This window comes from Scaptodrosophila lebanonensis, unplaced genomic scaffold, assembly GCF_003285725.1.
Source record: "Scaptodrosophila lebanonensis strain 11010-0011.00,11010-0021.00 unplaced genomic scaffold, SlebRS2 tig00001423-arrow-arrow-pilon, whole genome shotgun sequence".
Classification (NCBI taxonomy): domain Eukaryota; kingdom Metazoa; phylum Arthropoda; class Insecta; order Diptera; family Drosophilidae; genus Scaptodrosophila; species Scaptodrosophila lebanonensis.
The window spans coordinates 300,917-445,095 of NW_022060748.1; the positions used below are offsets into that span (position 1 = coordinate 300,917).

Below are 144,179 nucleotides of genomic sequence, written 5' to 3' on the forward strand. Positions count from 1 at the left end.
GGTCTTCTACAATATACCGATCGTTGTCCAAAACTTTTGTGACCACATATGGTCCTTTATATATTGGATCTAATTTGTGTGAATCTCCTGTGGCTGCTGGAACAAAGCTAATGACAACTAAATCATTAACTTTGTACTTCGTCGGCTGAGCATGTTTAGCGTCGAATCGAATTTTCCATTTCTGCTGCTCAGCTGTTATATTTGCTACTGCTTGCTGCCTCTTACTCTCTATGTCTGCTTCTGTAGAAAATTTGGTTGTAGCATTTATGTGTGTATTCATGCCCCATTGTATTTTGAATAATTGCTGGTCCCATTCCTTAGTTTTTTCTGTGCTGGTCTTTAAAGCATTTAAGAGAGCTTTCTCTTGAGTCTATCAGACGCGTCTTTTTTGTCTCCGCAATTTTATTTAATTTTTGGTTGTTCTTTTGGAACTTAAATTTATAATTTGGCATTTAAAGCTTGCTTTTTGTATTCTCTACACTGTGTTGTGTTTGGTGTGATAACTTGTGCAGCGATAAGTATAAAAATTTATTATTTAATATTTTGGCTTCTGCTGCTGCGTTTGTTGTTCGTGCCTTATTACTTATTTTTTCTGCCTGCCGTTTTTCTGGCGTCTCCCTTCTGATCTTCAAATTTGTGTGTGTGTGTTTCAGTGCATTTTTTCTTTTGCATCGCGCTCACTTAATTGTTGTTGTACCCCCGCTCTCTTGCATCAGAGCTTTCGCTTAGCGTGGCTCAGCGTAGTACTGTTGCTTTTTATTTCTGCCGTTTTGTTGCTTGTGCTTTGCGCTCGCACTTTAGTTTGTGCTTTCTTTGTAATTATCCCTATAAAACTTTTGTGGTTAATATGTCGTGCTGCAAGAAGTCTTGCACATTTAAAGATGCTCTGGATTGTGACCAACTGCAGTTCATAGGGTGCTGGTTGTATGACAATATGATGCATATTGCGTGTGCTGGTCTCAGTAGGAAGGACCATGATAAGATCATCGCCAAGCCCAAAAAAGGCTGCGGCGGTGTAAAATGGTCTTGTCCTACGTGCATTGATATTCAATTTGATTTCTCGCGTATGTACAATAACGTGAGAAATCATTTTGTAAAGCTGCATAAGATGACTAAGCAGCTTGCGAGTGATTTCGACTCAGGAGCTAAGTTGCTTAGCAAGTATAAATTTGATTCTCCACCTAAAAAGAGGTTGGAGACTCAATTTTTGAATGTGCCTTCCGTCGCGCCCTCATTGTCGCCTCAATCGCCTGCCCCTCTCCCATTAACTCTTCAAAACATTGACTGCTCCCCAATGCTGTCTCCGTCAACCTCTCCAGGTATTCTGTTTGATACTTCCCCTTTGCCCTCGCCGATAACTGTCTCAGCGACCCCTATTTTTGTCCCACCCTCACGCAGTAGCAGCTGCGCCGTCTCATAAACCATCTGAGCCTGTTTCTCGCGTTCGTAAGGATCAATGCGAACTGCCCTCTGGTGTAACGGTCAATACTGCTTTTACCTCATCTGCATGCCCTCCTTCCCTTACAGTCGTAGCGCCTCGGAAACAAGTATTTGTTTCAAGGCTGTCTGCTGATACTAGCTGTGAGTCTATCGCAGCTTACATTGCTAGCAAATCTTCTGCTAGCGTTTCCATTTCTAAATTTAATTTTTCCGTGCCTCGAGAAATAGCTTCTTTCAAGATTAGTGTTCCGTTTGAAGCTTTTGAAACTATTTGCGACCCAAAATTTTGGCCACCGCATATGATAGTTCATGAGTTCAAACGCACTAATCCAATTCTTTGCCAGTTAGTTCTTCAATACTGGCTACTAACAATGGTTCAAAAAATTAGAAATTTTTCCAAAATCTCTTAGTTTACAGTACCAAAACGTTAGAGGTATTGCATCTAAACTTAATGCTTTATATAGGGATAGTTTTTCGTTTGAATTTGACTTAATTGCATTATCAGAGACGTGGTTAAGTCCTACTATATCTGACTTTGAAATTTTGTCTAATAACTTTATAATCTATAGACGGGATAGACCTGCTCGCCGTGGTGGTGGTGTACTGATTGCAGTTAAATCCACCATCCAGTCGGAAATTGTCCACGTTAATATGCCGGACGACCTGGAATTCTCGAGCGCTATTAATCACCTGCTCCTATATTCCTCCTTCTTCTGATATTCAAGTTTATATGCTCCATATAACTAATATCAGAGAAATATGTTGCCGCCTGCGTGATAATGACTTGGTGGTTATGGTGGGGGACTTTAATTTGCCAAACATTTCTTGGTCATTCTTTAATGATTCCCCTCACCTTATTCCTTCGTCACCGAATGACTTTTTAGATTGCCTTCTTGAACTCTCTCTTGTTCAAATTAATCCTATATACAATCACCTTCATAGATATCTCGACCTGGTGTTTGTTAATGATGTTAATAATGCTGTTGTTTCTAGATCTTCTCCTTTAACACTGCCTGAAGATATCTATCATCCAACTCTAGAAATTAGTCTTCCCTTTTCTAGATATAGTGCAGGGTCTTCTGAGTGCAACATGCCTCGCAAATGCTTTCGTAATTGTGATTTTGTTATGCTTAACAGTTTGATTTTAAATACTAACTGGTCTTTCTTATATAGCTCCACTGATATAGATGTTGCTTCAAAAATTTTTTATGACACCATGTATTCCATCTTCGATGTCTGTGTTCCCAATAGCGTCGCATCATCTTCTACTCTTAAACCTCCATGGTTTACGCGTAGACTTTCTAACTTAAAAAACATTAAATCGAGATGTTTTAAAAAGTTCAAATATGTTAAACTACCTGTGTTACACAAATTATCTCGAGCGTTGCAAACTCCAATTTAAACATGACCCTAAGAAGTTCTACAACTTCGTAAATTCTAAACGGAAATCTTCGACTTTGCCATCGTCATTTTTTCTTGCGAATGACAATTCTGTTAATGATTCCGTAAGTGCTGAATTATTTGCAAAGTTTTTCCAGTCGACATACTCCTCCGAGTCTTTTAACGGCAATTCTTACCCATTTTGCATTATGCCTTCAAATTTCACTTTTGCTCCAATAATTACAGATTCTTGTATTTTGTCTAATATATAATCTGTTAAAGCTTCATTCTCTCCTGGGCCTGATAACATTCCTAGTTGTGTGCTCAAAGAGTGTAGTTGCGGAGGGAGCTCTGCAAGCCGTTGCTTAAGCTTTTTAATCTGTCCCTTGAGAACGAAATCTTTCCTGCTTTTTGGTAAGAATCGTTTATTATACCACTCCACAAAAAGGGTTGTAAGTCAGACATTTCTAACTATAGAGGCATTGCCAAACTGTCTGCTATTCCTAAATTATTTGAAAAAATAATTACTTCCTCTTTACAGCATCATTGTAAGTCTGTAATCACCCCTGCTCAGCATGGATTTTTTAAAAATCGGTCAACAACGACTAATCTGCTAGAATTTACATCTGTCATAAATTATGCATTCCTAGCAAAGATGCAAGCTGATGTTATATATAGCAAAGCAAAGCATTTGATTCTGTGAATCACGGCCTTCTCCTCTTAAAGCTATCTCGTATGGGATTTCCGTCAAACTCTTTGAATTGGATTTCCTCATACTTAAAAAATAGGACACAGAAGGTACTACTCAGGTCGAATATTTCTAAACCTGTTATCGTAACTTCGGGCGTACCTCAAGGTAGTCATCTCGACCCTCTATTATTCACTCTATTTATTAATGATCTTCCGTCTATCCTGCTGCATTCCCGTATACTAATGTATGTCGATGATGTAAAGCTTATTTTTTCGTATAAAGATCCTCTTTATCAGTCTCGTCTGCAATATGATCTAAACTGTTTTCAACGGTGGTGCTTGGTCAACTACCTGCACCTTAACTGTTCTAAATGCAAGTTTATGACTTTTCACCGGTCCAGACCACATCTAGGTACTTATGCGATTGACAATATACCATTGCAACGTATATCTACAGTTGAAGATCTTGGAGTTCTTTTTGATTCGAAATTGAATTTCAATCTTCACATCTCCACTATCGTTAACAAAGCTAATGGTGTTCTTGGTTTTATTAAACGATGGTCCAGAGCATTTAACGATCCCTATACTACCAAGCTACTTTACAGTTCTCTAGTACGACCAGTGCTAGAATACTGCTCATGTGTTTGGTGTCCTCATTATAAACTGCATCAGGATCGCATTGAGTCAGTCCAGAAACAATTTCTTCTTTTTGCTCTTCGTGGTCGTAACTGGGATCCTAATCTGCGATTACCTTCCTACTCCAGTAGACTTCTCCTTATTAACCTGCCCTCTTTGGCCAACCGTAGGATAGTTCTTGGTGTGCTGTTCCTCCACAAATTGATTGTTGGAGATGTTGATTCCTCTATGCTTTTAGGTCGTATTAATTTTTCTGTTCCTTCCAGGCCAACAAGGAACTTTCTGCCTCTTCTACTTAACAGATTCACTAGTGATTACGCCATGCACAACCCTTTTCGAGTATTATGCTCTAATTATAATTCTTTTTACTTTTTAATCTCAAGTGAGCTCTCTCTCCCCTCACTAAAAGCTTCTATTTTCAGCTACCTACCAGTGATCACCACTGCTGTGAGTAGGGGCATAGCTTGCCGGACTGGCTAATAAATTTTCCCCCAACGGGTCAGTGATTCTTCACCTTTAGCTTTTAATTATATTTTATCTCTTATTATTTAATTTTTTTCCCCCCTTTTATCTTCTATTGCTATTTTTTCATCTCCATTCCTTTTTTGTTAGGTCTAATAACTTATCTGACTACCCTCTGCTGTGAATCGGGGCATAGCTGGCCTTTTGGCAAATAAAATTCCCCCACCGTGTCGGATTCGTTATTAGATATTTGTGACATTTTTATAGGCTTTTTATTCCTATAGCTTTATTTTAGTTTAAGTTATCTTTTGTATTGATTAGTTGTTGTCTTTTTCTTTTACATCGACTGTATTGTTTGTCGATGAAATAAATAAATAAATAATGTTTTGTTCATCCGTTCTGCTTGCCTGTTGGCTCCGGGTGTACGTACTGCCGTTTTAACGTGTTGTATGCCATGCTCCTTTGCAAAGCTTTCAAACTCCTTTGACGTGAACGCTGTTCCTCGGTCTGAAATTATGCGCATCGGCTGACCAAATACTACAAATAGCTGATTTAGCGCTCTTATAACAGGTGTTGTCTTCGTTGTTCGAGTTGCAGCCAGAAATGTATATTTGGTAAATGCACATACAATTACCAAAATATGACAATTTCCGCTCTTGCTCTTTGGAAATGGGCCTATGTGATCCATATTTATCGTATGAAATGGTATCGGTATGACATCGTGAACATGTAGCTCGCCTTCTGGATTGCCCCCTTTTACTTTATTAATGCAGCACTCTGGACATGAAGCTATGTAAGACTTAACATACCTCCTCATGCGTAGGAACCAGAAATAGCGTTGAATTCGTTGAATTGTCTTCTCTGTGCCATAATGTCCTATATCGTCGTGATTTGCCTTTGTTATACGCCAACGAATTGCCTGGGGTACATATATATATATATATTGTTGCCATCAGCCGTTTTACGTAGAAGTCTGCTTGCTTCGATGACATAATCTTCGTTGACTTGGCTCCATCGTGGGCTCTGCTCTTTGATCCTAAATGCGTCAAATATTTGAGCTAGCATCGGATCTTGCTTCTGCATTGCGTATACCCAATCCTCATCGATTGGCACAATCGCTAAGATGTTGTCTGCAACTGTCTGAGACTTCTCTTCATACTGTAATCCTGGATGTCTGCTCATACCATCCACGTGTGGCATGTCAACTCCTGGACGATGCTTGCTTGTAAAGTCAAACTCCTGTACTTTAAGCCACCATCTTGCAATCGGTGGTTGTAGCTCCTTCGAATCCTTGAGTGTCACCACTGCATTGCAATCTGTTACCACCAAAAAATTAGATCCCAGCAGATATACATGGAATCTATGCCTGTTCTTGGTCTTCTCCCCACATGAACTCCTCATCTTTTTCCAACAGCTTGCTTAACGGGCGATCATACTGTAATCCTTGACGAACTTGCGGAAGAATCCCGTGATGCCAAGGAATCTTCGTACCTCTGTTTCATTACCTGGCTGTTGATAGTCTTTGATGCACTCGGTCTTCTCGTTGCCAGGCTGGATTCCATCGCCTGTGATTACGTGTCCCAAGAACTTGACTTTTGTTTGCATGAATGCACATTTGGATGGTCGTAGCGTTAGACCAGCAGATCTAACAGCTTCCATAAATTCGTTCAGTATGAGCAGCCCTTCTTCCACAGTTTTTGAAGAAAATATGACTTCATCTACGTAGTTAATGATATTTCGTTGGTACTTCAATTGCCGTGTTGGCGCAGATGCTGTTTTAGATTAGGATAGTTTAAGAGAAATATTTGAATTTTAGTTTAGGGCGAAATGAGAGCGCGAGAGCGGCCGTTTGCGGACGTCGTCTCGCGCCCTTTTTTCGCCGCCTTAGGCTTAGTTTAGCATGTAAGCCGAATTTTGAAGTTAGTTGTAAAATAGAACTAAATAGAAGCACAATCGCCACCGCATCGTTTCGTCATTTTCTATATTAAAGTTAAAAGCAAGCGTCCCAATCTTTCTTCGTTTTCATTCAATTTATATAAAATCATATACATTTTCTTGCCGTATTATGTCTGTTATGACCTCCTGAAATACCATCGGCGCATTTACCAAACCAAATGGCATAACATTGAATTCGAATAATCCATTTGGTGTCATGAAGGTTGTAAACTTTTTGCTTTCGTCGCTCATCGGGATCTGATAATATCCTGACGTCATGTCTAGCTTTGTAAAGTAAACGTTTCCGGACAACTTGGCCAACTGCTCCTCTACAATGGGCATCGGGTACCGCTTCTTTATGGTGACTGCGTTGAGAGCTCGATAGTCAACACATAGTCTTTTTTCTCCGTTTGCCTGAAGTACCAATATTGCTGATGCTACATGCCCGTGTCAATAAACGCCTCAAACGTGTATCCTCCGATATGTACTGTTTTCATTATTGGTGGATACTCCTTGGATTGTGTCTCTTTTACTTGAGCCACCTTTGCTGGTTTCACATAACAATCCTTTTCTTCATGTCCAATCTTGGAACACTTGGAGCAACGTTTCTTTCGTTGGGGCTCTGGGCATTTTGCTGCAATATGCCCCAGATTATTGCAATTATAACATTTAATTGCCTTCGCCTTGCCATCAGTTTCGTCATGGTGCCTCCCGCTGTTAACAGTAGGTGCGTTGTGTTGGTGTTGTTGCATTCCTTGAGCCGATCTCATATTCTCCAGTGATCTGAAAAGCTCTGAACAAGTGCGTATGTTCATCGCTAGCAATGCCTTTGTTGTCTCTTGCTGGTTGAGTCCGTTGATAATATATGAATTTATCGATGGCTCATCGATATTCGCTCGACGCCCGATAGCTAACATCGCATAGAAATACTCGCTTAATGATTCTTTGCTACGCCGTTTGCGTCGCATCAATTCTCTATGGCCGTATTCGGCCGTATTCACCACATTTGGAAAATCCAACCTTAGGGCTATTTTGAATTGCTCCCAAGTTTGATATACCTGCTGTGAGTCAAGCCATGTTTTTGCCGCTCCGCGCATTTTATGCTGCACTGCAAAAAGCACCGTTTCGTTTGTCCACACATACACATTTTGAAGCTGTTCAACTTTCGCAATAAATTGCTCAGACGTTATAAACCCTTTTAATGGATCAAATTCCGGTAGTACGCCAATTACTTCTTTGATGCTTGTAAAGCCATGACCTTGAAGACTTGGTGACGTTCGTACATCTTCGTTTCGCAGCGGCTGTTCTACCTCAGTTGCATTGCCATTACCGTGCCGTTACCGTTTCCAAGCGCCCTTGTCTATGCGTGACCTGCGCTTGTTGTTATTGCTGCACACACACACCATCTGCTTTAATTCGTCGATTTGTTTCTGCATTGCTTCCAATGCCGGGTACTCATCTGTGTCAATTTCGTCTCCGCCTATGACTTGTATCAACTCGTTAATTTTCGCTGCCTTGTTTCCTTTGACTTGGATATTATGCTCTTGCAAAATAATATCCAAATCGCAAATTCGCAATTGATTTAGTGGCACTCGCATAGTTGGGTATTTTATTTGTTTCCTTTACGTTGAGACCGAAAATATACGCACGTCTGCACTCGTTGCCGTTTACTTTTCGACTCCCTTTATTAATTGTGATCTTTTTCTATCCTTGTTGCTGACTGTCTGTCTTCTTCATCGTTGCTGCCGTTCGGTGCAGCTTTTTTTCCTTTTTCTATTTCCTTGTTCTCCGTTCGTCGTTGCAAGAAACTCGACTCGTTGCTATGCCGTGCCGTGCGTCGATATTTTTTTCCCTTTCGATCGACCGTTTTGCTAATTCCTGCCGTTTCGTCGATCTTCCTCTTTGCTATCAACCGTTTAGCCAATTCGTGCCGTTTCGTTGATCTTTTCGCCCTCGTTCGTTGAGCTTCGTTACTATCGACCGTTTTGCTTTGCATTGCCGTTTTGCTTTACCGTGTCGTTTTGCTTTGCCGTGCCGTTTTGTCGACGTTATTATACATACATTTTATTAATTAAATATTCTCTCGTGTAGAGATGAACTCGTATCCCACTTCTGAACTGTCAGGTTCTTTAATTGTATGAATTTCTTCAGTTTATTAACATACAAGTTATTAATCAAACAATATATATATAATAACTTAAAATAAGAATAACTTCTGCTGTGCTCTTGTCCACGCACACGTCTGCTCTCTTCCACGACTCAAACGATACTCCCTCTCCTCATACTTGACAATTGATCCAGATTGGCCATAACACGTTCCACCAAATCCGAAAATTCTTCCCCCTTAAACTCCGGTTATTCCAAATCAACCAATAACCCATTATTTAAATCAACGGCGACAATCTCATCCTCATTAATCCTTGACAAGGCATCTGGGGCTACATTAAGCTTTCCCTTGCGGTGCTCAATTTTAAATTTTAAAACCTTGTAGTTTTAGTGCCCATCTTTCAGAACTTCCAGGTGGGACTCAAAGCTATCTGAAACAATGATCAAATCGCCCAAATACACAAAAACTTAATGCTGGTGGTATAACTTTATCCATCGGTCGCCTTAGCCTACAGAAATTTTTCCACGGCGGAAGAGACGGGAAAATGAATTTGTAGAATTACATTTTGTGCCATTGATAATTTATGCTGACTGCTATTTTATTTTAATTCAGACACTTGCAATTCAGGTGGCAAGAGATCATATATATTCCAAAAATCTATTCCTATATAGAGTTCGTGACACAGTGCCGGAATAATGTAAAATTCCGTGTCGCGCGTTTTGTTTTCATACTTAAATTGAGTCGTGATACGGCCCACAACTTGTTAGTGGCTACCACCTTCAGTGCACACATTAGATGATACACGCTTTATTGGAATCCTACTTTAAATAATTTCTTGAGCCAAGTGTCCTTCTATACAGCTTACTGCAGCACCGGTATCTAAAAGACCACACACTTCACGGTTTAATAATTTAATGAAAGCATAAGTTCTTTTGTCGCTTTTCTTTTTGCGAATCGCACCAATTGTTTTGATTGCGCGCCAATATGATTTAAGGCTATTATAGTAATAGACATAGGTCTGTACTGTGATAGTAATTTTTCGGTCTCTAAATTTTTACATAATGATTTAAATAAGTTCAGTGTAAAAAGTCGTTAATATTATTATCTTTGTCAACGTCAGCTAGTTTCTTGCCAACGTTATTTGTTAAAATGGGCTTATCTATTCGGTGTTCGTCGCCTGATTCAATTGAACACTCGTTTTACGTTTTTTTTTTTTGACATTTTGGGCAAGCAGACTTGTATGTATGTGTTTTTTGTGCCACAACCGTAGCAGAACATTTTTCGTTTGGCTACAGAATTTTCAGGATTATTCTCTTCGAACACCTCAGCTACGTTTCTTTTAAATGGACTTGATTTTTGATACCCATGCACACGTCTGACTTAGGACGTAGATTCGTATATTATTATGCAGTTATATCCCCTTTACGTGAGTTCGAATAGCAAAGGAGGTAAAATTTATAAACAACATTTTTGTACCCCACATACATACAGAGTATTTCAAAGTCAGTACACCTGACTTTAGATTCTCCACTTGTTTTTATTTATTCACCAGAAAATTAACAAATATCTAATTACTTATTTTGCACTTTATACGTGGATATGATTTGTAAACAACAATTTTTTAACATTTTCAGCAGATGTTACGGAATCAAGGCTCAAGCTTAAAAACTAACTTGACTATTATTTAAAAAACAGAGAAAGTACCTGATCAACGCCTGCGTAAAAAGACTGCCAAAATGACCCATATTCGATTCTGCCTTAGGATTTTTATCGCTACCATATTGATACTTATCGGCGGACTAAATAAAAGCGGATGTAGTTCTGCACTAAACACAGGTAAAGACGAAAATGCATATTATCAAAGCGGTAGTCTTATTTTGTCTTTATGGGTATTCCTGCATCGTCTAATTTTCAAAAAAGTCAATTTTGTTATAATAATATTGATAATTTGCATTATTTTGTTGAAGTTAATATAGAGTATGGATGTAATCAAGAATTCTGCCAAAACAAAAGGTTTTAATCAAACCACGAACTGAATGTATATGTATGCTATAGGGTGGAAATTTTTTAAGAAAAACATTTTAAGCATGATTTATTTACGGCTTTGAAGAATATGATTACTAAATTTGGTGATTCTTCTACTTTTTTAAATGATATTTCCAAGATCCTTTATACAGACAGACATGGTAATATATACTCCTCGTACCACACTGATCACGAATTAATACTTCGTAGGATCTTCAACTCAACTTCTTTTACCCTATGAATCTTTGGGTATAGGGTATAAAACCCAGCTACATTTAGTGACTAGGAACTATGACAAATGATTATCAATAATGTATATTTGATATATTGTCAGCTTATTATGCTCAGAGAAATCAAGACAATTGCCGTTAAGATAGTTCCTTAAGATAGTTTAAGTTGAATATTATGTAACTGCACGATGTTTTCCTTGCTAACATACACATGTACCTACTATATATGTATACATATTCCAGCAGTTAGAACTAATACCAATGTTTCATAAAAGAAGTTTCGTATGGAACATAAGAAAATTAAGACGATGAAGGAATACTAATCTTAAGTTACACAATTTGTAACTGTATCTCTTCGTACTTCTTCTTTAACCATAGGTCACACTGAGACTGATGAATCAGGGCCTGCATTTTTGGCACAACTAAGCAATATTACTGTGTCTCAAGGTCGAGACATATCCTTTACATGCGTGGTGGATAACTTAGGACAATATCGGGTATATTTTTATAATACAATTTTGTATCCAAAAATCACTGCAGCATTTTTTTCTCTTGTATGATTTTATTGTTGCGACATCATTGCGGTTAGTAAAATATAACTATAAAAATAAATTAATGTTTATGCTCTGTGCCTGAAAGGTACAAAAGTATATTAGGCTTACTCAAAGTTAAAAATCTAACAGACACAAGAAGTCATGGCAGTCAATACAAAGTATGTAATTACATTATTGATGAGCATAACAAGACGAGACGACTATCCCTACCTGTCGTTTGTTCGTCAGTCCTCACCCTATATACGAGTAAATATGAGGTACAAATGTATTTCACAACTTCCTTCCTCCACTTCCATCCACTCCCACGGTATTACTGATTTTCAATAGCTCCCGCAATTCTTGGACCTTTCCAATCGAATTTGGCAGTCACATTAAGTTAGTGCTTATGTGTCCGTATGCCAAGTTTCATAATAATAGGTCAATTATGCAGATTTCAAAATTCCAAGAATTACGGGAGTAATGGTGAAACATGAATTGTGGTGAAGTGTGGGGGGGGGGGGGGGGGGTATCAGAATAAAAAAAAAACAAACTTGGCCTGTCTAGGACTTATGTACCTTCTGAGATCCTTGCGCTCGTCCAGGCGGACGGACAGACGGTCAGGTGGATGGCTATATGGACTCCGCTTGTCAACTTGATCAATAATACAAGATGTGTTCCAAAGTAAACAGGACTTTAAAAAAAAAAAAACAGAACAAATGGTTTTTTAGGCAAAATCAATTTGCTTCAAGACAGCTTTTTGCGTGATCCAAAAGCATGTCGAACGAGTGTTTTAGCTCGTTGGCCGGTATGGCCACCAGTATGCCGGTGCAAGCCTTTCGAATGGCCTCTACGTCTGCATAACGCTTTCCTTTCATGGGCAAATGCATTTTTCCGAAAAGGTAGAAGTCGCACGTTGCCATATCAGGTGAATACGGCGCTAGATTCAAAAAGTCCTGTTTACTTCCGAACGCACCTTGTATATATACACTCGCCCAAAACTAATATACCCTTTCACCCTTTGGGTACAGGGTATAAATATAAAATATTTAATATAATATATATTTATATATAGTGATTAATTATATTAATTAATAATTAATATTAGCCCGCGAGCATTTGCGTGAACGCCAACTAATTGTTGAAAAAATACAACACAAATATTTAAGAAGCGCATCTGATCCCACAAAAGAATGTTGCTTACTAGATCTAGACATGTACGTCCGTCTGTCCGTCCGTCTGGATGAACGCAAGGATCTCAGAAACTACAAAAGCTAGAATAACCAAAGTTGGCATCCAGATTCTCCTAGGTCCGAGTAAGGACGAGTTTATTTTATTTTTTCGAAGTTTCCCCCCCTTCCCCTGGTACAGAATTTCGTCAATAACGTCCACATTTCAAATGCTAACTAAATCAAACTTTGCACACATAATTTATATATAATTGTTGCTCAAAATTTTATTCAATTCGGTCAATTCTAAAAAAATTTATTAGCGAAACAAATTCTCTCCAGTGCAACCCCCCAAACTGCAGCAACAAGTTCACTCTTCTTCTTCCTCTTTTTACTGCTGCTATGGGCGCATATAACTCAGTGACGAAAGTTTACCTGGGTACAGGGTATTACACTGTCGGGCTTTCTCGACTGTAGCGTTCTCTCTTGTTTATAACATCATTTCGATTTTTTCGCAATTACGGGGTGTACTTCCATAAATTTGACGAAAATTGCCGGAGCAGTCTATGGCTATCCTGCCAAGTTAAATTCTGCGCAAGTCTATTTGGATGGTTCCGAAGCTTAAGCTGGTACTTTGCTTTCACCTTAGCGATTTCATCTTTAACAGATCCAACATTTAAGTCTTTCCGGATATTTTCACTCCGTACCCACCTGGGTGCCCCAGTGATGGTTCTCAGTATCTTCGATTGAGATCTCTCGATTAACTCGAAATTACTAATGGAAGCCTTTCCCCATAGTTCAGAGCCATATGTCCAAGTTGGTTTGAGAACTGCATTGTACAAGACTACTTTGTACTCCAGTTTTAGTTGTGAACGGACGTTTATAAGCCCATGTAGATTAATAGCTTTTAGTTTCAGTTGATCTATCTTCGCTTCGATGTGTTTGCGCCAAGTAAGTATATGATATACAGTGTCGATCCAAGCACGCTTCCTTGGGGTAGACCAGTTTCAATTGGATGGTATTCGGGAATGAAATCTTTGCATCTAACTGCGAAACTTCTTTGCTGTAGGTATGACTCCAGTATTTTTTGGATGTTCTGTGGAAGTAATATTTTGATTTTGTGAACTAAGCCATCCAGCCAAACGCGGTTGAAGGCTTGCACGACATCCAAAAAAACAGCGGAACAATACTTTCGTTTTTCAAATGCATTTCGTATATCAGAGGTCATTTTTTCGCGAAAACCAAATTGGTGATTTGGGATTGCACTGTAGGTGCTGCTTGATACGATTCAGGCACGGCAGGAGACTGATAGGTCTATATGAAGATGTTTGAGACTTGACCCCTCCGGCTTTATGGATCATTGTGATGACAGATTTTCTCCATTGCACATTGGTCCAGACTGCCAATTTTTTGGCATAAATTCGGAACATGAAGTTAGAGTTAGAAGTTAGAAATTTGGTACAGGTGCTTGTAATGACATGCATAAGAACTGTGTTTAATTTCGGACCGATCGGACCACACCCACTCCTACCGCCCATATAAGACACAGATATTGTCATTTGTTTTTCAACTAATGTGTGTTCGTGTATAAGTATTTTACCACAAAATATTTCCAAAATCATCTAGAAGTTGTAGAGGTATTATAGTGATTATGAATAAGGATTTCTGTGCACTTTCAACCTCTCCTACAAAATAGAAGTGCACGAAAAGTCGCAAAAAGTCGAAAAAAGAATATTTAACATAAGTTAATATAAATATTCAACTTTAATTTGGCATTATTACTTTTTCGCACAAAGCCTTGCAGATCGAACAGCTGAATTTAAAGTATTATCTATATTCCAGTATTGCATAAAAATCAAAAATATTTATGTTTTTGTTATACTTGTAGTTAGGGTATGCGTTTTAAGAAAGTAATATCAAAATAAGAATTTTTTCCATGACAGTTTTGATTTTATGCCAAAAAATTGGTCGTCTGGCATAATGTGCATTATTGAGGACAATAGCCCCATCTCACCATGCTGTTGACAATTATGGTGAGAAAAAATAATGCACAGCTCTGCAATTCAATGATAATTTTGGGGGGAAATTAAATCGTGGCCCGGGGCTTTTAATAGCCTGTACCCAAAGGGTGAAAGGCTATACTAGTTTTGTGCGAATGTATGTAACACACAGAAGGAGGCGTAGCAGACCCCACAAAGTATATATATTCTTGATCAGGATGAGAAGACGAGTCGATAATGTCATGTCCGTCTGTCCGTCCGTCCGTCCCCAATGTGTGTGTTTGGCATTGTAGTCACCAGCTGCTATGAAGCGGTCACCTAGTAGGTCGAAGAAATGTACAAATTATCAGAAACGGAGAAGCGCGGTGGGCAGTATACTGCGGCTAGGCTTAAATAGCCGCTTTGTGTTTTGATATGGATTGTTGTGGCCTGTAGATAAGTTGTAGCAAATGATGGTAACGGATAGTGCCTGATGCGACGCTTTATCAGGATGCTAGTACCTCCATGAGCCTTACCATTGCTACTACTGTATTTGCTAGAGTTGCCCGAATTGATTCAATCCCACTAGACAATTGGGATGGATTTTAAATCGTATGTTGGGTAGTAGTTTCTGGCCATGCAATGTCTGACGATTCATTATACCTGCAGTGGTTTGTTGACTTATGTGACTTTTTAACTCTTTGTATACAGGACAGCCTCTATAGTTGGCAGTGTAGTTTCCCCCAGAGTTGCTGCATTTTTTAGCAGAGGCGTCCTCTTTATCTGCAGGGCAGGCCTCATTGATATGTACATCCCCGCAGGCAACACAGACTGCGCGTAGGGTACAGTAGGTTCTTGTGTGTCCATATTCCTGGCAGTTTGTACATTGGACAGGTCCATTTCGTTTGTGCGGTTCCTTAACGGTTATTTTACGGTGCAGTAGATATTGCAGCTTGTAAATTGGGTGAACTTCGTTTTTATTATAGGCATACAGTCAGGTGTCAGTTCTACCAAGAACATTGGTTGGGAAATTTTATTTCTATTTATTATGTTCATTGCCAGTTTGACTTCAAAGCTCTTATCTTTAAGTCCATCTTTTATCTCGCTGACTGGAACTGTTGGCTCGATTCCTTTGATAATCACTTGTAATCCCTTACTACATTTAAGTTGGTAGGTGTAGTAGTTTATCTTTTCACCGTTGAGTTATTTGACCAGTGATCGATAGGTATTTTCATCATTGACTTGTATTTTAGTTTCATTTAAGCTACCCCTTTTTATAGACGTAACATAGAATTTAATTTCGCCAATTTTTTTTTTTTAACCAATTCTGTACAATTTGCCTGCCACACATAAATAGGTGGCGACTTTAGTTGCTTAGCTGTTTCGGCGTTATCTTCTTCAGGTAAACTGAGAATCGCGAATCTATTGTTTTTCAGCGCCTCAGTTGGCACAGTGATTTTTTTAGCTGTCTTGGGTTTTTTGGGTGCGTTGTTTCTCTTAGTCGCTTGTGGGCTTAGTTTTCGTTTAATTTGCACATAGCGATTGAGCCCAGTCTATATTAACGTTCCGTTAGCGCTTTGCGTACTTTGGGAGAAGCTGGGAGAGGGGGAGGTCGCAGTGAGTTGACAATACCGGGCACTGGGCACCGCATGACCCACTTTGCAATGTGCTGGGTGATCATATTACCGCAGGGGAGAGGGAGCGTTCTCTCTCCGAATTAGCTTGCAGTAATGCAGTTGTTGCTGGTACCGTTACATCGGGTGCGCGTATAGAAATGTAAGCGTTGTCACAAAATGACGAAAGTCGACGTCTTGTTATTGTTGCTGCCGAGCACGATTCTGGCTCATTATAATCTGTACATGAAATGCTGCAGCGCTGCCCGCGGCTGTTGTTGATGTTGCTGTTTGGTTGATTGCGAAAATGCTTACACAGACACAAATAGATGCGCATAGACATACATACACCCACACAGACGCAATTGCTATGTAAATGTGCAATTATAAACCCTTTACGTGAGTTCGAATACCGAGGGAGGTAAAATCGATCAAATTTTTTTTAAATTTATTATTTTTTTTTATTTTCTATAATTATTGTAAACATATGTACAGAGTATTTCAAAGTCGGGACACCCGACTTTAGCTTTTTTTTCTTGTTTTTGTTTTGCTATTTGCAGAGCTTGGGCTCTTACTCGTTGGCATTACTTTATTTTTATACCCTGTACCCGTAGGGTAAAAAGGGTATATTAGGTTTGTGCAAAGTATGTAACATGCAGAAGGAAGCATCTCCGACCCCATAAAGTATATATATTCTGAATCAGCATGACGAGAGAAATCGATCTAGACATGTCCGTCCGTCTGTCCGTCCGTCTGGATGAACGCAAGGATCTCAGAAACTATAAAAGCTAGAATAACCAAAGTTGGCATCCAGATTCTCCTAGGTCCGAGTAAGGACCTTCCCCCGCTACAGAATTTCGTCAATAGCGCCCACATTTCAAATGATACCTAAACCAAACTTTGCACACATAATTTATATTTAATTGTCTACTGTTGTTTAAAATTTTATTCCGTCAATTCTAAGAAAAGTTATTAGCAAAACAAATTCTCGCCAGTACAACCCCCACCAAATTGCAGCAACAAGTTCGCTCTTCTTCTTCCTCTTTTTGCTGCTGCTTTGGGCGCATATAACTCAGTGACGGAAGTTTACCTGTGTACAGGGTATTACACTTTCGGGCTTGCTCGACTGTAGCGTTCTCTCTTGTTTTCACAAAATTTAGTTCGAATTTCTTAATTCTAATCACAATATATGATCAATTTACATGGGAGTCACGAGCATAAGTGCCCATGCATACCCTGCGCGTCTTTTCGCGAATTAATTTGGTTAATTTAATTGCACTATAATTTTAACATACGGCGGAGCGAAATAAAAGTACGTCCGACGTCTACGACGTTCACTTTTTCCACTTTTTATAGCCTGTACCCAAAGGGTGAAAGGCTATACTAGTTTTGTGCGCATGTATGTAACATACAGAAGGAGGCGTGGCAGACCCCACAAAATATATATATTCTTGATCAGGATGAGAAGCCGAGTCGATATAGCCTTGTCCGTCCGTCCGTCGGTCCGTCTGTCTGTCCGTATGAACGCAAGGATCTCATAAAGTATAAGAGCTAATAACCAAACTTGGTTTCCATATTCTCCTAAGACCGAGAAAGTACGAGTTTGAGTTTTTTTTCGATGCACCCCCCCACTCCCCCGCAATTCGTGTATTTTCTTATAACTTCCGTAATTCTCGGAATTTTAAATCAATTTTGGTAGGTACATCCAGTTAGTACTAATGTGTCCGTGTGCCAAATTTCATCATGATAGGTCAACTCTGAAGAAAGTTATAGCCATAAGTAAAATCGCTGCTCATGCGCTGCCTGCAGCTCTGTCGGCAGCGCTGCCCGCAGCTGTTGTTGTTGTTGCTGCTTTTGTTCAACTTTGTGCTGCATACATACACGCATATAAACACGCATAGGTACGTGATGTAAATGTATGCTGTTAAAACTGAACATAAACATGTATTCTAATTTAATTTAATTAATTAATTCATTCATTCATTTTTTTTAATAATTTAATTTTTTTTTAAATTTTCTTTTTTTTAATTTTTCTTTTTTGTGGAGAGTACAGGGTATTTTACTGTCGGGCTTGCTCGACTGTAGCGTTCTATCTTGTTTTTATCAGAAAAGTGAAGGACGAAGCATTGGACCCAAAAGGCGAGAAATTGTTGGAAATGTGCGAGGCTACAAATCTCTTCATTCTAAATGGTAGGACTGAAAGTGATTCAAAAGGAGTTTTCACGTTCATAGGAGGGCAGGGCAAATCCACAATTGACTATTGCATGGTAGGCGGAGCTTAGCACAGTCGTGCCTCTGATAGGACAGTAGGCGGGGATACGCTGTCTGACCACCTACCAATTACAGTATAGGTTTGTTTTGCGACTACAAGAGTTGAAAGTCAAACCATCCAGTTGCTGCCTAAACTTCACTGGACTGAAATACTTAGGCCCAAATACGTGTCATGCCTACAGAGAAACTTAGAGCATCTGGAAAGATTTCAAGGTTCTAATGAAATATAGATGCGATCGCAAAGGTAATCGAAAATGCAGCCGGAGGTTTGCAAAAGCCGCGAAACATAATTTCCAAACAAAAATAATCATTGGAATATAAGCCATATAGTTTATGTGAGCAACCTGCATCAAAATTATTTTGTATATCCTATGTAAATATTATTAAAATATCAAATTTTTAAATTCTCACCTTAAATACTAGCATTCACACAAAGCATCCAAAACTTAAGCATCCAAACTTCAATCCTGGCTGAGCCTGGCCAGGGAATATGGCGTTGCTTTGGATATTTCCTCTAGCACCTAGCTTCAGCACAATGCGAAATATTAAAGCGTATCAATATCGCTACTAGGAATAAGTATGCTCTCCTAGCGAGCCAAAGTGACACCCGATCAATTTACAGAGGATTAAATAAAAATCTCGGGGAGACAAACTATTTCAACGATAAATAAAGCTCGCACCGAAATGTTGACATTAAACTATTCGCCTCACATTTAAAACGGGGTATGTGATCTGTGCAATCTCGAAGCCACAGATAAAGTAATTCACTTCATCGGCCCCAATTCTAAGCGAGGTAAGATTTCAACATTTACTGAAAAGTATGAATTCCGAACAAACCATGGATCTCCCGAACGGAACTAATTGAACTGCATTAGTAAAATATCTAAAACATGCGCTTAGATATAGGGAGCGGATACAGCTAGGTGAGTTTTATACTCTGTACATTAAATCTACAAGAGTATATTAGGTTTGCGCGAGCTGAAAAATGTAACAGGCAGAAGAAGGCGTGGCAGACCCCACAAAGTATAAATATTCTTGATCAGCATGACAAGACGAGTCGATCTATGTCTGTCTGTCTGTCTGTCCGTCTGTCCATATGAACACCTGGATCTCAGAGACTAAAAGTGCTGGAGACACAAAATTTTGCACAAAGATGCGTACGCTGCGCAAGTTTGTTTTATTTTCCCCCCTATGCGGCTTTCCCGATTTTCCATTCGTATAATTGCCTATATCTCGGAGACTAAAAGACCTAGGAACAAATTTTAGTCCAAGATGCCTTTTGTGAATATGCAGAAAATGTGTATTTTGGAATTTCCCTCCCTCCCCCTTCTCCCACGCAAACCGTAACTCCCGTAATTCTTGGAATTTCGAACTCAAATTTTACAGATATCCCCAGTTAGTTATTACAAGTGTGTGCATGCCAAGTTTCTTTATGATAGACCGATTTAACAAGAAGTTATAGCCATAAATATATTTGCTGATGCAGCGCTGCCCGCGGCTGTTGTTGATGCTGATGCTTTGGTTGACTGCAAACATACCTCCAGTTAGTGATTATGTGTCCGTATATTGAATTTCATCATAATTGGTTAATTCTGAAGAAAGTTATAGCCATAAATAAAATCACTGCAATAAAACCACGCATGGGCTGCTGTTTTGTTCAACTTTTTGCTGCATATATACATGCATATAAACACGCAGAGAGACGATTCTGATGTAAATTTATTCTATTGAAATTGTACATAAACTCTTATGTATGTATGGATTTATATTTAATTTCATTAATTCATTAAATTAATGACATTTTTAAAAATATTTTTATTGTTGTTAATTTTTCTTTTTTGTGGAGAGTACAGGGTATTTGATGTCGGGCTTGCTCAACTGTAGCGTTCTATCTTGTTTTATTAATTATTTTTTTATTTTTAAATTAAATTAAATGGTATAAGTTTGCTTCTTTTAGGAACTTTATTAAATTCGTTAGATTGGTATTGGTACGGTTGGTTATTGAGAGTGGATTGGTATTTTTGAAGAATTTTAACGTACATTTCTTAGGATTGGAGATGAACAGTGTAAGATGATATGTTGGACAGAGATTGGTATGATATTTTGGCAGTGTGTACAGTTGTTATTTTTAGTGTGGTCTAAAAGGTGCTTATGAGAGATTTTTGTATGGCGTAAAATAAATCGAATTATATTTATTTGATTTTGTCTGGTAATAATATTATGATCAATTAGTTTACTAAATTGCACGAGGGTAGTTTGGTTTTCTTTTAAAGGTTGATACCAGTTGGATGTTTGACTGATTCTCCTCAGATTATTTTTTAATACCCTGTTAAGTTCGTCCGTATTCAAGTTTTAAGTGTAAGTCAAGACGAATTTAAAAGCCTCTTTGGCTTTCTGATCAGCAAGCTCGTTACTTTTGATACCTTTGTGTCCAAGGACCCATAGTAGTCGTATTTTAGGATATATGTAGTTGCATAAGTTGTGATCTAATACTTGCTTTGTAAAAGTTGTGGTTGCTGATATTATTGATTGCTTTTAAAGAAGGCGGTGAATCTGAACAGACTATAAATTTGCGGCGTTTAGTTTTTGCTATTTTAAGGGCTTCATAGATTTCTATAAATTCAGCGGTATAAATTGATGCGTCATTTGTTCGTAGTCCAATCTTAAATGGTTGGGTTTCTGATGTAATTTCAAATGTGGTTGCATAATCTGTCTTTGATCCGTCCGTGTATAGGAATGTGTGTTTATTACAAGTAAATTTGTTTTTATAAAAGTACCCCGTACCCGTAGGGTAAAAAGGGTATATTAGGTTTGTATAAAGTATATATATTCTGAATCAGCATGACGAGAGAAATCGATCTAGATATATCCGTCCGTCTGTCTGGATGAACGCAAGGATCTCATAAACTATAAAAGCTGGAATAACCAATGTTGGTATCCAGATTCTACTAGGTCCGAGAAAGGACGAGTTTATTTTATTTTTTTTGAATTTCCGCGTATTTGTTGTTTATAAAAGTGTGGGGAAAGCTGGAATCATTGGATTGATGAGACCAAAATTTTGCAACGCAATTAGCTATTTCGAAATTATCAGAGATTGGGATATCAGATATGGGGCTATTAATTATATGGATTTGCTTTGTTGTTATGAGGCCACAAAAGCGCCTTATATTTGACCATATTTTGCTTGTGGGCGTAAGGGGTTGAATTTTGGTGGTGAAATTATAGAGAAATTCTTTTCAAGCTATTTTGAGCATTCTTCTAAATTTTGCTGCAGCTTTATAATATTAGAGTTTGAAATACACAAAGTATATATATTCTTGATCAGCATGACAAGACGAGTCGATTTAGCCCTGTCTGTCCGTCTGTCTGAACACCAAATTTTAGTCCAAGATGCCTTGTGTGAATATGCAGAAAATGTATATTTTGGAATTTCCCTCCCTCTCCACCACAAGTCGCGATTTTCTTTAACTCCCAGTTAGTTATTATGGGTCCGTGTGCCAAGTTTCACTATGATAGACCGATTTAACAAGAAGTTATAGCCGTAAATATATTTATTGCTGCAGCGCTGTTCAAGCACTGCCCGCGGCTGTTGTTGATGTTGCTGTTTGGTTGACTGCGAAAATGCTTACGCAGACACGAATAGATGCGCATAGGCATACATACACTCACACAGACGCAATTGCTATGTCAATGTGCAATTATAAACCCTTTACGTGAGTTCGAATACCGAGAGACGTAAAATCGATCAAATTTTTTTTTTATTTTCTTAATTTTTATAGCCTGTACACAAAGGGTGAAAGGCTATACTAGTTTTGTGCGCATGTATGTAACACACAGAAAGAGGCGTGGCAGACCCCACAAAGTATATATGTATATTCTTGATCAGGATGAGAAGCCGAGTGGATATAGCCTTGTCCGTCTGTCCGTCTGTCTGTCCGTATGAACGCAAGGATCTCAGAAAGTATAAGAGCTAGAATAACCAAACTTGGTTTCCATATTCTCCTAAGACCGAGAAAGTATGAGTTTGAGTTTGTTTTCGACGCACCCCCCACTCCCCCGCAATTCGTGTTTTTTCTTTCAACTTCCGTAATTCTCGGAATTTTAAATCAATTTTGGTAGGTACATCCAGTTAGTACTAATGTGTCCGTGTGCCAAATTTCATCATGATAGGTCAATTCTGAAGAAAGTTATAGCCATAAGTAAAATCGCTGCTCATGCGCTGCCTGCAGCTCAGTCGGCAGCGCTGCCTGCAGCTCAGTCGGCAGCGCTGCCTGCAGCTCAGTCGGCAGCGCTGCCCGCAGCTGTTGTTGTTGTTGCTGCTTTGGTTCAACTTTATGCTGCATACATACACGCATATAAACACGCATAGGTACGTGATGTAAATGTATGCTGTTAATTAATTAATTCATTCATTTTTTTAATAATTTAATTTTTCTTAAAATTTTTTTTTTTTTTGTGGAGAGTACAGGCTATTTTACTGTCGGGCTTGCTCGACTGTAGCGTTCTATCTTGTTTTATTTCTATACTTATTGTAAACATATGTACAGAGTATTTCAAAGTCGTGACACCCGACTTTAGCTTTTTTACTTGTACTTGTTTTTTTTTTTTTTAATTTATACGTTTTTTAATATAATTTAATTTTTTAAGATCCGTGCGCTTGAGCTCTGTTTCAAATACAACTGTGGGAAGCACTTATAAGTAGATAGATTTGAAGAAATGTTCAATGACAATTCTGTGAATGTTTCTGGCAGCAAGTAACAATACTTGCAGATATGTTGTATAGTCCAGATTAAAAATCTCCTCGACACACAGGGCGTCGTTACGGGCGAGATGGCTGTAGGCGCATAAGGCGTGGATGTAGTTGTAAGCCTAGCTTATAAGTTTAGTATATAACTTGATTGTATTGAATTCTGTAGTAGTGTAAAGAAGAAACGTGGCTTGAGTTTAGTTTTAGGTTAGTCGGAGTCAGGAGGCGTTCAGGAGTGGACGTGGAATGAAAGGCCATGGTCATTAATAAAAGTACAGATATTTTGGAAACCGTGCCTTTCACTGTTTGCACTTTGGGGTGCCCATTATTAAATTTCAGCACCGTTACAATTGGCGCCCGAGCAGGGACCCCAAAGGCAAATTATTGGAGGTTATTCCTTGTATTGTAATAGCGATTTTAAGAAAGCGTGCGTATCTACGATGATACGATCGCCCATGGCAACTCCAAAACCGGCAGGAGCGGCGGTGCCAACCATATCGATAGCGGCTCCAGCAGCGCCCACAGCATCTATAGTGACGCCCGTAGTAGTGTCATCTACGGCAAACCTGACACGAGCAATGCCGACTTGATTGCAGCGGTGCTAGCGCAGCATACCCAACGGTTGACACAGACCCCAGAGGTCGGCCTCCAGAGACTGTCTGATCAGATCACCGAGCCGGCATCTACTACTGGTGGTGCACATGTCGTCGATAGGCCAACAGCACTGACCCTAGCGCCGCCGCGCGCGAACACACAAGCGGTGACAAAACAGCATGCGCTAATACCAGCCGAACGAGCAGGACGAGCCGCTCTGAAGAATGAAGTGGCATAGTGGGGCATCCAATTCGACAGCAGCGGGGACACAAGGACGTTCCTCCAAGAACTTCGCCTGGCCGGCAAAGAGGTGGTCTCGCTCGATGAGTACGCATGGGCGGCGTACACCAATCAATCCTGGCAAGGGGGAGGCGACCGATAGCGGCGAGTCGAACGTCACACGTCCCGCGCCGATGCCGTAGTCGGTGGTGGCAGTTCCAGCGGATACACAACGACGACGACCAATTTGTAGGCGTTGCGGAATGGGAGGACACGGAGTGGATGCTTGTCCAAATACCCAACGGCTGTATTGTTGGGACTGCGGCCGGCCGTTCTAGCGAACGAATGCTGCCGACGCATAGCAGGCAAGTTCAAACTAGTAGCACAGCGCACGCTTCCGGCCGTGTTCCAAGTGGACTGCGGTGGGACTGCAGTCGTGGACCCAGGAGCGACACGTAGCTTCGTGATTCCAGTGTTGGCACAGCGCTTGCGGGCGGTAGACAGAGGAAATGTGCTGATGAGACACAAAAGACTGTCCGTTAGGATACGATGGCGGCGACAACGGTTTGCAACAGCCGTGTGGTGCTGCCGCTGCTGACACTCCTTAGGTGCATTGATGAGCTCACACTGGGGCTGAATTATATCCATAGAGCCAGCGGTGCAGTTATCGTGGGTGGCCAGACACTAGAACTGCGGGACGACCGGCAGCCACATGAGGTGGCCGATCGCGTCCACATGGAGCAGGAGGCAGCATTGGCTTGCAAATGGCTGCAGCTACTGACTGCAGCAGTGTTGAAGAGCCCCGGCAAATATCTCGACTACGCTATGCAGAATGACCGACTGTTCTGACGCAGCGCACACGTGCTGGGAAAGGAGATTGTGTCCTCATGGAGACTGTGCGTGGCCGCGCCACTACGACAGAACGATTGGAAGAATGCCACGACGCGTCGCAGACCAATATCACTGGCCTGGATTATGTGCGCCAGTGCTGGTTGTGCTGGCGCTACAAGGCCTAGCAGCAGCTGGTAGCGGACAAGATGCATTCCAGGCCAGCGGAGGCAGTGTAGGACGTCATAGTGCGCTTGCGACCGGTAGCAGGCGGTAGACGCAGAACGGCACATGTGCGAGATCGGAAGGCGTCGATGCGCCCACTGCGGGTAAAACAGTAACCTCAGTAGATATTAGCGGCTGCAGCGGCGTCAACGTCAGCAGTGGTGGCGGCATCAAAAGCAGCGGCAACCGTGCACCAGCAGCTGCAGCAACGTTGATGAAGGCAATAGTGGCGACGCAGCCAGCCGCATTTTACAGCTGCCGACAACGCCGCCCGCAGCAGCAGCCATACCGGCGACGCCAGCACAGCCAGGCCAGCGGTCAAGAGTCGGTGCAAGCAAAGCAGGCGCTCCTACTGAAGAATAACGTCCACGTAAGCCTGCAGACATAATCGAATTTATTACGTTTTAACCTCATATAGCTAAAATGATACCTCGACGTCACCGATGGGAGGCCCGTTGCACTGGCTGCAGTCGCAGCATAAGATGTACGCAAAGTTTTAAACAGCACGTGCCCGCTGGCACATAACCAGCCGACGCGTACAACAGGTAGTCCAGCCACGCAGGCTGCGACTAGAAGATATGGTCAGTAATGTATTTTAACATATGTACATAGTATTGTGGCATGCCTGCGGCCTCACCCATATGGTAGCACTGTTGGCTCTCTCAAGCCTGCGAGCTGCGATAAATTTAGTCTTAAGTCAACGATTAAGATATTGGTTACGATTCTGCCACACCATCAGTGTTTTATTTTGCATTATATTCTTTTGCCTTCCACAATATCAGTGGTTCGAATTATACGTTTCCAATCGTGCATATACATATTCTGAAAACAGCAGTTATGGAAGACGACATTGCGGGTACCAATTTTTCCATGGCTACACTCAAAAAGTGGCTAGCGACGTTGGAGTTGCCGACAAAGGGCTCCAGGGCTGAGCTGGTGGCCCGTTTGAACGAAGTGCCAAGGGAGCTGCGAGGCTGCCCTCCGGTTCCAGTCCAAGGACAAGACATGCAGGGTGCACAAGCTCTGCAGTGCGATATTATTCAACTGGACGCCATGCTACAGCAACAACAGCAACAACTTTTGGAAGGCGCAGCGCTGCTGAGGCAGCTGCATGATGAAATAGCAACTTCCCAGAAGTTGCTAAAAACCATGCGAGTTCAAGGGCAAAGCGAAATTCCTAACGGGATCAACATCGGCATCAATGACGGCAAGAGCGGCAGCGTCACAAGTATCGACACCAATAACGGCAAAAGTGGCGGCGACGCTGGCGCCAGCGCGATCGGTGGCGTAAGCAGCGGCGGCGGCGTCAAAAACAACGCTGATGACGGCGGCGCTGGGCGAGACTGCGCTGTTGGCGGCGAGGATGCCGGTGGCAGCGGCAGCATTTTCAAGTCAAAGGCGAACGTTGCCGCCGTGCAGCAGCAGGCAGCTGTTGTCACAGCTATGAATGATGGCCGTGACACGAACGGTAGAGAGATGCCAGATGCAGCAACTGACACTATATCAGCTGTCAGTCAGAAAGTGATTGGCAGAGAGGGTGAATGGCCTTTTGCAGCGTTTAAGCTCGCGAAAGAAATACTTTTGGAATTCCAGCGGGGGTCCAATGTACGCAGTTGGATCACCCAGTTGAATAATGTGGCGCGCATTTACGGGTTGGATGACACACAACGCCATGTTTTGTGTGTTAGCAAGCTCAAAACAAGTGCCCTCAGTTGGTTGCACGCTGATCCACAACGCCTCGGAAAACCAATTGATGTTGGAGCAGCTTCAGCTGCACTTTGGAGGAAAGATCTCGAAAGCTGAGCTCCGGCGCAAGTTTGAGAAGCGCACGTGGCAGACAGACGAAAACATTATAGCATATTTTGAAGAGAAAGCTATGCTGGCTCGGGAGGTTAGCATTGAGTCGGATGAGATTCTAGACGGTATCATAGAGGGCATACCAGCGGAGAGTTTGCGTACACAGGCTCGAATACAATGCTTCAGTGAGCCATGGCAGTTGCTGCGGGCGTTTGAAGAGGTGAACTTGTCCAAGGGCGGCAAGCCGAGAGGGGAACCAGGCCGTCCAGTGGGCACTACGGAGGAAGACACCCGTTGCTTTAACTGCAACTCCAAGGGTCACTGGGCCAGGGAGTGCGTAAAGCCTAAATGAAGGCCAGGTTCGTGCTACAGTTGCGACGCGCTGGACCTTTTGATCGCCAGGTGCCCTAAAAGGAATTCTGAGGTCATGAATGATTATGTAAGACATTTTAGAATACATTTTAAGCACTCAAATAACCAATCGATTATTGCAGAATGCCTCATAGACACAGGAAGCCCGATTTCTTTTTAAAAACAATCATTAGTTCCCATTCACGTGGAACTTCAAAGTAGTTTAAGTTTGTAATGTGGGCTCAATGGAAGCCAATTAAATATTTTTGGAAAAACCGAATGTTATGTTGAAAAGAGAACATTAAATATTGATTTTGATCTGTTAATCGTGGCAGACAAGTCTATGGGGTATGACGCAGGGCTTGGTAGAGATTTTATTAATGCATGTAACTTGAAATTTAACTCAAATGAATAGAAGCTGATAACAGTAGATGAAGTTTAGATAGAGTGCGTGTGCAGCGAGATGCTTGGAAACCAAATGTGGCGCAATTGGTGAAAGTGAAGGAGCAGCGGAAGCAGAAATTGCTAACAGCAAATTAGGAGAGAAAACTTTTAAGCACGAAGTCCAGGTAGATATAGGGGAAAATTGTTCGGAAATAGTTAAGTTAGGAGAGTATACAGATGTTAGGTTAGAAAAAGATTGTTTCGAGTCAGACATGATGAAAATATACCATTTAGAGGAGAAACTGTACAATATTGGAGAGAATGTCGGGTACGAAACTAGATGCAAGTTCACGCAGCTTTTAGAAAATAATTATCTTAATGCAGCAAGACCAAGTGTACCGAAAATAAGATGAGAGATGAGCATATCATTAGAGAACACAAAGCTTTTTAGTTGGTCCCCTAGGTGACTGTCTTATGCAGAAAAGAAGCAACTGCAGAGGCTGTTATATAAATACTTAGGTGATAACATCATTCGTCCGAGCAGCTCGCAATATGCATCGCCAATAGTACTGGTCAAGAAAAAGTCAGGCGATATGAGATTATGCATAGACTTTAAAAGGCTGAATAAGATAATGATCAAGGATATTTATCCTTTGCCGCTAATAGATGATTTGCCAGATACCTGTCGGGTAAGAAGTTGTTTACAAAGCTTGATTTAAAGAATGGATATTTTCACGTTATCGTTAGCGATGAGGCTGTGAAGTATACATCATTTGTAACCCCATTGGGTCAATATGAATTTCTAAGAATGCCCATGGGATTGAAGAATGTGTCCAATGTGTTTCAGATATTCGTGAATAATATCTTTGCTGATATGATAAAGAATCACACGGTATACATGGATGATATTATGATAGCGAGTGAGACGGTAGAGGAGCACTTGGAAATTTAAAAAGAAGTATTCAGAAGGTTAGTTGAGAACAAGTTAGACCTCAGAATGGAAAAGTGTGAATTTATGCTTTCTGATATAAAATATTTCGGATATCGAATTACAAGTGAGGGAATCAGAAGCGATAGCTCACTTTCCAGTACCAGGCAATACGCACACGGTACAGAGCTTTTTGGGCATGGGCTCATACTTTCGTAGGTTTATCAAGGTTTTTTTTACCAATTGCCAAACCGTTATATGATTTATTAAGGAAGGACAGACCATTTTGTTTTGGAGAGGATGAGCTAAATTGTTTTGACACACTCAAAGAAAAATTATGCCAAGCACCAGTGCTAGCGTTATATGACTATATGATTATAGGGACGAAACGGAGTTGCATTGTGATGCCAGTACTTTTGGGTTTGGGGCGGTGCTGGTGCAAAGGAAAGAAGACAAGAAGTTGCATCCAGTCTTCTATTTCTCCAAACGAACATCAGACACGGAGGCTAGAATGACAACCGGATTATGTTTTATGTACCAGATAGTATGATAGATCAGGTATTATATAAATACCATAATGAGTTAAGGCATATAGGAAGAGATAAGATGATCGACGCGATCATTAAGACATATTGGTTTCCGCAAATGAAAGCAAAGGTGGTGGCACACATAGAGAACTGTTTGAAGTGCATAACATTTTCGCCGAAATCAGGAAAAGAGTTTGGATTGTTGCATAGTATACCGAAAGACGATAGACCGTTCGACATAATACACATTGACCATTTTGGGCCAATAAATGCTGGTAGGGCTAGAAAACACATTTTTGCGGTGATTGATGAATTTACGAAGTTCGTGAGGTTGTACACAACGAAAACTACGAGCACAAGGGAAGTAATAAACGCGCTTAGAGATTATTTCAGATCATATAGCAGGCCTAGATGCATCATTTCAGATAGGGGTAGTTGTTTCACATCGGCAGAGTTCAATGAGTTTACAAGCAAGCATATCAAGATAGCGACGGGTTCTCCGCAGGCTAATGGGCAGATAGAGAGGGTTTACAGAAGTTTAGGACCGATGATTGCGAAGCTTGCGGAGCCGAAAAACTGTATACACTGGGATATAATAGTTGAGAAGGTAGAACATGCGCTAAATAATACAATACATCGCAGTATCAAACAATTTCCCAGCAAGATGTTATTTGGTTTAGCTCAGAAGGGTGAAGTTTGTAATGAACTTAGAGAGAAGTTAGAGGAAATAACAGGTTCAGATTCGGGGAGACCTGATAGTATAGAGGAAGTAAGAAAATGTGCAGAGAAAAACCAAATCTAATAGTGAAAAATGTTACAATAAAAGCAAAAGGCAGGCGATAAAATATCAGGTAGGGGATTACGTCATGGTTAAGAATTTCGACAGCACAACAGGAGTTGCGAGAAAATTAATACCTAAAAACAAAGGGCCCTACAAAATAGCGAAAATATTGAAGAATGACAGATATTTATTAGAAGATGTTGAGGGGTTCCAGGTGTCTCGCAACCCGTACCAAGGGGTATGAGGAGCTCATAATATTAGGCGTTGGATAAAAATATAAATTTAAGTACATCATAAGGCATTATAATATGAATACTTGCAAGTATTTTCAATATTTATTCGTAAATAACAACTATTTGTACGTAGTTATAAGTTGTATCCTTAGCTGAGATCGGGGGATGTCAACAGTCAGGATGGCCGAGTTGTGGCAGGCCTGCGGCCTCACCTATATGGCTCTCTCATGCCGCAGTCTCTCACTACTGTAACGGTAAATACTCTCTCGTTTGTAATGCAAGCCTGGGAGCAGCACGTCAAGGTCTGAAAGATGCTCTGAAAGTGGAAGTAATGGTCGAGGATTGAGTATAGCGCCGATTTGGCAAACCACGGTGCGCTTCTCGTCGAAATCGAGTATTGCAGAGGCAACAGCACGGTAAAAATGATGCTTTGCCGTCTTCACCGCCGCTTCCGAAAGTCCGCCACAGTGTGGTGAACGAGGAGGTATAAATCGCCAGTCAATCGACTCTGCTAAGCAAAACTCTTGCACCGCCTGTACATGCTCAGCACTCAGGAACAGACGCTTTAACTCTGCCAATTCATTTTTGGCGCCAACGAAGTTAGTCGCATTATCGGACCATATCCGAGCGGGTCGACCACGCGTGGAGATAAAGCGTTTTAAAGCACCAAGAAAAGCAGCTGTGGACAGGTCCTTGACGAGCTCTAGATGCACAGCCTTTTTCGCGAAGCATATGTAGACGCTGATGTAGCATTTTTTCGCCTGTTGCGAACTTCACTCCGGTAGAAAATTGGGCCGCAGTAGTCAACGCCAGTGACCATAAACGTATGCGACGAATCCACTCGATCGCCAGGCAAGTCGGCCATCAGATGCTCAAACAAGCGCGGCTTGGCTCTGAAGCATACTGTGCACTTACTGACAACAGCTGAAACCGTCTTTCGGTCGCCTATGGGCCAGTATTGTAGACGAATCGAGGCCAACAACGCACGTGGCCCAGCATGTAAGCTGCGAATGTGGTGATGATAAATAAGCGCTCTTGTCAGAGGATGCTGCCTGGGTAAAATTGCTGGATGCTTGGCTGCGAAATCCAACGAAGAATTATTCATTCGTCCACCTACGAGAAGCAATCCAACCTCATCAATAAATGGTGCGAGCGAGGCCAGGGAACTGGAGGGTTTCACTCGCTGTCCCGCCCGTAGCGCCTTGTAGTCCTCGAAAAGCGTTGATAGTTGAATGGAACGTAGCAGAATGTGAGTTCCATGATGTAGGCAAGCCAGTGTTAAGCCAGAGCACCGGATACGATGAATAAATTTGTAGACGAAACCAAAAACCCTTTGTAACTTGTAGAAAGAGTTTACGAACTTGCAGCCTGCCGAAAAATCTGTGTAGCATGCCACTCCAAGCAGCGCCTTTTGACGAAGTTCAGGCAGCGACTGTACAGACAAGCTGGATTCAGGACATTTACTTTTGCTTTCTGTAAGAAATTTGGGTCCATGAGCCCAGATGAGTCAGACCAGCAATAGCATGGGCCACAGAATATCTTCATCTTGGCCAATTCATGCATAAGCTGCGCCAGTAACACAGCACCGCAGAGTTCCAACTTGGGTACTGTGGTCGTCTTTAAAGGTGCAAAGAAGTTGCACCGTCGTTCTTCCCTGAGCTTTAGAGACTATGTAGACGCAGGCTCCATAAGCGCTCATGCTGGCATCGCTGAAGCCATGAACTTCAATAGTTGCGTTAGGAATGAGCACCAGCCGTGGAAAAGTGAGCTTTGGCACACGTTCAAAATTTGAGCAGAAACCAATCCAAGTGGGTGCTAACGCCGCCGGAAGACTCTCATCCCACTCCAGCTTCGCCTTCCAGAGATCCTGCATAAAGATTTTAGATTTGGTTATTACAGGACAAGCAAGACCAAGGGGGTCGTAAAAACGTGCGATAGCTGACAAGACAGAACGCTTGGTAAGCTTAGAAGGCAGCTCTAGAGAGCGAAAACAAAAACTGATCGGAAGCCGGATCCCAGACCAAGCCCAACGTTTTGGTGATGTCGCTACCATCATCAAATTTTAGCAGCGATTCCTTATCTGCATCAGGGATGCCTTGCAGTACTGCAGAGTTGCTTGAGCACCATTTCCGCAATTTGAAACTGCCCGTCGACAGAAGACTATTAGTCTGATGCATAATCTCTATCACCTCCGGAACTGAAATGCCTCCAGTAATGAGATCATCCACATAGAAATCACGCTGAAGAATTTCGGCGCCAATGGGAAATGAGGCCTGCTCATCCATGGCCAATTGATGCATTGTACGTACCGCTAGAAACGAAGCAGGTTTTGTGCCGTATGTTACGGTATCCAACTTATAGACTTGCCCTTCTTGCTGCGGTGTATATAGCCTGTGAGGGCAATTGCAAACGAACGAAACCGTAGCAATGTGTTGAAGAGCTTGCTTTAAATGGTGGGACCTGCCATCAAAACTTCGTTCAATGAGTAGCCAGAAGTTGTTGCCGCAGATCCATCAAACACAACTCTTACCTTAGTAGTTGTACTGTCCTCCTTTAGATAGTACTTGCATTTATCCGTTGAGTCAGTGCTGACAAGAGACATGTGATTGAAATCCTTGTACTCCATTATGAAGGCCGAGTACTGGACCTTTAAATTGGGGCTGCGCTCCAATGTTCACTCCAAATTTAGAAAACGGGGGCGTGCCTGCTGGTACGAGTCGCCTAGCAACTCAACGCTGTGTTTCGGAGGCAGCCGCACAGAATACTCACCACTAGGTAAGCGAACAACGTTGGCCTTAAAATTGGCTTCGCACTCCAACTCCTCCTTGGTAGGCAGCATATTCGTGTCGCTGCAGCTCTCCAGCTCCCAGAATCTGCGTATGAGCCTTTCTATGCGAACATTTGACTCTGTTTCCGCATCTGCTACAGACTGAAATGAAACAAGAGCCAATTTACGGATTTGTGAACCACCTCCTGTTATGATCCATCCCAGGCGAGTCTTCTGAATCACCGACAATCCGGGAGCCAGTTTGATCTGCCCAACGCAGAGCAGTTCGAAGAACAGGCTGGTGCCGATCAGCATGTCAACTTGTTGCGGCCTGTTGAAACTAGGATCAGCCAAACGGATATTAGATGGAATTTTCCAATGTGTCGTATCGAAATAAATGTAGGGCTGGTTGTCTGTGATATTCGGAGTTACCAACGCCGAAATGTTGGTTGAACAATCTGACGACCGAGACTCCAGACTAATGTCAACCGCGACAAGGTACCAATGTGCCAGTGCGACTCATGTTGACAACGGCGGTGGCGAGAAGCCCAACATCAGGGCTGAGATTCTGGGCTGAACTGGGCGGATGCGGAGGTGTGGCAGTCATGACGCTTGGATATGACGACGATGTTGGCAATTGCGTTACTGCTTACTGAGAGGAATCAGAAACTTGGGCATCAGATGCAACGCTACGGATCCTTCAAAATGCAGAAGGCTGTGATGCCTTGCACCGCAGACTCTACAGGATCGAGCCTTGCAGGTTCTATATTGATGGCCTTTTTGGAAACAATTGAGACACAGGGAAAGCTTTCTGGCCTCCTTATGGCGCAGAACTGACGACAGATTTGCGAATAGGAAGCAGTTGTGTATTGAATGGCCCGTGGCATCACAAAATACGCAGACTTTCGTACTAGGGTTAGTAACAACAAAAGACCTTCTATTGTTGTTATTTTTTGTTATTTTTGATACTCTTTCCCACCTGTAATGCAGAATTGTACACTGCGGTGGCCTGTTCCATATTTTCCAACTTCTGACATCGCTTTTCCAGAAACGAACTGTTGTAGCGTCGGAACCATGTCAAATGGGACAGTTTCTGCCCAATTGGTCTGAGTCGCATTGTCCAATCTCTGCAGTAGCGATGGATGATGACACAATCGGCGATCTGCTCCAAATTTCCCATTCCATGTAATGCCCGCACGTGCGCGTTCAGCTTGTCCGTGTAACTGCCGCTGAATGAAGGCAACTTTAGCTCGGGCAATCGAGACCGATTTTGGACCACCATAGTTTGAGTCTCTGTAGTCAAGTCATTCCGCATAGTTGACGAAGAGGGTGCTTTAAAATGGCGCTTCCGTAACTCTATTTTTTTTTTCATTTTTTTTTTTGCCAAACTCCTAATGCAGGATGAAGCTAGCGTCACCACAGTCGAATTCCAAACTACTGAGCGCGCGGTTAAAATTAATCTTCTTATCCTCGAGCAGTTTTACCAGATAGAGCAACTCATCTTCTCTCAACAAACCAATTTTGTCATCTTTAAAATTCGCATTCCATTACCTTGAGACTTTCACAAAGATATTCACATTTGTGCTTGAAAAATACTACCCGATTTCTAGGCACAGCCACGGCAGTGGGTCCACGTTCAATCTGACGCTCACACGGCAGTGCAGATGAATCATCACCATTCATTATTAGTGCAGTACTCTAATACGAATGAAATGAAATGCACAACGAAAACACAAGTCTCGGTTTGGCAACGGCAGCAACAACAACCGAAAATTGTCACTCGCGCCAAACACCGGCATATAAGCAAAGGCGAATGACCGCACAAAGCAACGGCGCTTGCTTGCGGTTTATATGTTCAAAAACTATGCGCCTTGTACAGTCAATTATGTACACACATACGTGTACTGATGCTTCAGCGGTATGTATGTAGGCACACTAACTTTGCACACACTTAGTGCTTAGTTAGTACACCAAATATATATCGTTTTGAGCCACAGTCGGGTGTTCACCAAAATTGTGATGCACCGAGCTTTTTCGGGAGCCTTTTCTAGTCTATGGGTTTTGTCTGAAGCGGGCGTCAGACACGACAATTAAAACAAGAACGATTTCCTTTCAAATGTAATGAAATGAATATTTTGCCGCGCAGAGCCAATTATGTTTGTCTATAAACCGAATTAATATATACACGAATTTAAGAGGCCACCAACTCAAATAGTTGAGCCTTTAAACAATATGCGCAAAGTGGAAGTGCGTTGTCTCGCTCAACAGCACAGCGGGAAATTCAAAAAAAAAAAAAAAAAATAAACTCGTCCTTTCTCGGATCTAGGAGAATCTGGATACCAATTTTGGCTGTTCCAGCTGTAAATAGTTCCTTGCTATACAGCTATTCACTATCAGAGGCTACACTTTATCCCGTGTAGAGCGTCTCTGAGAGAACAAAAAAGGAAACAAACCAATGCTTAAATTTCCAATTTCATTCTGATTTTATTTCTGAAATTCCTTCAGTATTTATACAATTTTTGTCTTATTTACTAGGTTTTTCCTTATGTACTAATAATTCAATATTTTACTCTTTCTTATTTTCTAAACATTGTACTTACTCTAATTTTACATTTTTCGTCTTATTCTATCCTAACGGTATCAAGTGGATTTCCCCTCCATATGTATATTCCAAGCCTTTCTTGAACGCAGTGTGCACTCACCCTTAAACGCTGTCGCGGTCCTATTTGCCTATGCATTTTCTGTTATCTACTATGCGTTGGTCTGTACCACTGCTGCATGCGGCTATTCTTAGACCGAGATTTGTTGTTTAGCCTACCTACTGCTTGTGCTCCCTATGCTAACTTCTGAGCTCTTGTTCACTTTTGTGAACACCAGCTTTTATAGTTTCTGAGATCCTTGCGTTCATCCAGACGGACAGACGGACGGACGGACATGTCTAGATCGATTTCTCTCGTCATGCTGATTCAGAATATATATACTTTATGGGGTCGGAGATGCTTCCTTCTGCATGTTACATACTTTGCACAAACCTAATATACCCTTTTTACCCTACGGGTGCAGGGTATAATAAACTTGACGTGCCTAGGGCTTAGGGGAACCTCGATACCAAGTTCGGTTAGTCTAGCTCTTGTACTTTCTGATATCGTTGCGCTGATCAAGAATATACAAGTATATACATACTTTTTGGGGTCTGCCACGCAAACCTAATATACTCTTGTACATTTTATGTACAGAGTATAAAAATGGGAAGAAATATTAAAACCCCAATAATTCGGTCTCCAAGACCACTTTAAAAAACGAGTATGCAGTTTTATTTGTATTATTTGATTGATTTTAGAAACCGGGACGTCTGGCAACTCTGATATGTACAAGTACATGTGCACATTTTATTTTTTATGCATGGGCTATCTATCCCCTTATGCATGTACAAACATATACATACATATAAGTGTATATATTCAATTGTACAGTTGAACACTTAACCATGTGTTTTTATACCCTGTACCCAAAGGTTGAAAGGGTATACTAGTTTTGTGCGAATGTATGTAACAGGCAGAAAGAGGAGTGGCAGACCCCACAAAGTATATATATTTTCGATCAGGATGACAAGACGAGTCGATATAGCCATGTCCGTCTGTCTGTCTGTCCGTCTGACCGTCTGTCCGTCTGTCTGTATGAGCGCAATGATCTCAGTAAGTACAAGAGCTAGGATAACCAAAATTGGTATCAAGGTTTCTATAAGCGCTAGGCAGATCGAGTTTGTTTATTTTTTCTGATACCCCCCCACTCCCCCGCAATTCGTGTTTTTTCTTATAACTTCCGTAATTCTCGAAATTTTGAAATCAATTTTGGTAGGTACATCCAGTTAGTACTAATGTGTCCGTGTGCCAAATTTCATCATGATAGGTCAATTCTGAAGAAAGTTATAGCCATAAGTAAAATTTCTGCTCATGCGCTGCCTGCAGCTGCTTTGGTTCAACTTTGTGCTGCATACATACACGCATATAAACACGCATAGGTACGTGATGTAAATGTATGCTGTTAAAACTGAACATAAACATGTATTCTAATTTAATTTAATTAATTAATTTTAATTAATTCATTCATTTATTTTTTTATATAATTTAATTTTCTTTTTATTTTTTTTTTAATTTTTCCCTTTTGTGGAGAGTACAGGGTATTTTACTGTCGGGCTTGCTCGACTGTAGCGTTCTCTCTTGTTTGAATATGAATGTTGTGAGTGTAAAAGTCGTGTTTCTGATTTTGTAAATCGCAAGAATATATTCACGGAATAACCTTAACGCTTAATGTCTGCCAGAATTCTTCAGAATACATTTGTAGCGTTGTTAGCTGCCGCAACCGTTTAACACAAACGGTAAATCGCTTGTAAATGTGCGATCAGCTGAGATGCTAGAGTTGGACATGTCGGCTTTTTTCGGCCCGTCACAGCACGATCAGTAATTGGCTGTAAAAATACTCGAATCCATATGCACGGTGAATGTGGATACACAATTTTTTTTTTGTAAGTCGAATAATTAGCAGAATGCCGATATTTAATTTATGATTGTATACATGGGTATAGGGTAGTCCAATTTTAAGGATAATAAAAAACATATACTTGTATGTACATAACACAATGTTTTAAGATAGACTTTGTGCAAAAAACTGGAAAAAATATTAGAGTATTTCCTAATTATACTGTGTACATGAAATGTAAGGTTTGCGCGATTTTCCTTGATTTTCCTTCCCACTTCCCCTCTATGGGGGTTTTCCCGTAACGCCGTTCGTATAATCGCCTATATCTCAGAGACTATAAGAGCTAGGGACCCCAAATGTTAGTCACAGATGCCTTGTGTGAATACGTAGATAATGTATATTTTGGAATTTCCCTCCCTCCCCCCCTTCTTCGCAAGTCGCGATTTTCTCTATAGTTATTATTATGTATAATAGTTATTATGTGTCCGTATGCCAAGTTTCACTATAATAGACCGATTTAACATGAAGTTATAGCCATAAATATATTTGCTGGTGCAGCGCTGCTCGGTACACCCGACTTTAGCTTTTTTACTTGTTTTTAATTATATTTTGCTCGCGTTGTTTTTATTTCTATCGAATTTTCACTTTCGTATCTTTTCGTGCTTTATTGAGTCAACAGTCAGAAACACGCACTAAATTGGAATTGCGCTAATACAGGCGGACGGACAGGCGGACATGGCTATATCGACTCGGCTTGTCACCCTGATCAGGAGCAGCTTTCTCTGTCAACTCCCCAATCCACACGATAGCATTTTCAGTAATAGCATCCGTGAATTAAAATTTTATGAACCGTAGGTGGAATGTAATACCAGGAATATTAAGTTGAAAGTTCTTTGGCTATATTGAGTGCGAAAAGAAATAAAACAAGCTCGTATAGCGTACACACATAAGGCATCTTTGTGCAATATTTGTTGTATCTATCTCTTATAGTCTCTGAGATCTAGGTGTTCATACGGACAGACGGACAGACAGGCATAGATCGACTCGCCTTGTCATGTTGATCAAGAATATGTATACTTTGTGGTGTCCCCCACGCCTCCTTCTGTCTGTTACATTTTTCCCCTCCCGCAAACCTAATAAACTCTTGTACATTTCATGTACAGAGTATAAGCATTTACTTGAACGCACAGCCCTATCGCATCGATGGTCAAAGTCTAATAAAAGGGGGAAATAAACTCCTTAACAAATATGTACATTGTTTATGTACATTATTTGGCAGTTACTTTCGACCTTTATGACAATAACCCACAAAATCATATTGCGCCTGGTCTAACTATTCACATACCAACATGTACAAATTATCCAGTATACACACATGCAAGGATAAAATTTATGACTTCAAATCCCTTAGTCACCAGCGAGTATGCATATATAGTATATACTGTAATCATTGGTCATATTTTTCGATACTTTTTTGTTTGCAGGTGGCTTGGATTAAGTCCGATTCAAAAGCAATACTCGGCATACACACCCATATGGTCTCACTAAATCCAAGATTATCAGTGACACACAACGGTCACAACACCTGGAAACTTCACATATCCCACGTCCAGCTAAATGACTCCGGCAGCTACATGTGCCAAGTAAATACGGATCCCATGAAAAGTCAGGTGAGTATATGCCCAAACAGCCCAAACGGATTACTGCCAACCATTCCCCCTTCCATTGGTCTAACTCAAGCACAATTTTTGGCACTACATGCTTACGAACTAAGGGTTGGCAACATTGTAATATAAGGCCTGCGAAATAAGTCACCTTATCAACATATTTTTCTTAATTAAAACAAAAATCTTCGATATTTTAAAATGATTGTAATTTTTCCTTAAACTTTATAAAATGACAGTTTAAATTCAGTATAGTAATATTTAAGAAATTATAAGAACCTTTTTTAAAAATTAAATGAAAATTTTTCCGAACGAAATAATTGAACTGATCAAATTCAAAAAACTATATTTATATCTCGATTTACTTGTGTTTTTAGCGGCAAATTGTTTAGATATGTCCTCCATTACTATTAATTACTCTTAACATGCGATCTGGCATTGAACTAACCAAGTTTTGAAGAAGTGATCCGTCCAATTTGGCCCACTCTGTTACGATTGCTTCTTTTAATTCTTTCAAGGATCTAAATTGTCTGCCATGCATGTAAACCTTACTGGAAAGGATTCCCCAAAGGTTCTCTATGGGATTAAGATCTGGACTTTTTGCAGGCCACACCAAAAGTGGTATTTTTTTATCCTCAAAAAATTGTTTTGTGCGTTTTGAGACATGGATTGGAGCATTGTCCTGCTGGAATGTCCAATAATCTCCACACATTTCTTCTCCAAAATGAATCAGGTTTTCGTCCAATAGCTCTACATAGTTTTCGGAGTTCATTTTATGTGAGACAAAGCATATAGGACTCTTTCCAGCACAGCAAAATGCAGCCCACACCATTAGCGATCCTCCTTGAAAATTGCGCGACACTTTCATTTGTTTGGGGGTCCTGAGGTCACGATAATAATATTGATACCCATCTGGTCCATCTAAATTAAATTTTTTTTCATCACTGAAAATAATATTTTTCCACTCCAGGTCCCAAAACTTATGCATCTCTGCAAAGTACATGCGGGCAACTTTGTGCCGAGGAAGTAGTTCACATTTGACGGTTTTTTTTTCATATGAAATGAATTGATCGGCTCGTAAAATTTGTTGCACGCGACGTTTTGACACTGAGAGATCCAGTTCCTGACAAATTTCGCCTGCGCTCAGGTTTTCTTTGAGTGCTAACGATTTTATTCTCCTCTTATCGCGATTTTGTACCAATGGCGGGCGACCGGAGCGTGGCTTTTTTCCGTGGTGTTCGGGGTCTTTCAAAAACTTTTGTATAGTAAAAAAGCTCCTTTGTATTTTGGAAGCAATTTCACGTAAGGGCATTCCAGTTTCTCGATATGCTAATATTTTAGCTCTTTCTTTATCAGATAGGTAACGGCTTTGATGCATTTCTACTAAAATTATGGTTAATTATAATCTGATCTAATATTCTAAGCCTGGATTAAAGTCAAAACTCACTTATTTAATTTTTTTAATTACAAATCCCAAAATTTTGATGAAAATGGCCCTTGAATGCACTGGTACAATGACAAAAACTGATTTGATCAGCTCAATTATTTCGTTGTGGAAAGAGAGGCAGCAGCAATTTTCGATAGAAATAACGGTAGTAATAACGGATTTCTGCTTCTCCTTACTGTTTTAAGCAAGAGAATTAGATGAAATCAAACTATGCAAAAAATGAAGTGGAAAACATAAATGGTAAATCTGTGGCATTACGTTATGAGCATGATAAGGTGACTTATTTCGCAGACCTTAGTTTTTGTTGTTATTATGCTGCGCTGTGCACTGATGGTGCGTTGCATTAGAATACTGTTGAACAAAATTCTTAACATTGTCTTTTGCAGTCGGGTTTTTTAAATGTTGTAGTGCCACCAGATATTTTAAACCAACCTGATCAGAACGCTGAGGAAGGAGTAAGCACTGAGGGTGGTGGTATTATACTTATCTGCAATGCTACTGGTGTCCCAAAACCAACCGTGCAGTGGCGACGTGAAGGTGGGAAGGACATTATACTTCGATCCGAGTCCAGAGAAAAACAAGGTACGTACTATTAAAGCATAAATTATTGTTCAAATACACATCATCTATTATATTTTTTTGTACAATACAAAAAGGTACAATTATTTATAGCGAATAAAATATTTCTGTTTCCTATTCCAGCGGTAAAATCTGTGGAGGGTGAGCGTCTGGCACTAACAAATATTCAAAGGACTGACATGGGAGGCTACTTGTGCATTGCTTCAAATGGAATACCCCCCTCAGTCAGCAAACGCTTTGACGTTCATGTTAATTGTAAGTTTAAAGAAAATATCTCCGATTGAACCAAACATTATGTTGATTATTTCTTTGTTTTTATAGCCAGTACCCAAAGGGTAAAAGGCTATACTAGTTTTGTGCAAATGTATATAACCGGCAGAAGAAAAAATAAAACAAACTTGCACAGCGTACACACATAGGGCATCTTTGTGCAAAATTTGCTGTCTGTTGCTCTTATAGTCTGTTCATACGGACAGACAGACAAGGCTAGATCGAATCGTCTCGTCATGCTGATCAAGAATATATATACTTTGTGGGGTCTGCCAAACCTAATATACTCTTGTACATTTCATGTAAAGAATATAAACATTGTGTTATGTACATATGTATATGTATTTTATTTTGGAAAATAACAAGGGAGTTGGAGCGCATATCCAAAAAATAGCATGTTAATGTTATCCAAATTTGCATAAAATAAATTAATATTTTACGAAAAAGTAATATTAAGTAAATATATCCTTAAAATTTGACTACCCTATAAACATGTATGCAATCATAAATTCAATATCGACATTCTTCTAATTATTCGATTTAATAGGAAAAATTTGTGTATCCATTCACCGTGCATATGGGTTCGAGTATTTTTACAGCCAATTACTGATCGTGCTGTGACGGGCCGAAAAAAGCCGACATGCCCAACTCTAGCATCTCAGCTGATCGCATATTTACAAGCGATTTACCGTTTGTCTTAAACGGTTGCGGCAGCTAACAACGCTACAAATGTATTCTGAAGAATTCTGGCAGACATTAAGCGTTAAGGTTATTCCGTGAATATATTCTTGCGATTTACAAAATCAGAAACACGCCGTTTACACTCACAACATTCATATTCAAAAAACACATATGGTTAAGTGTTCAACTGTACCATTGAATACATACACTTATATGTATGTACTAGCAGGTCTTGCCCGTCTTTGCTGGGCTAAGTAAAGTGTGCTTATAATTAAAAGTTTATTTACTATATGATATTCTTCTTTCGACGCTCTCTAAAGTTTTTTAAAGAGTTCATTTTCGAGATAGCAAATATAGTACAATAAGTACTATGTATAAGTACGTGCATATGTACATATGTATATTCGTTACGCACCGGACGGACTGCCAGTCGTCCCTTAACTGTGTGCTTCCTCAGCACGTTGTACGCACGGTCGAGTTATCCCCGAAAAGTCCGACGCTGGACATTTAATTTTGATTTATAAATCGGGACGTCCCGCCAAAATTGGAGCATTCGGTAACGCTGATATGTACATATATTTAAATTTTTCATGCAGGCGTTATCCGCCCATATACATACATACATATATATGTATTAAATTTTTTAATTCAATACTAATGTGTGTCTTCAATTCCAAATATGATTGTTGCGAATGTAAAAGGTGTGTTTCTGCTTTTGCAAATCGCATGAATACACTCACAAAATAGGCTTAGCGGTAAATGACTCTTAGATTTGTTCAGAATACATTTGTAGCGTTGTTAGCTAACACTAAAACGGTAAGTCGCTGTAAATATGCGATCAGCTGAGATGCTAGAGATGGGCATGTGTCGGATGCTCTATGTGATAGAGCATCAAAACTATCGATAGTTGAATCCGTCGATACAATCAATAATTCCATCGAAGTTTGAATTCAATTAACAGAAAATTTAAATAATAACATGTTATGAATGGGTTTTTAGCTAAGAGCCAGACGGATGTACTATACACTGACTTTAGCAAAGCTTTTGATTCTGTCAACCATGAGCTATTGATCCATAAGCTGGGTCTTTTGGGATTTCCCAAAAATCTTATCGTATGGATATATAGTTATTTGTTTGGCAGAACACAACGTGTAATTTTTAACGGCGTACTGTCAAAAGCTATTAAAGTAACTTCGGGGGTCCCACAGGGTAGTCATTTAGGTCCTCTACTATTTACTCTTTTTATAAATGATCTGCCATCATCCCTAACTTACTCTCGTGTACTAATGTATGCTGACGACGTAAAACTTTGCCTCTCATATAACGATGTTCAGTGTCATGACAATTTGCAGCTTGATCTCAATGCCTTCCAATTGTGGTATTCGCGGAATCTGTTGTTAATAAAGCAAAGGGAACTCTAGGCTTTATTAAACGTTGAGCAAAGGAATTTGATGACCCCTACACAACACTAATTTTTTATACGGCTTTGGTGCGGCCTACCTTAGAATATTGTTGTACCGTCTGGTGCCCGCAATATGAAATACATAAAAATCGCATTGAATCTGTTCAAAAGCAATTTCTTTTGTTTGCCTTACGTGGTCTTGGATGGAGTAGAACTGACCCTCTACCATCATATTTTCACAGGCTACAATTGTTAGGTCTTCCATCACTTGCTAGCCGCCGGATTTAATTAGGTGTATAAAAACACATAAATTAATTAACGGCGACATCGAGTCTTCGGTGCTTGTCAGCCAAATTAACTTTACGGTACCACAAAGACCTTCAAGATTTTTTGTTCCCATAAGCCTAAATCGCTGTACAAGCAACTATGCTTTGCGCAGTCCGTTTCGGGTTCTGTGTAGCAACTACAATAATTTGAGTCATCTCTTTGGCCATGAGAGTTCGGATAGTTCGATTAAATCTTGCTTACTTAATTTTCTGATCCGGTCTGAATCTCTTTAAATCGTTTGTAATTCTATTTAATTTAAATTTTTATTTTTTATGTTCTTTTCCAATATTTGAATGTATATTATCTAGATTGTTATTTCTTTTCTTTATGTTTAACATTGACAGTTATTTGTCAATTAAATAAATAAAAACAAGTAAAAAAGCTAAAGTCGGGTGTCCCGACTTTGAAATACTCTGTACATATGTTTACAATAATTATAGAAAATAAAAAAAATTAAGAAAATAAAAAAAAATGCAATGATCGATTTTACCTTTCTCGGTATTCGAACTCACGTAAAGGGTGTATAATTGTACATTTACATAGCTATTGCGTCTGTGTGAGTGTATGTATGCCTATGCGCATCAATTCGTGTCTGTGTAAGCATTTTCGCAGTCAACCAAACAGCAACATCAACAACAGCCGCGGGCAGCGCTTGAGCAGCGCTGCAAAGCAGCAGCAAAGGGAAAATCCAAAATATACAATTTCTACGTATTCACACAAGGCATCTTGGACTAAAATTTGGTGTTCCTAGGTCTTATAGTCTCCGAGATATAGGCGATTATACGAATGGAAAATCGGGAAAACCCACATAGTGGTGAAGTGGGGGGGGGGGGGGGGGGGAATCAAAAAATAAAACAAACTCGTATAGAATACACACATAAGGATCTTTGTGCAAAATTTGGTGTCTCTATCTCTTATAGTCTCTGAGATCCAGGTGTTCATACGGACGGACAGACAGACAGACGGACAGTCGGACAGACGGACAGACAGACAGACAGGGCTAGATCGACTCGTCTCGTCATGCTGATCAATAACATATATATTTTGTGGGGTCTGCCACGCCTCCTTCTGCCTGTTACATTTCTCAGCTCCCGCTAACTGCAAGTCATTGTCACGCGCTTCTTCTTTTGTTTTGATCATTTACGCCTGTTAATTTCAAAGGCAAAATGTCAAAAGTTTACAGTTGCCGTCGCTAGGCAACGACTGCGTAAGCGATAGTAAAGCAAAAACCGAAAGCGGACCTACGCATATTCTTCTTCACGTTGCTGGCAGATGTACATATGTATGTTTGTATATGATTTATTCTTATTGATCTTAATAAATTTCATCATGATAGGTCAATTCTGAAGAAAGTTATAGCCATAAGTAAAATGCGCTGCCTGCAGCTCTGTCGGCAGCGCTGCCCGCAGCTGTTGTTGTTGTTGCTGCTTTGGTTCAACTTTGTGCTGCATACATACACGCATATAAACACGCATAGAACATAAACATGTATTCTAATTTAATTAATTCATTCATTCATTCATTTTTTTTTAAATTTATTTATTTTTTTTTAATCTTTTTTAAATTTTTTTTTAAATTTTTTTTTAAATTTTTCTTTTTTGTGGAGAGTACAGGCTATTTTACTGTCGGGCTTGCTCGACTGTAGCGTTCTATCTTGTTTTAATTATTGTAAGCATATGTACAGAGTATTTCAAAGTCGGGACACCCGACCTTAGCTTTTTTACTTGTTTTAGTTTTAAAAATTTGATTTAAAACCATAGAACATTATTTATTACAATCAAACAACAGTGCTCGATTGTCCATACGAATGTACATACATGCTATATATGTACATACACAGGCATACATACATACATATGTATGTACATATGCATGCATGTTTCTCTTTACTTTTTCAACCGTACGTAGAGAACCGCACACATAGACACGAACTGTTGATTGTTCTGTGTGTGAGTGTGTGTATATGATGTCCCCAACTATTTGATATTTGCGTTCTTTTTAATTTGTTGTTGCTGCATAAAGTTACTAATGAAAACCCTAATGCCAAATGTACTAAACAAAGAAAAAATTGCTTTTAACAATGTTAAATAATTTTTAATTAATTAACATTTCTTACTCTGTCAGTGCAAGACGAATGAACATATATACATTCATAGATGTGTACCTGTACAAGGATGTGTTCTAGCTCTTACTGTTTGGGCTGTGGGCTGTTGACGCGGTTTCCTCTTGTGCCCCAAAAAAACCCCAATAATTAAGTCTCCAAGATACTTGTATATAAATATTATATAAATATTTAAAAAACCAAGTATGCAACTTTCTTTGTATTCTTTTATTCATTTTAGAAACCAAGTTTTATGTCGATCGATAGAAAAATTAGGATTTTTCAAACAAACAATGGAGGCCCATTGGAGCTCGAATTTTCCAAAATTAGTGGGCACCTAGACTATGAAAGGATACTTGAGTCCAAATTTCAGCTTCCTAGCTTTTACCGTTTGGGCTGTGCGTTGATCACTAATCAGTCAGTCAGGACAAACTGTTTTATATGTATACATGCATAAGAGGATAGATACCGTCTGCACCAAAAAATAAAATGTGGACATGTACATATCAGCGTTGCTAGACGTCCCGATTTTCGGACGAGCTGCACTTATATATGAGGACTATATGTATGTCGATGTTAAATTGTACAGTGTTTAATTCTAGAAACTACTAGCCCTCAATGTCACAATATATATATTTATGCATATGTACATATGTATGTAAGTATTAATTTTATGTAGATACATGTTTTTATACCCTGTACCCGTAGGGTAAAAAGGGTATATTAGGTTTGTGCAAAGTATGTAACATACAGAAGGAAGCATCTCCGACCCCATAAAGTATATATATTCTTGATCAGCATGACGAGAGAAATCGATCTAGACATGTCCGTCCGTCTGTCCGTCCGTCTGTCCGTCTGTCCGTCCGTCTGGATGAACGCGAGGATCTCAGAAACTATAAAAGCTAGAATAACCAAAGTTGGCATCCAGATTCTCCTAGGTCCGAGTAAGGACGAGTTTATGTTTTTTTTTTTAATTTCCCCCCCCTTCCCCCGCTACAGAATTTCGTCAATAGCGTCCACATTTCAAATGCTACCTAAACCAAACTTTGCACACATAATTTATATATAATTGTCTACTGTTGTATAAAATTTTATTCAATTCGGTCAGTTCTAAGAAAAGTTATTAGCAAAACAAATCCTCGCCAGTACAACCCCCCCAAACTGCAGCAGCAAGTTCGCTCTTCTTCTTCCTCTTTTTGCTGCTGCTATGGGCGCATATAACTCAGTGACGGAAGTTTACCTGGGTACAGGGTATTACACTGTCGGGCTTGCTCGACTGTAGCGTTCTCTCTTGTTGTATGTATGTATGTTCATTCATATATGTATGTACATAATATAGTTTATATAGTATAATATATCTGATTTTTCAACCCATTTTTATACCCTGTTATGTAACATGCAGAAGGAAGCATCTGCGACTCCAAAAAGTATATACATATACTGAATCAGAATGATGAGAGAAATCGATCTAGACCAGCGGTGGGCACGAAATTTTAGTTTGGGTGTCCTACAACAACATCTACAACAAAAACTACCGTTTTGGTTATGAGAACATCATAAACTGCGAGTAAAAAATTAGGAAAAACAAGATAGAACGCTACAGTCGAGCAAGCCCGACAGCAAAATAGCCTGTACTCTCCACAAAAAAGAAAAATTAAAGAAAAAAATAAATAAATTTAAAAAAAAATGAATGAATGAATTAATTAATTAAATTAAATTAGAATACATGTTTATGTTCAGTTTTAACAGCATACATTTACATCACGTACCTATGCGTGTTTATATGCGTGTATGTATGCAGCACAAAGTTGAACAAAAGCAGCAACAACAACAACAGCTGCGGGCAGCGCTGCCGACAGAGCTGCAGGCAGCGCATGAGCAGCGATTTTACTTATGGCTATAACTTTCTTCAGAATTGAATCACATTAGTACTAACTGGATGTACCTACCAAAATTGATTTAAAATTCCGAGAATTACGGAAGTTATAAGAAAAAACATGAATTGCGGGGGAGTGGGGGGGTGCATCGAAAAAAAAAACTCAAACTCGTACTTTCTCGGTCTTAGGAGAATATGGAAACCAAGTTTGGTTATTCTAGCTCTTATACTTTCTGAGATCCTTGCGTTCATACGGACAGACGGACATACGGACAGACAGACGGACAGACGGACGGACGGACAAGGCTATATCCACTCGGCTTCTCATCCTGATCAAGAATATATATACTTTGTGGGGTCTGCCACGCCTCCTTCTGCGTGTTACATACATGCGCACAAAACTAGTATAGCCTTTCACCCTTTGGGTACAGGCTATAACAAGTAAAAAAGCTAAAGTCAGGTGTCCCGACTTTGAAATACTCTGTACATATAGTATGTTTACAATAATTATAGAAAATAAAAAAAATTAAGAAAATAAAAAAAAAAATTTGATCGATTTTACCTCTCTCTGTATTCGAACTCACGTAAAGGGTTTAAAATTGCACATTTTACATAGCAATTGCGTCTGTGTGAGTGTATGTATGCCTATGCGCATCTATTCGTGTCTGTGTAAACATGTGTGCAGTCAACCAAAGCACCAGCATGAACAACAGCCGCGGGCAGCGCTTGAGTAGCGCTGCAGCAGCAAATATATTTATGGCTATAACTTCTCGTTAAATCGATGCTGATCAAGAATATATATACTTTGTGGGTCTGCCACGCCTCCTTCTGCCTGTTACATTTTTCAGCTCCCGCAAACCTAATATACTTCTGTACATTTCATGTACAGAGTATAAAAAGTACACCGAAAAAAATTTTGATCACATTTATGAACATTCATTTAATAATTTTTCGAAGTCTATTTCCTCTTCACTTAAAGCAATGTTTGAAAATGCAGCTTCGCACACATAAGTGCTGGCAAAACTTGCTTCTAATTGAAGCATTGAAGATGTTAATAATGGATACTGTTTGGCTTTAGCTTAACGACAAGTTCCAACCTTTCTCTATCATTCAACATGCCATATGCATTTTCATGGTGATTCAAATAGTGCCGCCGAATATTATAATTTTTTTTTGAACATAGCACAGTTCCGCAAATAAGACACTGATGTACTCCCACATTTAATAGAGAAAAAAAAAATCAATCTCAATGTTCAGTTTTAAGTAAATAACTTGACGAAAATCATAAAAGTTTTACTGAAACACTATAATTTATAATTTGTGAATACACTTTGAATGTCAGTGCATAAGTGACCGTCAGCGGGTATTGCAAATCGATCATCAGTACACACACTGTGTGTATTTTGTTATTGCATCGATCTACGTGTGCGCCTGGCTGGCGACAACACTGCATGTATTTTGTTTTTGTAAACTCTGTCGCGATAGGTTTGTAAGTTCGGTCTTCTACTTGTGCGTCTGGGTGGCGACAACATTGCGTGTATTTTGTTATTGTAAGTTTGCTCGAGATCGGTACTTTGCTTGTGCGTCTGGCTGTCGCCAGTTACCAAATCATAACGGAAAAAGCCCTGTTAGCCCAAAGAGCCACTACGTGCCCACCGCTGATCTAGACATATCCATCTGTCCGTCCGTCTGTCCGTCTGGATGAATGCAAGGATCTCAGAAACTATAAAAGATAGAAAAACCAAAGTTGACATCCAGATTCTCCTAGGTCCAAGAAAGGACAAGTTTATTTTATTTTTTCAATATATTATATACCTGAGTGTCGGAAGTTTACCTGGGTACAGGGTATTTCACTGTCGAGCTTGCTCGACTGCAGCGTTCTCTGTTGTTTGCATTGGGGCTTTATTGGTGCACGATAAAACAAGTAAAAAAGCTAAAGTCGGGTGTCCCGACTTTGAAATACTCTATACATATGTTTAGAATAATTATAGAAAATTAAAAAAATAAGAAAATTGCAAAAAAAAATGTTGATCGATTTTACCTTTCTCGGTATTTGAACTCACGTAAAGGGTATACAATTGCTCATATACAAAGCAATTGCGTCTATGTGAATGTATGTATGTTTATGCTCGTATATTCGTGTCTGTGTAAGCATTTTCGCAGTCAACCAAAGCACCAGCATGAACAACAGCCGCGGGCAGCGCTTAGGGCGTTTGAGCAGCGCTGGAGCAGCAAATATATTTATGGCTATAACTCCTTGTTAACTTGTTAACTTCTCGTGCTATCATGATGAATCTTGGCATACGAACACATAATTACTAACTCACTGGGGGTATTTGCAAAATTTGAGTAAGAAATTCCAAGAATTACGGGAGTTAAGGAAAATTGCGATTTGTATGGGTATTCACATAAGGCATCTAGGACCAAAATTTGGCGACCCTTGGTCTTATAGTGTCCGAGATATAGGCGATATAGTCTCTGAGATCCAGGTGTTCATACGGACAGACGGACAGACAGACCGAGCTAGATCGACTCGTCTCGTCATGCTGATAAAGAATATATATACTTTGTGGGGTCTGCCACGCCTCCTTCTGTCTGTTACATTTTTCAGCTCCCGCAAACCTAATATACTCTTGTACATTTTATGTACATGTATGAAAATAATTTTTGTTAGGTGAGTCTCTGATATGAGCATGGCGTCAATGTCATGTTGATTTAGGAACTGCAAGAGATCGCATTTGTGCTGTGAAATGCCATTCGCATTTCAGAAACATATTTTTAGTGAAACCATTTAAGTAGATTTCTGTTTGATTAGTAATTCCAGAAGGAGATTTTATTGCGCATAATTTCCGCATCGTTTGTTGTATTGCTACCATTGTATTTGTTAGAGTTTGAAGAATTGATTCAATTCCACTAGGCAATTGGAATGGATTTGCAGTGGTATGCTGGGCAGTAGTTTCAGGCCCCTGTTGCGATGTCTGACGATTCATTATTCAGTGGTTTGTTTAGAGACTGATGCGTACGACTCGTTGGTGTAACTTAACGCCTTAGAAAAATATACTCCTGGAATCGTAGTTGATGGTATGTATGGCCTCATTGAGTTGCCTGCGGGGCAGGCAACACAGACTGCGCGTAGGGTACAAAAGGCTTTTGTGTGTCCATATTCCTGGCAGTTTGTGCATTGGACAGGTCCATTTCGTTTGTGCGGTTCCTTAACGGTTATTTTACGGTGCAGTAGATATTGCAGCTTGTAAATTGGGTGAACTTCGTTTTTATTATAGGCATACAGCCAGGAGTCAGTCTACCCTGAACATTGGTTGGGGAATTTTATTTCTATTTATTATGTTCATTGCCATTTTGACTTCAAAGCCCTTATCTTTAAGTCCATCTTTTATCTCGCTGACTGGAATTGTTGGCTCGATTCCTTTGATAACCATTTGTAATTCCTTGCTATTTTTAAGTTGGTTGGTGTAGTAGTTCATCTTTTCCTCGTCGAGGTATTTTACCAGTGATCGATAGGTATTTTCATCATTGACTTGTATTTTAGTTTAATTTATGCTACCTCTTTTTATAGACGTAACATAGAATTTGTTTTCACCAATTGTGGTAGTGAGTTTCTTAACTAATTCTGTACAATTTGCCTGACGCACATAAATAGGTGGCGGCTTTAGTTTCTTCGCCTTAGCTGTTTCGGCGTTATCGTCTTCAGGTAAACTGAGAATCTCGAATCTATTGTTTTTCTGCGCCTCAGTAGGCACAGTGTTTTTTAGTTATTTTGGGTGCGTTGTTTCTCTTAGTCGCTTGTGGGCTTAGTTTTCGTTTAATTTGCACATAGCGATTGAGCCCAGTCTATATTAACGTTCCGTTAGACCTTTGCGTACTTTTCGGCTGGGAGAGGGGGAGGTCGCAGTGAGTTGACAATACTGTTGTTGTTGTCGTTGTCGAAGTTGAAGACACAGCTGTAAGCGAGGGCATTGTACTGGTCGTTGTTGTTATTAGCAATTTATTGGTAAGACAGTAGGGGTCTGACAGACGGGCACTGGGCACTACATGACCCACTTCGCAATGTGTTAGGTGAGCATATTAACGCAGGGGAGAGAGAGCGTTCTCTTTCCGAATTATCTTGCAGTAATGCAGTTCTTGTTGATACCGTTACATCGGGTGCGCATATAGAAAGGTATGCGTTATTACGAAGTGACGAAAGTCAACGTTCGTCTTGTTGTTGTTGCTGCCGAGCACGATTCCGGCTCATTTTTTCTTTGGTGTTTACAGAGCTTATGCTCTTACTCGTTGGCGTTACTTTATTTTTTTCATAAAATTTAGTTGGTTTTTCTTAGTTTTAATCACAATATATGATCAATTTACATGGATCACGCGAGCATAAGTGCCCATGCATACACTGAGCGTCTTTTCGCGAATTAATTTGGTTAATTTGCCGTTAATTGCACTATATTCTTAACACACGGCGGAGCGAAATAAAAATACGTCCGACGTCTACGCCCTTCACCTTACCTTCCTACCAAATATTAAAATAAATATTATGTGGGGGTCAAGTGCTTTAAATCTCCAAGCAAAATCAAGAGCTTTATTAACCGAGGGCGTACCGTTTTATTGGCGATGCACAACTCGAAGAATAAAGTGTCAAATGAAATCGTACGTACACTTTTGTCAAGGAAGAAATATGGTTTTTCGCTTATATCTAGGTAAGGATACATCTTAAGTTAATAACTTTTTGTTTTCTTCCATAGGAATAGATAAGCTATGAAACAGCATTTTTTAATATAATATACAAGGAGCGTTCCAAAGTAAACAGGACTTTTTGAATCTAGCGCCCCCTGGTGGCGCTATCTATATGTCGACTGGTGCGTTAGAATCTGTTATCTTTATCGATTGTCCAGTGAGAATTTCATTACATTTCATCGATTGGAAGTGAACTTTTTGCGTTTTAAGTGTCAGTATGTTTGTGTTATCGGTGCGAAAATGAGCTTCGAACAAGGAGCCAACATTATATTTTGTTTTAAAATTGGTAAAACTTTTACCGAAACGTTTCAATTGATGGAACACGTTTATGGCGATGATTGCCTATCCCGTAGCAGAGTGCACGAGTGGTTTTAACGTTTTCAAAGTGGTCGTGAGGACATAAATGGGGATAAACATGTGGGCCAATCAAAATTCGTGATCACCGAAAATTCCATCGAATCTGTGCGTGAATTCATCAAAAATCAGCCGAAATCATCATTGAAATTAATGGAAATGAAATTGAACATCTCCAAAACATCGATTTATTGCATTTTGACCGAACATTTGGGCTTACGAAAGATGTGTGCACGGTTTGTTCCGTACAAATTGACTGACGACCAAAAATTGCTCAGAATCCGTCTCATCGATCGACGCTTGTGACCGATTATTTGACCAAAAATCACATTTTAATAATTAACCACTCGCCGTATTCACCTGATATGGCACCGTGCGACTTCTACCTTTTCGGAAAAATGTATTTGCCTATGAAAGGAAAGCGTTATGCAGAAGTAGGGGCCATTCAAAAGGCTTGCACGGCCATACCAGCCAACGAGCTAAAACACTCGTTCGACATGCTTTTGGATCGTGCAAAAAGCTGTATTGAAGCAGAAGGAGACTATTTTGAATAAAATAAATTGATTTTGCCAAAAAACCATTTCTTGTTGTTTTTAAAAAGTCCTGTTTACTTTGGAATACTCCTTGTATTTTGTACATAAAATGTACTAGAGTATATTAGGTTTGCGGGAGCTGAAAATGTAACAGGCAGAAGGAGGCGTGGCAGACCCCACAAAGTATATATATTCTTGATCAGCATGACGAGACGAGTCGATCTAGCCCTGTCTGTCCGTCTGTTTTTATGAACACGTGGATCTCAGAGACTATAAGAGGTGGAGACACCAAATTTTGCACAAAGATGCCTTATGTGTGTACGCTGTGCAAGTTTGTTTTATTTGATTCATTTTCCTCCCTACTCCCCCTATGGGGGTTTTCCCGATTTTCCATTCGTATAAGCGCCTATATCTCGGAGACTATAAGACTAGGGACACCACGCAGAAGAATTAAAGAGAATTAAAAAAAAATGTTTATCGATTTTACATATCTTGGTATTTGAACTCACGTAAAGCGTGTATAATTCCACATATACAAAGCAATTGCGTATATGTGAGTGTATGTATGTATAGCTCGTATATTCGTGTCTGTGTAAGCATGTTCGCAGTCAACCAAAGCACCAGCATCAACAACAACCGCTGGCAGCGCTTGGGCAGCGCTTGAGCAGCGCTGCAGCAGCGAATACATTTATGGCTATAAGTTCTTGTTAAATCGGTCTATCATGATGAAACTTGGCATACGGATACATAATTACAAACTGGGGGTATTTCCCGAATTTAAGTTCGAAATTCCAATTCCAATTTAAATCAAAAAAATAAAACGAACTTGCACAGCGTACACATAAGGCATCTTTGTGCCTTCCTTCTGGCTGTTACATTTTCAGCTCCCGCAAACCTAATACACTCTTGTACATTTTATGTACAGAGTATAAAAATTTTAAAAATTATACCTTTTATAACACACACACACTTAACACACATACACCCTTCTTTTTGCTATGATTTACTAAGAAGGAGTGAAATTTAGTTTGGATATTATTATTTTAATGATTTTTTGTTAGTTTTTAGGTTTTTTGTTATTCTTTATTACGTCAGAGGTTCTCTGTAAAATATATTTGATGTTTTATTTGTGGTAGCAAAATAAATTGATTTTCAGGAGCACCGACCCGAGATAGGTTAACATACCGTAAAACATTGCTTTCGTATGTCGATCCGTACTAATTCGAAGGCTTTTCTTTGGGACTACCGGAAATTGAAGCCATATAAATGATCAAATGGGATCATCGGTATCCTCATTATATGAGCTAGTTGACCAGTTGCTGGACCGTTGATAACAGTTGCTACCATTGCACATGCTTGTAAGGCTTTAATTTCTCAAAACCATGATTGCAATTCCAAATTTTACCGTCAATTCATGTGGCGGCAGTCCAGAAGGGCTTAGTGAATTTAAATATCTTCAATATTAATCACGATGTCGATCGATTTGTAATTATACCCTGTACCCAAAAGGGTACAAGGGTATATTAGTTTTGTGCGAGTGCACATGGAACACACAGAAGGAGGCTTGGTAGACCCCACAAAGTATATATATTCTTGATCAGCATGACAAGCCGAGTCGATATAGCCATGTCCGTCTGTCCGTCTGTCTGTCCGTCTGTCTGTCCGTCTGTCTGTCCGTCTGTCTGTCCGTCTGTCTGTCTGTATGAACGCAAGGATCTCCGAAAGTATAAGAGCTAGAATAACCAAACTTGGTATACAGATTCTCCTGAGACCGAGAAAGGACGAGTTTGTTCATTTTTTCTGATCCACCCCCCCACTCCCCCCCTATTAACGATTTTCTATAACTTCCGTAATTCTTGGAATTTTGAACTAAAATTTGGTAGTCACATTAGGTTAGTTATTATATAACCGTATACCAAGTCTCATTATGATAGAATGATCGGAAAGAAAGTTATAGCCATATAACCAGGCCCAATGCACACATACATACATATGTACAAGTACACAAACACGCATAAGGCACGATTCTGATGTAAATGTAAATGTATGTATGCATGCATGGAATATTTTATATTTAATTTAGTTAATTAATTAAATTAATTTAGATAATTAATTAAATTAAATTAAATTAATTAATTAATTTAATTAAATTAATTTAATTACTTTTTTGTGGGGTGGTACAGGGTATTTAAGAGTTGAGCCTGCTCGACTTTAGCATTCCTTTCTTGTTCTTTACTCGATCAAGGCCAAAGCTAATGCTACTGCAAACAATTTCAAGGCCACATTAATAAAGAGCGTAAAGAGAAAGAGTTGTGACATCGCTACGGACACTGTCATATGACAGAATTTCTAGCTCTATTTGTCAATAATAAGAGCATTAGAAGAGCAACCTGTAAAATTTGGCGGGATAAAAATTATATATGAATGCTTAAAAATCCCAGTAAATCACAAAAGGCCCCTCCTTTTACATTTTCTATAAGTGTTAATACCATTAACAGTTTTGATAAAATAAATAAACCACTATAATAGATGACTGAATGGTCAAATGCTTTATGCATTGCAAAACGTATGTATGTATGTATGTACATATGTACACATACGAGACGCATGCATAATTGCGTGAGAGAAAAATGTTATTTCTACGCACGATGCCCACGTGCAAAGTGCAGGTGTACCCGACTGTATAAAGTCAAAGCAATCAGAGGAAGAAGAGAGAGCCGGTCAAAATATAAGTTGAGAGTAAGCGCCCCTCCTTCCCTGTTGCGACGTTTCTCCCCGCAGCCCTCAAATCAAACAAAAACTTCTGACTTATTGTTGATATGCATAATTTTAATAATAATATAAAATTTTTATTGGTGATCTAATTTTAATTTTATGACTTTTAACTCGATTAAAAGGCATTTAATGACGGCTAAGAGATTTTACGAAAGATGAGCGATATTCACAAACGTACATGAGCAAGTCAAGCAGGCGTATGAATTAGAAAGAAAACAATTAAACAGACTAATGAGTGGTAAAATAAGAGTAATTGAGTGGATTTTCGGTGACACGCCAATTGCTTAATCGAGCATAATGATTTCAGTTACCAGCCAACTTTAGGCACGAAAGTTGCTGTGGCGAGTGTAACTGAGAGTGTTTGTTGTGCGGGATTAAATAATAATGCCTTTATAAGCAATTGCTTGTGCCTAAGCTGCTGTGACATCGCTGGAATACCAAGTAGCTATATTTCATTATATTTTATTTCATATTTTGAATGAAATTACAAGTAGGTCACAAGTTAGGGACAATCCTATTAGGAGGATTGTAGAACGAGTGCGCGATATGTCAGCACGTCTAAGCGCACGGTTGTTAGCACGACAAGCAGCATTAGATGTCTCAAGGAGAATTAGCCATCGAGTTATCGAATATAGTAGTAATAGGGTTAATATAGAAACAGAAAATCGGCAGAATGTCATGGTACCCAATAATATGGACGCTCAGTAAGAAGTGTATAATAGGATGGTTATGTTGGGACCAGACCAAATTTGCGTTTGTTGCAAACGCTTATGGTTTCCGCACCAAACGGAAAAAATAAAACGTGATTATATTCTGAATTGCAACGACATTAGCGCGGACATTTTAATTATTTCCAGTCAATTTCCTTCTGTTGACGGCGTTTTCAAGATTTGCAAAACATGTGCCGGCAGTATTAAATCTAAGAAGAAACCAAATTTTTCCATTTCTAATGGCTTAGATTTTCCTAATGTGCCCGATTGTCTTAGAGGGCTTACTCATTTAGAGGAACCCCTATGATTATTAAGTCTTTAGGTTTTGAGTGCCAAAGTGCTATGAAGGGAGCTGTAGTAAATGTCCCCATACCGGTAAGCAATATCGTGAATTCCGAGCTTTAAATGTAGCAGAGGTCGTCCAGCTCCACCTCAAGCGTAGAATAGAATATTCCCATGATTTCATGGCTGAAACCATTAGGCCCTTAAAAATTGCAAATGTAATTAGATATTTTGTTAATACAGAGCTTTATAGAATGTAGTAGTTGATGAACAGTGGATGTCTAATTTTGCATCCCTTCATAGCTTCTCAAGCAGATGCAGAATTAATGGAGGGAATTATGCAAAGAGTTCGCGAGCCATCCCATATTGATGAAGATGTGGAAATGGAGGAGCTCAATCCTGGGGGTCAAGAAACTCAAGATAATGTTGCCATGCAAAGAATCACAATTGCTCCTGGCGAAGGCCAAAGACCCCTGGACATGATTCTTGATGCCGAGTCAGAAGAGTTAGCTTTCCCAACAATATTTGCCGGAAATAAAAAAAAAACTTTCCAAAGTTTTACAACCATTGTTAGGTCTGATATTTTGAATGTAGATAGGATAGGTTGTAGAACTGTAGAATTGTAAATTATTCTTTAATTATAAGAAGTTAGAGCTGATTCATTTTCGAAATAAAACTCCAATATGCTTAAGAAAGCTTAGCGCCCCTCACGGCATAACAGCTACTAACGCCCTTAATGATGATCATATGGACCGTCGTATTCGCTACGATGAAGGCTATAGGGTCCTTAGAGGTATTCGGACGTCACCTGCTCCTTGGGAAGCAGAAAATAAGAAGGTTATGGCCATGATTCGTCAGTTCGGCCTACCTTCTTTCTTTTTCACTATGTCGGCTGCTGAGACGAGGTGGAAATGCGCGCTTAATTAGAGCAGACCCTGTGACTTGCGCATACCTATCGACTCTCGATATCGGCAAATATTGAAAGTCATGAAGAAGAGGGGGGGTGTGGGGGTGCGTTTTCGGTGAGCATAGTACCTTACTAGGTACTATTGGCGAGTTGAGTACCAACAAAGAGGTTTTCCCCATATACATGGCATGTGTTGGCTTAAAGATGCTCCAGCAGTGGACTTCGACAATGAAGCGTCTATTTCACCAGGGATAGCCTTCATTGATCATTTCGTTACCACAGATGTAGCAAATACTGCCTTAGCGCAGTTTATAGAATACCAAAACATAATCATGGGCATTCATGTATGCGAGACGTTAGAGGCAACTCTTTTTGTCGCTTTGGTATTCCTTATCCACCAATGCTGCAAACTGAGATTTTGAAGCCACTGCCGGAAGAAACTGATAACATTTCTCTTCATCGCGAAAATTTAAAGAAAATTCAAAATGTAACCTTCCCATTTTACGCTAATAGTATAAGTCACTTGAGCGTATTCGAAAATTTTCTTTCTCTTAGGTCTGGTTTGAAAAAACCCAAAATTTTTCTGAATAGAACATTTGCAGCCATTAAAGTTAACGCTTATAATATACACATTCTTTCAATGATAAGGGCCAACATGGATATTCAGTTTATTCTGGACCCTTATGCAGCAGCACGCATAAGGGTGTTATTAATTATATAAATAAAAGCCAAAGGGGAATTTCGAAACTGATGCGTAAAGCCGTGAACGAGATTCACAGAGGCGACTTAACCATCATTCAAAAACTGTTGCATATTGGTCATAAGTTTATTTCAGGCACTTGTTGTCTAGGTATGCGATTGTCTGAGACGCAGAAGTGTACATAAATACTTCACTTCCAGAGCATCGAGTTATAATGCTCAAGTCTAGACAACTGGTACAAAATTTGCTTCAGGATTCCACTGACATTTTTGTAGTAGCTCTTCTCGACCATTATATAGGCCGACCAGATAGTCTCGAAGGACTGTGTTTAGCCGATTTTGCAGCAATTTATAGTTTTTCGAAAAGCCGCAGAGCAACTCGTCAAAGTGATAATAACGATGCTGAAGAAAATGAGGTCCTAGGCAGTGTTTTTCTTCCTCTCCGCGATGGCAGTGGGTTTGTTAGAAAAAGGGCCAAGCCGTGTATAATGCGGTATAGGAAGTTCAATGTCAATTTGGACAGACAGAACTACTTTATGGAACTTCTAATGCTTTTCTTATTAGTGCAAGGAAATTGCGATGAAATTTATAATCAAAATACAGATTCCATTAGGACTTCCTTTTGTCAATATAATGTGTTAGAAGATTTAGAAGACGCGCTTAGAAGGGCCATGGAAAATGAGGAAGTTAGTGACGAAAATATAGAAAATGTGGCAGTTTTAGATAATGAGTATAGGGTTTTAGCTTTTCCAGAGATAAATTCTCAAATAAATGTTTTAAATATAAATGCAGATAGTAATATAGAAGAATAGGATGAGTAATAAAGCTCTCGCCAATTATATCTATTGAAAATTTAGCAAGTATAGTTAGATCACTTAATTTGAAGAAAAAAACATTCTATAGACATGTTTTTATACCCTGTACCCAAAGGGTACAAGGGTATATTAGTTTTGTGCGAGTGCACATGGAACACACAGAAGGAGGCTTGGTAGACCCCACAAAGTCTATATATTCTTGATCAGCATGACAAGCCGAGTTGATATAGCCATTTCCGTCTGTCTGTCCGTCTGTCTGTCAGTCTGTATGAACGCAAGGATCTCTGAAAGTATAAGCTAGAATAACCAAACTTGGTATACAGATTCTCCTGAGCCCCCCCCCCACTCCCCCCCTATCAATGATTTTCTATAACTCCCGTAATTCTTGGAATTTTGAACTTGGTAGTTTGAAAGTTGGCATAGGCACGATTCTGATGTAAATGTATGTATGCATGTATGGAATATTTTATGTTTAATTTAGTTAATTAATTAAATTAATTTAGTTAATTAAATTAATTTAGTTAATTAATTTAATTTCTTTTTTGTGGGGTGGTACAGGGTATTTAAAAGTTGAGCCTGCTCGACTTTAGCATTCCTTTTTTGTTCACAATTCAAAGCATAATAACATTTTCCAGGAGTTTGTAGGTGGCGGAGCAGGTGTTGGCAAATGTAGGCTTATATCAGCAACTTTTCAGCCCCTATCACATTTTTATAATCGCAGGCCTTGTTCCGACCCTACAACTGCAAAAATTGTACTGTGCGCACCCACAGGAAAATCAGCATTTGGAATTGGGAGTTCTACCCTTCATTCCATGTTGTCACTTCCAGTGAACCAGTCCGGGTCGTCATTTTAAGATTTTGGTGCAAATTTGTTAAACACCCTGCGTTCAAGATTCATTGATCTCAAACTTCTTATAATTGACGAAATTTCAATGGTCGGTGCCAAAATGTTCTCCCAAACGGATAGTCGTCTCAAACAAATTTTTAATAACAGTAATGTTTCATTTGGAGGAATATCTGTTATAGTCTTCGGTGATCTTAGACAACTACGTCCTATAGGAGATCGATACTCATAGAGATAATGCGGCAGAGAGACGACCAAGCCTTTGAAAAAGCACTTAACAACATGGCATCCGGTCAAATGTCGTCAGAGGGTATTAGTTTGTTTAGGTCCAGTTTTTATACTCTGTACATGAAATGTACAAGAGTATATTAGGTTTGCGCGAGCTGAAAAATGTAACAGGCAGAAGGAGGCGTGGCAGACCCCACAAAGTATATATATTCTTGATCAGCATAACGAGACGAGTTGATCTAGTCCTGTCTGTCTGTCTGTCCGTCCATAAGAGATAGAGACACCAAATTTTGCACAAAGATGCGTTATGTGTGTATTCTATACGAGTTTGTTTTATTTTTTTTTATTTTCCCCCCACTTCCCCCCTATGGGGGTTTTCCCGATTTTCCATTCGTATTATCGCCTATATCTCGGAGACTATAAGACCTATGGTCACCAAATTTTAGTCCCAGATGCCTTATGTGAATACGCAGAAAATGTATATTTTGGAATTTCCCTCCCTCCCCCCTCTACCCCACAAATCGTAACTCCCGTAATTCTTGGAATTTCGAACTAAAATTTTGGAAATACCCCCAGTTGGTTATTACATGTCCGTATGCCAAGTTTCACTATGATAGACCGATTTAACGAGAAGTTATAGCCATAAATATATTTGCTGCTGCAGCGCTGCTGCAGCGCTGCTCAAGCGCTGCTCAAGCGCTGCCCTCGGCTGTTGTTGATGTTGCTGTTTGGTTGACTGCGAAAATGCTTACACAGACACGAATAGATGCGCATAGGCATGCATACACTCACACAGACGCAATTGCTATGGAAATGTGCAATTATAAACCCTTTACGTGAGTTCGAATACCGAGAGAGGTAAAATCGATCAAATTTTTTTTTATTTTCTTAATTTTTTTTATTTTCTATAATTATTGTAAACATATGTACAGAGTATTTCAAAGTCGGGACACCCGACTTTAGCTTTTTTACTTGTTTCAATGTCCGCGAAGTCCCAGATGATGCAATTCATCTGTTTCTTCGAAATGAGAATACAAATGTTTTTAAAAAGGTAAAATTGCAATCGACTGCTACAGAACAGCATATTTCAGTTGCTCTTGATTCCATCAAGACCACACACCTAAATGCTGAAAGAAAGAAACAAAAATTAGATTTCGTCAAGAATTTTAAATCTTCTCAAACTCAAGGGTTGTGCACAACTCTGAGTCACAGGCGTTTTAATGGAAGTAGGCTTCAATGCATCCAATTCCCCCCATATTCTTTGGATTAAATTCTTAGATGCCAGTGTAGGAGTAAATGCGCGAGTTAAGTCCCCACTTCTTGGACCTCAGTTTTGAAAACGACTAAAAGTTTTCAGTATTTATCAAATGAGCAAATTACTATTGACCGCAATCAATTTCCAGTTATACCTGCAGAAGGTGTAACTATTCGTAAAAGTCAGGGAGCTGCATATACCAAAGTGGTGGTCCACACAATTACTCGTAGGGAATGTGAAGCATTATATGTAGCTTGTAATAGAATCACAAGTGCGGATGGCCTTTTCATAGTTGGACCATTTGACCCTCCTAAGTCTAATCGACATTCAGATGTAGAACAAGAGCTACAAAATCTAAAAAGCGTAAAGTTACTGCAAACTGCAAATTTTCAATGTTTTTTTCCACAATACGGAAAGTTTACACTGCCTCATTAGCGATATTTGCTCCGATCAGCTAATGCTTAAATCTTCCACATACTCAAACGAAACATATGAAATTCCTGGCTTTACAAGTGCAGTGCGCCTAGATTGTCCGCAAGTAACTTGTAGATCCCGATCGAAAAGAGGCATTCTAGTACAAGTATTCGTTAGGAATGAAATATTTCAGAATGTTAATCTTTGCTTCAGTGATCGGTACTTTGCTAATTCCGAAAATGTGCGTTCTGCAGTATTTGAGTATGCCGTGATAAGTATAGGTCTTTAGGGTTATTAGTAGTTTATAAAAGCCAAACATATCCCCTGCAAAAATTTAAAACAGAGTTTAAGGATTTCTTTCTGAAGTTTCCATGTTTAGATAATTCGTCAGAGTGTAGTAAGATCATATTTGATTTTTTAGGTAGTCATAGTTTTCGATTTTTGTCAGATTTGAACACGTCTACGATCACATATACATAATTGATTGGGCATGGTCAAATATTTATTGATGCATAGTCTATACGCATCAAGTGAAGATCACCTAGAGCAAGATCACTCGCTCCGCCAGAAGGCTTAGAAATAAACACACACTTGAATTTCCAAAGATGATCTCAATTTATTTTCGGCAAATGCCGGGTTTTTATACAATTTTCACTTACGATCTACATTAAAATTAGGTTATACAATTGTCTTATCAGCTATTGCTTATTCATTCTTAATATAATGCTATCTTTTACAAGTATTTATCAATGCTATGTGTGCATATGCGCACCCTTCTTATCGTCTAGTTGTCCTGCTGCTATTGGTCGACCTCTATTTCCCCTTTTCCTCACTATCTAGTCGTTGAGCGTCCTATATCTACATGCGACTGTGACATTAGTTGAGGCTACCTGCAGTGCGCATGTGTGCGTGCGGCCCAAAACGTTGTATGTTTGTTCCTTCGTATTTTAAGTGGACTGTATATTTTTAGATTGTTTATGACTGCCACATGTGCGCGCAGGCTTGGTCTAATTTCCTTGGGATTGAGTCTCACTATCAGCTCATATTTTTGAGTGTGGCAACAGTACTATTCATAAAACTATGTTCACTAATGAACACTTATGAAATGGCTTATAGCCATCATAGTGGAATTTTAGTTAATTTGCAGGAGAATTGGGATTTGTATAATTTAATTATTTATTACTTATTTATAAATATTTTATTTATTCAAATTATTTTATTTTTTACTTATTAATTTTTTTAATTTATTAAGTATTTATTAATAATGTACTTTTATTTTTATAGCCTGTACCCAAAGGGTGAAAGGCTATACTAGTTTTGTGCGCATGTATGTAACACACAGAAGGAGGCGTGGCAGACCCCACAAAGTATATATATTCTTGATCAGGATGAGAAGACGAGTCGATATAGCCATGTTCGTCTGTCCGTCTGTCTGTATGAGCGCAAGGATCTCAGTAAGTACAAGAGCTAGGATAACCAAAATTGGTATCAAGGTTCCTATAAGCCCTAGGCAGAACGAATTTGTTTATTTTTTCTGATACACCCCCCCCCCCACTCCCCCGCAATTCGTATTTTTTCTTATAACTTCCGTAATTCTCAGAATTTAAAAATCAATTTTGGTAGGTACATCCAGTTAGTACTAATGTGTCCGTGTGCCAAATTTCATCATGATAGGTCAATTCTGAAGAAAGTTTTAGCCATAAGTAAAATGCGCTGCCGGCAGCTCTGTCGGCAGCGCTGCCCGCAGCTGTTGTTGTTGTTGCTGCTTTTGTTCAACTTTGTGCCGCATACATACACGCTTATAAACACGCATAGGTACGTGATGTAAATGTATGCTGTTTAAACTTAACATAAACATGTATTCTAATTTAATTTAATTAATTATTTTAATTAATTAATTCATTCATTTTTTTTAAATTAAATTTAATTTTTTTGTTAAATATTTTTTTTTTAATTTTTCCTTTTTGTGGAGAGTACAGGCTATGTTACTGTCGGGCTTGCTCGACTGTAGCGTTCTATCTTGTTAGTTTTAGGGAACATAGGAGTTGTATTTCCACGCCACCCCGTGGTGTTCCCTAGGTACCGATTAAATTCATTCATCGGGAGCCAATTCGAGCGGCGACACTAACATACTATAAACATATATTTATACAAATTAATATAATGTACTAACCTACGAAAAATTATGCCTCTGTTAACATTATTTATACACAAATGTATATAGTATTCCCTGTACCCAAAGGGTACAAGGGTATATTAGTTTTATGCAAGTGTACATGTAACACACAGAATTAGGCGTGGCAGACCCCACAAAGTATATATATTCTTGATCAGGATGACAGCCGAGTCGATATAGCCATGCCAGTCTGACCGTCTGTCCGTTTGTCTGTATGAACGCAAGGATCTCAGAAAGTATAAGAGCTAGAATAACCAAACTTGGTATCTAGATTCTCCTGAGCCCGAGAAAGGACGAGTTTGTTCATTTTTTCTGATCCCCCCCACTCCCCCCTATTCACGATTTTCTATAACTCCCGTAGTTCTTTTAAACTACAATTTGGCAGTCACATTAAGTTATTATGATAGGTTGATCAGAAAGAAAGTTATAGCCATATAACCAGGCCCAATGCACACATACATACATATGTACAAGAACACACTCCAACGAAATTCGTGTATTTCATAACTCCCGTAATTCTTCTCAGAGACTATAAGAGCTAGAGACACAAAATTTTGCACAAAGATGTCTTATGTGTGTACGCTATACGAGTTTCCTTTATTTTTTTGATTTCCCCTCCCCCCCACTACCCTCCTATGGGGGTTTTCCCGAGTTTCCATTCGTATAATCGCCTATATCTCGGAGACTATAAGAACTAGGAACACCAAATTTTAGTCCCAGATGCCTTATGTGAATACGCAGATAATGTATATTTTGGAATTTCCCTCCCTCCCCTTCACCACCGCAAGTCGCGATTTTCTCTAGCTCCCGTAATTCTTGGAATTTCCAACTAAATTTTTGCAAATACCCCCAGTTAGTTATTATGTGTTCGTATGCCAAGTTTCACTATGATAGACAGATTTAACAAGAAGTTATAGCCATAAATATATTTGCTGCTGCAGCGCTGCTCAAGCACTACTCAAGCGCTGGCCGCGGCTGTTGTTGATGCTGGTGCTTTGGTTGACTGCACACATGTTTACACAGACACATACACTCACACAGATGCAATTGCTTTGTATATGTGCAATTATACACCCTTTACGTGAGTTCGAATACCAAAAGACGTAAAATCGATCACATTTTTTTTTAATTCTCTTACTTTTTTTAATTTCTATAATTATTGTAAGCATATGTACAGAGTATTTCAAAGTCGGGACACCCGACTTTAGCTTTTTTACTTGTTTAAACTTAAATTCGTGCCGGTCCTACTAAAGCCAAACCAGGCCAATCTCTAATGCATATGGTTTGAATTGGCAAACAGCAGCAGGCTTGCAGACCGTAGTTGAAAAGCGATTGTTTATTTTTGGGTTTTTTCCACCAGATTACACTGAGTGGGGCGGGTACTCGGGCGTAGTCAATGTTTCAGGGTGGTGGAAGCATTTTCATAGCTTCTGCTTAGGTTCGTCCCCTTATCATTGGAATGTGCGTATGTGTAACTCTTTGCTGTGGGCTTAAGTATTTGTAACTGATGGCTGCGATGTTTCGATGCAGGCAAGACGCGTGTTACATGTGATTTTAGTTGGATGGCCTTTGTATACCGTGTACCCAAAGGGTAGAAGGGTATACTAGTTTACTGCGAATGTATGTAACACCCAGAACAAGGCGTGGCAGACCCCAAAAAGTATATTTATTCTTAATCAGCATACCAAGACGAGTCAATCTACTATATGTCTGTCTGCCTGTCCGTCCGTCTAAATGAACGCAAGATTCTCAGTAAGTATAAGAGCTATAATAACCATAATTGGAGTTCGAGTTTTTTTTCGATGCACTTTACTCCCCTGCTAATAGTGATTTTCCATAACTCCCGTAATTCTTAGAGTTTTTAACTGTAATATACTCTAATAACATTCCGTTAGTGATTATATTTCCATACGATAAGTTATGATAGGTCTATTATATCCATAAATTTAATTTCTGCCCACAGCTGTTGTTGTGTACTTGTATAAACACACGTATATAAACACGCATAAACATGATTCCGATGTAAATGTATGCTGTTGAAACATAAACATATGCGCCACTTTTGTTTATATATATTAAATATTTTTAATTATTTGGAATTTATTTTTTTAATTTTGTTTAAATTATTTTTTAAAACAATTCTTTTTTTATGGGTGAGTAAAGCGTATTTAAGAGTTGAGACAGCTTGACTCTACCATTCCTTTCTTGTTTTAGTTTCTTTTATTATTCTACACATATGTAAAAGTATTTCAAAGTTGGGACACTCGACTTTAGCTTCTTCACTTGTTATACCCAGTACCCAAAAGGTGAAAGGGTATACTAGTTTTGTGCGAATGTATGTAACATACAGAAGAAGGCGTGGCGGACCCCCAAAAGTATACAAGGTGTTTTCCAAAATAAAAAGGACTTAAAAAAAAAACAAGAAATGGTAATCAATTTATTTTATTCGAAATAGCAGAAGGAGATTCTGCTTCAATACAGCTTTTTGCACGATCCAAAAGCATGTCGAACGAGTGTTTTAGCTCGTTGGCTGGTATGGCCGCCAGTATGCCGGTGCAAGCCTTTTGAATGGCCTCTACGTCTGCATAACGCTTTCCTTTCATGGACAAATACATTTTTCCGAAAAGGTAGAAGTCGCACGGTGCCATATCAGGTGAATACGGCGAGTGGTTAATTATTAAAATGTGATTTTTGGTCAAATAATCGGTCACAAGCGTCGATCGATGAGACGGATTCTGAGCAATTTTTGGTCGTCAGTCAATTTGTGCGGAACAAACCGTGGACACACCTTTCGTAAGCCCAAATGTTCGGTCAAAATGCGATAAATCGATGTTTTGGAGATGTTCAATTCCATTTCCATCAATTTCAATGATGATTTCGGCTGATTTTTGATGAATTCACGCACAGTTTAGAGGGAATTTTCGGTGATCACGAATTTTGATTGGCCCACATGTTGATCGTCATTTATGTCCCCACGACCACTTTGAAAACGTTGAAACCACTCGTGCACTCTGTTACGGGATAGGCAAAAAAAGTTTTACCAATTTTAAAACAAAATTTGATGTTGGCTCTAGCTCATTTTCGCACGGATAACACAAACTGAATAACTTCACTTCCAATCGATGAAATGTCATGAAAGGCTCAGTCTCACTGGACAATCGATAAAGATAGTAGATTCTAACGCACCAGTCGACATATAATTAGCGCCACCAGGGGGCGCTAGATTCAAAAAGTCCTGTTTATTTTTGAACGCACATTGTATATATTATTGATCAGGATACAAGACGAGGGGAGGGATGGAAATTGCAAAGCACACATTTTCTGCGTATTCACATAAGGCATCTTGTGTTAAAATTTGGTGTTCCTAGTTCTTATAGTCTCCGATATAGGCGATTGTAAGAATAGAAAATAAAACAAGAGAGAACGCTACAGTCGAGCAAGCCCGACAGTGTAATACCCTGTACCCAGGTAAACTTCCGTCACTGAGTTATATGCGCCCATAGCAGCAGCAAAAAGAGGAAGAAGAAGAGCGAACTTGTTGCTGCAGTTTGGGGGGGTTGTACTGGCGAGAATTTGTTTTGCTAATAACTTTTCTTAGAGTTGACCGAATAGAATAAAATAAAATAAACTCGTCCTTACTCGGACCTAGGAGAATCTGGATGCCAACTTTGGTTATTTTAGCTTTTATAGTTTCTGAGATCCTCGCGTTCATCCAGACGGACGGACGGACATGTCTAGATCGATTTCTCTCGTCATGGTGATCAAGAATATATATACTTTATGGGGTCGGAGATGCTTCCTTCTGTATGTTACATACTTTGCACAAACCTAATATACCCTTTTTACCCTACGGGTACAGGGTATAAAAAGGAAGTGGGGGCAAATCAAAAAAAAAAACAAGAGAGAACGGTACAGTCGAGCAAGCCCGACAGTGTAATACCCTGTACCCAGGTAAACTTCCGTCACTGAATTATATGAGCCCATAGCAGCAGCAAAAAGAGGAAGAAGAAGAGCGAACTTGTTGCTGCAGTTTGGGGGGGGGTTGTACTGGCGAGAATTTGTTTTCCTAATAACTTTTCTTAGAATTGACCGAATTGAATAAAATGTTGAACAACAGTAGACAATAATATATAAATTATGTGTGCGTAGATTGGTTTAGGTAGCATTTGAAATGTGGACGCTATTGACGAAATTCTGTATGTGGGAGCTGAAAATGTAACAAGCAGAAGGCGGCGTGGCAGACCCCACAAAGTATATATATTCTTGATCAGCATGACGAGATGAAACGATCTAGCCCTGTCTGTCTGTCAGTCTGTCCGTGTGAACACCTGGATCTCAGAGACTATAAGAGCTAGAGATACCAAATTTTGCACAAAGATGCCTTATGTGTGTACGCTGTGCAAGTTTGTTTTTTTTTTATCCCCCCCCCCCCCCACTTCCCCCCTATGGACGTTTTCCCGATTTTCCATTCGTATTATCGCTTATATCTCGGGGACTATAAGACCTAGGGACACCAAATTTTAGTCCCAAGTGCCCTTTGTGAATACGCAGAAAATATGTATTTTGGAATTTCCCTCTCTCCCGTAATTCTTGGACTTTAGAACGAAGTTGAAAGAAGAAGAAGAAAGTTGATAAATACCTCCATTTAGTTATTATAAGTCCAAATGCCAAGTTTCATCATGATAGTCGGATTTAACAGGAAGTTATAGCCATATATGTACATAAGACCAAGTAGTGCCCGCAGCTGTTGTTGTTGTTACTGCTTTGCTCAGGCACACGAGACATACACAGACACACACAAATACACACTTACACGCATAATTATTTTACGCATATGTACATATTATTTCAAAGTCGGGATACCCGACTTTAGCTTCTCTTCATGTTTTTTTTAATTCTCTTACTTTTTTAATTTCTATAATTATTCTAAACATATGTACAGAGTATTTCAAAGTCGGGACACCCGACTTTAGCTTTTTCACTTGTTTAAAGCCGAATAGGTTTGGGTTTAAAATGTTGTTCTGGGTTAAAAACCACCATATTACTTTATCGACTTGTTTTGTGTGTTTTGATATTACAGTTTCTCCGACAATAAAAGCAGTGAACCAATTGGTAGGTGCACCTATTGATAGGGAAGTTACTTTGGAATGCATTGTGGAAGTCTATCCAAAGCCATTAAATGGTTGGTACCGAAATGAAGGTATGTAAATGAAATATTTTAAATTAAAGACCGTCGACTTTCAAAATATCTTCCAGGAAACATGAAATTACACAATGGCATTAAATATAACATTTCAGAAGCTATGATAAATTTATATATGTGGCAACTCAACCTAACTATACGTAATCTTACTAAAACAGACTTTGGAGCGTACAGCTGCTTAAGTGTAAATGCCCTTGGAAAGAGTGAAACGCGAATCCGACTTCAAGGTAAAATATTGCCAAATAGTTGTTTATTAAATTTCGTAAAAACTTGCTGCGAAAATTTCGTTTTGAAGCACCTTCTAGCTTATGGCCATAAAACGTATGGCCATATCTATGTATACGTTAATATTACTAATTTTTTCAAGTTTTGTTTTTTATTGTTTCTATTGTTATGTTTTTTCAGAAAACATCTGTAGTGTTCTTTATTTTTTCATAAATCTTAATAAACATATATTTTTACGGGAATGCCTCCAAAACAGAATAAAATGAAAAGGCTTTAAATAATCGAAGCAATCTATTCATTGGAAAATGCGCAACCAAGGAGTATGGCAAACGTATGTATGTTATTACTTCCTGGACATGAAAGCCATTCCACCCACAACAATAAATCAACCAGGATTTCCTTCGCTCTATTTTATTGAACTTAATTTAAAGGAGAATGCAGCAATTTCTCCATCTTCCATTGGCAATAGGTTACCACTCAGCCCGTGTTGGTGCCCAAAAACTGACAAGAAATATTGCGCAATCAGCAAAAACTTTTTCCACAGTTCTTTCAACTGAGTCTTTATCAGAACAATTACACTTAGAACACCATTATATGCAATATCTAATAAGAATTAAATCCAAAGTCCTGAAAACATTCCTTCCATTTCCAAAACACTAAATTATTAATAAAAAAAATTGTTTATCATTAATTTAAAAAAATTATATTAATCAAATTATTTTATTTTGATGTTAGAATCGTGTCTCTGCATGTTTATATGCGTGTATGTAGGCATCACAAAGTTGAACCAAAGGAGCTACAACGACAAAAGCTGCTTGCAGAGCTGCAGGCAGAGCATATGCAGCGATTTTATTTATGGCTATAACTTTCTTCAGAATTGACCTATCATGATGAAACGTGGCCAAATTCAGGATTCCAAGAATTACGGGAGTTATGAAAAACAGGAATTACGGGGGAGTGGGGGTGTATCAGGAAAAAAAAAACAATCTCGTCCTTTCTCGGAGTTAGGAGAATCTGGATACGAAGTCTGATTATTATCCTGATCAATAATACATATATGTACTTTGTGTATAGTATATACTAGTATGGCCGTTTATCCTTTGGATACAGGTTATAAAAATAAAATTAATTCATTAAATTAAATAAAAAATATTCAAGACATATGTACATACATACATACATACAGTTTCAACAGTATACATTTACATCTGTGTCTAGCTCATACTTGTATACTTTCTAATATCATAGCTTTCATACAGGCGGACAGACGGATATGGCTATATCGACTCGGCTTGTCATCCTGATCAATAATACATATACTTTTGGGGGTCTTCCTCGGCTTCTTCTGTCTGTTACATACATTCGCACAAAACTAGTAAACCGTTTCACCCTTTGGGTACAAGGTATAAAAAGCGATGGGAAAACGCATCCAATATTTTATTTTTCTAAGCGTACAACAGAGACAGAGTCAAAGTATCATAGTTTTGAGCTGGAGACATAAGCAATAATTTATGCCATACGGAGCTTTCGAATTTACCTACACGGGAAACGGTTCAAAATATTCACAGATTGCAACTCTTTAACCCTTACGTTGAACAAGGTTGATTTAAATCCTAGAATCGCTAGATTGACTTTGGAACTGCAAAACTACGATTATGAGCTAGTTTACAGAGCCGGGAGTAGAATGTAACATGTAGATGCATTAAGCTGATGCACAAATATTTTGGTAGTGGAAACAAATAGTTTTGAGGACAATCTTGTTATCTGTCAAGCAAGGGACCCTAAGATACAAACGATTAAAAAAATTTTAGAGAAAAGTGAGCACAAAATGTACGAGATGAGAAATGGGATTTTTATAGGAAAACAAACGACGATAGGTTACTCTTTTACTTACCCGAAGATATGGAAAGCCATGTATTGCACAAATATCATAATGATCTGGGTCATATTGGCAAAGACAAAATGATGGACATTATTTCGAGAAGTTGTTGTTTCGAAAATCTTAAGGAAAAGTGCAGCAATCATATTGAAAATTGTCTGTCGCCAAAGAGTGGAAAGGAGGGACTTTTACATAGCATACCAAAAGGAGATAAACCATTCCAGTTAATACATATTGATCATTACGGACCGGTAGCTACAGGTAGGGCAAATATTAAATAATAAATATTAAACACATTATGATAGCGACTGGATCTCCACAGACAAATGGAGAAGTTGAACGGATAAATGTGAGTTTAGGTCCAATGATTTAGAAGTTGACTGAACCAGATAAGTGCAGACATTTTGATTCAGTAGTATAACAAGTTGAATACTCTCTTAACAACACAATCCATCGTAAGGTATTGTTCGACGCCGAGCAGAAAGGTGATATATTAGGCAAGTTCAGAGAAAAGTTGGAAGAAGATAACAATACGGTTTATAAAGGTAGTTTCAAAAAAATCAGGAATGAAGTTAAAGAAAACCAAAAACGTTCAATGTCGTACAATGAATCATATTATAATAATTCGAAGAGAAAACTGCGAAGCTATAAAAAGGGAGACTACGTAATGGTAAACAATTTCGATTGCACGGTAGGGGCTACTAGAAAGCTAATCCCCAAAAACAAAGAACCATATGAAATAGCGAAAGTGTTGCGTAACGACAGGTTTCTATTGATAGATGTAGAGAATTTTCTGATTTCTCGAAACCCATACAAGGGTGTTCGGGGTGTTCAAAACATACGGCATTGGGTAGGGAAAAAGAAATAGTTTAAGAATATTGTAAAATTTCGCCAATAAACTTAGAAACATTTTGTAAAACATAGATATAAGAAAATACTCCAATTGTGCATACTTTTAAACAAACACACTATGTAATACACCGGGATCAGGAGATCCGGCTGTCAGGATGGCCGATTTGTAGTAGGCTACGTATGTACATAGGAACTCTGGCAACCCTATCAGCTGTTTCCCCAATCTCGCTGTACATTGTAGCTTGAGCAATTCGCTCGAACTCAGTCTCTGACGAGTCATCGTATAAAGAAGACGTCTTTTTTAATTGTGCCAAGTCTTGTGTCTTCCACTGAATCTGGTTCTGCTACGCTTCCTTCTGCCAGTTACATACATTCGCACAAAACTAATATAGTCTTTGACCTGCCTAAGGCTCAGGGGAACCTGGATTCCAAGTTTGGTCATTCTAGCTCTTGTACCTTCTGAGATCCTTGCGCTCATACAGACGGACATGTCTATATCGACTCGGCTTGTCACCCTGATCGATAATATATATATTTTGTGGGGTCTGCCTTGCTTTTGCTTACATTCACACAAACCTAGTAAAGCCTTTCACCCTTTGGGTATAAGCTTTAAAAATATTAAACAAAAGATGTTCCATTATATTCACGCACAACCAACAATTTGTAGTTGTTCAGAATCAATTGCAAGACTTATTGCAGTATGACATTATGTGCAGCTATACACCCTTTACAGGAGTTAGAATACCAAGGAAGTAAAAAGTGACCACACTAAGTACAAATATTCTTATATATTCTCTCTCTCCCCCCACTTCCAACCTATGGAGCATTTCCCGACTTTCCATTCGCATAATCGCCTATATCTCAGATACTATTACAGCTAGGGACACCAAATGCCTTATGTGAATAAGCAGAAAATGTGTATTTTGGAATTTCCTTCCCTCCCCCCTGTCCCATACAATCACTCATCCATAACTCCCGTGTTTCTTCGAATTTTTTAATTTTAGCTTTTCCACTTGTTTTATGTTAATCAGATGACATTCTGATTTAAAAGTTTAGGCTTAGTTTAGATGTTAGACGAACAATTTACTTGTCATACCTTCTCTTGACCGTATAAAATTACTAACATCCATAGGCTAGTATGTATTTCACAATTAAAAATTAAAAACATGGTTTCACGGCACCTGCGCCTTTGTTCTTGTTATCGCTGAGCAGCATTCTACATTATATAATTGGTGCAATTTCTTGCAGAGCTACGTTTACCACCCAAGTCGACAACAACACCCATACCTCACGTACATACAACAACTAAGCCGCGACGGAAGCAGCAGCCGAGCCACAGCAAGGGACTTAACGAGGTGGTGCGTGCCAAAGAGACCCATTTCTCAAATCAAATGCAGCAAGAAAACGATGTATTTGTGGGTACTGGTGGTGAATTTGTTGGGGCCCCAAATAGCAACGGAGGCGCAATTGGTGGTGTTGCGGCAAGTGGAAACATTAACGGCATGATAAACGGAGCGGAAGGTAAGTTACGATTTGGAAAATACCACAAGTATATGTACGTACTGCAGCAACATTGAATGAGCTCAGGCATGAGCAGCAGTTACAAACAGAAAATGCTTCATAACCATACCCCATTTCACAAATCTTGAAAGAAAAAGAGCAACAACTATTTAAACCATTGACTTTTAGACAACCATTTTCACTTCACAACAAATTTTTAAAATTTGATTTAAATGAAAGCAATTAAAATAAAGCATGTAATGCACATTTTTTCACTTTTACAATTGCATACATTTTTCATTGAGTTTGTGTTTATGCAGAGAACGGACTTAAGCTAAATTACTTGCTGGGCTGAGACTACTTCCTTTCGAGCTAAGCTATCATGGCTATAGTCAAACAAGATAGAGCGCTATAGTCAAGCAAGCCCAACAGTAAAATACCCTGTAATCTCCACAACAAAAGAAAATTTAAGATAAAAAATTATTTTAAAAATTTAATTTATTTATTTATTTAATTATTCAAATATTCAACACATGCATACATACAAAGTGCTTTCCAAAGTAAACAGGACTTTTAAAAAAAAACATAACAAATGGTTTTTTCGGCAAAATCAATTTATTTTATTCGAAATAGTCTCCTTCTGCTTCAATACAGCTTTTTGCACGATCCAAAAGCATGTCGAACGAGTGTTTTAGCTCGTTGGCCGGTATGGCCGCCAGTATGCCGGTGCAAGCATTTTGAATGGCCTCTACGTCTGCATAACGCTTTCCTTTCATGGGCAAATTCATTTTTCCGAAAAGGTAGAAGTCACGGTGCCATATCAGGTGAATAATCGGTCACAAGCGTCGATCGATGAGAGCAATTTTTGGTCGTCAGTCAATTTGTGCGGAACAAACCGTGCACACACCTTTCGTAAGCCCAAATGTTCGGTCAAAATGCGATCAATCGATGTTTTGGAGATGTTCAATTCCTTTTCCATTAATTTACATGATGATCGATAAAGATAGCAGATTCTAACGCAAAAAAAAAAAGCCCTGTTTACTTTGGAACGCACCTTGTACATATCTATACAAGTATATATAAAACAATTTGTCCTGACTGACTGCCTGATTGGTGATCAACGCACAGCCCAAACGGTAAAAGCTAGGAAGCTGAAGCTGGGGTCAAGTACCCTATCATAGTGTAGGTGCGCACTAAGAAGAGATTTTGGAAAATTTGAGCTCCAAAGGGGGGAAAACGAGCTCCAAAGTTTGTTTGAAAAATCTTCAGTTTTCCACCAATCAACTTTAAATTTGATTTTTATAATCTATAAAAGAATACAAACAAAACTGCATACTCGGACTTTGTGGTGGAGGTTGAATTAGTGAGGTTGTAATATTTATTCACATTTTCAAATGAAAAGTTTGTGGTATAAATTTTTTCCGAATTTAATAAATTTTTGGTCAACGGCCTATATATATATATATATATATATATATATATATATATATATATATATATATATATATATATATATATAGGCAAAATATACATATATATACAATATTTTATTCATTTATATCAGATCGCACTGATAACGTAACACATTTCTTTTCTATGATTGTCGGCGTAGTTTGTGACAAAAGTTTGCCTGGACAAAAGTATTTTGACATTGCTTTTCATATTCATTTTCAAGGATTTGCTTGCCGTACAAAACACGAGCTCTTATTATATAAAAGGGTAGGGTAAAATGGGTATATTAGGTTTGTGCAAAGTATGTAACATGCAGAATGAAGCATCTCCGACCCCATAAAGTATATATATTCTGAATCAGCATGACGAGAAATCGATCTAGATATGTCCGTCCGTCTGTCTGGATGAACGCAAGGATCTCAGAAACTATAAAAGCGAGAATAACCAAAGTTGGTATCCACATTCTACTAGGTTCGAGAAAGGATGAGATTGGTTTATTTTTTAAATTCCCCCCCCCCCTTCCCCCGCTACAGAATTTCTTCAATACTCTCCACATAAACCAAACTTTCCCACGTAGTTTCTCTACTTTAGTTTACAATTTTATCCAATTCGGTCAGTTCTAAGAAAAGTTATTAGCGAAACAAATTCTCTCCAGTGCAACCCCCTAAACTGCAGCAACAAGTTCGCTCTTCTTCTTCCTCTTTTTGCTGCTGCTATATAACTCAGTGACGGAAGTTTACCTGGGTACAGGGTATTTCACTGTCGGGCTGGCTCGACTGTAGCGTTCTCTCTTGTGTTTATTAAAAACGGGTTAGTGTGAATAAATGAATTATTACCTGTTCTAGTGATAACAAAATATTTTCCTTCGTTAGAGTTTTCGTTGCTTGTTGCACTTCTTTTTAAATCAGGTGGTTTCATTGTTATTGTTTTTGGGCTTAAGCCCGGCACTTGCACATTGCACTCGTTGCTTTTGGTTTATTTTTTTTCGCTTATTGTTTCTACAAGGCTGGTGAGAGTCTGTTGAAGGGTGTAGTCAATGACCTTTGTTTATGTTGTCGTAGTCACACGTCTATGCTCAAAGAGGGTTGAAGTGAAACTGCTGTGATGCAGAATCCCGCTGCGTCACAATTAGCTACAACCTCATCTTATCATTGTATTACTAGCCTAAGTTTCTATTGCGCACATGAATATTGCACATTGTTTTATTAGCCTAAATTTCTATTATATTGAAAAGATGAATATTGCACATTGTATTACTTGCCTAAGTTTCTATGGCACACTTGAATATTGCACATTGTTTATGTTAAATGTTTAGTTATAATTAGTATATTGCGCATTATCCATTTCTATAATTGTCATGAAGGACCGGTATTATTTGAATTTGCACAACGAGAGGTATTTTATAAGTGTTGTACTTGTAAATAGAGAGAGAACAGGCGGGCTGGCATCACCGCCCACGCAGAGAGAGCTTTTCGATAAATAGCGAAAAGGGATGCAAGAAAAACGAGGTTAGAAGGGAGAGCAAAAATGTAAGCTCGCTCTCTTCTCCAGTGACCACAGCAGCGAATAGACGTGCGAGTACCAGCCGCAAAGCCTTACACGATCAAATAAAATCCATGTAAGTTCAAAGCATCCTGGTGTTAAATTTGTGTAGCATAGGGCCGGCAGCATTTAGAGTAGGAATAAAACTGTTGGTGGTTATATCTGCTGGGCCATTAACAGGCAGATATAACGCTAAGGTGTTATAAACCACGAAATCGACAGAGCCAGATTGGTGACGTCTTGTAATTGCGGTGTCGTTAACCACAAATGCAAGACGGCGGCAGTTTGGTAGATGCGTCGAACTTTCGTTCATCGGGCATCAACCTGTGAACGCAAATTCCACGTGTCGCTGACAACAGTGTGCATCGAGCCCTTTTGGTAGCAAGGTCCCGCAACTTACAAATTTTCTTGTAAGGGATCCTGGACAGCTGAGCATTACCTCAGCTGAAAAAATAACTTCTTTACACTGCTTTTTGAAAATTGCTGCTGCCGATTTAATTCCAAAAGGTAATCTTTTAACTTTTAATAAGCCAATGTGTGTACTCCACGTGCACATCATTTGTGACTTTTTATAGCCTGTACCCAAAGGGTAAAAGGCTATATTAGTTTTGTGCGAATGTATGTAACACACAGAAGGATGCGTGGCAGACCCCACAAAGTATATATATTATTGATCAGGATGACAAGACAAGTCGATATAGCTATGTTCGTCTGTCCGTCCGTCTGTCCGTCTGTATGAGCGCAACGATCTCAGCAAGCACAATAGCTAGGATAACCAAACTTGGCATTCAGATTCCCCTAAGCCCCAGGCAGATCGAGTTTGTGTTTTTTTTTTTCTGATACACTAACTAACTCCGGAAGTTCTTGGAATTTTGAACTCAAATGGCATATACATCCAGATCGTGGTTATTTGTCAGTATGCCGAGTGTCATCATGATAGGTCAGTTATGAAGAAGGTTATAGCCATAAATAAATCGCTGCCCATGCTCTACTTGCAGCGTTGCCCGCAGCTGTTGTTGTTGTTGCTGCTTTGGTTCAACTTTATGCTGCATACATACACACATACACACATACTGAACTAAACTTTTTTTTTAATTTTCCTTTTTTGTGGAGAGTACAGGCTATTTTACTGTCGGGCTTGTTCGACTGTAGCGTTCTCTCTTGTTATCTAACCTTAGTTGATTGTAAGCATTGCTCAAGTCAAGCTTAGAATATAATTCACCACCTGTCAGTACGGCAAATATATAGTCAATCCTCGGCAAAGGATATTTGACGTCAATTAATGATTTATTAAGAGTGACTCTATAGTCTTGTAATTCTTGTAATTCGCAAATTCTGATGTCACCATTTGGTTTCAGAATTGGAACTAATGGTGTTGCCCACTCGAATCAAATTGCGTAATTTAGTTTCTACCTTATTTTTCCAAGCTAAAGGTAAAGTTCTCGGTTTGAAGAAAATTGGAGATGTTCCACTTTCAACTTGCAATGCTATTTCGGTAGCATTGTAACATCCCAATGTAGGTTCAGACACATCAGAAAACTCGAGTTTTAGTTTGTATATAATAACAGAATGTTTTCCTACCTTTCTTGCACTATTTACTTGCATCAATTCAAAATTCAGTACCAACTTTAGCTTCGAGAAGTAAAGACGTGCGACTACCGACTGTTTACAAGTGCAAAAATTGCTTATCAGTAATCTATAAATAGCCAAAAAAAAACAATTACACACTATGCATTAGGTCAATTAGCAAACAAGCAATAACAACAACCAAGTGAAACAGTGCACACGCCGAATTGCAGCAGGGCGACTGCCCGACTACACCAACAATGGCACTCCCACCAGATTTAAATAGACTATTTCTACAGAACAAAACCAACTACAATCTTCCAAAATTTATCACAATATCCAGAACAGACAATAAAACATTTGAAAATGTCACACCATTCGTAATTAAAAAAATTATAGACTTCCAATGCAATGGAGAAGTCGACTCATGTAAAAAAACAAGAGCAGGCACACTTTTAATAAAAACAAAAAACGCCACTCAAGCCCAAAAATTGTTAAAACTTAACACCTTTACGGACTTCCCTGTACTAGTCAGTGAGCATAAAACCCTTAACTTCTCCAAAGGAGTAATTTACTCAAACGACTTGCGCAATATTGAGGAAGAAATAATACTGAAATAACTAAAAACACAAAACGTCACAGAAGTTCGCAAAATAATGAGAAAGGAAAACAACACACTAAAGGAAACTGGTCTGATTATAATAACTTTCGCATCGCTAACAATTCCAGAAAATATTATGATCGGTTACGAGGGAGCACATGTTCGCCCATACGTGCCACTGCCTCTCAGATGCCACAATTGCCTTAAATTTGGACACCCCACCACCACTTGTAAAAGCCCCACAGCATGCACCAACTGCTCAGAAGAACACCACACCTCTGAAAACGCAATTTGCAATAAAGATAAATTCTGCATCAACTGCAAGTACGACACACAAAATAACCATAGCCCCATGGATAAATCTTGCCCCACTTTTATCAAGCAGAAAGAAATTACAACGATCAAAACAATTGAAAAAGTCGACCATAAAACTGCACTCAAAACGTACCACAACCGACATGCTCACCAAACCACATTATACTCGAAAATAGTAGCAGAACCAGCAGTAATACAAACGGCAAGACCACAAAACACTTCACCATCCTCAACTAATACACCTACATCACTGAGACAGAGCACAAATCAAACACAATACAACCATAACAAGGAACAAAACCAAAACCTTATCAAGCCAACGCCAGCTAGACACACCATCACGTACGACGATCCCTTTGATACCATCATGGACATCACCCCATCCAAGGAAGAAGCCAAACCACTTTCTAGCCAACTCACTGAAGACATCAAGCTCAGGTTTTACAGCGACAAACAAAACACCCTTGCCAAACCCCTCAAATCGAAAGACAAAAACGAGCCTAAACATAAAAACAACTCGTAACCCCTCTAATCAAAAATGTTCAAAACATACCCATCCCAATCAATTACTCATTATATCACGAGAACACAGCCACAAACGGATATGGAGGAGTGGCACTACTAGTACACAACTCCATACAACAACAACAAGTAAATTTAAATACTCTAGAATTTGACAACGTAGCAGTAACAATACACTCTAAAATCAAATTTACCATAGCCTCGTCTTACATACCCCCAAATAAACCATAAACCAGTCTTAGAAATATGTATGACAGCCTCCCACAGCCACTTATTATAACAGGAGATTTTAACAGTTGGCATCGAAGCTGGCGATCGAATGAAAACAACCGCAGAGGTAACATATTATTTCGTTTTATTAACACAGCGGCCCTTACGACCATGAATGATGGATCACCTACCCATTTTACATTTTATTACCCATTTTACACGCTAACACACATTGATCTGACCCTAGCAACACCTTACCTCGCACTTCACATAAAATGGACCACAGACAACTCCCTAGCAGGAAGTGACCACTTTCCAATCTACCTCTCACTCTTCCAAGACTACGAACCAAGTATTTCGCCCAAATCTAAATTCAAGCTAAACAAAGCAAACTGGCCCCTGTTCCAACAACTCACAGACAAGTACTGTCACGAAAAATTACCAGCTCAACAAATTAACAAAGAGACAGCCAATATAGTCAGAGTCATTCTTCGAAGTGCAAACGAAGCTATCCCACAAACACAAAAACACCGAAATAGAAACGTCCCATGGTGGAATCAAGGCCTACAACTCCTAAAAAATCAAAAATCCAAAGCATGGTCAAACTTAAAAAGAAATATCAACACAAAAAATATCCTAGCCTACAGACAAGCTAACGCCAAACTCAAACGCGAACTAAAAACAAAAAAACGTGAATCTATACATACCTTTACCTCCGAGATTAACCCTTGTACTCCTATCGCTAAAATTTGGTCCAACATTAACCGTTTCTGTGGTCTTAAAACACGCCATAGCATTCATTGCCTTGTCAACCCTAACACAAACAATATTTAACAACGCCGATATAGCCAACACTCTTTGTAACTACTGGTCCACTTCAGCCTCAGATAGTAACTTCTCCACATTATTCCGACAGCACAAAACACAAGTAAGCACCAACTTATCATATATTCCACCTCCTTCAACTATGAACCTGGAAAAGGACATCACTATCCTCGAACTAAAAGCCGCTTTAAACCAACTTAAAGGAAAGACACCAGGCATAGACCGCATTAGTTACCCAATGTTAAAAAATTTGTCCCCTAACCTAGAAAGACGCCTCTTAAACCTATTTAACAATATATTTGACGGCCACATACCACAACAATTCAAACTAAGCAACATCATCACTATACAGAAACCAAATACAGACAAAACTCTAGTTACCTCCTATCGCCCAATATCGCTTAACTCTTGCATCGCAAAACTACTGGATAAAATAGTTGCAAACCGGCTATGGTGGCTAGCCACGAACAGCAAACTACTCGACACCCATCAAATGGGATTTCGAAAGGGGAAATCCGTGTTCGATAGACCACCAGATCACATCATCCCTCTCAGCAAAATCCCACCTGTCTATAATATCTTTAGATTTTGCTAAGGCGTTTGACAAGATAGGTATCCATACAATCATCGACGAACTCATCAACTGGAAAATAGGACCAAAAGTTTTAAAATATGTAGTCAACTTTCTCTCCAACAGAAAAATAATAGTTCAAGCCAACCAAATTCACTCTACACAAAAACCACTAGAAAACGGAATTCCACAAGGATCCCCTTTATCAGTCATACTTTTCGCCATTGCATATAACAAACTAAATAAAACAATAGCCAAACCCAAACCACTAGACTTTTCAGCTAACGCAGATGACTACACAATCATTAAAACAAGTAAAAAAGCTAAAGTCGGGTGTCCCGACTTTGAAATACTCTGTACATATGTTTACAATAATTATAGAAAATAAAAAAATTACGAAAATAAAAAAAAAATTCAATGATCGATTTTACCTTTCTCGGTATTCGAACTCACGTAAAGGGTGTATAATTGCACATTTACATAGCAATTGCGCCTGTGTGAGTGTATGTATGCCTATGCGCATCTATTCGTGTCTGTGTAAGCATTTTCGCAGTCAACCAAACAGCACCATCAACAACAGCCGCGGGCAGCGCTTGAGCATACGGACACATAATTACTAACTGGGGGTATTTGCAAAATTTTAGTTCGAAATTCCAAGAATTACGGGAGTTAGAGAAAATCGCATTTGCGCTGGAGAGGGGGGAGGGAGGGAAATTCCAAAATATACATTTTCTGCGTATTGAAGTTGGAAGTTGCAATTATTTTTACGACAGATGTGGAGGTGTTTGCATTTGGCTATGGAAAGTGATGCTCCAGAATAGTTGCACCATTGTAGTATGTCACACAGAATGTTGTCGATATTAAGAGAGTGTTGTGTTCTGTGGATTTTTATACTCTTTACATGAAATGTACAAGAGTATATTAGGTTTGCGGGAGCTGAAAAATGTAACAGGCAGAAGGAGGCTTGGTAGACCCCACAAAGTATATATATTCTTGATCAGCATGACAAGCCGAGTCGATATAGCCATGTCCGTCTGTCCGTCCGTCTGTCCGTCTGTCTGTATGAACGCAAGGATCTCCGAAAGTATAAGAGCCAGAATAACCAAACTTGGTATACAGATTCTCCTGAGCCCGAGAAAGGACGAGTTTGTTCATTTTTTCTGATCCACCCCCCCACTCCCCCCCTATTAACGATTTTCTATAACTCCCGTAATTCTTGGAATTTTGAACTAAAATTTGATAGTCACATTAGGTTAGTGACTATGTATCCGTATACCAAGTTTCATTATGATAAAATGATTGGAAAAAAAGTAATAGCCGAATAACCAGGCCCAATGCACACATACATACATATGTACAAGTACACAAACACGCATAAGGCACGATTCTGATGTAAATGTAAATGTATGTATGCATGCATGGAATATTTTATATTTAATTAGTTAATATTTAGTTAATTAATTAAATTAATTTAGTTAATTAATTTAATTAAATTAATTAATTAATTTAAATACTTTTTTGTGGGGTGGTACAGGGTATTTAAGAGTCTAAGGATGTAACAAGAAAGGAATGCTAAAGTCGAGCAGGCTCAACTCTTATATACCCTGTACCACCCCACAAAAAAGAAATTAAATTAATTAATTAATTTAATTTAATTAATTAACTAAATTAATTTAATTAATTAACTAAATTAATTTAATTAATTAACTAAATTAATTTAATTAATTAACTAAATTAATTTAATTAATTAACTAAATTAAATATAAAATATTCCATACCTGCATACATACATTTACATCAGAATCGTATCTATGCGTGTTTGTGTACTTGTACATATGTATGTATGTGTGCATTGGGACTGGTTATGTGGCTATAACTTTCTTTCCGATCATTCTATTATAATGAATTGGTATACGGCTATATAATCACTAACCTAATGTGACTCCCAAATTTTAGTTCAAAATTCGAGAATTACGGGAGTTATAGAAAATCGTTAATAGGGGGAGTGGTGGGGGGGTGTATCAGAAAAAATAAACAAACTCGATCTGCCTAGGGCTTATAGGAACCTTGATACCAATTTTGGTTATCCTAGCTTATACTTACTGAGATCCTTGCGCTCATACAGACAGACGGACAGACAGACGGACATGGCTATATCGACTCGTCTTGTCATCCTGATCAAAAATATATATACTTTGTGGGGTCTGCCACGCCTCTTTCTGCCTGTTACATACATTCGCACAAAAGTAGTATACCCTTTCACCCTTTCGGTACAGGGTATAAAAATTAAAAAAAATATATTAATAAAAATTAAATTATTAAAAAAAAATTAATTAATTTATTAAATTAATTAAGAAATTTTATTTAATACATACATAGAAGACATGATTATGTACAGTTTTACATTTACATCACGTGTCTATGTGTATTTATATGCGTGTATGTATATAGCACAAAGTTGAACCAAAGCAGCAACAACAACAACAGCTGCGGGCAGCGCTGCAAGCAGAGCATGATCAGCGATTTTATTTATTGCTATAACTTTCTTCAGAATTCACCTATCATGATGAAACTTGGCATACGGACACATAAGCACTAACTGGACGTAACTACCAAATTTGATTTCCAAAATTCCAAGAATTACGGAAGTTATAAAAAAGAAACACAAATTGCGGGGGAGTGGGGGGTGTATCATAATAAAATAAAAAAATAAACTTGACCTGCCTAGGGCTTAGAGGAACCTGGATACCGAGTTTGGTCATTCTGGCTCTTGTACCTTCTGAGATCTTTGCGCTCATACAGACGGACGGACGGACGGACCAACGGACATGGCTGAATCGACTCGCCTTGTCACCCTGATCAAGAATATATATACTTTGTGGGGTCTGCCACGCCTCCTTCTGTGTGTTACATACATTCGCACAAAACTAGTATAGCCTTTCACCCTTTGGGTACAGGCTATAAAAATTAAATTAATTTATTAAATTCATTAAGAAAACTTATTTAATACATACATAGAAGACATGTTTATGTAGAGTTTTGCATTTACATCACGTGTCTATAGTATGTGTATTTATATGCGTGTATGTATTGTTGCAGGGTTTGTTTCACACGTCTTATTCTTTTGATTGTCCACTTAAGACTAAATTCATCGCTGCTCGCAGGCAGCTCTCTTGTAGCTCGCAGGATGGCATTACACACGAGAGAGTATTAACCGTTACAGTAGTGAGAGACTGCGGCATGAGAGAGCAGTGCTATAATATGAGCGAGGCCGCAGGCCTGCCACAACTTGGCCATCCTGACTCTTGAGATCCCCTGATCTCGGATAAGGATACAACTTATAGCTATGTACAAATGTTTGTTATTTACAAATAAATATTAAAACATGAGAGAACGCTACAGTAGAGCAAGCCCGACAGTGTAATACCCTGTACCCAGGTAAACTTCCGTCACTGAGTTATATGCGCCCAAAGCAGCAGCAAAAAGAGGAAGAAGAAGAACGAACTTGTTGCTGCAGTTTGTGGGGGTTGTACTGGCGAGAATTTATTTTGCTAATAACTTTTCTTAGAATTGACCGAATTGAATGAACAACAGTAGACAATTACATATAAATTATGTGTGCGTAGTTTGGTTTAGGTAGCATTTGAAATGTGGACGCTATTGACGAAATTCTGTAGCGGGGGAAGGGGGGAAAATTAAAAAAAATAAAATAAACTCGTCCTTACTCGGACCTAGGAGAACCTGGATGCCAACTTTGGTTATTCTCGCTTTTATAGTTTCTGAGATCCTTGCGTTCATCCAGACGGACGGACAGACGGACGGACATGTCTAGATCGATTTCTCTCGTCATGCTGATCAAGAATATATATACTTTATGGGGTCGGAGATGCTTCCTTCTGTATGTTACATACTTTGCACAAACCTAATATACCCTTTTTACCCTACGGGTACAGGGTATAAAAATACTTACAAGTATTCATATTATATTGTCTTATGATGTTGTAACGACGCGCGGCTGACTGCTGTACAACGCGTCGTCACGTTGAGTAGTTTAAGTAGTAATAAGTATTTGTAAGTAGTTGTAAGCCATGAAGGCAAAGTTGTTTTAATTTCATGAATGTTGAGTAGTTTTTAGTTCTTTTTTGGTTCCTTTTGAGTGAAGTCGAACGAGCACTGAAGCGCAGCCTGTAACTTTTAACTTTAAAAATTAAAACACGTGTAAACATATTTCGGCATATCGCCCCCTTTTATTTAGCGGACACCTCGGCACTTTGGGGTGCCTAATATTTATTTCAGCATAACTCTGGCCGGCGAGCATACCTGCGGCAGAGTAATAACATTACAATGTACTTAAAATTATCTTTTAATCCAATGCCTAATATTATGAGCTCCCATACTCCTTGGTACGGGCTGCGAGACACCTGGAACCCCTCAACATCTTCTAATAAATATCTGTCATTCCTCAATATTTTCGCTATTTTGGTTTTAGGTATTAATTTTCTCGCAACTCCTGTTGTTCTGTCGAAATTTTAAGCCATGACGTAATCCCTCAGCTGATATTTTATCGCCTGCCTTTTGTTTTTGTTGTAACATTTTTCACCATTAGCTTGTGCTACTTTTTGGTTTTTCTCCGCACATTTTATTACTTCCGCTATACTATTAGGTCTCACCGAATCTGAACTTGTTATTTCTTCTAACTTCTCTCTAAGTTCATTACAAACCTCACCCTTTTGAGGCAGACCACATAACATCTTTCTGGGCAACTGTTTGATACTGCGATGTATTGTGTTATTTAGCGCATGGTCTACCTTCTCAACTATTATGTCCCAGTGTTTTCAGGTTCCGCAAGCTTCGCAATCATGGGTCCTAAACTTCTGTTAACCCTTTCTATCTGCATATTAGCCTGCGGAGAACCCGTCGCTATCTTGATATGCTTAACATTATTCTTGCTTGTAAATTCATTAAACTTTGCCGTTGTGAAACAACTACCCCTATCTGAAACGATGCATCTAGGCCTACTATATGATCTGAAATAATCTCTAAGCGCGTTTATTACTTCCCTTGTGCTCGTGGTTTTCGTTGTGTACAACCTCACGAACTTCGTAAATCCATCAATTACTGCGAAAATATGCTTTTTAGCTCTGCCAGCATTTATCGGCCCAAAATGGTCTATGTGTATCATGTCGAACGGTTTATCGCCTTTCGGTATGCTATGCAACAATCCGAAGTCTTTTCCTGATTTCGGCGAGAAAACTATGCACTTCAAACAATTCTCTATGTGTGCCATCACATTTTCTTTCATTTGCGGAAACCAATAGGTCTTGGTGATCGCGTCGATCATTTTATCTCTTCCTATATGCCCTAACTCATTATGGTATTTTTATAATACCTGATCTATCATACTATCTGGTACATAAAACATAATTCGGTTGTCATTCGATTTTCTAAAAATTATTCCATTTCTCATTTCAAACAATTTATGCTCTCCTTTTTCTAACAATTTCCTGATATCCCTAAGTTTCTCATCTCTATTCTGGCAAATGACTAAATTAATTTCAAAACTACTTGCTTCCACCACCATTACGTTCGTACACCTGCTCAACGCATCTATATGTTGCATTTGCTTCCCTGCTTTATGCACTAGCTCATAATCATAATTCTGGAGCTCTAACGCCCATCTGGCAATTCTTGGGTTTAGCTCTATCTTGTTTAACGTTAATGTCAACGAGTTACAGTCTGTCAATATCTTAAATTTTCGCCCATGTAAATATATCCTGAACCGACGTAGTGCATAAATGATAGCTAATGTCTCCAACTCAAAGCTATGGTATTTCGCCTCGGTGTGTGACGTTCGTTTGGAGAAATAGAAGATTGGATGCAACTTCTTGTCTTCTTTTCTTTGCATCAGTACCGCCCCAAACCCTAACGCACTGGCATCGCAATGCAACTCCGTTCCGTCCCTATAATTATATAACGCTAGCACCGGTGCATGGGATAATTTCTCTTTCAATGTGTCAAAACAATCTAATTCAACTTCTCCAAAGCAAAATGGTCTTTCTTAATAAATCATATAATGGCTTAGCAATTGTAGAAAAATCCTTGATAAATCTACGAAAGTATGAGCACATGCCCAAAAAGCTCTGTACCGCGTGCGTGTTGCTTGGCATTGGAAAGTTAGCTACCGCTTCTACGCCTTTTTCATCCGCTCTGATACCCTCACTTGCAATCCGATACCTTAAATATTTTATCTCAGAAAACATAAATTCACACTTTTCCATTCTGAGCTCTAAATTGTTCTCAACTACTTGCTTCCGTTCTCAAATAACCTTCTGAATACTTCTTTTAAACTTCTAAGTGCTCCTCCACCGTCACGCTTGCTATCATGATATTATCCATGTATACCGCTACTGTATGATTCTTAATCATGTCAGAAAAAATTTCATTTACGAATCTCTGAAACACATTAGACGCATTCTTCAATCCCATTGGCATTCTTAAAAACTCATATTGACCTAATGGAGTGACAAATGATGTATACTTTACTGCCTCCTCGTTAACAAACACGTGAAAATACCCATTTTTCAAATCAAGCTTTGTAAACAACTTCTTACCCGACAGGCTATCGAGTAGGTCATCTATTAGCGGCAGAGGGTAATTATCTTTAATCATTATCGTGTTCAGCCTTCTAAAGTCTATGCATAATCTCATATCGCCTTACTTTTTCTTGACCAATACTATTGGCGATGCATATTGCAAACTGCTCGGACGAATGACTAAAATGACAACTAAAAGGTTTTGCGTTCTCTAATGATATGTTCATCTCGCATTGGATTTTCGGTACACTTGGTCTTGCTGCATTGACATAATAGTTTTCTGAAAGTCGCGTGAACTCACACTTGGTTTCGTACCCAACATTTTCTCCAATGTTGTAGAGCTTATCGTTCTCATCTAAATGGTATATCTTCAGCATATCGATCTTCCTAACATAACTATTTCCGAATAATTTTCCTCTGTATCTATCTGGACTTCGGGCATAAAAGTTCCCGTACCTAATTTGCCGCTAACAATCTCTGCCTTTGTTTACTGTTATTACCTTCAAATCATTTGAGTCAAAGTTCAAGTTACATGCATTGATAAAATACCTACCAAGCACTGCATCATACCCCATAGACTTATCTGCCACTATTAACAACTCAAAATCAACATTTTTTGTTTCCTTCTTAAAAAAACATTTGGTTTTTCCAAAAATATTTAATAGGCTTCCATTCAGCCCACAATACAAACTTAAGCTACGCTGAAGTTCCACTTCAATAGGAACTAATGATTTTTTTAAAAAAGAAATTGGGCTACCTGTGTCTATGAGGCATTCTGCAATGATTGATTGGTTATTGGAGTGCTTAAAATGTATTCTAAAATACCTTACATAATTATTCTTGACCTTGGAATTCCTTTTAGGGCATTTGGCGATCAAATAGTCTAGCGCGCCGCAACTGTAGCACGAACCTGTTTTTTGCTTGGGCTTTACTTATTCTTTGGCCCAATGACCCTTAGAGTTGCAGTTAAAGCAACAAACCTGCGCCGAAGGTCAGCCTCCGACATTTTTCCTCCAAAATTTAATTGGAGCTGCTCTAATAGCACATCTATCGGTTTTCCGAGACGCTGTGGATCGGCGTGCAACCAATTGAGGGAACTACCCTTAAGTTTACTAACACACAACACATGGCATTGTGTATCGTTCAACCCATAAATGCGGGCCACGTTGTACAATTGGGTGATCCAATTGCGCACATTGGACTCTCCTAGAAAATCCAAAAGAATTTCTTTTGCAATCTTAAATACCGCAAAAGGCCATTCGCCGTCTCTGCTCATCGTCTGGTGATTGACAGCTGGTGAAGCGTCAGTTGCAGCATCTGGAATCTCTCCTCCGCTCGAGTTACGGCCGCTATTTACAGCTGTGACAATAGCTGCCTGCTGCTGCACGAAAGTAACGTCTGCTTCCAGTGTTGCCGCCAGCATTATCGTCGATAACAGCGCTGCCGTTACCAGCGTCGACGTCAAGAGCTTCGCCTTCGACGCCGCCACTTTTGCCGTTAGGAATTTGGCTTTGCCCTTGAGTGCGTATCGCTTCTAGTAATTTCTGCGAAGCTGCTATCTCTTCTTGCAGCTGTCTCAGCACCGCCGCGCCTTCCAATAGTTTCTGCTGTTGCTGTTGCTGCTTGGCGTTTAGCTGTTCAAAATTGTCCAGTGGACCTTGTGCACCTGTAACGACGCGTTGCGCAGCAACCAGCTGTGCGTCGTCACGATGCCTGGGTAGGCGAGTAGTTTTAAGAAGTAGTTTAAGTATTAGAAGAAATAAGGAGTTTGGAATTGGAATTGGAGAGAAGAGTTTTTAGGTCCGGTTTGGAAGTAGACAAACACGCACTGAAGCGCACCGTCCTGTTTTTGTATTAGGAACATAGAAACCACGTGGAACATATTCATTTGGAGTACCGCCCCTCTTTTATTTGGTGGACACCTTGGCACTTAGGGGTGCCTAATTTATTTCAACTTAAACTCTGGCCGGCGAGTATACCCGCGACAGAGTAACAGCCTTACAAGTGGCGCCCGAGCAGGGACCTCAAAGGTTGGGGTTATATCCGACCAAGTAGAGACAAGCGAGCAGGCGGGGCTCACTATAGCCGCCCACCTAACAGAGCAGCAGACCCAGACGGCAGCCAGGTTCCTCGAGGGGGAACTGGCAAGCTTCGAGAGCATCACAGGAGTCTTGTCGGCAGCGGTGCACACAATCCGGATGAAAGACGAGCGTCCCATCAAACAGCAGTACTACCCCCGGAATCCGGCCATGCAAGCAGTGATCAATCAAGACAGGCGCCTGGAGGATGTGCATCGACTACCGACAGCTGAACGAACGCTCAGAACCAGATGCGTACCCAATTCCGCGGATCCAGCACATTTTGGAGCAGCTGCGCCAGGCCAAATACATAAGCAGCATCGATTTGTGGAATGGATACTGTCAGATTACAATGGAGCGCGAAAGCCAGCGATACACAGCGTTCACGGTGCCAGGACGTGGGCTGTTCCAGTGGCCAGTGATGCCGTTTGGCCTGCACTCGGCTCCCGCGACATTCCAGAGGGCGTTGGACAGCCCGCACGCGTTTGCATACCTCGACGACATAGTGGTAGTTGGCAGGACGTTCGAAGAACACTTGAACAACTTGTGCGAGGTGTTCCGGCGACTGCGGGCGGCCAATCTGCGAATAAATCGGGATAAGTGCGAATTCTTTCGTAAATCCATTAGGTACGTGGGGCATCTAGTGACGGAGGCGGGCATCCAAACGGATCCGGAGAAGGTGGCAGCAGAGCTGACTGTGAAGGTACAGGTGGTGTTGACAGGTGGCAAAACCTGTTCTGTTCTTACCCAGGGTCTACGCCGCCGCTAATGCTTTCCATGACTGGAGGGCAGCCCCTCAGCTCCCTGGGTATTTCGTTCAAACGGGCCACCAACTCGGCTTTGGAGCCCCTTGTCGGCAACCCTAACGACGCCAGCCACTGCTTTAGTGTAGCCATGGAAAATTGTGCACCCAAAATGTCGTTTTCCATGACTGATGTTCACAAAATGTATTAAAGTTGTAAAGTCCGGACCACTTCTGACATTGTTGAAGGTGAAGAGGATCGAGCAAATCAAACACAGAATTTCGTTGCAGGGTTTATTTCACACGTCTTATTCTTTTGATTATAGTATAATCATAAGCTTTTTTATGATTCCAAATATGCGAAATTATGTTGGCGAAATAATTGCAAAATAAGTGAAAACGAAATTGTTCAATTTAAAAGAGGTTCACAAATGTTTATTTTGCATAGGTAGCGATCGCCGAGATTTACAAAGTTTATGCTGGTAGACGGAAAGCTAAGCTTCTCCGTACCAGATGCGATAACGAAAACGAACTTAACTTGCAGAGTTAGCGACAATAACTAGTACATATGTGGCGGCTGCGCAGCAGCCTATGCAAATTTATGGCAAGCAACAAAAGGAAACGTTAAGTGCTCAGCTTGCTATGCAAAGCAAGTGACAAGAAAACGAGCACTTTGTATTGAGTTATTTACGTTACTTATTAACTATGATGTGCTGCTGATTTTGGCTGTTTTTGGCCGGATGACCAAACATACTCCCCCTGTTCAAGAACCAGGGTTTTCAACAACATCTTGTTTCGGCAGCGGGCATAATTTGCGAACGGCTCGTCGAATGGTTCCAGTGGAAGTCCTCAATTCTGCAACTCTCGACACGCCATCTGCGCCGCTGATGAGGCTGACCACCCTTGCTAATGGCCATTTGAGGAGCGGCAAATTCTCGTCCTTGACCAGAACGACATCATCAACGGAGAGTCCAGGCCGAGACACTCGCCATTTTGAGCGCTGTTGAAGAAGCGTCAAGTATTCTTCACGCCAGCGAGCCCAAAATATCTGCTGGTAGTACGTCACGCGCTGCCATCGATCCAGCCGATTGAAGTTGAGCTTCGTCAGATCAGGCTCAACGTACGTTGACAGCGGAGCAGCACCAAGAAAATGAGCTGGAGTCAAGACATCGAGATCTGCTGGATGTTCTGAAAGGGATAACAATGGGCGAGAATTAATAATTGCCCCGATATGGCATACAAGCGTGCGCAGCTCATCAAATTCGAGCAGCGATAGTCCAACGGATCTGTAGAAATGATGCTTGGCAGTCTTTACAGCCGCTTCCCATAGACCACCAAAGTGAGGCGAGCGCGGCGGAATGAAACGCCAATCAATACAGTCAGCAAGGCAAAATTCTTGCACAGCCTGCAGGTGCTCGCTGGATTCAAAAAGATGCTTTAGCTCAGCCATCTCGTTCCGTGCGCCAACGAAATTTGTAGCGTTGTCAGACCAGATCCTCGTAGGTCGACAGCGCGTCAAAATAAAGCGTTTAAGTGCATTTAAGAATGCTCCGGTGGTTAAATCCTTCACCAACTCCAAATGCACAACTTTGGTGGCGAAGCAAATGAAAATGCAAATATAGCATTTTATTGGTGCCTTATTGCGGACCTCGCTTTTGTAGAAAAACGGCCTACAAAAATCCACACCAGTGACCATAAAGGTATGTGAAGCATCAACTCGATTCTTTGGCAGGTCAGCCATAACATGCTCCACAAGACGAGGCTTGGCTCGAAAACAAATGGTGCATTTGCTGACTACGCTGCACACTGTTTTCCGACCGCCAATTGGCCAATACTGCAACCGAATTGAGGCCAGCAATGCACGAGGTCCAGAATGCAGATTACGGACATGGTAGTGCATAATGACTGAACGCGTGACTGGATGACGCCTTGGAAGTATAATTGGATGCTGGGCTTCAAAGTCGAGCGCAGAGTTACTTAGACGGCCACCAACGCGCATCAATCCAGAGCTGTCGAGAAACGGAGAAGAACGGAAGAAAGACAGGAGCTAGACGATTTCAAAGTGTGTCCGGCCTGCAAGGTCTTGTATTCGTCCCGAAGCGTAGACATTTGAATTGAGCGCATCAACAGCAGTGTACCATGACGGATGCAGTCCACCGATAGCCCAGGAATTCGTACACGGTGCAGGAACTTGTATACATATGCAAACACGCGCTGCAGCTTTCCAAATGTGTTAACATATTTGCATTGCTGTGCAATGTCTTCGCACAGTGTGGTGCTTACAAACACTTTAGAGCGCTGCTCAGGAAGCGACGAGACGGAATTGCAAGACTCTGGCCAAGAAGATTTATCTTTCGTCAGAAATGCGGGACCATGTAGCCACAAGTTGGACTGGACTAATTCGCTGGGCAAAGCTCCACGTGATTCCACGCAGGATTCAAATCGGTTGGAATATATCGCCATTCCATGCCAGAGGTCAACTCTTGAATAGTTGCGATGCGATTGGAAACGAAAATTTGAAACCTGGATGGCTCGCTGCGAATCCAAGATAGCGCTACTGCAGAATCAGACCAACAATAAAACTTGCAGTCGAATAACTCCATACGAGATATTTCGTTTATGAGTTGTGCCAGCAAAACGGCTCCGCACAACTCTAGTCGGGGCACTGTCAACGATTTGAGTGGCGCCACACGAGATCTGGAACACAGCAGCTCCGCACGAGATTGGCCTTGCGTGGTCGAAATGATGTAGACGCAAGCTCCATATGCATCTATGCTGGCATCACTAAAACCATGCACTTCAATGGAAACACCAGCAGAAAGTGCAAGCCTTGGAAATTTCAGCTGCTTTGTGCGCTCAAAATCTGCAATAAGATTATGCCAAGATTTTGTCAATGATGCTGAAAGGCTTTCATCCCAATCAAGCTTTTCTCTCCAAAGCGCCTGCAGGAATATTTTAGCCTTTGCGATTACTGGTCCAATAAGGCCAAGCGGATCATAAAATCTGGCAATAGTTGACAAAACAGTGCGCTTGCAAATTCGACCAGATGTCAATGCTGGCAGAAACGTGAAAATGAATAAATCCGTCGCAGGATCCCACGACAGTCCTAGAGTTTTTGTTATGTCGCTGCCATTATCAAACTTAACTAGAGTTTCTTTGTCTTCTTCCGGAACTTGTTTGAGCACATCAGGATTGCTGGAGCACCACTTCCTTAGCTTGAAATTAGCCTTGGCAAGTAGCCCTGTGGTTTGCCTCATAATTTCTATGACTTCGTTTGTAGAAGCACCACCAGTGATTAAATCATCAACATAAAAATCGCGACGCAAGATATCGGAGCCAATAGGAAATAGCTCATGCTCATCTTCAGCCGCTGATGCATAGTGCGAACGGAGAGAAACGAGGCAGGTTTTGTACCGTAAGTGACGGTATCAAGACGGAAAACTTGAATATGCTTTTGAGGCGAGTCACGCCATAGAATGCATTGAAAATAACTATCCGGATTTGATACTCGCACGCAGCGGTACATCTTGCAGATGTCTCCTGTTAAAGCGATAGGAAACGTGAGAAATCGAACAAGCGTGTTTATAAACCGACGATAGGCTTGCGTATAGGAATCGCCAAGCAGATCTGTGCTGAGCTTTACAGGCAGTCGGACGGAATACTCGCCAGTATGCAGGCGCCTGTAATTAGCCTTGAAATGCTCCTCGCAGTCGAACTCTTCTTTTGTAAGTTTTACAGCCGGATCGACACCACTTTCGAGCTCCCAGAAAGAGCGAACCATCTGCTCGATTCGTATATTGCAATCCTGTGTAGACGCAGATTTGGATGCAACCAAAGCAGATTTCTGACGCTGCGAGCCACCTCCAGTAACTATCCAGCCCAAACGAGTCTTTTGCAGAAGTGGCAGGCCATCAGCCAGTTTAATCTGACCTACGCACAACAACTCGTAGAATAAATAGGCACCGATAACCATATCAATTTGCTGTGGCTTGAAGAACGCCGGATCAGCTAAGCGGACATTGCTTGGTATATCCCAATGAGATATGTCAACCGTGAAATTTGGTTGGTTCTCAGTAATGGAAGGAGCGACCAAAGCAGTAATATTTGCGGAATTGTCAGTGACCAATGATTGCAAGCATAAGTGCACAGTGCAACCATCAGACTTGAAACTGACGTCACCAAGACCAGACACAGAGGCCGACGACTTGGTCTTTCGAAGTTGGAGCCGGTGAGCGAATCGCGAAGCTATAATGTGCAACTGTGATCCGGAATCGAGCAGTGCACGGCAGGGTACCCGGCGCGATTTTGAATGCTGATGACAGCGGTGGCCAAGAGCACAACATCTGAGCCGAGATTTTGGGCAGGCAATGAAGCAAGCGATGTTGGCGAAACAGCTGCGAGAGCGCTACGTGGCAGTAACAATGAAGACAGCCGCGAGTGTAAGTCAGAAGCGGACGATTGCTCAGGCATCAAATTTACGGCAGCTGAATTATTAAAATGCAATAAACTGTGATGTTTGGCACCACAGGTTCTACACGATCCAGAATTGCAAGTTCTCATTCTGTGTCCTTTTCTAAGACAATTTATACACAGAGAGAGGCGTTTCGCTTCCTTTAAACGAAGTACAGGCGACAAATTACCAAAAAGTGGGCAACTGTATATTTCGTGTGCGTTATTGTCACAAAACAGACAACCATTTGCGGATGGGTTAGTGGCGACAAACGAGCGTTTCGTGTTAGTGTTTTTATTCTTTCCCACCTGATAATTCGACGAATATGATGCCATTGCATGCTCGATGTTTTCCAATTTTTGGCACCTGCTATCCAAGAACGTCGCAAATTGCTCCCATGACGGTATAACGTTTAATGGGGCGGCTTCCTCCCACTTTGCCTGCGTCGCAGCATCCACCTTGCCCAAAATTGTCTGAACGACGATGCTGCCAGCTACATCTTGCATACTGCCCAAGCTCAACAGTGCACGCATATTTGCGTTGACTTTGTCGGACAACTCTCGCAGCTTGCTTGTAGTTTCGGCCTTTTTAATGCCCAAAATCTCGGAGATGTGTGCCTGGAAAATAAGACGCTTATTGTTAAACCGCTTGTCGAGTAGGTCTAACGCCACTGAATAATTTGCACCACTTATCTCAAGCGCACGAATCGTGTCCAACGCAGATCCTCTTAAGCTTGACCTCAAATGCTGCAACTTTTCCACATCGGAGAGATCTGGATCCTTGGCGATCACTGATGTGAACATCGAAGCGAAATCTGCATATTCAGTATATCCACCACTGAATGTAGGCAACTTAAGCTCAGGCAAACGAGACCGATTTATCACAATGGTAGACTGATCATCTTGCCGAAGCGTCGAACACGGCGGCGCGCCAGATTGCATCCTTTGTATTGCATTTAGCAGGCGGCCCTCCATGCAGACCACCAGCTCAGCAAAATTGCAGCGCAAACAGCTGCCAATCTCATCAAAGTCCAGCTCCTCTAATTTGTCATGCACCAAATTAAAAGAGGCCTGAATACTTTGCAGCATTTCCACACGTTTTCGCAGCTCACTTTCTGAAATATTGTCAATTTCACAATCATTTATTTTATTTTGAATAGAAAGCGCCCACGCATATAATGATTGCGCCTTGCGCTTATAAAACTCAACATTATTGTTCGTAGCCTGCACTGCACTGTCCACAGCTGTTGACGTCGAAGCTGTTGGCGCAAGCGTCGCTGCATCAGCTACCGTCGAATAACTGTTTTATCTGCTGATGTTGCCCTCAAAAACGTCGCTTCACACGGCTGCTTATTGGCAGTACAGTAGGCACTATGAACTTATACTTTTGCACTTATATACTTGAATATTTTTTGTGTACAATGAACTCAATTATGTACGCTTTTGTTTTTTAACGCGATTAAGCAAGGTTTTGTGGAATTATTAATTACGTCGGGGTCACCAAAATGTATAATCATAAGCTTTTTTATGATTCCAAATATGCGAAATTATGTTGGCGAAATAATTGCAAAATAAGCGAAAACGAAATTGTTCAATTTAAAAGAGGTTCACAAATGTTTATTTTGCATAGGTAGCGATCGCCGAGATTTACAAAGTTTGTGCTGGTAGACGGAAAGCTAAGCTTCTCCGTACCAGATGCGATAACGAAAACGAACTTAACTTGCAGAGTTAGCGACAATAACTAGTACATAGTGGCGGCTGCGCAGCAGCCTATGCAAATTTATGGCAAGCAACAAAAGGAAACGTTAAGTGCTCAGCTTGCTATGCAAAGCAAGTGACAAGAAAACGAGCACTTTGTATTGAGTTATTTACGTTAATTGTGCTGCTGGTTTTGGCTGTTTTTGGCCGGATGACCAAACAATCCACTTAAGACTAAATTCATCACTCCTCGCAGGCAGCTCTCTTGCAGCTCGCAGGCTTACATTACACACGAGAATAAAAAAATAAACTTGACCTGCCTAGGACTTAGGGGAACCTGGATACCAAGTTTGGTCATTCTAGCTCTTGTACCTTCTGAGATCCTTGCGCTCATACAGACGGACGGACGGACAAACGGACATGGCTAAATCGACTCGGCTTGTCACCCTGATCAAGAATATAAATACTTTGTGGGGTCTGCCACAAAACTAGTATAGCCTTTCACCCTTTGGGTACAGGCTATAAAAATATGTACATACATTCATTTTTTATACGGTCATACTCGGGTAAAACCCGCGCAATACTCGAGACATACTCGGGTAAAACCTGCGCAATACTCTAGTAATACCCGAGTATTACTAGCGCAATACCCAAACAATACTCGACCAATAACGGCACTATACTCGTTCGATCAAACGCTCATTCTGCAAAGTCTGGCTTGCTTCGATTAGGACCCAATCATCTTAAACGAAGTGACCGAGCCTGAAGTGTTTGAAAGCAAACCAATCAAGGCTGGTACCCGTTCGCAAGGAACAGAATACTCGAAGTGACCGAGCCTGAACTGTTTGAAAGCAAACCAATCAAGACCGGTGCTTGTTCGTGAAAATAGAAAGATTGGTCATGCAAGTTCGATCATAAGAAAAATGCTGAGAGTACTCAACTCCTTCGAGCTCATTTGCAGCCAAGCAAAGATCTGATTTGATTTAATTTTCAGCAAGGGTGGTCGAACATACTCGTTGCAGTTCTCTGGTGTGCATGGTTTGTACTGCTTTTTGCCTCTTCCATTTTCGCTATAGCTCTTCTGCTTTGAATATAGCCCTTTTCCAGTGCTTCCAAAACCTCCGTTGCCGCTCTCGTTGTTACTTCGGTTTGCATTCTTCATGTTTCCGTTACGTGCGCTGCCCATGTAGTTAACGCTATCATCGGATTTTGTTGTTGCTATTTTGGTTTCTATTATCATGGCCTTCTTTAATGCAATCGCCAATGACAAATTTTCGTCTTCTTCACAAACTTCCTCGAATATCAATGTAGGGAGTGACATGTTAAACTGATTTAAAACAAATGCCTCTAAATGTTCTTTACACGATCGTACCATTCCGCTACTGTTTCGCTACTGTTGCGCTCCCGAAAAATTATAGTGGGCGGTGTGTAGTGCATGTTGAGTATGTCGCAAAGCTCCACATATGATTTTGAGACAGGTGATTCCGGGCTGCAAAGACTGTGTAAGACACTGTACTGTGCTGTTCCAATCGACCTTAGTAATGTTGATTTTTTTTCCGCTTTCCTCAGTAATGTTCCCTTCACAAAAATGTATATCCAACTTCTTCTTCCAAATTCAAAATGTTTCGCTGTTTGGTGCAAACTCAGCCAAGTTAGACATTTGATAAAATGCAGGCGTTTTTACTCCTGCCTTCGACATATTGCTTGATATGCGTATGTATGTACATATGCGTTGCTATGCTCTTTAATTATTTTTCGAATGCTGTCTCTAGCTCTAACCATTTATCTGTATTTACAATTTTTTTTAAGTAAACAAATAAATAGTTTTTCACTTGCCAAATTTGTAATGCGGTCTTCAACAATATGCTTCATTACGTTCTGCTCTTACTGCTTACATTTTCTCTTGGTTATCAACATACCTTAGTGTGGCTGTATTGGTTTTATTTAAATACGGCAAACACATTTTAATATCCAACAATATATATATACATATTTAACTTTCCGGAAAACTAATATACTATACTCTTGTGCCTTTTACTTTAAAAGTATAAATCTAACTAATGGTTTCTCTTTGGCCCATGAACCATCATGAACTTTTTCTAAAACTATATACTAAAATAAATATTTTTCGTATAATTTTAGTGAATAAACAAATAACAAATCGTAAAGAATATGTAAATACAAAAGTATCGCCTGGACACACTGTTTCATCACCGCATACTCCTTGGGATTTTGGAAACGCGGCAGGATTAAAGGTGTTTTCAAAAAACACCAAAACCACATATGCCATGATGGTTTTATTTTGTTCAGTATCAATATATATTGTTAAGATCATTTAAAACTATGCATCCGATGATTCATCAGCTCCTCGTAAATCGCTACCATCAGTGCTGTCACCTCTTTTCTCCAATTCGGTTGGTGGGATAATAAGCCAAAAAGTCTACATATCTTGTCATGTAAGTTGTTAAATTAAACTAAAATTAAATTAAACTTAATGTTTTATTTTTTTTTTTACTTACTTTTTACTCATTTCCCCGCCAATGTGGTTTTTCCGTAACGCCGTTTGTATAATCACCTATATCTAGAGCTAGAGTCACAAAATTTCATTCTAGAATATAAGGCATACGCAGAAAAAGTGTTTTTGACTCAAAACTGACAAACAAGATAATGTCCAGTTATTATGTGTTCGTGTACTACGCTTCATCATAATAGGTCATTTAGGAAGGAAGTAATAGCCATAAATGTAATCTTCGCTCAAGTGTTATCCGCAGCTGTTGTTGTTCTTGCAGCTTTGACTCAACTCTGTACTGCATACAAGCTCACATAAAGACACGCATTAAATTGTTTCGCTAATAACATTTTATAGCCTGTACCCAAAGGGTGAAAGGCTATACTAGTTTTGTGCGCATGTATGTAACACACAGAAGGAGGCGCGGCAGACCCCACAAAGTATATATATTATTGATCAGGATGACAAGACGAGTCGATATAGCCATGTCCGTCTGTATGTATGAGCGCAAGGAGCTCAGGAAGTACAAGAGCTAGAATAACCAAACTTGGTATCGAGGTTCCCCTAAGTCCTAGGCAGGTCAAGTTTATTTTTTTTATTCTGATACACTCCCACGCAATTCGTGTTTTTGTTTATAAATTCCGTAATTCTTGGAATCCAGCTAGTACTAATGTGTCCATGTCATCATGATGATGATAAATAAAATCGCTGCTCATGCGCTGCCTGCAGCTCTGCCGGCAGCGCTGCCCGCAGCTGTTGTTGTTGCTGCTTTGGTTCAACACGTTTTGGCACGTGATGTAAATGTATGCTGTTAAAACTGAACAAAAACATGTCTTCTAATTTACTATAATTACTTAATTAATTAATTCATTCTTTTTATACCCTGTACCCGTAGGGTAAAAAGGGTATATTAGGTTTGTGCAAAGTATGTAACATGCAGAAGGAAGCATCTCCGACCCCATAAAGTATATATATTCTTGATCAGCATGACGAGAGAAATCGATCTAGACATGTCCGTCCGTCTGGATGAACGCAAGGATCTCAGGAGAATAACCAAAGTTGGCATCCAGATTCTCCTAGGTCCGAGAAAGGACGAGTTTATTTTATTTTTTTTAATTTTCCCCCCCTTCCCCCGCTACAGAATTTCGTCAATAGCGTCCACATTTCAAATGCTACCTAAACCAAACTACGCACACATAGTTTTTATATAATTGTCTACTGTTGTTTAATTAATTTTATTCAATAGCGAAACAAATTCTCGCCAGTACAACCCCCCCAAACTGCAGCAACAAGTTCGCTCTTCTTCTTCCACTTTTTGCTGCTGCTATGGGCGCATATAACTCAGTGACGGAAGTTTACCTGGGTACAGGGTATTACACTGTCGGGCTTGCTCGACTGTAGCGTTCTCTCTTGTTAATAATTTAATTTTTTTTAAATTTTTTTTTTTAATTTTCCTTTTTTGTGGAGAGTACAGGCTATTTTAATGTCGGGCTTGCTCGACTGTAGCGTTCTCTCTTGTTTTATACTCTGTACATGAAATGTACAAGAGTATATTAGGTTTGCGGGAAATGAAAAATGTAACAGGCAGAAGGAGGCGTGGCAGACCCCACAAAGTATATATTATTGGATATTATCAGGATGACAAGACATGTCGATATAGCCATGTCCGTCTGTCCGTCCGTCTGTATGAGCGCAAGGATCTCAGAAGGTACAAGAGCTAGAGTTACCAAACTTGGTATCTAGGTGCCAATAAGTCCTAGACAGGCCACTCCGCCGCTATTTGTATTTTTTTATAACTTCCGTAATTCTTGGAATTTTGAAATCAATTTTGAAGTTACATACAGTTAGCGCTTATGTGTCCGTATGCCAAGTTTCATCATGATAGGTCAATTCTGAAGAAAGTAATAGCCATAAATAAAATCGCTGCCCATGCTCTGCTTGTAGCTTTGCCCGCACCTGTTGTCGTTGTTGCTGCTTTGGTTTAACTTTGTGCTGCATACGTACAGGCATATAAACACGCATAGACACAACTGCATACAGTTAAAAATTTACATAAATATGTCTTCTTTGTATGTATTAAGTCCATTTTCTTTATTAATTCCATTTTTATACTCTGCACATGAAATGTACAAGAGTATATTAGGTTTGCGGGAGCTGAAAATGTAACAGGCAGAAGGAGCCGTGACAGACCCCACAAAGTATATATATTCTTGATCAGTATGACGAGGCGAGTCGATTTAGCCCTGTCTGTCTGTCTGTCCGTCTGTCCGTCTGTCCGTCCGTATGAACACCTGGATCTCAGAGACTATAAGAGCTAGAGACACCAAATTTTGCACAAAGATGCTTTATGTGTGGGATATCAAATTTAAAGTCCAAGATGTCTTATGTGAATACGCAGAAAATGTGTTTTTTGGAATTTCCCTCCCTCCCCCCTCTCCCATGCAAATCTTAACTCCCGTAATTCTTGGAATTTCGAATTAAAATTTTGTAAATACCCCCCGTTTGTTATGTCCGTATGCCAAGTTTCATCATGATAGACCTATATAACAAGAAGTTATAGTCATAAATATATTTGCTGATGCAGCGCTGCTCAAGCGCTGCGCGCGGCTGTTAATGCTGGTGCTTTGGTTGACTGCACACATGTTTACACAGACACGAATAGATGCGCATATGATGATTATGATTATGTAAAATTTAACCACATCAGAACAAATCGAGAAATTGAACACATGGTCCTAAAAAAGCGGTGACTGCGATGGGAATGGCAATCCAACAGATCTCATACTGCAAAGTATAGACTGAAAGAGGCTACTCGCAGGCTCACCAAGGCGCCCAAGCTAGAAGAATCGCATGTCCAAGTCCAGTATATCGAGCAACTCTCTCCCACACGCACAAGGTATCAACTGCGGAGAGCTTTGCGGAAGCTAAGCTCCCCCAACCGAAACAGTTACGCCATTACGGAGCCTCACTGGCAGCAGGCTCCACAGTGACGAAGAAAGAGCGAGTGCATTTGCTGTTCATCTACAACAAATGTTCCAGTCAAACCATGCCACAAACTCTTTTGTGCTTTCATCTTCATCACATGCCAACATAGTAGAGCAATTTGTGTCAATGGAATTTCAGCCGAATGAAATTGAAAATGTTATTAAAGAGCAATTAAAGCCCGGAAAATCATTCAATAATTCCGAAAATTATATCGATTTGCCTAGGTGTGCAGTCGCAAACATCTGCAAGCTTTTCAGTGCAATAGCTAAGCTTGGATACTTCCCAAAAAAGTGGAAAAAGTCGATCTTAGTGATGATTCCTAAGGTGGGAAAAGATAAAACGCAGCCATCGTCCTACAGGCCAATAAGCTTACTAACCATTCTCTCAAAGCTGTTCGAAAAAGTCCTTCTTATGCACAAAAGCCTATACCTCAAAGTGCGAAACACAATACAATCTCATCAGTTCGGTTTTCGAAGACAACATGGAACTATCGAACAGGTGAATCGCATCACATCGGAGATTCGCACGGCATTTGAACATCGGAAATAATGCAAAGCAATTTTTCTTGACGTCGCACAGGCATTTGACCGAGTCTGGCTAGACTTAGGTACAAAATAACCGAGCTACTGCCTCAAAATACGCACAAAATGCACGAGTCGTACCTTTACAAAGGAGTCTTCGCTGTAAGATGGAACACAAGCATCTCACATGATGACATAATCGAAGCTGGAGTCCCCCAAGGCAGCATTCTGGGACCAATCCTTTACGTCTTGCATATGGCGCACATCCCTACAGACTACCAGTTAACAACCTCTACGTTTGCTGATGACACTGCGATTCTTAGTCACTCTAGATGCCCAGCAAAGGCAACTGAGCGACTAGCTCGCCACTTAAGAGTTGTGGGGAGATAGGTTGCAGACTGGCGCATACAAGCAAATGAACAAAAACGCAAGCAGGTTACATTTACTCTAAATAAACAAAGCTGTCCTCCTTTGGTCTTGAACAACGCACTCATTCCACAAGCCGATGAAGTAACGTACCTGGACGTACATTTAGACAGGCGGCTCTCCTGGCGTGAGCATATCGAAGCAAAGAAGACGCAGCTGAAGCTTAAGGTAAGTAATCTGCACTGGCTCATAAAGGCTCGCTCTCCACTTTCTCTAGACTATAAAGACCTACTCTATAACTCCGTGCTGACATCCAAATCCTCTTATAAGAACTCTAATCCGAGTTTGCAGCAAAAGTCGGCTGCTGCGCAAGAACCAACCAGCCCAGGGACCAATTTTCGTCTCGAGGGCCGTTTAACACAAGTAAAATTAACACAATTAATTGTAAAATAAATTAGAGTAAGATTTTATAAATGATTGTTAGTCCCTTAAGAAAATATGCAGAGATTCAATAAAAACAAGAGAGAACGCTGCAGTCGAGCAAACACGACAGTAAAATAGCCTGTACTCTCCACAAAAAAGAAAAATTAAAAAAAAAATTATTAAAATAAAAATATATTATTAAAAGAAAACAATGAAATAATTAAATTGTATAAAATATATTCAATACATACATACAAAAGTGAAGACATTGTTTGTAGTGTGTGGGTAGATCTGGTGTTCGTGTTTATCCATTCTTATTGCATGGGCAGAATTCGGAAGGAGTGCACTTCTTGAAACGCTTTAACTTAGCTCGCCGGACATGGGGTGGGGTTTTTACCTCTTTCTGCCATACAACACTACCACAATAGTTTAAGTGCACATTAATTAAAACAAGAAAGCAATGCTAAAGTCGAGCAGGCTCAACACTTAAATACCCTGTACCACCCCACAAAAAAAGAAATTAAATGAATTAATTAATTAACTAAATTAAATATAAAATATTCCATACATACATTTACATCAGAATCGTGTCTACGTGTGTTTGTGTACTTGTACATATGTATGTATGTGTGCATTGGTCCTGGTTATTTGGCTATAACTTTCTTTCTGATCAACATATCATAATGAAACTTGGTATGCGGATATATAATTCAAAATTTCAAAAATTACGGGAGTAATATAAAATCTCCAATAGGGGGGAGATGGGGGGGGATCAGAAAAATTGAACAAACTTGTCCTTTCTCGGGCTCAAGAGAATCTAGGTACCAAGTTTGGTTATTCTAACTCTTATACTTTCTGAGATCCTTGCGTTCATACAGACAGACGGGCATGGCTTTATCGACTCGGCTTGTCATCCTGATCAAGAATATACTTGTATAATTAATTAAAGTATATATACTTTGTGGGGTCTGCCACGCCTCCTTCTGTGTGTTAGATGTACACTCGCACAAAACTTATATTCCCTTTTACCCTTTGGGTACAGAGTACATTTAAAAGAACATAGGCCAGTTATTCAAAAATGTTTCACTGTCTGTAATATTTCTTGCAAATTTGTCTGAGTTGAATTTCTGGTGGTATTGCCGAGAAAGTAAGGCTGTGTAGCTGTTGAATCAGGGGTGCAGCCAAAATTATTAAAGTTGTTGTGTTGTTTAACCACGAGATTATAGCCGCGGCAGGTTGGCCCTGGGCACCACAGCTGTAGCTCGAGGTAACGAAACTCAATCTCTGGTGTAGGATTAACTCTGCTTCCTTTTATAATTAGAACAACATTTCCAGCGAAAATCCAGGGGGATATTTTAAATCGCAGAAGGAATCCGGGCAATATCAAAATCTCTTTATAAAATTGTATGCACATTTGGCAATACTAATTAAATATGGTTACACGCGGGCACTTTAGAAAAATTTGATAGAGGTACGGCACAGAGTCTGACCATCCACATTTAACTGATCTCAAGCAAAGATTCTAATGCCAAGCTCGACCTAATAAAATGCTGTGCAAGTTCACGTGCTTGCAGGTATGCAGAACTTGAAGGTAATAAGTTGCACTTGCTGAAAAGCTCTCTCTCTCTCTCTCTCTCTCTCTCTCTCTCTCTTATCCAAGGTGACCGAAGAGATCAAAAGAATTAATTAGGAGAGCAGAAGCTGGGCTCCCTAATCTTATTTTCTTATCTTCTTTATCTCCAAATACAGTCGAGGCAAAATTTAAATATTTCAGTCTAAGCTGAATACCACAGGTTATGTACAGTTTCAATAGCATACATTTACATTATCGTGTCTATGCGTAGACACGCATAGGTATGCAATACATAATTATGTCAAAGCAGCAACAACAACAACAGCTGCGGGCAGAGCTTCGGTAGAGAAAATATGTATTTATTTATTTATGTTATAAAATGGTTAAAGCAGAAACAGACAACAGCAAAGCAGAAGCGACTGAACAAGAACCCTCGATGTAATTATAAGGATACGTTGAAATTAGCTAATGCTATTTTTGGGAACAATAACATTTGTTTAAATTAATTAAAATTTTTATAATTTTGCTTCATGAGATCAGCTGGGTTATCTGTGTAGATACTGTAAAGCGCCTTCAAGAGAAAATTATTGAGCTAGGGTTATCACAAAAAACGCAAAAAAGTCGAGTTACAGAATACAATAATCTCTTACTTTGAAAGGTTAAATGAATCAATTTACGAAGATGCAGTCGACTACAAGTTATAGTCATAAGTAAAATCGCTGCTCATGCGCTGCCTGCAGCTCTGTCGGCAGCGCTGCCCGCAGCTGTTGTTGTTGCTGCTGCTTTGGTTCAACTAGGTACGTGATGTAAATGTATGCTGTTAAAACTGAACATAAACATGTATTCTAATTTAATTTAATTAATTCATTCATTTTTTTTAATAAATTAATTGTTCTTTTAATTTTTTTTTTATTTTCCTTTTTTGTGGAGAGTACAGGCTATTTTACTGTCGGGCTTGCTCGACTGTAGTGTTCTATCTTGTTTTTACTTTTTTGTGGAGAGTACAGGGTATTTCACGTTCTTGCTCGACTCTAGCGTTCTCTCTTGTTTATACTTGTATAAATGTTTATATGGTAGTCCAATTTTAAGGACCGTTAAAATATTAACGACATAACAAATATTTTATATCTTTACAAAATATGAAATTTAAAAGCCTGTACCCAAAGAGTAAAAAACTATACTAGTTTTATAACCCACAGAAGGAGGCGTGGCATATCCCACAAAGTATATATGATCTTTTTTTCCCCATTGTCAGTTCACATGGTACAGACACCGACATTTATTTATTTATGTCAACAAACATTGACTGTTGAAATAGGAAATATATAAAAACAAGATAGAACGCTACAGTCGAGCAAGCCCGACAGTAAAATAGCCTGTACTCTCCACAAAAAGGAAAAATTAAAAAAAAAAAAAAATTAAAAAAAAATTAAATTATTAAAAAAAATGAATGAATTAATTAATTAAAATAATTAATTAAATTAAATTAGAATACATGTGTATGTTCAGTTTAAACAGCATACATTTACATCACGTACCTATGCGTGTTTATATGCGTGTATGTATGCGGCACAAAGTTGAACAAAAGCAACAACAACAACAACAGCTGCGGGCAGCGCTGCCGACAGAGCTGCAGGCAGCGCATGAGCAGCGATTTTACTTATGGCTATAACTTTCTTCAGAATTTACCTATCATGATGAAATTTGGCACACGGACACATTAGTACTAACTGGATGTACCTACCAAAATTGATTTTTAAATTCCGAGAATTACGGAAGTTATAAGAAAAAATACGAATTGCGGGGGAGTGGGGGGGGGGGTGTATCAGAAAAAATAAACAAACTCGTTCTGCCTAGGGCTTATAGGAACCTTGATACCAATTTTCGTTATCCTAGCTCTTGTACTTACTGAGATCCTTGCGCTCATACAGACAGACGGACAGACGGACAGACGGACATGGCTATATCGACTCGTCTTCTCATCCTGATCAAGAATATATATACTTTGTGGGGTCTGCCACGCCTCCTTCTGTGTGTTACATACATGCGTACAAAACTAGTATAGCCTTTCACCCTTTGGGTACAGGCTATAAAAATTATAAAAAGCATCTTATAAGCTAGAAAAGCCTAAGAAGGAGAAATCTAATCAAATTACAATAATATCTAATTAACGCCTGCGACCCGAGGGGGGAGTATTATTTGCACTTCGGCCAGCTGTGCCCCGTTTCACAGTCAAGTGTGGTCAGAGGCGTCAATAGATCTACCGGTATAAAAAAAAGAAAAACTTAACAGAGAGAAGAAGCTTAGAATTACTTAAAAGGTAATTTTAACAAGAGAGAACGCTACAGTCGAGCAAGCCCGACAGTGTAATACCCTGTACCCAGGTAAACTTCCGTCACTGAGTTATATGCGCAGCAGCAAAAAGTGGAAGAAGAAGAGCGAACTTGTTGCTGCAGTTTGTGGGGGTTGTACTGGCGAGAATTTGTTTCACTAAGAACTTTTCTTAGAATTGACCGAATTGAATAACAATATATAATTATATATAGACAATTATATATAAATTATGTGAGCAAAGTTTGGTTTAGGTAGCATTTGAAATGTGGACGCTATTGACGAAATTCTGTAGCGGGGGAAGGGGGGGAAAGTTAAAAAAATAAAATAAACTCGTCCTTACTCGGATCTAGGAGAATCTGGATGCCAACTTTGGGTATTCCAGCTTTTATAGTTTCTGAGATCCTTGCGTTCATCCAGACGGACGGACAGACGGACGGACATGTCTAGATCGATTTCTCTCGTCATGCTGATCAAGAATATATATATACTTTATGGGGTCGGAGAAGCTTCCTTCTGCATGTTACATACTTTGCACAAACCTAATATACCCTTTTTACCCTACGGGTACAGGGTATAAAAAGTGAGAAGAAAAATAAAGAAAAAAGAATTTGGACCCGGTGGGGGAAGATTATTTGGCCAGTCCGGCAAGCTATGCCCCGCCTCACAGCCGATCCTGGTCAGAGATTCCGGAGATGGCTGAAAAGAGTGGCTTTTGTTATAAGAAGATACAGTTCAGTTGAGAGCAGGTGCAAATACTTATTATAAGAAATTAAGAAGACTTAATAGGAAAGGAGATTCAACACTACCGGCAATCAGTTTGTTGAGAAATACACGAACAGGTTGAGAGATAACCGATCTGATCAGTACTCTCTGGGGCCTATTTTTAGGATAAGACGAAATCCAAAGCAAAAAATTTGAAGGAAACATTGTAGCTCGTGATTCACTGAATAAAATGCCTTACTGAAGTTAGTATAAATAACATCACTTTGCATTTTAGCTAGGAATGCATCATTTATCAATGATGTAAATTACAGATAATTTGATGTTGTTGACCGATATTTGATAAAACCATGCTGAGTAGGAGAGATAACCGACTTACACAAATGCTAAAAAGTGGAAGTAATTATTTTTCCAAATAATTTAGGAATGGCGGACAACTTAGCGATACCTCGATAGTTTGAAATGTCTGGCCTTCATCATTTTTTGTGGAGCGGAGTAATGAAGGAATTTTTCCAAATAGTTTGAAAATCTGCAGTGTCAAGCGAAAAATTGAAAAGCTTAAGAGTGGTTGGCATAGAGAGGTAGAACACTCCTTGAGCACACAACTGGGAATGTTGTCTGGCCCAGGAGAGTATGAAGATTTGACTGCCTTAATACCTGACAGAATGCAGGAACTGCTAATTATGGGTGAAAAAATATAATTAGATTAAGGAATTTTAAGCGTTTGAATCACCATTGAAACTAAAAGGTGAATAAGTTGACTGAAAAAACTTAGCTAATAGCCGAATTATTGCTTGAATTTTCATTATGAAAAAAAAGATTAAGGCAAAGCTGACGATTTACGTTTGCAGTTCAGAAAATTGTAAAACTGCTTAAGGTCTGGAAGAAGTTGAGCTTTACAGCGCTCAAGATACTCAGTGTAACACTGAGAAATGAGAGGAAGAAAGTTTGATTTGGCTATAGAGTATTTTGAAAAGTCCAAACAAGATCCAGTTTGCTTTAAATTGGAAAATTACCGATTAAGCCAAGGAGGCAGAGGACGATGGTACAACGCTATGGGGAATGCAGACATCGAAAAGGAAGAGAATGGTTTCATAGAAAAAAGTAGACGCGATTTCAATGTCAACGGATTCGTGTAGAAATGACCAATCAGTTTCTGAAATTAGTCTGTTGAGCTTATTAAAATCGCCTTTCCGATAACAACAACGTGTACTTTTATGAGCCAATGAGGCAGAGGCTTTAGTTTCGTAAAGATAAATCGAAATTTCAATAGTAGGGTGATACGGATCTTCGGGAATAGATAGAGGCGAAGATCTAGAAATTACAGCATCCGTGCCCTCGTTTACAAAAATGAGGTCAATCAGTCTATTTAGGTTATTAAAAACTAAATTACTTTGAACCAAATACAATTCAAATAGAGAATCAGAAAATTCATGATGTGATGAGGAAATAAGGTGATAAAAGCCATTAAGAAAAGCCGAGGGAATATTTGGCAAATTGAATTCACCGACCACAATGAGGGCGTCATTATCCCGTAAAGAAAAAGAGACTTCGCTGATACAATTTATATGGTGGATATAAACTTAAAAATCAGCAGAAGAAGGAATATAAGAATAAGTGACAAATACATGTGAAGGTAGAATTACATTAACAGCAATAAACTCCACTTCAGCAGTCATAGTTACATATACAAGTTCTGACCGAAGGGTGGATTTGACTGCGATCAGTACACCACCACCACGACGATTTGGGCGATCGCGCCTATAAATGGTAAAAATATTTGACGAAGACGAATCGATATAGCAATGTCCGTCCGTCTGTCTGTATAAACGCAAGGATATCAGAAAGTATGAGGGCTATAATAACCAAGCTTATTATCAAGATTATTCTAAGTCCGAGCTTAAATTTTTTTTCGATGCACACCCCACTCTCCCGCAATTCTCGATTTTATATAACTCCCGTAGTTCTTAGAATTTAAAACTCTAATTTGGTATCTATATATATAAAACAGTTTGTCGTGACTGACCGAATGACTTACTGATTGGTGATCAACGCAAAGCCCAAACGATAAAAGCTTTCATAGCGTAGGCTGGCGATATGAAAAATCCACATTTGTATACCCTGTACCCAAAGGGTACAAGGGTATATTAGTTTTGTGCGAGCGTACATGTAACACACAGAAGGAGGCGTGGCAGACCCCACAAAGTATATATATTCTTGATCAGGGTGATCTGTCCGTCTGACCGTCTGTCCGTTTGTCTGTATGAACGCAAGGATCTCCGAAAGTATAAGAGCTAGAATAACCAAACTTGGTATACAGATTCTCCTAAGCCCGAGAAAGGACGAGTTTGTTCAGTTTTCCCGATGTTTCTACAATCTACATCTGATCAACTTCAAATTTAGTTTGTATATTTGTAGGAAAATTCCAAGAAAAACTGCATACTTGGTTTTTTGAGATTTTACTTGGGGCCTGAAATATGGGAGTTTTCATCATGATAGGTCAATTGTGAAGAAAGTTATAGCCATAAATAAAATCACTGCGCATGCGCTGGACGTAACTAACGTAACTACTAATTTCTAATAATAATTTCTACTAATTACTGATTTCAAAATTCCAAAAATTACGGAAGTTATAAAAAACAAGTAAAAAAGCTAAAGTCGGGTGTCCCGACTTTGAAATACTCTGTACATATGCTTACAATAATTATAGAAAATAAAAAAATTACGAAAATAAAAAAAAAAATTTGATCGATTTTACCTCTCTTGGTATTCGAACTCACGTAAAGGGTTTATAATTGCACATTTACATAGCAATTGCGTCTGTGTGAGTGTATGTATGCCTATGCGCATCTATTCGTGTCTGTGTAAGCATTTTCGCAGTCAACTAAACAGCAACATCAACAACAGCGGCGGGCAGCGCTTGAGCAGCGCTGCAGCAGCAAATATATTTATGGCTATACTTCTCGTTAAATCGGTCTGTCATAGTGAAACTTGGAATACGGATACATAATAACCAACTGGGGGTATTTTAGTTCGAAATAACAAGAATTACGGGAGTTACGATTTGCGGGGTAGAGGGGGGAGGGAGGGAAATTCCAAAATATACATTTTCTACGTATTCACATAAAGCTTCTTGGACTAAAATTTGGTGTTCCTAGGTCTTATAGTCTCCGAGATATAGGCGATAATACGAATGGAAAATCGGGAAAACCCCCATAGGGGGAAGTGGGGGGAAAATCAAAAAAATAAAACAAACTCGTATAGAATACACACATAAGGCATCTTTGTGCAAAGTTTGGTGTCTCTATCTCTTATACTATAGTCTCTGAGATCCAGACGGACAGACAGACAGGGCTAGATCGACTCGTCTCGTCATGCTGATCAAGAATATATATACTTTGTGGGGTCTGCCACGCCTCCTTCTGCCTGTTACATTTTTCAGCTCCCTAATATACTTCTGTACATTTCATGTAGAGAGTATAAATAGGCTTAACGGTAAATGACTCTTAGATTTGTTCAGAATACATTTGTAGCGTTAGCTAATGTTAAAACGGTAATTCGCTGTAAATATGCCATCAGCTGATATGCTAGAGATGGTCATGTATCGGATGCTCTATGTGTTAGAGCATCAAAACTATCGATAGTTGAATCCGTCGATACAATCAATAAATCCATCGAAGTTTGAATGCAATTAACAGAAAATTTAAATAATAACATCTTTTAATTTATGGAGATCAATTAGAACAAGTCATACACAAACATACATATGTACATATGTACATCTGCCCGCAACGCGAAGCAGAATATGCGTAGATCCGCTTTCGGTTTCTGCTTTACTATCGCCTACGCAGTCGTTTCCTAGCTACGGTAACTGTAAACTTTTGACATTTTGCCTTTGAAATTAACAGGCGTAAATGATCAAAACGAAAGATGAAGCGCGAGCCAATGACTTGCAGTTGTTGTTGTTTTTAGTTTTAAAAATTTGATTTAAAACCATAGAACATTATATATTACAATCAAACAACAGTGCTCGATTGTCCAATGTATACATACATACATACGAATGTACATACATGCTATATACTATGTACTTTTTACTTTTTCAACCGTACGTAGAGAACCGCACACATAGACACGAACTGTTGCTTGTTCTGTGTGTCAGTATACGATGTCCCCAACTATTTGATATTTTCGTTCTGTGTAATTTGTTGTTGCTGTATAAAGTTACTAAAACCCCAATGCCAAATGTACTAAACAAAGAAAAAATTACTTTTAAAAATGTTAAATAATTTTTAATTAATTAACATTTCTTGCTCTGTTAGTGCACGACGAATGAACATACATACTGTAACGACGCACAGCTGCCAGCAACGCAACGCGTCGTCACGATGCCGATGAGTGGTTTTAAGTAGGTGTAAGTAGTTGTAAGTTGAAGAGAGTTTTGGAGTTAGTTCTGTTGGGGAGGCAAACGAACGCGCATTGAAGCGCACCCTCCTATTTTGAGATTTTTGAAATAAAAGATAAATCATCATATTTGAGTTGTAACTGCGGGCTCGCTTTATTTCTGGGAGACCAAACCAAGAATTTTGCAGCGACTCTGGCCGACGAGTATACCCGGGCCAGAGCAACGTTACAATACATTCATAGATGTGTACATGTGTATGTGTGTACATTCACACATTAGTGTGTCACATTTTGCTTTGGCTATTTCAATCATTTGCACGCAACTACACGAAAAAACAAGTAAAAAAGCTAAAGTCGGGTGTCCCGACTTTGAAATACTCTGTACATATGTTTACAATAATTATAGAAAATAAAAAAATTACGAAAATAAAAAAAAATTCAATGATCGATTTTACCTCTCTCGGTATTCGAACTCACGTAAAGGGTGTATAATTGCACATTTACATAGCAATTGCGTCTGTGTGAGTGTATGTATGCCTATGCGCATCAATTCGTGTCTGTGTAAGCATTTTCGCAGTCAACCAAACAGCAACATCAACAACAGCCGCGGGCAGCGCTTGAGCAGCGCTGCAGCAGCAAATATATTTATGGCTATAACTTCTTGGTAAATCGGTCTATCATAGTGAAACTTGGCATACGGACACATAATTACTAACTGGGGGTATTTGCAAAATTTTAGTTCGAAATTCCAAGAATTACGGGAGTTAGAGAAAATCGCATTTGCGGTGGAGAGGGGGGAGGGAGGGGAATTCCAAAATATACATTTTCTGCGTATTCACACAAGGCATCTTGGACTAAAATTTTGTGTTCCTAGGTCTTATAGTCTCCGAGATATAGGCGATTATACGAATGGAAAATCGGGAAAACCCCCATAGGGGGGAAGTGGGGGGGAAAATCAAAAAAATAATACAAACTCGTATAGAATACACACATAAGGCATCTTTGTGGAAAATTTGGTGTCTCTATCTCTTATAGTCTCTGAGATCCAGGTGTTCATACGGACGGACAGACGGACAGACAGACAGACAGGGCTAGATCGACTCGTCTTGTCACGCTGATCAATAATATATATACTTTGTGGGGTCTGCCACGCCTCCTTCTGCCTGTTAGATTTTTCAGCTCCCGCAAACCTAATATACTCTTGTACATTTCATGTACAGAGTATAAAAATTTGTAACACAAACTTTTCATTTGAAAAGGTGAATAAATATTAAAAACTCCAATAATTCAAGCTCCAACACACATTTCAAAAAACCGAGTATGCATTTTTTTGCATTCTTTTATAGATTATAAAAATCAAATTTAAAGTTGATTGATGGAAAACTGAAGATTTTTCAAACAAACTTTGTAGCTCGTTTTCCTCCATTTGGAGCTCGAATTTTCCAAAATCCCTTCTTAGTGCGCACTTAAACTATGATAGGATGCTTGACCCCTAATTTCAGTTTCATAGCTTTTACCGTTTGGGCTGTTGACGCGGTTTTCTTTTGTGCCCCAACATTTTTTTTACAGGAAAACTCCCATATTCCAGGCCCCAAGAAAAATGTATGCAATTTTTCTTGAAATTTTTCTGAGAGTATACAAACTAAGTTAGAAGATAATCAGATGTAAATTGTAGATTTTTCATACAAACTTTTGAGCTCGAATTTTCCAAAATCCTTTCTTATCGCCAGCCTACACTATGAAAGGATACTTGAGTCCAAATTTCAGCTTCCTAGCTTTTACCGTCTGGGCTGTGCGTTGATAACCATTCAGTCAGTCAGGCCAATCTGCATTATATATATAGATGATTTTGCGTATTACTATATGTATCGATGTGTTTTGTAAAATATACATATTTTTCAATTTTTAATGTATTATTGTATTATTATTTAATTGAGTCTACTACTTTCCAATGAAAAATTTTATTTTTTAGTATAAATTTGAATTATTTAGGTACTTAATAAATAGATGATGTTGTCTTTAGTGGGGTTGGTTAGAAATATTTGGTGAGGGAAATATTTATGTCTTATTGTTTTCAATTTAGGGCATTGGGATATTACGTATGAGATAGTGATTGGGGTGTCTCGGTTGCAGAAGCTGCAAATTCGAGTCGGTGTTTTTATACTCTGTACATGAAATGTACAAGAGTACTATATATTAGGTTTGCGGGAGCTGAAAATGTAACAGGCAGAAGGAGGCGTGGCAGACCCACAAAGTATATATATTCTTGATCAGCATGACGAGACGAGTCGATCTAGTCCTGTCTGTCTGTCCGTCTGTCCGTATGAGCACCTGGATCTCAGAGACTATAAGAGCTAGAGACACCAAATTTTGCACAAAGATGCGTTATGTATGTACGCTGTGGAAGTTTTCCCGATTTTCCAGTCGTATAATCGCCTATATCACGGAGACTATGGGACCTAGGGACACCAAATTTTAGTCCAAGATGTCTTGCGTGAGTACGCAGAAAATGTGTATTTTGAAATACACCCTTTACGTGAATTCGAATACCAAGAGAGGAAAATCGATCACAATTTTTTTTTTAATTCTCTTAATTTTTATAGCCTGTACCCAAAGGGTGAAAGGCTATACTAGTTGTCTGCGAATGTATGTAACACACAGATAAGGCGTGGCAGACCCCACAAAGTATATATATTCTTGTTCAGGGTGGCAAGCCGAGTCGATATAGCCATGTCCGTCCGTCTGTATGAGCGCAAGGATCTCAGAAGGTACAAGAGCTAGAATAACCAAACTCGGTATCCAGCTTCCCATAAGCCCTAGACAGGTCAAGTTTATTATTCTGATACACCCCCCCCCCCACTCCCACGCAATTCGTGTTTTTTCCATAACTCCCGTAGTTCTTGGAATTTCGAACTAAAATTAGTGATCCCGTTAGTGATTATATGTCTGCATGCCAAGTTTCATCATGATAGGTCAATTCTGAAGAAAGTTATAGCCATAAATAACCTGTCGCTGTCCATGCTCTACTTGTAGCGTTGCCGGCGGCGCTGCCCGCAGCTGTTGTTGTTGTTGCTGCTTGGGTTCAACTTTGTGATGCATACATACACGCAGAGACATGATTCTGATGTAAATGTATGCTGTTGAAACTGTACATGAACATGTCTTTAATTTAATTAAATAATTTCATTAATATACTTTTTTTTATATATTAATAATTTTTTTTTGATGTAATTTGTTAATCAGCCGTTGTTTTTAAAAATAAGTGTTTCTTTACTAATATACTAATAAATTTTTATTTTTCAGAATCTTAACAGTTTTTTAGTTCCCAAAGGAAGTGAGCGACAATAATAGATTATAGGAAACTGAATAGTATATTTTCCACACATATACACATTTAAAATTCAACTGGACATTTGTGCGGTCGGCCATCATTGGAACAGTCATATATATTTAAAGTACAGGAAAATTAATCGAGTTATAACTAAAATAATGTTCAGTGCATAAATTTAACAATGTTCTTCAAATTATCACTAGGTAACATAAAGTCCATCGAAAATGCAAACAAATATCACAAGAAAACTAACTTTGTACTGTGGAAATTCTATATATTTGCACTTGTTTAAATATAAATACAAATTAACATTCATGGATAAGTAAATAGAAACAAAATATTTTTGTAACGTAACGTGGTTAAATCAAAATTTTCAAATTTTTCAACAATACAATTTTAATACCAAACAAAAGTGGCGAATAATGAACAACGTATTTATTAATGAACGAATTGTGTAGTTTTTTTTTAATTTTTTATACTATTTGCCAAATTGTAATTTTTATTCGTTTTGTTGACTAATTTATATGATTATTACAATCAAATAAATAAATGAAACTAAGTATGACAGAGAGTCAGAGATTGAATTTTTTCAATTATGAATTAAGTTGCACATAAATAATTAAACTATCTTAATGTAAAATACATAAATAATTACGGGTTGGGAAATATAAGTTTGCTATGTTTTAAAATGTAATCATTATAACAAATTAATTTTTTATCTACTACTACTACTTAATATAACCAAAAAAAACCGGTTTGTATTGAATAAATTTACAAAACAAAAACCAATATTGGATTTATTTACCATTGATTGAGCAAAAATTAGAAGAGGTGTTAAATATATAAAAGTACAATAATAATGTATGTACAATTCATACACAATGCAGGAGTTCCATACACATGGAGACATTCCACAAATATTAATTATTATATATCAGTCTACATATATACATATAAAGACAAATATACCAGAAAATCAGAAATACTCATAAATGAAATACAGGACAATAAAAATATGGACTCTTAAAAATCCTTTGTATTCGAAATTGTTGAATTGGAATTGCACTTACATACATTAATAAACATTGAATTTTACATAAATAAATTATTATGTTCACTGTTATTTCTGCTTTTAATCGCAAAATTGGGTAAGTAAATTCCAGCTTTTGTCAGCCAAACCAAAAATCGCTTTACTTATAAAAACAAGAAAGGAATGCTAAAGTCGAGCAGGTTCAACTCTTAAATACCCTGTACCACCCCACAACAAAGTAATTAAATTAATTAATTAATATAATTTAATTAATTAATTAAATTAATTTAATTAATTAACTAAATTAAATATAAAATATTCCATACACACATTTACATCAGAATCGTGTCTACGCGTGTTTGTGTACTTGTACATATGTATGTATGTGTGCATTGGGCCAGGTTTTATGACTATAACTAATTCTTTCCGATCATTCTATCATAATGAAACTTGGTATACGGATATATATTCAATAACCTAATGTGACTACCAAATTTTAGCTTAAAATTCTAAGAATTACGGGAGTTTTAGAAAATCGTTAATAGGGGGGGAGTGGGGGGTGCATCAGAAAAAATGAACAAACTCGTCCTTTCTCGGTCTCAGGAAAATCTATATACCAAGTTTGGTTATTCTACCTTTTATACTTTCGGAGAATGTGAATTTAACAATATCTACATAGGTTAGGTTAAATTTACCCAATTAGTAGGACCACAGAGACTTCAGTGGCCCTGGGCGATGCCGGATAGTTGGATATCAGTAGGGGTTTCGTTTAAAATTCCATTAGCAGCTTGCTTTGTTTTTCAAACGCCAGCAGTGCTTTTGGGGATCATTTTGCTGATTCCTTCAACGAAGTTAGAGTGTATGCGTTTAGGTGTTTGGCTCTGTGAGTGTTTAGTGGCATACAAGATGCTCAAGATGTTTCTATCGCTTCGGGCCTTTGAATTTCCTCCATCCGTCCTCAGCTGTTATTCCCATTTTCTTGGCGTGGGCAGCTACTAGACAGTGACCGGTCGGTAGGCGGACGATGAGCCTGCACTCCTTTCTCTGCAGTTGCAGGAGGAATTGGGTAAGTTTTTTATCTCTACCCTTCTACATTTTACGCGTTGTTCTGCAGTTGTCAGTTTTGTTCCTCTGCATTATGGTGCCACAGCGGCATAAAATCGAAAAATGTATGAAAATATTTTTGGAATATAAGTAAAATTTCGATAAATAGACACCCCAATTAGAATAAAACGGTTTTTTGAGCTTTGTTTCAACCCTGTTGATTTGGCATGCTTATTATCTCAGCTGATTGGTGACAGTCCTGATATTTGCAATTCGGAGGAAATTTTTTGCTAACTTTCGCTTATGATAAAAATGGTTTTATTTGAGTGAATATTAAACAAGAAAAGAATGCTAAAGTCGAGCAAGCTCAACTCTTAAATATCCTGTACCTCCCACAAAAAAGGAAAAAATGAAAAAAAAATGTTTTTAAATAAATAAAAAAAAGTATATTAATTAAATTATTTAATTAAATTAAAGACATGTTCATATACAGTTTCAACAGCATACATTTACATCAGAATCGTGTCTCTGCGTGTTTATATGCGAGTATGTATGTAGCACAAAGTTGAACCCAAGCAGCAGCAATAACAACAGCTGCGGGCAGCGCTGCCGGCAGCGGTACAAGCAGAGCATGGGCAGCGATTTTATTTATGGCTATAACTTTCATCAGAATTAACCTATCATGATGAAACTTGGCATGCAGATACATAATCACTAACGGCAAGTAGCTACCTAATTTTCGAAATTCCAAGAATTACGGGAGTTATGGGGAAAAACACGAATTGCGGAGGAGTGGGGAGGTGTATCAGAATAAAAAAAAATAAACTTGACCTGCCTAGGGCTTATGGGAATCTGGATACCGAGTTTGGTTATACTAGCTCTTGTACCTTCAGAGATCCTTGCGCTCATACAGACGGACGGACAGACGGACGGACGGACATGGCTATATCGACTCGGCTTGTCACCTTGATTAAGAATATATATATTTTGTAGGGTCTGCCACGCCTCCTTCTGTGTGTTACATACATTCGCAGACAACTAGTATAGCCTTTCACCCTTTGGGTACAGGCTATAAATATAAGTATGGAAAATAAAGATCAAGGTATGTAGAATTAATTGCAAGCCATATTTAGTGTTTTGTATGTGTCTTTTAGCAGGATTGAATAACAAAAGTAATTGTGTTTCGGTGGAGTATTACTTTTGCAGCCCACAACGGTGCAAGCTTAACAAGTACACTTATACATAATTAATAAGTCTCCTTTGCCCCGTTTTCGAAAAATCGCTTTTATTGCAGCAAGCATGCAAGCATGTTTGGGCACGTAGAAATTGTTGAAACTTAAGAGCACTGTAAATTTTATAAACAAAACGAAATAAATGCAGCTATCAATTTACATTAAATATTTTGCATACAAATGGAACTGCGGAAAAGTAGACAAAAATAGTTGGCTGTTGCGATTGGTTAAAAAAATAAAAACGTCCGCTGTGTTCGGTGGTCACAAGAGAAGAGGCTCATGTTTATTTTCGGCAACATAAAAGCGCGATTGCTTAGGTTAACAGCTGGATTAATACCGTTTTACATTAAACCGCTCATTTGTACAGTGGCGAAAGCTACGACAACATTGACTTCAATTACTTAAGCTTAAATTAACAATTAATTTTACATCTATTTACTTAAATAACTAACAACTCAATTTAAACAATTCATATATGACAACTTAAATATAAAAAATACAAAATATAATAATATAAACCAACATGCCGGCCACGTTGAAGGGCCATGCATTGGACCTTCAAAATATAGGAAGCATGGCTAGCTTGTGGATGGGCCGTTTAAGTTCGCCCATGGCCGTTTTTACGGTTGCTACCCGCACTTGGCCGTCTGCTCCTTTTGTAGCGCTGGTTATCCGTCCTACGATCCAACGCTGCGGTGGTGTGTTGCCCTCGTGGACGATTACCAGGGCGCCGACGTCTACGTTGGGTTGCGGACTCTGCCACTTGGTGCGAAGCTGAAGGCTGTGTACGTAGTCCTTGGACCACGCTTGCCAAAACCGCTGTCTGAACAGTGATAGCAGCTGCCACCTGCGCGTATACGTTAGCGGTCTGTCTGGCTTGTCCGGCTCGGATCCTTGCGGCAGCGAACAAAGCGGCTGACCGATTAGCAGATGACCCGGCGTAAGGGCGTCGCCGTCGTTGGGATCTGCGCTTAAGGGAGTCAGCGGTCGCGAGTTCAAGATTGCCTCTACGTCCGCCAAGTGACCTCTGACCTCGCTCTCCAAAGTATGTGCAAGACAAATGAACGATATATCACGATAACCGATTTCGATGATCCTTTTTTAATTGGAAAGGATGTACTTTAAGGGTACTTTGATGAGAGTTTGGTTAGGTTCTGCAAACGAGGACGTTCTCAATTCGACTGTATTGTTCATTGTTACCTCAGAACTTTCGACTGTGTAAACCGATTTTGATGATTCCTTTTTTATTTGAAAGCTGATGATTCCCATGTGGTCCCATTTCAATTTGGTCCAATTCTGACAATGGCATCCAAGAGAAATCCATATAATTCTTAAAACATACAAAATGTTCATGGGTTTTAGATAAATTTAAATGAGATATTATGTGAAATAGAATTTCAATTTCAGTATAATGCCGTCGAAAAAATCTAACCGTAACAATGCGTGTAGCAAAAATACACGACCCCGGCGTTCTAAAAGCTCAAAAGTCAGAAGAACTAACTGCAACAAGAGCCGTAACTCAACAAATCAAAACAGTAGATATTCGCAGACGACAGAAAGACAGAGTGATGAACGTTTTCGACAAAATATATTGAGAACAAGAGTGCTCGATTCAATCTTTGTATATCCACGACGAATTCTTTAGAACATGAAAAGTTCGCAAGACTCCTCTGTTGAAAGAGGAGTTTCTCCATGACTTCTTTTGCTTCATTTAAACGGCGTTGTCTCATATGAGAAACACGTTTATTAGGTCGACCCATATTCATACACATTAGTTAGTGTACTTCACATTCACTAAAAATCCAAAAATAAACAACAATTTAAACAAAAAAAGAAACCGATTTCAAACTATTAACAGGCACTAAAAAGTGAAAAATAATTGCGTATTCTTCTACAACTTAATATTCAATATATAATGTAGATACAATTATTGTTATTTAATTTTGTAAACAATTCTGAAAATTCAGAGCGCTGCACCAGCTCGATTAATTTAAGCGTTGCGAAGCTTAACTCCTTAACGCTTAGTTCCAAAGTACTGCGTTTCTCAGCTGATCGAAGTATGAATCTATATACATAAGCGAAACGATTAAGTACATACGAAAAGTCATCCTGGCTGGAAGCTAAGAAGACTTGAGCAGATTTTTTCGTCTCGCTATATTTAATTTCCTGAGGTTATGAAAAATTAGCATTTTGAGGCCAAACTGACTCATCTTCATACAAAAACTTAGGCCCTTCAAGCCAAATTGAATTAACCAGCTCTCTTATATCAGAGCCACGCGACGCAATGTCTGCGGGATTCGAAAGAGAAGGAACATGACGCCATAGAACATTTTCAGACATTTCTTGAATTCCAGCTACTCGATTTGCCCCAAACGTTGTAAGCGTGGAAGGAGACGAATTTATCCAATGTAGTGTAATTTCAGAGTCGGTCCAAAAATACACACTCTCGATTCTGCATTTGGCAAGCATTTCTTTAACTTAAGACCATAGTTGGGTCAGTAAGTATGCTGCGCACAATTCGAGCCTGGGCTTGGATTTTGTTTTCAACGGTGCAACCTTTGCCTTTGCTGTAAGCAAACGGCAGGAAATGTTGTCATTGTGGTTGGCACGAATATAGAGGCAACATCCATATGCGTGACTAGACGCATCAGCAAACCCATGCACTTGTATGTTTGAGCTGCCACAGGCAAAAGAATATCGAGGGATAGAGACCTCATGCAGTAGCAAAAGATTTTGCTGAAACGCTTCCCATTTGGTAGCCAATTCCATTGGGACTGCCTCATCCGAATCAAGCTTATTGCGCCAAAGCTCTTGCAGAATCATTTTCGCCCTTATGCTTACTGGGCATAAAAGGCCAAGGTGATCAAACATACGTACTGTCACTGACAAAATGTTGCATTTGGTAGGACTCAGATCAGCGAAACTGTCATCCAAATGATATCGAAACTGATCTGTATTTGGCGTCCACCTCATACCCAAGGTTTTAGTTGAATCGGTATCATTGAAGTTCAACGACTTTTCAGATTCGTTAGCATCTGTAATGTTTGGATGGTTTGTGTACCATTTTGCTAACTGAAAACCGCCTGATTCTAAAATTTGAGACACCTGAGTGCAAATCCTCTTTATTGTCGGCTCCAGTGAGCATATCGTCGACATAGAAGTCGTTGAAAACAACTTCGGCACCTATTGAGAGAGCGTCTTTATGACGAACTCCTGCAGAAGCTGTGCCGTGTTGAACCGAAAAACTTGAAGCTCATCAGATGGGCTTTCACGCCAGACAATAAGTTGGAACCAATGGTCTTTTTCGGATATGCTCACTTGCCTATACATTTTGGTTATATCTGCCGTAATGGCAAAGCGATTTAAACGAAATCGAATGAGCGACAAAAATAATTCCCTCTTTATAGTCGGTCCCACCATAAGAATATCATTTAATGAACTGCCAAAAGTTGTTTTGCACGAAGCGTCAAAAACAACTCTCAGTTTGGTGGAATTACTATCAGGCCTCAGGACACACTGATGCGGTAGGAAATAGTGTGGTCCCGGGGAAATTTTTGTTCCTATGGCCAAGCTCGATGTATTCGTTCATAAAATCGACATACATCTTTTGGAGCGAGGGGGATTTTAGAACTCTGCGTTCTAGCGATAGAAATCGTCGTTTGGCAATGTCAAATGATGAGCCTAAGACCTGAGGATCGGTCTTAAATGGCAAACTGACTTCCAAACGACTTGATGGCAACGTGTGTACACGCTTGACGAAATCTTCTTCACATGCAATTTGCTCAGAAAAGAATTTTGTGGATTTTCGAACGTTGGGAATTTCTTCTAATTCCCAGAAACAGAATATGAGACTGCACAACAAGACGGACTTCGCGTATTGAAGTTCTTGCATCGCCCAGATACTACCCATCCAAACAGGGTTTTCTGCAATAATGGCGCACCGTCTGCAAGTTTCATTTGACCAGTTCATAACAGGTCAAAGAATGAGTCAGCGCCAAGCAACAAGTCAACTCTTTGGGGCTTGTAAAACTCGGGGTTGGCTAGTTCGAGATTGGCTTGGATTTTCCACTGATTGCTTGACAAATCGCAATCGGGCTGCTTTTTAGAAATTGAACTAAGCACCCAAAAATCAGCATTGAACTGGTAAGAGTTGACTCTTGAAAAAACTGTTGCGGTGACTTCGCTTTTCGCCACCAGACTGGATTTACCAACTGATGTGACAGTAAGACACTTCTTTTGTCTGAAAAAACGGAGAGATTGGGCAAAGTCTTCTCTCATGAAATTCACCTGTGAGCCTGAGTCTAACAAAGCTCTTGCGATGTGAATTTGACCAAAGCGGTCACGGATATGCACTAGTGCTGTTGCAAGAATGACGTGTTCGATTTCCGATGAAGCGTGATTAACATGTGCAGGATGCGAAGAAGCTTCAACAATGGACAAGTTATTGAGAGCCTCCGACTGCTGCTTTCGATTAAAAGCAGCATTATGCATTTGAGCAGGATCTGAATACCTATGAAGCAAAGACTCTCTAGACTTTATAAGGCCTTTGAATAGTTCTCACCGGTCATTTGGAAAGCTTTAACTGTCCCTAAGGCTTCGTCGGACAGACACGAGAGAAGATGGTTAAACTTCTCAATATTTGATAGTGAGCGGTCAGAATCTACCAAACTTTTAAAAAGGCTTATAAACTGTTTGTAGTCTGCATGTTTGCCACTAAATCTTGGTAAATGAGAATGTTGCGCAGCAGGAGGCATGGTGTCAACTGCCGGCGGTGCATTTAATGCAGATAAATATAGCGCTTTGGCACTAATACAAGTTTCCTCCAATGAAGCTCGATTTGTATTATCTGGGTCAATGGAGTCAATATCTGGCCCTTGATATATAAGAATTTAGAATTTCCAATCGGCACTGTTCGATCGGATTTGGTGGAGTAGTTTTTTTCACGAAAGCTTCTTTTAAACGAAGAATACCCTCTTCTACCTTCCCTAATTTCGAGAACAACTTGGGAAGTTGGTCACTAAGGCAGCCAGGAGTTGACAAAGTGTCGTCTACTTTGTTGGTCGACATATTTGCGAAGTAATTATTTAAAGTTGAATTAATTATGTTACGAGTTTTCTAATGGCACAGCCCACTGTGCATATATAAAGCAAATGCAGCTCGAACAAGTTTCAGCTGTCAGCTGAGTTTATTACCTATTTCGTCGAAGAGAGTTTTCAAAAGAGAGTCGGCTTGCCTATCGTACGCGATAAGCGACGGCCAATTGAAGCAATGCAAGCAAGGGAAGCAATTACCTTACTCTTACGCAAGCCGAATTGTTGCTGAAAAACAACTAACGAAGAGAATCACTGCACTCAGCGTTTAAGTGTGAAGATAAAACGACAAGAGGGCAAAGGGCACGCAATGAGCGGTCTAAGTGTGTACTGGCGCGCACCCACGCATTATCCGTTGCTGTAAGCGTAGGCTGTACGAACGAAATCGAAAGGGGAATGTAGGAGCACGCACAGCACTAACTCGATACCGCGGTCAGCAAAGAATCATGAGCATAAACTGGTCGGTCAACAAACTTGGGAACGAACAATTTTCAATTCCCGATTTTTAATCACAACTAATAATTGCTTCAAATTGCCGTTTTACACTTGACACAAATATTTCCTGTGCCAAACCAGATGCATGCGCCACTATATGCGAAAATTGATTGTATGAGCTGAGAACTGTATATGTGTATCTTGAGCAGTTCTAACAATGCACATATATGTCCGTATGCATAGGCTATGACACGGTTACCTGGTCATCAGATGAAGATTCATCGACTTTCCTTGTATCCATTCCAGGTCCAGCGGCGTTCACAAACGAATAACCAAAGCGAGCAGCCAACTAATTGTCGCGAAAATATGTTTAAATTATCAAAATATTGTATTTAAACCGAAACGAAACTTTCCCGAGGTCCCTACTCGGGCGCCATGTAAATTTTATAAACGAAACGAAATAAATGCAGCTATCAATTTACATTAAATATTTTGCATACAAATGGAACTGCGGAAAAGTAGACAAAAATAGTTGGCTGTTGCGATTGGTTAAAAAAATAAAAACGTCCGCTGTGTTCGGTGGTCACAAGAGAAGAGGCTCATGTTTATTTTCGGCAACATAAAAGCGCGATTGCTTAGGTTAACAGCTGGATTAATACCGTTTTACATTAAACCGCTCATTTGTACAGTGGCGAAAGCTACGACAACATTGACTTCAATTACTTAAGCTTAAATTAACAATTAATTTTACATCTATTTACTTAAATAACTAACAACTCAATTTCAACAATTCATATATGACAACTTAAATATAAAAAATACAAAATATAATAATATAAACCAACAAGCACCAACGAACGGAAAACGAATTTAAGCAGTATATATTGCAGAATATTAAAGTAAAAGTCGTAGCCTTCGCCAATTATATTAAAAACCACAAGCCGAGTTGTAATGAAACTCTATAGAAATTCAAAGAAACACACGAATTGTTTTGCGTTTAACATGGTTATCGAAGTTTTTGGTCCTTTTGAGTATTGATTGAAAACGCTACAGTCGAGCAATCCCGGCAGTGAAATACCCTGTACTCAGACAAACTTCCGGCAATAAGTTATATACGTCCCTAGCAAAAGCAAAAAGAGGAAGAAGAAGAACGAACTTGATGCTGCAGCTTATAGGCATAGTACGGTACTGAAATTGTTTCGCTAATAACTTTTCTATAAATTTATCGATTTCGATGAAATTTAAAACGAACAAAGATGGTAGATGGTAGATGGTTCATATCTGTCCGGGCCAGATTCCTCGCTTCGCTAGAGTTATCGCCATTTCGTTACACGGTGGCTGGGAACCCAATATATGGGCACATTCTTCCTGGCACATAATCTGTCCACGGATTAACTGCTTGCCAGGACAGTTTTGGAGCTGATGATTGAGTACAGGCTCTGCACAGTATATTGCCCGGTTCTTGCCTCCATCTTCGAGCCATCGGTGAATATGATGGTTGCGCGTTGGTTCGGACCTTTGTGCCAGTCTTCTGAAGCTCCCTGCTATCGAGCTGTGTCCATAGCCTTGTAGAGCGAAGTTGCCTTGTGCAGTCTTTTTCGCAAGTATGCGCGCGTGGATGTCTAGCGGAGTGACTCCGAGAAACATCTCTAGAGCTTTGGTCGGGGTGGATCTCAGCGCCCCTGTGACCCACCCTAGTGCCAGCCGCTCAATTTGAGGTATGTGGACTTCTCTGTGGCTTGCCACCATACCAGTACCTCGAATAGTATTATTGGATGGACAACTGATATTAAGATCCGTCAGTCAGTCAGTTTGGTGAGAGGCATCAAGTGCTACCCAGCATCTTTTGCGATGCATAGAGTGCATTTGTTGCCTTCTTCACTCTTTCTTCGACATTGGCCCTCCAAGTCAGTTTGCGGTTTAATACTGTTCCAAGGTACTTAGCTTCGTTTCTGGGGGTGAGCGGAATTCGATTCACCTTCGGCGGGTTCCATATTGGTACCTTGTATCTCTTGGTGAAGAGAATAAGGTCAGCGTTGACTGAGCTGATGGCTGATGGAAATTTTTCGTAGGCATAAGAAACTAGATTAAATAATTCACTAAGAAATATTGAAGTTTAGTTTTAAGTAATTGAATTGTTTGAATTAAATATATGTACATTATTGTAACTAACATGCGACGTTTGCTAATAGCTGTAAGTTCTGTGATTGCTCTCTTGGGCTCTCTATCAATGCGATCCACATGCGCATGAGAGTAAGCATAGGCATTCAATATTATAATAAACTTACTTAGAAAACCGAGATCATACAGGCAGTTCGCTTTTGTACTTTTTTCTTTAATTCAGTGCGAGCCAAAAGCAGTCTGCCATTTTGTGACTTGCTTCATTTGGAAGTCAAAAATAACCTGGACCTTCGGTTTTGCCATACCGGAAAGTTTCCAGCTTTAGCTGTACATTTTGTGGCGACGAGGGTGGGAAATATTAGTCGCGCCAAATTCTCGGTTGGATCGTTGCGCTTTACCAATTTGCCGTAGCTTTTTTCTTTGGTAATTGTGTCCACTGTTCGTCGTTGCAGCCTGGTCTGCAAACGGTACATATGCACATACAGCACATAAAGCAACAATCAATCGTGTGTTGGGTTTGTTGGCTGTTTACAAAAGTGAACAAGAGCTCAGAAATTAGCATAGGCAAAACAAGCAGTATATAGATTAACAGATTCTTGGCCTAATAGCCACATGCAGCAGTTCTGCAGACCAATGCATCGTAGGTATATGCATATGAAACAACAGCATTTAATGGTGGGTGCGCAATGCCCTAGATAAGAAAGGCTTCGAATAAGTACATATGGAGGGGAAATCCACTTGACACGATTAGGATAGAATAAGACAAAAAATGTAAAATTAGAGTAAGAGTAATGTTTAGAGAATAAGAAAGAGTCAAATATTAAATAATTAGTACATAAGAAAAAAATAGCAAATAAGACAAAAATTTTATAAATACTGAAGGAATTTCAGGAATAAAATTAGAATGAAATTGGAAATTGAAGCATTGGTTTGTTTCCTTTTTGTTCTCCCAGAGACGTTTCGCAAGTTGGTTGCGACATCTGGTTAAATAATAGTTGTGAGCTGTATAGCAAGCAACTATTCACACACCGCCCAAATATATTAGGCACACTTTTGAGTTTCTGCATATTGTAGGCAGCTAACTCAAAACGAGCCGGTCTAATATATTAGCCATTGTACCTGTATACAGGGTGCGCCATCTTTTATGTCGATATGTAAACATTGAATATCTTTGAAAATAAACAACCGATTTTCAAGAATGAGATATTTTTTTTTAATTTGGTTCTGTACAATTTCTTGAACTGAGGTTTTCAACACTGGTCTAGTCAAGTCAATCGGTTCACTAATGACAAAGTTATTCAATATTTACATACCGACATAAAAGATGGCGCACCCTGTATTAGTACATTTGCGTTAGATTTGATAATCGCTAACTTTTATTAAAGTTTACCAATACACCGCTTTTAAATAAACAAGAATCAAAATGCCTAGTAAAAGATGAGAGCAAGTTCATAGCAGAGAATTAGAGGACACTAATTCTAGTAAAATGGATTGCTTATTACTTGTACAATCGCATGATAGTGTGGTTCACGACGTTGAACGCATTAAACGCTCTATTCAGAGTACCCCATTCATCGAACCATTCGAGGTTGAGTGCAGGCTAGAAATTTAGAATTTCAAAGTGCAGGAAGAGCTTGACAATGTTCTCCTAGCTTCTAGAGCAGACTTAGAAAGCCTGTGCGTAAAAGCAAAGGCATTGCTCATGAACAGAGGGGACGAGCAAAACTCCATACGGAGAGCTTAGCCAATTCCTAATGAGTGGACCATCTCATAGCCGGCAACTTCCATCAATGAAGCTGCCGAGATTTAGCGGAAACTATTCCGATTATAAAAACGCTTTTTTTTTTACTATAATTGAATTATTTTATTAATAATTTAATTTTTATTTTAATCTTATTCCAAATTAATTAGTCGTAATTGATTGTTGGAATTTTCTATTCCTGTAACACAAGCTCTATATACTAAAAAATTGTTTTCTACTTTTTAGTTTGGTTTGCCATTTAAGCGTGTTTTTTTTAGTTTTTTAAACTATAATTATTTTCTTAATTTTGTGTAACAAAAAGATGTCAATAGTAATTATATAAAAAAAGAGCACTGTCTTATGTTTGACAATAAATCTAAATTCTTTTCATTCATGTTTACGTAACCCTTCCATTTCATCTAACGCATCACTATTACATGGAACTTTTTCCGTTAGCTTCGAGCAATCAAGTTCTTCTATTCGAATACCATTGAGTGATCTTCCGCGACTCAGAGCTACATAACCTTGACCGGCAGCAAACAATCGATATCGCAGATAAATAACTGCATCATCTTCCGTACAGCCTTGTGTACGGTTGATGCCAACTCAGGATTAATGGCAGCATTCGTCTTTCAGCGGTACCATAGCTATATTTTGCTGGAAACTGTATTGATATTGGTTTAATTAGATGTATACCATCTTGACCAAAGTCAATACGGACTGATGGTATGTCTGAATCATATACTTGATCACGACAAAAACGTGGCCAAATATTTTCAGTGATAATACCCATATTACCATTTAGTAAGCCTTTTGCCACGTCAATATTCGATCTCAACATTACTTTAGCTCCCACGAAAATTTGCAATACTTTAGGAAGACTACCCGTCTTGTTCATATCAGAGTCCACATTCTTATCACCTAAATTTCGATAAGTTGATCTTGTGCTTTTATTGTAAAAATATGTGTCCCTTTTTTCTCAAAATACTTGATCATTCCTTTTGTAGATTCTTAATTGAGAATTCATTGTTAGCATCTGTCGAAACTTTTTTTATGCTGAGATGTCAATTCTCAAATCCTCAAAGCGTTCAGTACATCAATGAATGTTGTGTCTCCTCGTTGGAGCATATTTTGTTTTAGTTCAACCAACTTGAAGAGCCGCCATAAATGTGTAGCTGGCTTCATATGTTCTGGTTGTTGAAAAACTTGATGTCCTCGTACAGGAGGTAATTGGAAAAAAAGCATTTGAACTTTTTAATTGTCGCAGACGAGAGTCAATAATACAGAGCATCTCGTAAGGAACCATAGGTCTTTCATCTATAAAAAGAAATTCTACGTGTTGCCATAGTTGACGCATTACTCTTAAATAGTTACCAGTTAGAATTGGCATATTGACGATGACTCCATCTTTTTGCAGATTTTAGCAGACGGTGTAATGTAGATCCACCGACTAATCGTGCTGCAACTCCAGTGAGGGCACCAACTTTCTCTGCTGATTTTCCATAACACCGGTTTACTTGGTTTTTCAATAAATTAAACAGGAAAGTTTTTATATTTACAATCATACCTGCCTGACCGAAATATTCGCCTCAGTACTAATTCGCTAGTCATGGCAACCGAGTAATGATCTCGGCGCGTGCACGTGCACTTGAATCCAACAAAACTATTAGCAAAAAGAAATACTTTCCTTTTTATTTAAATAAAAATAGTTATGATATTTTAATTTATATTAATTTGTTAACTTTAAGATATTTGAGTTCCTTTTTATACTCTGTACATGAAATGTACAAGAGTATATTAGGTTTGCGGGAGCTGAAAAATGTAACAGGCAGAAGGAGGCGTGGCAGACCCCACCAAGTATATATATATTCTTGATCAGCATGACGAGACGAGTCGATCTAGCCCTGTCTGTCTGTTTGTCCGTCTGTCCGTCCGTATGAACACATGGATCTCAGAGACTATAGTATAAGAGATAGAGACACCAAACTTTGCACAAAGATGCCTTATGTGTGTATTCTATACGAGTTTGTTTTATTTTTTTTGATTTTCCCCCCCACTTCCCCCCTATGGGGGTTTTCCCGATTTTCCATTCGTATAATCGCCTATATCTCGGAGACTATAAGACCTAGGCACACCAAATTTTAGTCCAAGATGCCTTGTGTGAATACGTAGAAAAGCAAATGCGATTTTCTCTAACTCCCGTATTTCTGGGAATTTCGAACTAAAATTTTGGAAATTCCCCCAGTTAGTTATTATGTGTCCGTATGCTATGATAGACCGATTTAACAAGAAGTTATAGCCATAAATATATTTGCTGCTGCAGCGCTGGTGCTTTGATTGACTGCAAGCATGCTCACACAGACGCGAACGGATGCGCATAGAAGCAAGTGCTTTGTAAATGTTCAATTATACACCATTTACGTGAGTTCGAATACCGAGAGAGGTAAAATCGATCACATATTTTTTAATATTCATAATTTTTTTAATTTCTATAATTATTCTAATTATATGTACAGAGTATTTCAAAGTCGGGACACCCGAATTTAGGCTTTTTACTTTTTACAATTGAATTTTACAAGTCTATTTGGATGGTTCCGAAGCTTAAGCTGGTACTTTGCTTTCACCTTAGCGATTTCATCTTTAACAGATCCCACATTTAAGGCTTTCCGGATATTTTCACTCCGTATGTACCTGGGTGCCACAGTGATGGTTCTCAGTATCTTCGATTGAGCTCTCTCGATTAACTCTAAATTACTAATAGAAGCGTTCCCCCATAGTTCAGAGCCATATGTCTAAATTGGTTTGAGAACTGCATTGTACAAGACTACTTTGTACTTCAGTTTTAGTTGTGAACGGGCGTTTATAAGCCAATGTAGATTAATAGCTTTTAGTTTCAGTTGATCTCTCTTCGCTTCGATGTGTTTGCGCCAAGTAAGTCGTCTATCCAAATGGTATGTTACATCGTTTTTTTGTGGAATATTGAATACGATAGCCGTGGTAGCTTCAAAATGATTGGTTAGTGGGAGCACAAAGATATTTGTTGCTGGATGTGGTTTGAAGACTTTTTCTAAATGGGCGGCAAATAGATTTGCCTTCTCTTCGTTGCTGCGAGCTCACTTTCCTCTTTGTGTACGTAATGTTAATTCACTCTCGATTCGTGGACATACGCCTGATTTAGCTTTTCACAATGGGAATCGTTTGCTGTTTGGGGAGAGTTGTTCCATATAGTCAATATGAGCTCGTTGTTTCTCATCTTCTAGGGCTTTGCGTAGTAGATGGTTGGCTATTTTTAACCGTTCCTTTCAGTCAGGTGATCTGTGCGATTGCCACTCTAATTTCGTAGTAGCTCTTCAATATGCCTGTGAACACGACTGCTTTTGTAAAGCTTATTGGATGTGATTTCTGGAGTGGAACGTTTTGCCGCCAGTGACATTACAGACACTAATGCTTCAACTGAGGTGTCTATGTCATCTTTGCAGTTAATGTTTGGGCACCCTTCAATATGGGAACTTACGTACTTCCTGTATTTAAGCCAGTCGGTTTTTCTAGAAGTTAAAAAGTGTGGGCGCTCCAAGTATTGTGGGTGGTCATAAAGGTGAAGAAGGATTAGCGAGTGATTCGATGATAGATCTGTTAAGTGCTCCACACAAATCTGAGCCTGTGGCACTCTTCTTGTAACAGCAAAATCAATCAAGTCTGGTTGCTTCTTTGGATCTGTGGGCCAATATGTAGGCCAGCCCGGAAAAATAAAGTCAAGCTTGTTTCCTGGTGTTATTATAGCGTTATATAGTTGTCTTCTTTTTGGGTTGATGAGTCGGGATCCCCAATGTGTGTGTTTGGCATTGTAGTCACCAGCTGCTATGAAGCGGTCACCTAGTAAGTCGAAGAAATGTACAAATTCTGCCTCAGAAACGGAGAAGCGCGGTGGGCAGTATACTGCGGTTAGGCTTAAATAGCCGCTTTGTGTTTCGATATGAATTCTGGTGGCCTGTAGATAAGTTGTAGCAAATGATGGCAACTGATAGTGCCCGATGCGATGCTTTTTCAGGATATCAGTACCTCCATGAGCCTTACCATCGGGATGATTGGTCGCATTGAGATGGAAATAATTTTTGTTTGTTAGGTGAGTCTCTGATATGGGCATGGCGTCAATGTCATGTTGATTGAGGAACTGCAAGACATCGCATCTGTGCTGTGAAATGCCATTTGCATTTCAGAAACATATTTTTAGTGAAACCATTTAAGTAAATTTCTGTTTGATTAGTATTTCCAGGAAGAAATTTTGCGCATAATTTGCTGCATCGTTTGTTGGATTTCTACCATTGATTTTGTTTAAGTTTCCAGAATTGATTCAATTCCACTAGGCAATTGGAATGGATTTGCAGTGGTATGTTGGGCAGTAGTTTCAGGCCCCTGTTGCGATGTCTGACGATTCACCATTCCTGCAGTGGTTTGTTTAGAGACTGAAGCGTACGACTCGTTGGTGTAACTTAACGCCTTAACAAAAGGTACTCCTGGAATCGTAGTTGATGGTAAGTTTTGTCGGATTACTGTATTTCTAGCTGCGGATTGTTGTTGACTTATGCGACTTTTTAACTCTTTGTATACAGGGCAACCTCCACAGTTGCTACACTTTTAGCAGAGGGGTCCTCCTTATTTACAGGGCAGGGCTCATTGAGATGTATATCTCCGCAGGCAAGACAGACTGCGCGTAGGGTGCAATATGTTTTTCTGTGCCCATATTCCTGGCAGTTTGTGCATTGGACAGGTCCATTTCGTTTGTGCGGTTCCTCAACGGTGATTTTACGGTGCAGTAGATATTGCAGCTTGTAAATTGGGTGAACTTCGTTTATATAGTCTGTACATGAAATGTACAAGAGTATATTAGGTTTGCGGGAGCTGAAAAATGTAACAGGCAGAAGGAGGCGTGGCAGACCCCACAAAGTATATGTATTCTTGATCAGCATGACGAGAGGTGTCGATCTAGCCCTGTCTGTCTGTTCGTCTGTCCGTCCGTATGAACACCTGGATCTTACAGACTATAAGAGATAGAGACACCAAATTTTGCACAAAGATGCTTTATGTGTGTACGCTGTGCAAGTTTGTTTTATTTTTTTGATTTTCCCCCCCACTTCCCCGCTATGGGGGTTTTCCCGATTTTCCATTCATATAATCGCCTATATCTCGGAGACTATTTTAGTCCAAAATGCCTTATGTGAATACGCAAAAATATATATATATATTTTGAAATTTCCCTCCCTCCCCCCTGTACCCCGCAAATCGTAAGTCCCGTAATTCTTGGAATTTCGAACGCAAATACCCCCAGTAAGTTATTATATGTCCGTATGCCAAGTTTCTCTATGATAGACCGATTTAACAAGAAGTTATAGCCATAGATATATTTGCTGCTCAAGCGCTGCCCGCAGCTGCTGTTGTTGTTGCTGTTTGGTTGACTGCAAACATGTTTACACAGACACATAGACGCAATTGCTTTGTATGTGCAATTATAAAAGAGATACAAATTTGTTTTTAATTTTCTTAATTTTTATACCTTTTACCCGTAGGGTAAAAAAGGTTAGGTTTGTGCAACGTATGTAACATGTAGAAGGAAACATCTCCGACCCTATAAAGTATACATATTGTGAATCAGCATGACGAGAGAAATCGATCTAGACATGTCCGTCCGTCCGTCTGTCCGTCCGTCTGGATGAATGCAAGGATCTCAGAAACTATAAAAGCTAGAATAACCAAAGTTGGCATCCAGATTCTCCTAGGTCCGAGAAAGGACGAGTTTATTTTATTTTTTTTTAATTTTTCCCCCCTTCCCCCGCTCAATAACGACCACATTTCAAATGCTGCCTAAACCAAACTTTGCACACTTAATTAATATATAATTATCTACTATTGTTAAAAATTCCAATTGGGTCAATCCTAAGAAAAGTTATTAGCGAAAGGAATTCTCTCCAGTACAACCCCACCAAACTGCAGCAACAAGTTCGCTCTTCTTCTTCCTCTTTTTGCTGCTGCTATGGGCGCATATACCTCAGTGTCGAAAGTTTACCTGGGTACAGGGTATTTCACTGTCGGACTTGCTAGACTATAGCGTTCTCTCTTGTTTTATTTTATATAATTATTGTAAACATATGTACAGAGTATTTCAAAGTCGGGACACCCGACTTTAGCTTTTTTACTTGTTATTTATAGGCATGCAGTCAGGAGTCAGTTCTGCCCTGAACATTGGTTGGGGAATTTTATTTCTATTTATTATGTTCATTGCCATTTTGACTTGAAAGCCCACATCTTTAAGTCCATATTTTGTCTCGCTGACTGGAACTGTTGGCTCGATTCCTTTGATAACCACTTGTATTTCCTTGTCATTTTTAATTTGGTAGGTGTAGTAGTTCATCTTTCCATCGTCGAGGTATTTGACCAGTGATCGAAAGGTATTTTCATCATTGACTTGTATTTTAGTTTCATTTGTGCTATCCCTTTTTATAGACGTAACATAGAATTTGTTTTCACCAATTGTGGTAGTGAGCTTCTTAACTAATTCTGTACAATTTGCCTGACGCACATAAATAGGTGTCGGGTTTAGTTTCTTGGCTTTAGCTGTTTCGGCGTTATCGTCTTTAGGTAAACTGAGAATCGCGAATGTATTGTTTCTCTGCACCTCAGTAGGCACCTTGTTTTTAGCTGTTTCTGTTATTTTAGGTGCGTTGTTTTTCTAAGTAGCTTGTGGGCTTAGTTATCGTTTAATTTGCACATAGCGATTGAGCCCAGTCTATATTAACGTTCCGTTAGCGCTTTGGGTACTTTTCGGCTGGGAGAGGGGGAGATCGCAGTGAGTTGACAATACTGGCGTTGAGTTGACAATACTGGCGCTAAGCACTTCTGTTGTTGTTGTTGTAGTTGTCGTTGTCGAAGACACCATGAGCCACTTTGCAATGTGCTATTGCAATATTATCGCAGGAAAGAAAGAACGTTCCTTTTCCGAATTAGCTTGAAGTAATGCAGTTGTTATTGGTACCACTACATCAGGCGCGCTTATAAAAAAGTACGCGTTGTTACAAATGGCAGCTACCCTCTTTGCACTCCCCTCGCTACGGTCATGCATACATATATACATTTGTGCTTGTACGTATAACTGCTGTACTTTGGACATTTGCTATACCAAAGTACCGCAAAAATTTGAAAGTGCAAAAAGTTATAGTTCAGCTCGCCTTTCTTCTGTGCCGTTTGATTCAGGCTCTGCCTTTTGCGTCTCTTCGTTATTGCCACACTGGTCTAGCCACGGCAAGCTAGAGTCAATATCGCTTGCTTGTAATTGCTGCGCTAATTTCTGATTGTTTCTTGCGCTGCTTGCGTTGCTTGCAAGTTCAGACGTTGACGTGCGTCGCTCAGCTAGCATCAACGTCATTTTGTTTCCCTTACGCACGTTTTGTTGTTGCGAGGGCTCGCTGCTATCGTGTAGTTTCCGTATTCAGCATTAATTCTAACAGCTGCGCGTCTCTCGCCTCTGTTAGTTTTTCCAGCTGCTGTTCATATAGTTGCATACATACATAAGTATTCTACGTGCGTACAGTGGTGGCCACAACTGTATACGTTATATTTCATTTAACATGCAAAGCTAAACCGTTGCGCATACCCTTTCTTCAACAGTATACAGTGTATACATTTTTGTGTATATTTTTCTGGACGTAGTCCAATTTTACATTTATACACTTTTAGTCTTGTCCAAACATGCCGTCAGAACGCAGCAAGCAAACCTAAGCTGTAGGATGATTTGGAGTCAAGCAGGTTCGATGCATTACTGCAATCACACACAAACGTTGTCAGAGAAATATAACTGCATAAAAGATTCCGTGCAAAATGCCACTAAGCCCATTGAGTCAGTTGAAATGGAGTACCGGTTGAAAATTTTAACCAGGTATATTGACAGAGCGTTCAATCTGCAGGAAGAGTTGGATCAAGAGCAGATTTAGAAAATTCGTGCGTTACAATGGAAACGCTGCTCCTGAGTAAGGGTGTTCGGCCTAAGCCTCAGAGGGACAGCATGGCAAACTCTACAATGTTTGGATCAGGTTGCCATAGCAAGCAGCTGCCGTCGATGAAACTCCCAACATTCAGTGGCGATTATTCGGAGTACAAAAATTTCATTGGTCTGTTCGAAAACTTGGTTGACCATGACGCGTCTCTGACAAATATAGTAAAATTTAATCACTTACTATCTTGTTTGGACAAAGAAGCGCTTGGCACAGTCAAATCTTATCAAGTGACTGATGCCAATTATCCAAAGGGCGCTAGCTGCATTAAAACGAGTTTATGACAATAGTTGCCTAATTGTTTTCGACAGCGTTTCCAAGGTGTTCGACTTGCCCAAAATGCAAGGGCCTTCTGCTTCATATTTGCGATCCTTAATACAAGTAGATAATGTAAGGGCAATTTATGAATCGCTGTTGTCGTTGGGTGATGAGAAGCAAAAACGAACGTCATACTCATACATTTTGTTATGGGTAAAGTAGACTCCATCAACCGATCCAAATGGGAGGGAGGAGGTCCTCGACTACAGTCAACTTCCATCTTGGGAAGAATGCGAAACCCCTCTTTTCTCAGCGATCGCTAGAGACGAGCGTTTCAAATTAGTAAAAAGGGTCCAGTTGTGCATTAACTGTTTGCGAAAAGGTCATACGACTAAGTCCTCCACGTCTTGTAGTTGCAGAGTCTGTTCGAAGCCGCATCACACGTTCTTGCACAAGTACGAATATAGTACAAACACTTCGCAAGCAGCGGCTTCTAGTCAAACGTTGGTAGCACAATCTACGGGACCAGTCAGGGTCCTACCAATTAGCCAGGGCACTTTTAGACTCTGGTTCGCAGGTCAATTTTATGACCTATAACTTGGCCAGAGTTCTAAAGTTTAAGAGGGAGCGCATAGGCAAGCGAAAGTCTGACGTACGTCATATCGTTCAACCTTCTATAGCTTCTCGAATTGACAAATTTGAGCTGACGGTAGAATTTGCAGTGTTGAATAACATTTCTTCGTACCAGCCTGAAAAACTGGTAGTAGACGTTGACGAGCCTAACGGTTGTGAATTGGCAGATCCGCAATTCCATCGGCCGCAACGCATAGATCTGTTACTTGCAGCAGATGCATTTTTTGATTTGCTACGAGAAGGGCAAATAAAAGGTACCAATGACTCGCCGGCTTTGCAATCTACGGCACTTGGTTGGATTGTAGCTGGCCGTTGCCAGCAGGGTCAACTGAGCTGCCGTCAACATCGCTCGTGAGCTTAAATCAAAGCTCTTTGCCAAATCCAGAATGTCAGGAATTAGATAGTCTCATCTATAAATTTTGGGAGTTGGAAGAAGTTCCGAATTTGTCCGATCAGAGTTTGTACACCCCAGAACAAGTGTTCTGCGAGAAAGCATTTCTCGAATCGGTCAATCGTTTACCCTCGGGCAGGCTGACTGTATCGTTGCCATTCAAATCCAGCCCAAAAGGTCTCGGAAATTCATATGAGACAGCCTTAAGGCGGTTCTTGGCTTTGGAAAAAAGAATGGCAAAACAGCCTGATACACAATCTATGTACATCACCTTCATGAAGGAGTACATTTCGTTGGGCCATATGAGTGCCATTGAGAACAGTGTACCGAGAGAGCCGCATTATTTTATAGACATAGCCCCCACCAAGCGCTCGATTTTATCGTTTATATCCAGATTGTACGACCCGCTTGGTCTACTTTGTCCGATTATCACTCGACCAAAAATTCTGATGCAAGAAATTTGGCTTCAAAAATCTGCTTGGGATGACCAAATTCCTGACCATTTCCTGTCTGACTTGCAATCAATGGCGCAGTCATTTCATGAAATTGAGGCGATACGCATTCCCGATAAGTCGGTGTCACCAAAGGCACAAAATGCCAGGCTCATGGCTGACGCATCGACAAGTGCTGCATTTACCTCCGAATTGAGCGAGAGCACACAGTAACTGTGAATTTGATGACGGCAAAGGTAGCGCCTCCGAAAACAAAGTCGGTGCCACGCTTAGAATTGTGCCTATTGACCAAATCGTGTTTTGGTTTGATTCAGAGGTAGTACTGCATTGGTTGCAAACTCATCCTTCACATTTGAATACATTTGTCGCTACGGTTCTCATCGCGGCCAATAATGCTTCAAATCTAATTTTGGATTTAATTGAAAGGTCATCGTCGTATTTGAAAATTCTACGCATAGTGTCGTACATGTTCCGATTTATAAATGGAAAGGGGTCAGGACACAAATCACTTGTACCAACTTCGGCTGAATTGCACTTCGCCTTTTTGGCCATTGTGCACGTAGTTCAGCATACGGCCTTTGCATCCGAAATAGTCGAATTGGACAAGTCGGTGATCCTGCAGCCGTCGTACCAGAAGCTTTATCCATTTCTGAGGCCTTATCAGTATGGAAAGCGAACTTTGATGCTGGTACGAGTTGTCGGCCGTTTACTCAAAGCGCCGTTGCCCCACAATGAGAAATTCCTATTACTAATGCCAAAAGGATAGCGTTTTTTAAATTTGTATTTGCGGTACTTGCACCTTACCAATTGCCATGTAGGCCCTCGAGCGCTCTTGGCTATTCTTCGCCAGAATACTTGGCTGGTAAATGCTAGGTAAGCCTGCAAAGCAGTGATTCGGCAGTGTGTGCATTGTTTTCGATACAAGCCAATAGTAGCCAACCAAAAATGGGAAATTTACCTGCTGATCGGCTACATGGATCAGCGGAGTGGACTTTTGTGGTCCAATTCCTGTCACGCAGGGAATACGTGGCAGTGCGCCAGTTAAGATGTACGTTGCCGTTTTTGTTTGTTTTACGTCCAAAGCTGTGCACATTGATATCGTTTCTGACTTGACTGCTAATTCTTTTATAATGTGTTTATCCAGGTTTGTGGGTCGCCGTGGAGCAGTCAAGCGGCTATATTGCGACAATGCCACCAATTTTGTGGGTGCAGCGCGCTTGCTGGAGGAGTTCCGGGCCACTTTCATCAGCAACCAGGATGCCATCAGGTCATATGCTGCCACCAAGGGAATAACGTTCCAGTTTATTCCCCCTCGAGCGCCGCATTTCGGCGGCTTATGGGAAGCGGCGGTAAAGTCGGCAAAGGGGCTCCTCCTCAAGGCAATAGGAAGCGCCAAGCTGCGGCAGGACGACCTAGCAACCGTACTGGTAGAGGTGGAGGCCATTCTCAATTCGCGGCCAATTGTGGTGGACGGAGCGAATCCCAACTACGGCGAGGCGATAATTCCAGCTCACCTTCTCGTAGGCGGAACTCTCGTGCCGCTGCCAGCTGGGTCAGGGCAACGCGTGAGAGACGACAAGCTGACCTACTTGCAACGCTGGCAGCTGATCTCAGGCATCAAGTAGCCGTTTTGGACAGACTGGTCCAGAGACTACCTGCTGAGCCTGCAGCAGCACCAAAGGTGGGCAATAGGTCGGCCAAATCTGGAGACCGGAGCAGTCGTACTCGTCCACGAGGACAACGCGCCGCCTCATCAGTGGTTGCTGGGAGTCGTCCAAGAGACGAAAAAAGCGCAGATGGAAAAGTGCGCGTGGAAACAGTAAGGACGACGGCGGGAGACTTTAAGAGGTCAATTCATCGCTTGGCACCGATTTATAGTTTTAAGTCATTTGAATTATAGATTTAAGTTGTTGTAAGCAATAATTTTAAGTGCGCTCATTTGAATGTAACAGCTGTAAATTAGTTCTCTCTCGCTGTTAACATAAGGTCCACATATTTGTTATGCGTATGCTAAGCCTTGCATGACTAGCACTTGAAAATTGGAAGTCGATTTGTGCGGTTGTATGTTTTCTTCGCTTGCTCTTCAGTGCATAAGCCAGTGCGTTCGTGTATATAAGTACAAAGGTTACTTATATACATCTTTGTTTGGACCGTCGCGACGAGGGACCATTTATAATTTTGCCTACCGGCAACTTAGCTTGATCTGAGCGATCACAGTAATACCACGGGCCGATCTCCTTTCAACAAACCAGGAAAAACCCCTAGATATACTAATTCAGACCTACTCCGGTGTCTTCGCAGACGCGAATGAAAGACTAGCTTATGCAACAAGAGAGAAAACAGGAATTAGGACCACAACAGACTCACCGGTACATCGGAATCTCAAGAAAGTCACAATAGCAGATAAATATCCGATTCTACAAAATAACGAAGTGCCAGCCCAATTGGGAGAAAACAAACTCTTCTCCGTTCTTGACCTTAAAAGTGGATTTCACCAGATCCCGCATGGTTTTTTGATTTAATTTCCAAAAATGTATAACCATTTTCAAGAAGTTGTTTAACCCCAAAGATGGCAGGATCTGCTACTCCCATTGGGTATGGGTAACGGCTTTGAGTAGATGGGCTCACCATCATTGCGAATGGTAGCGACCGTATTTATATTATACGGAAGGGACTCGTTAGGGCCTGCAAATGCTTTTGATCTTTTTTTGATCATGTGATTAAAGCATTCCAGTTATCTTTTGATTGAGCCGGGAATACGGCTGACTTAAAAGATTTTTTAAGACCTGACACGAATGAGTGGAGCGCGTTGGATCTAAACTGTTCTTTAAGGGTAACTGCAGCTGCAGCATCATAAGACCTGATTGTTTTTTTTTTTTTTTTTTTTTTTGTGATAAGAGCAAGATTACTCTAGACTTCGTCATAATAATCTAGCAATTATCAGCATAGGTTAAATCTAGTCTGCATATAATGGCTGTTAAATTAAAAATAGTATTGTATGATGTTAATGTTCCACTTGCTATGCCCTTAATTTTGTTGCGAATACTACCAACTGCTTGATATTGCTTGGAACTAACATTGTATAGCTGGAAAACTTCGTAGGAAAATATTGCTGAGGAACGCCAAGCATATTGACCTTGTTTGCCGTAAAATTCCGGTAGGGACTTCACTATATTTACAGGTTCTCTACATCTTACACCTTCGATGATTTGTACTTTTGGAACCTCTACCTCAGGCACTGTTATTTTCAGATCGTTAATCTGTTCTGTAACCAAATTTTTTCATTTATTCTTGTTTGGAAACGTTTTTCCATTTCGGCTTCTCGGCTTCTTTCGGTCACGGCTGATTCTATTACAATCTTGACACTAAAACCCGTTGAGGCTACAAGTTTCTTTTATTCTAAATCTGATCTCAGTGACATCAATTCGTCATTGGCACAATAATTAGCAACAGCCAGTATAATTTTCTACACTGCGGTCTATGTTTCCCTCGGGAAGTGGACCACATGAGGCAAGGACTCCGCAGCGATGGCGCCGCTAGCATCAAGGGACTCTTACAGGACCGTGACAACTCCCAATCCTTTTTGCATCCGTTTATCCTTCCATATTGTCGCCTTCTCCTACTCCTATGGCAAGCAACCATGCCGTGCTACCGCCAGGTGGCGCTGCCCCTGAATTGTGGCGATTGCTTGCATGTCATTGCAAGACACCGAGACCGCTACTAAGCCGATGCAACACCAACGCAAAGCTGCGAATGACGCCAACCGGAATGCTGCAACCTTTGCGCGCATCCCGTCCGCCGTCGTTTGACTTCTGCAGCAGATCCTTTCGATGCGCCCAACGTAGGCCACACCCACTCTTCGCCCGCATTTAGGAGCGCAAAATCTTTTGCGTGGAAAACTCCCAGCGATCGTTCTTGCAGGACGTCAAGTTCATACGCGATGCTTCCCACGGCTCGGACCACTCTCGACTTCAGGAACTTCCGAGAAAACTTCGCGTTGAACGCTTTGCTGAAGTCGCTAAATACGTAGTTTCGACGGTAGACTTCTCGACCAGGAACAGCATGGAACTTCCGCGCCCGTTGGTCATAGTGAGACTTACTTCGCTCATAAGCGATATATAATTGCTCTTCTACCTTCTGAACGAGTTTCTGTCTGTCGGCTCTATTTATATCTTCCAACTTGTGGCTGCCAGCACTGTGCGGCTTACCCGTTCTGAGGCATTGCACTGGGGCGAAAATACCGGAGTCCTCATATGCTTGATCATATCCGCAAACGTCGCTGATGTAAATTGCCACTCATTATCCGAATGAATCACCTCCGGCACTCCAAATGTGTGAAAGACGTTGTTCACCAGGAACTCCACCACATTTCCAGACATGGCCTTCCTCATCGCTTTCAAGAAGGTAAACTTTGTGAAAGCTCCAAATACGGGCACCGTATTTTTGTACTCCATAGGCAACCGGATGCGTCCAATAATGGACCGGTCTTAATCCGACGCTGTCCGCACCTGTGAGGCCTACTTCTGCAGGCGTACCTCCCGTTCCTGCAGCTATTCCCGGCTATTTTTACCAAGACCTCGTATCTGGCGGCCCTTCAACTTGACCTCGGCAAGCACTCTGGCGTCCTTACTCGCCCCCCGCTGTACTGCTTCCGCAACATGCCGCCTCGTTCGACGCCTCTTCTTCTTCTGAGCATCCGCATTCCAGCGACCTGATGCTGTTCAAATATTGGGATTCACGCCTCCAGGTAAGCTCGCATCCGCTCCAGATCCGCTGCAGATCCGTAATTCTACCCTTATACCTATGATTAATATTATCTTCTATTTGTTCTAGGCTCGACCTCCGGCTGATAGTGTGGGCGCAGCTTCCGAGCGCGATTCGCCCACTGGTACAGCACTCCCCCGCCCGTTTCCCGCACAGCTTGGACGTTGTGGACAATACGTGTCTGGTCGTCCACATCGGAACCAGAATACACGCCACTCTCGCGCCATGCAGTCGAGGAAACCATGCGCCTGGTGATTCGCGCCTCTTCTACGGCTACGTCATCTGCTGCATCAGGGCCTCCAAAATCTGCTTCCACCTCGTCTACGGACCTGGTTCGCCCACTGGGACCAGCTCTAAAGCCGCTGCGGTATGCAGGCGTTCACTCATGCCGCTCCATTGTTGCATCCACTTCCACGCACACCATGCCACCTCGGCTTTTAGCCCTTTTTTAATTATTTTTATCATTTCAGCTTCGGCTGGCGGCTTCCTCATGGCGTAAAAAGAAGTCCGCGATCCTGTCTGTGGCCTTTTGCGCCTATCGCGCAGCTCTT

The 144,179-nt window shown here is 39.7% G+C and overlaps 1 protein-coding gene across 1 annotated transcript; it reads left to right on the forward strand.

The window, feature by feature from the left end:
• Nucleotides 1–10,386: 10,386 nt before the first annotated feature.
• On the forward strand, nucleotides 10,387–116,519 carry LOC115633459 (lachesin). The gene is made up of 10 exons (XM_030530914.1): nucleotides 10,387–10,486; nucleotides 11,284–11,402; nucleotides 38,812–38,997; nucleotides 40,825–41,020; nucleotides 41,141–41,272; nucleotides 69,487–69,606; nucleotides 69,663–69,836; nucleotides 73,814–74,086; nucleotides 99,372–99,685; nucleotides 116,368–116,519. Exons 1-9 carry the CDS (start codon nucleotides 10,387–10,389, stop codon nucleotides 99,566–99,568), a joined length of 1,497 nt encoding a protein of 498 aa, XP_030386774.1. The 3' UTR covers nucleotides 99,569–99,685; nucleotides 116,368–116,519.
• Nucleotides 116,520–144,179: the final 27,660 nt, after the last annotated feature.

Excerpts from the sequence above, each read along its gene's own strand:
- LOC115633459 (XM_030530914.1), top strand. The coding sequence starts at position 10,387 with ATGACCCATATTCGATTCTGCCTTAGGATTTTTATCGCTACCATATTG. Across the intron at positions 11,403-38,811 it reads ATAACTTAGGACAATATCGG|GTGGCTTGGATTAAGTCCGA; the intron begins GTATATTTTTAT and ends TTTTGTTTGCAG. Across the intron at positions 69,837-73,813 it reads AACGCGAATCCGACTTCAAG|AGCTACGTTTACCACCCAAG; the intron begins GTAAAATATTGC and ends AATTTCTTGCAG.